The sequence below is a fragment of the Macaca fascicularis genome, chromosome 1 (genome assembly GCF_037993035.2).
Source record: "Macaca fascicularis isolate 582-1 chromosome 1, T2T-MFA8v1.1".
NCBI classification, from domain to species: domain Eukaryota; kingdom Metazoa; phylum Chordata; class Mammalia; order Primates; family Cercopithecidae; genus Macaca; species Macaca fascicularis.
The window spans coordinates 149,745,877-149,890,055 of NC_088375.1; the positions used below are offsets into that span (position 1 = coordinate 149,745,877).

At 42.1% G+C, this 144,179-nt stretch overlaps 1 protein-coding gene and 1 long non-coding RNA gene across 2 annotated transcripts; one reads left to right on the top strand and one right to left on the bottom strand.

Annotated features, from left to right (window-relative positions):
• The first annotated feature begins 6,359 nt into the window (after positions 1 to 6,359).
• On the top strand, positions 6,360 to 88,417 carry LPAR3 (lysophosphatidic acid receptor 3). Its single transcript, XM_005542869.5, has 3 exons — positions 6,360 to 6,564; positions 33,928 to 34,684; positions 85,900 to 88,417. The coding sequence occupies exons 2-3, from the start codon at positions 33,949 to 33,951 to the stop codon at positions 86,223 to 86,225; spliced, it is 1,062 nt and encodes a 353-aa protein (XP_005542926.1). The 5' UTR covers positions 6,360 to 6,564; positions 33,928 to 33,948; the 3' UTR covers positions 86,226 to 88,417.
• Positions 88,418 to 120,161: 31,744 nt separating this feature from the next.
• LOC141409180 (uncharacterized) lies at positions 120,162 to 120,836 on the bottom strand. The gene is made up of 2 exons (XR_012428207.1): positions 120,559 to 120,836; positions 120,162 to 120,442 (listed from the first exon to the last, which is right to left on the bottom strand). It is a non-coding gene; the product is annotated as an uncharacterized lncRNA (long non-coding RNA).
• Between the last annotated feature and the right edge of the window lie 23,343 nt (positions 120,837 to 144,179).

The window sequence follows — 144,179 nt, forward strand, 5'->3', positions numbered from 1 at the left end:
AATGCAGCTATCTCAGTCATTTTAAGTTTATATTTAGGCTTCTGCCCCTTTCATTTTCTCCCTATGTGGCATCTAGGTTCTGAAGAAACTTTAAGGTGTTTTGGTGTTGGGGTAGAGTGGCTGTGTGATAAACACCTGGCACACTACATTCCTTTTAGGGGTGATTCTCCCTCCTAATATTTGTATGCTGGCCTCTGTCCCTGCTGCATTCATCAACCAGGTTTCCTTTTAGGTATTTAGCAGCAAAGAACTGACTTGAGTGCTATTCTCCATCACTCTGGGGCTCACAGGAAACTGTGGATTCAGTCTCTCCCGTGTCTATTTCTGCCATGTCACCACTTCAGTACTGCTGCTCCCCATATCAGGTTGGTATGAAGCACTTCCATTAATATTTTCTATCCAAGTCTCAGATGGAAAGCAGGTCACAGTACAATATTTCAGGGGTCCCTGACCCCAGGACCACAGACCAGTACCAGTCCTTGGCCTGTTAGGTACAGGACCACACAGTAGGAGGTGAGCAGTGGGCCAGTGAGTAAAGTGCCATCTGTATTAACAGCCACTCCCCATCACTCGAATTACTGCCTGAGCTCCGCCTCCTGTGAGATTAGCAGTGACATTATTATAGATTCTCATAGGAGCACAAACCCTATTGTGAACTGCACATGTGAGGGATCTAGGTTGCAGGCTCCTTATGAGGATCTAACACCTGATGATGTGTCACTGTCTCTCATCACCCCCATAGGAGACCGTCTAGTTGCAGGAAAAGAAGCTCAGGGTTCCCACTGATTCTACATTATGGTAAGATGTATAATTATTTCATTATATATTATATGGTAATAATAATAGAAATAAAGTGCACAATGAATGCAATGTGCTTGAATCATCCCCAAACCATCCCCTCTCCCCTGTCTATGGAAAAATTGTCTTCCACAAAACCGGTCCCTGGTGCCAAAAAGGTTGGGGACCTCTTCTCTATTTGTATCAGTCAGGGTAGTCTGCGTTATGCTGTGGTAACAAATGCTCCCCAAATCTCAGTGGCTTAGAAAGACTAAGGTTTATTTTTCACTCACCTGGCCTTCCTGGGTCAGCCATGGTATTTCTCCCTGCCTTGTTCTCTCCTAGATCTAGGCTGGTGGAGCTGATATTGCTGTTACTAGGGTAGAGGAAAAAGAGAATCAAATGAACCTTGTGCTGGCTAGAAAAGCTCACACTTTATCAGCCGAAGCAAGTCAAATGGATAAGCTTGACATCAATAAGGCAGAGAAGTTGAATTCTCCTCTAGAAAGGGGCAGCTTTTATTTATTTATTTATTTATTTATTTATTTATTTATTTAGAGACAGAGTCTCGTTCTGTCATCCAGGCTAGAGTGCAGTGGCGCAATCTCGGCTCAGTGCAAGCTCTGCCTCCCGGGTTCACACCATTCTCCTGCCTCAGCCTCCCAAATAGCTGGAAGTACAGGCACCCGCCACCACACCCAGCTATTTTTTTTTTTTTTTTTTTTTTTGTATTTTTAGTAGAGACGGGGTTTCACCATGTTAGCCAGGATGGTCTCAATCTCCTGACCTTGTGATCCACTTGCCTTGGCCTCCCAAAGTGCTGGGATTACAGGCGCAAGCCACCGTGCCTGGCCAGGGGCAGCTTATATTTTAAAATAATAATGCAATCTACCACTTTATTCCTGGGTCCCTAAACTTAAGGGGAGACCTTAGTGTCCCTAATAACTTAGCCTGAGGAGTGGTGAGGGGTCACAAACACCATGCTCATAGCTTTCAGCGCTATCTCTTTTTCAGTTGAAATTCTCCTTCCGGGTCAGGAAACCCTATCTAACCTCCAGGGAGGGTGGTCTGTTTCTTAATCTGCTCTATTCTAATTGACTGTTTATGGACAAAACATTCATGTTTCACTTCTTTCTGCACTTAGCCCTTTGAAACTCCAGAGAACCCATCTTTTTGCAAAATCATAAACACTGGTGTTTAAGATTTTTCTGCTATGATTTTAAGAAGACCTATTTACAAGCTGAGAATTGATTTCTTTTATTATTTTTCTTTTCTTACTTTTTTTTTTTTTTGGAGACAGGGTCTTGCTCTGTCACCCAGGCTGGAGTACAGTAGTATAATCATGGCTCCTTGAAGCCTCTACCTCCTGAGCTCAAGCAATCCTCCCACCTCAGCCTCCTGAGTAGCTGGGACCACAGGTGCACATCACCATGCATGGCTAATTTTTGTAGTTTTTGTAGAGACGGGGTTTTGCCATGTTGCCCAGGTTGGTCTTGAACTCCTGGGGTCAAGTGATCTACCCACCTTGGCCTCCCAAAATGCTGAGGTTACAGACATGTCAGGTGTGCTTTCTGTTTTTTCTTTTAAAAATTTGTTGGGGTTTTTTTTTTTTTGTGGTTGTTTTGTTGTTTTTGTGTCCACCCTTGATAAGTGCTCTCAGAAAAACAGATTCCCTTGACTCAGTGCTGAGGAGTCATGAGGGCAACAAGGAATAGTAGTAAAAGAAAACCTCAATTATTGTCTCCAGATAGAATTTCCTCAAAACTGAAAGGTAGGTAAAGTAGTTGTGAAAATAAAGTCTGCTTGGATGGGAGCTTTAGGGCGTTGTTGTCCTGAGTGACCGTTCTAAAGCATGCTTACTGTAGTAGTGGTGGATAATCATTTTCCATCCCATAATCTCCAATGCTTTTTATAAAGGATCCGTAAAAGATTTACAATGCTAGCTTCCTATTTTCTGCTTGAAACTTCCCTTTGAGAATTACAGTATTTGCCTACAGTATCGCACTAGCCAAGCTCACAGGTATGCTAAAGTAATACTCAAGTGAACGTACATGAAATTACAATGAACAGAAACTGAGTAAAACAGGGAGCTTACCTTAGATTCTGTTTTTTCAACATATGTTGATTTTTAGTTTTGATTTCTTTTATTTGTGGACTATTTCCATGATTTTCAATTGAAGTTACTGATATGCTACTGAGAGATATTCCACAGGGCCACCTACTGTTCTTGTACTCTCTTTGCCAGTGGTTTCTATGGAGTTAACTGTTTGCTCAGTCTTTTCTCAGAACTGTTATTTCAGGTACCACTGTCATCTCTCACTTTATAGCTCCCATTCCACTTTCCCACACCATTCACCTGCTGTAGGCTAATTAGTATAGATGAGCAAAATTCAGCAGAGATTCAGTTCAGATACTTCCCAAAGTTAAGAACAACACATCTGTGAATTCCTGCCCATATGATTGAAGCCCCAAGGTGAATTGGGGACAGAGGAACATGGCCTCTTTCCATAAATCCAGAGAGGAAGAAGCCTTGCCTGAGTCCCACATTGCTTCTCACTGTGGCAGGAGGCAGGCAGTTTTGTGTGTTTTTTAAAAATTTGTTTTGTTTTTTGGGACAGAGTCTCACTTTGTCACCCAGGCTGGAGATCAGTGGTGCAATCTCAGCTCACTGCAACCTCTGCCTTCCGGGTTCGAGCGATTCTCCTGCCTCAGCCTCCTGAGTGGCTGGGATTACAGATGCACGCCCAGCTAATTTTTTGTATTTTTAGTAGAGATGGGGTTTCACCATGTTGGTCAGGCTACTCTTGAACTCCTGGCCTTAAAGTGGTCCACCAAACTTGGCCTCCCAAAGACCTGGGATTACAGGCGTGAGCCACCACATCCACCCCCAATTGTTCTTTCAGCCATCACAATTTCATTCTATCAAGCACTGTGGAATGACCCTTTTACCTCCTTATAGAAACAATGTTATAACTTTTTGTGTTTCCAGGAACACAAAGCACAACACTTATATACATGAAGCTGACCAGCAAATGTGTGTTGAAAGTTTTGAATTACTTTCCAGTCAGTGATCTCTAAGACAAAATATACCCTCAGCCTTCATGCTTGCCATTTTGATGTTAATTTTAATTTGGTTTTGCTAATAAAAACATTTTGGTAGAGAAGTGAGACACCACAGGCCAAACAAGGATTTGTAGGAGGTTCTGCTGGATAGTCCCTGGGCTACCTTCTAAAAAGTAGGATTTGGGGGCCACATCTTTCTTTTTAGTTGTCCTTTGCCTCTTGTCTTTTCTTTCCTGCTTCTGCCCATAGGTATCTTTTTATTTTTATTTTTTATTTTTTTTTAAATTTTAATCACTGCTTTTCCTCTCTGAATCTGTTTCTCTGTGTCACCTTCTGGTCTTCCCCTCACATCTGACCCACATTTGTTTAAAACCATCTAGCTGGAAAGTCTCTTTCCTTTTGCAACACAGCTCCCCATGCCCTCTTCACTTTCCTCCTTTTTTAAGGATTCAGATTGAACTCTGTGGGATTGCTGTTCTGCTTTGCAATTACCTCAAGTTCAGGAAGTTCCCAAGGTACAACATAATGCAACATAATGTGTTTCCAAAGTGCCTTTGTTAGTAAGTTGTTTGGATTCAGAACAGATTTTCCCAGCACAAGAAGGCTCTTAGTGGTGTTTACAGTCTAGCCTACAACATCTTACTCAACATACTACACATTTGTTGCATCAAGTATTCACTAAATGCTGGTTGTTGAGTATTTCGGTGTTTTCCAGGTTGCCCTTCAGCACTATTATGTTTGAGCTGAGCTGTTTACTCCCTTGACCGAGCTCTTTCTTTTTTTTTTTTTTTTTTGAGACGGAGTCTTGCTTTGTCGCCCAGGCTGGAGTGCAGTGGCACGGTCTTGGCTCACTGCAACCTCCGCCTCCCAGGTTCAAGAGATTCTCCTGCCTCAGCCTCCACAGTAGCTGGGATTACAGGCGTGTGCCACCACGCCCGGCTAACTTTTTGTATTTTTAGTAGAGACGGGTTTTCACCATGTTTGCTACTGAGCTATTTTTATTGTGTGCAAGGCTTCTGCTTGTTCTGGTAAACACATGATCTTTCCTTAGCCCTAGCTTCACAAGTTGTACTTCTCTCTACACTGTTCAACTGCAAGACACCACAATAATTTTCTGAACACTCAGATGAAATAATACTTTTCGGCCGGGCGCGGTGGCTCAAGCCTGTAATCCCAGCACTTTGGGAGGCCGAGACGGGCGGATCACGAGGTCAGGAGATCGAGACCATCCTGGCTGACACAGTGAAACCCCGTCTCTACTAAAAAATACAAAAAAACTAGCCGGGCGAGGTGGCGGGCGCCTGTAGTCCCAGCTACTCGGGAGGCTGAGGCAGGAGAATGGCGTGAACCCGGGAGGCGGAGCTTGCAGTGAGCCAAGATCACGCCACTGCACTCCAGCCTGGGCGGCAGAGCGAGACTCTGTCTCAAAAAAAAAAAAAAAAAAAAAAAAAAGAAATAATACTTTTCACATACTGATGAAAATTTAGCCGTAGCCCTGGGGAGGTTTGAGGCACACTGGGCTATTATGGTCTACAGGATGAAACCCACTGAGTAAGGGATGTCACCTTATTAAAACATCCTCTGCAGAGAGAACAGAATCTCTTTGATGGTAGGGGGCAGATTATCTAACAGGTTGTTTGCAAGGATGAGGTTCCTAGCTGGCACACAGAACGGCCCAGTATTAATGTTGAATGCAAGATGAATGAATGAACGGATGGATGGAGGGCAAAGGGTCACAGGAAGACATGTGGGCACACAACTCTCATTGCTTCACAAGGGCTTGGAGCCTGAGTGGGAAGGACTTCACCTCACACAGTATTTCCTTTTTGTAAGGTCACCAGGAAAGCACAACTTTTCTGTGACTTCGTTATTGCTTTGCAGAATTCAGAGAGAACAACGCCTTCAAGACATTTGTTTTACTTTGCATCTTTCTTTACTAAAGGTAGGTCAGTGGTTTTATATCTCAGCTTTGAAAAACAAAGTATCCACAACTATTTGCCCCAGGAGGCCAAGAAGCCTCTTACAAGAACCTTAAATATTTTTGGTTGCTTCTGGGGGCTGTCCGCACCCTCGGGTAGCTTTGGGGTTGAGTTTTCCAGCGTTAGGTCGGGTTTGGAGTAGAGCCTGCCTCCCACGGGTGGTGGGTGTGGGCTGCACTTCCCGCAACCACTTCAAACAGATCTCTGAGGCCAGAGGGACAGAGGGACTGCGTTCTAATACAGAGCTCCGAGGTATGGCTCCGTGAGGCTTGTGGGTACTAGCGGTCCTTTAGTGGGCGCCTTTCCCCATCGGGGCCGACCACCCACCTGGGGACTATCCCAGGCAGGTACGCATCTGCAAGAGCGCTGCCCTTTGCGCGCAGCTCGCGGCCTTGCCGGTTGGGGGCGCTCTCCCGTGGGAACGTCGGACTCAATGGGCGGGCCAGGACAAGGCGGGCCAGGACAGGGCGGGCCAGGACAGGGCGGGGCAGGGCGGGGCAGGGCGGGGCCGCTACCCCTCGGTCCCTCCCTCGCACTGCCAAACTTGCCTACGGCTCTGGGCGCGCCGCTGCGGTAGCTGGAGAGGAGGGGTTCCGTCGCCCACCCGCCCGCCGCGTCCTTCGCTGCTTGTCCGCACCTAGCTGGAGCCCGGCGCCCGGTCGCCCCGTCGCGCTCGGCCCCGAGGGCATGCGGCAGCTGCAGGAGCCCCCGCTCCCTGGCTCGGCGGCGCGGGTGAACGTGAGCGGTGAGTGAGGGTCAGGGAGCGGGAAGGGTACCCTGAGCCGCTGTCATCCGGGCGCGCGTCGTGGGGAGGCCGGGGCGCAGGGCCGCCCGCGGGGCCCCAGTCGGCGGCTTTTCGGGGTTGCCTGGCTTGCAAGCCTGGGCTCCAGACCCACTACAAACCTCTGGGACAGGACTGTCCCGGCGGGTGTATGGCACAACTCGCTTTTTTCCCATCTTTTTCCCCGCTAGGAGCAAAAAGCAATCTAGATGCAAAACCGGCGTTGAGTCCGCTGCTGAGGGCTGGCGGGCTGGGCGCAGCGGCGGGGAGAGCACGGCACAGGTTGCCTCTGCCTTTGCACGTGTGGTTCTTTCTAAACCCAGTCTCACTGCTGTCGATGGTAATTAGGAAGCTGAGGTTCTCTCGTGAAGCCTAGGGATATAACATTTCTCAGCCTCCAGTTACATCTGGTACTGTGGTGTGTCAGTTGGGGAACAGCTTGAACCATGTGCAGGCTTCTAAAGATTCGGGAACTAGTAACTAGCAACACTGTCGGGGTGGGTATGCCCCCTCACCACCATGAGACAAAAGTGCTTTTGTTCTGTAGCAGAGTTACTTTATTGCTTTCCGTCAACAAGTTGCAGCTACACAAAATTGCTTAGAAATTCCTAACGCGTGTAATTTGAGGAGTGACTGTGAATATTGGAAACAATTTAGTCTTATTAAGGTAATCATTAAAATAGCCCTGAAAAGCACTTGTAGGTCAGTATTCATTTGTTTATTTATTTATTTTTGAAACAGTCTCGCACTATCTTCTGGGCTGGAGTGCAGTGGCGCGATCTCGGCCTACTGCAACCTCCACCTCCCAGGTTCGAGCGATTCTTCTTCCTTAGCCTCCCGAGTAGCTGTAATTGCAGGCACCCACCACCACGCCAGGCTAACTTTTTGTATTTTTAGTAGAGATGGAGTTTCACTGTGTTTACCAGGCTGATCTCGAATGCTTGACCTCGTGATCCACCGGCCTCGGCCTCCCAAAGTGTTGGGATTACTGGCGTGAGCCACCGCGCCCGGCCACGTCATTTTTTTTAAACTGAGTTATTTCCATAAAATGTTTTCCCCGTAATTTGTTACTGTCATTACAACGCTTTTCTTCCTCCTGCTTTTCCTCCAAAAGTAGCATTACCTGGTCTTGAGATGTCATTTAGAAATAAAGGGCCTTCTCACGGTTCCAACTTAGTCTGTATCAGAGAATAAAGTAAATGTCAATTACAGACAGTCTCCTCTTTACAAATTTCATGTACCGCACAACGTTTCATTAATGCATGGACTTTTGTATTGCTAAGAAGAGTTGTTGGGTTTTCCAGCGATCCAGCAACAGTTGCTAACCCTGCTTCCCATGGACAGTGGATCCGATATTGTTTAGTGGTCTGAGTCCAGTAAACAGAGTTTTCCTCTTTTGGGGACAGAAGCGATACAGTTAGAAACACACACCTTGGCTCTGTTAATCCCAGGCTTGTCTAAACAAACTGGACTGTTTTAAAAAGACTAGCAAGCAAACCCTGCCAGTGAGAGTTGTGTACTTGAGATAAGCTTCCAGAGTTGTCTTTTGTGCCTGTGCCTTGAGACGGCAAGGACCTAGTTATCCTGTGGAGATCTGGACATCTAGCCATTTGGACAACATTTATATTGATTGTCACTACCATATAACTAGGAAAATAGGTCACTTTGGCAAAAATTTTTTCTCTTTAGAATTCAAAATTTTGAGGTTTTGATTTAATTATATGTGACACTCCTCTTGTCTAAACATTTCAAATGCATTTATCAACTACTACTCTTTTTTTTTTTTATCAGATCAGATCTATTTTAGATATCTTGCTGTTCTGCAAGATATTTGTTAGAACAGGCCTGCATATGTTTTCTGTGAATGGAGACTGAATTGAAACATTTAAGTATGAGATTATTTTTCATGTGTGTTCGCTGGAATCTATTTGAGAAACTACAACATGTTAGCTGTCCATCTCATTTTTCAAAAACACACGTGCACAGTGGAAAAAATGCACACACAGCATTGTAGCCAGGCAGCACCCAGACACACACTGTCAACATCACTTGTACACACATGCCTAAGGCTGGCTGCTTCTCCTCCAAGTTTCTCAGCCTGCTGCTGAGGAGCAGCAGCGCACAATAACTTAAGACCAGCCTCTTATTTCTTTGGGCTGGGGCAAGGGGAATCACTGTAACTCAAATGGGAATTACTATAACTCAGATTATCCATTAGCCATTCTCCTTGGAGTATACATTAGTTCAAATGCTTTCTGGCCTGTGATTATACCCAACAGAGTGGTTAAGTCTGATTGCAAGCTTCTAAATGACAGAGACCAAGCCCAAGGCATTGTTAATGTGGTGTAAAGGGAAGACCAAGGCTTTGCAGTCAGACCAGCTTTTGTTCCAGTCCAGGCTTTGTGACCTTGGGCACATAGTTTCACCTCTCTAAGCCTTAATTTCCTCATCTGTAAAAATGAAGATTATATCCATCTCCCAAGATTAAAAGAGAAAGCACTGAGCATGGTCTCTCATATACAGGAAGTACTCCTTAAATGCTGGTTGCCCTCTTTTCGTCCTAGATAAAAATTTAAGTATTGACGCTTGTGTAAACATGTGTGCAAATGTATATTCTGGTAAAAGTGCAAAGATAGATTTCTAAGCCTTAGGTGACTTAGAGATGTTATACACACTTTTCTTACTTGCTTTCTCTTTTCCTGGCCATGGTCCTTTTGCTCCTCCCTTTGTCATTCCTCCTGCAGGTACTGAGAGCCTCCCCCTTTCCGGCCTTGATGATCCTTTGTTCCTCATCCTGGATTCTGTATTTGTGGAGGAGTCACCCGGAACTCAGTCCTGCTATGGATGGCAGAGGTGGTGGTGGGGCTGGGGAGCTGTCTGCATAAGTGCAGAGACTTTGTGCCTTTACAAACGGTGGACTAGAGGTACTTGGAGTCCAGGGTTCTGTGTTTGAATCCTGGTCTCACTTTTGTGAGTTCTTGTGACCCTGAATAGATTGTCATCTTTGAATAAGTTTTTTTCATTTATATAATGGGGATAATAATTACTTTTCTACCTGTCTGCATGGGTTGTTGTTGGGTTCCATTAACTTATGTATGTGAAAGAGCTTTGTACCCTGTGAAGAGCATATAAATGTTGGAAATAAAGAGGCAGAGCATTCAGATGTGGGCCGCCCCAGGCAGGCCCACTCAGCTCTGGCTATTGGGGTTGGCAGTATCTCCACGAGCGTGTTTTGAGTGCTAAGGAGGCACTGCTGCAGTTCCTCCATATTTCTCTCTCCTGTCCTCTGACATCATACTGGACTTTGAGGAGGAAATAGCATCAAAGGTTGAGAAACTGCTCTGTGGGGAATATGACAGGAAGATAAATTTCAGGGCTGAGGTTACCCAATACTACATGATCGAAGGCATAGGAAAAGTTCCAAAGAAACTTTAATTTCATGTTGGAATTACCTATACTGTCTGCGCATCTCAGTTTTTAGTGGACAAACACAAACAGCTGGCCACCTACCCCACAGGTCGGGAGGAGAGTGCTGCTGGCAATGTTGGACAATGTACAGGGTCCACCTATACCATCCTCACTCGCCTGTGCCTTCAGGCTGACTTGGGTGTCTTGTTTACTCTGCAAAGTTCTAAACTGACCCAAGGCAGTGCCCCCCACCCCCAAATTAAGCTAATGGTTTAATTCAGTCTGAAATATATTTGTTGCTCTCTACCTGTCCAGGCAAGCCGGTGGGGGGACGGAGGGGGTTAGTACCCATTGAGAGGAAGGTTCTGACATCCTGGGTTGTACCCAAGCCCCTCTTCATCACCCCCAGTCTTGTCCTCCTCTTTATTCCTCTTCCTTGGCTTGCCTCTTGTCCTGTCTGTCTACAGCGTTGAACTCCTCCCTTGCCTATGACCCCTGATACTGCCCTACTCTCATGATCCTGTCATCCCTTTTCAGATGTGAATCATTTGTATACCTCAGACTGGGCCAGACTGGGTGTCACTCTGGACAGCAACCTGCCCAGCGCAGCCTGCCCCACCCCTTCCTGAGGATGTTCATCAGCCCCCCTAATTACTCATCAGCTCGTCCTGTGTCTGCATTGTTCCCTGGGACATTAAGCTGGAGCTTCTACTGGCCCTGGCCTTGACTAACCTATATGCAGATTGACCAGGATGTTATCAAGGGATGGCTTGGCAGGTGGCAGGGCTGGGTTGGAGGGCACATTAGCCCCTCCAGAAGCACACTAGTTTGTCCAAAGGCCTTCCAAGCAAACATGCAGTCTAAATAAAAGCAGTGTACTTGCTTTATAAATGCAGCTTTAAGGCAAGCCCCTGGTCCCCTCTTTTAAGCCAAGCTGTGCCGAAGCACATCCTCTGTAGAAATTCTGGAGCTGCCCTCAGACAGACTCAGACCATGTAATTCAAAGATGGGCAGTGGAGTCTGTCAGCAGCATTCACTCCCCAAGGAGGTAGAAAGCCAGAGTTAAGCCTCAGAGCCATTGGCAGTGACTAGTTATAGAACACCAAAGCAAGGGATCAGATATAGAGTTTATTGGGAACACATCAGTGAATCATTTACCTCCTGCCCTGCTTGATTTTTAATAAGTCATTTCTTTGAATGGGGGTAAGGAAGGCCTTTCTCTGGACCAAAACTATCACATGGGTCTGGTGAAGAGAAAATAAGTAGTATAATCTTCTTCTATATCTCCATGGCATTAGGATTGAAGTCTCAATCTCTCCCTCTCTCTCCCTCCCTCCTTCTCTCTGTCTCTGCCTCTCTTTCTATATATATACACATATATAGACGTATATATGTGTATTATATATACATTATATATATTATATATGTAATATACATCAGTCTTTATTCTGAGAGGAAGTCATAGACGTTATTCTCCATCACTCTTAAAAACACTCCAGCATAGGCTGGGTGCGGTGGCTCACGCCTGTAATCCCAGCACTTTGGGAGGCCGAAGCGGGTGGATCACGAGGTCAGGAGATCGAGACCATCCTGGCTAACACGGTGAAACCCCGTCTCTACTAAAAATATAAAAAAATTAGCCGGGCATGGTGGTGGGCGCCTGTAGTCCCAGCTACTTGGGAGGCTGAGGCAGGAGAATGGCATGAACCCGGGAGGTGGAGCTTGCAGTGAGCCGAGATCGTGCCACTGCACTCCAGCCTGGGCGACAAAGCAAGACTCCGTCTCAAAAAAAAAAAAACAAAAAAACAAAAAACACACTCCAGCATTTAAAAAAAAAAAGAAAAAAGAGCAAGCACTCTGTCCTCCTATATAACCAGCATACACCCATCAAATCAGAAAGTGGACATTGGTACAAAACACTAGCATCCAATCCACAGAGCCCATTCCTATCTCATCAGTTATTCCCCAAATGTTTCTTCTACCTGTCTGATCTAGAATTCATGTTACATGTAGTTACCATGTCTCTTCTGGAATGGTTCCTCAGACTTTCCCTGTTCCTAAAGTGCTTGTAGTTGTATAGATCCTACATGCTGTAGGATGACTCCCAACCTGGGTGTATTGGGTATTTCTTCACAACCTGACTGAGGCCATGTGTTCTTGGCAGGAATCCTTCAGAAATGAAACTCGGCTCTTCTTAGCTTCTCACAACAGAAGGCACATGGTGCCAACCGATCCCACCACTGGGATATTGACCTCAATCACCTGGTTATGTTGGTGTCTGCCAGATTTCTCCACCTTAAATTTTTCCTTTGAAATGTATTGGTATTTGTGGGGAAGTATTCTAAGGTTATGCAAATAGTCTGTTCCTCGTTAAACCTCTACCTACAGACTTACCATATATTGATGACGTCTGCCTGAATCAGCCACTTCTATGAATGTTGCCAAATGGTGATTCTTTTTTTTTTTTTTTTTTTTAAGACAAGGTCTCACTCTGTTGCCTAGGCTGGGGTGCAGTGGCATGATCTTGGCTCACTGCAGCCTCAACCTCCTGGGCTCTAGTGATCCTCCTGCCTCAGCCCCCCAAGTTGATGGAACTACAGGTGCACACCACCACACCTGGCTTTTTTTTTTTTTGTATTTTTTGTAGAGATGGGGTTCACCATGGTTCCCAAGCTGGTCTCGAACTCCTGAGCTCAAGTAGTCTGCCTGCCTTGGCCTCCCAAAGTGCTGGGAGAGAGTGAGAGCCCCCACTCTCAGCCTCAAATGGCGATTCTTTATTGCCATCACTCTTTCTACGTTTGTGAGTTGGCATTCTACTATAAGGAAGAACTTCCTTTTTCTGTCATGTTTTTATTAAGAAGTGTTCATGGATTCCTTATGTATTCAATAAGCTGAAGTCTCCCGATTGTTTTTTATTTTAATGCTCAAGTTGTGCTCAGTTTGGCCAGTGGGGACCCCTTGGAGCCGGCTCCTGTGTCCTTTTAACACATCCCTGTCATTCATTGAGCATTTCATTATTTTCTGGCTCCACCAGATGACCTGGGCTCATCCTGTACTTTCCTTGACCTAGTTAGGCCTCCCTTTTAGTAGAGAATGGTACTTTTGTCTTATTTATATTTTATATATTTAAGGCATACAACATGATATTTTCATGTATTTATCTTGATAAACATAGATATAATGAAGTGATTACTACAGTTAAGCAAATTGACATGCCCATCATCTCATATAGTTACCTTTCTTGTGTTTGTGATAAGAGTACTTAAAATCTACTCTCTTGGCAAATTAGCTGAATACAACATTTGTAATTTTAATTTTTTTATAGACAGAGTCTTGCTCTGTCCTACAGGCTGGAGTGCAGTGGCGTGATCATAGCTCTCTGTTGCCTCGGCTCGAGCAGTCCTCCTGCCTCAGCCTCCCAAGTAGCTAGGACTCCAGGTGCTCACCACCATTCCCAGCTAATTTAAAAATGTTTTTTAGAGAAGGGATCTTGCTGTGTTGCCCAGGCTGGCCTTCAACTCCAGCCTCGAATCATCCTCCTGCCTTGGCATCCCAAGTGCTGGGATTACAGGTGTGAGCTACCACACTCGGCCTCAATACAGTATTAGTAACTGTAGTCCTTGTGTTTTACATTAGTGGAAGCAGGGAAAAAGGGAAGATGTAGATTAAAAGGTACAAAGTTGCAGTTATGTAGGATGAATAAGTCTTGAGATCTAATATACAATATGAGAATTGTATTTAGATACCAATACATGGAAGGTTGATGTGCCCATTGTTACTGGGGTATTATTGCTTCTAGATCTTTCAGAGGACAGAGCTAGGAAATATATGTGTATATGTGTACACACATTTATAAATTTTTCTATATTAGGCTGTGTATTATAAAATCATGATTCATACTTATACCTACAATTTCAATCTAACACCCAAAGAGCTTTCTGTTCTTCACCCTTTATATATTTGTACATATCTTCTCTGGCAGTTAGAAAACCTGACTCTCATTATCTTCAATATTTTTGCTTATTTGCTTAAAGTAACCAGTCTTCCAAATGTGAAGGTCATCCTGCCTCCTCTGTGCCCACCACCTTTGCCACTGCCTCTTGTCCTTGGCTGCCAGGCCTGCTAGCCTGTGTCTCTATGTAGCTTAATCGTCAGTCGCCAGTCCCTCTAGCTCACAGCTCTGTGTGGCTTCCCAGCCATAGCTCATGCCTCTGTGTACCTCACCAAAGTCCCCGGCCTCACGTTGCATTCTCAGCTACATGCTGATTGCTCAGTTCTGGGGAAGGAAGAAAAGAGAAGGGAAAGGAAGAGAGAAGATAGGAATGGAAGGAAAGCAAAGATAGGAATAGTGTATATATTTTAAACTCTTTTATTATACATTGCCAAATTGCCTTCCCCCAAAGTTCTATTGGTTTACATTCTCACCAACATGTTATGAGGGTACTATTTTCCCCACATTCTTGCCAATACTGAGTAATAGCCACTTGTTTAAATGTTGTCAATCTGATAGCACTCCACTTTTAGCTCTGTTACAGCTCTGCCACACTTAACCCTGTATTATATGTCTCATCTCACCCTCTAGGTCAGGATTTCTCAACCTTAGAACTACTGACATTTTGGACTGGATACGTCTCTATTATGGAGAGCTGGCCTGTGCATTGTAGCATGTGCAGCAGCATTCCTGGCCTCTGCCTAGTAGATGCCAATAGTACCCACCCCCCAAAGTCATAACTAATGCAGATGTCTCCAGATATTGCCAGGAATCCCTGGGAGGTTGAGAGGATTGGCCCTGGCTGCTCTAGATAATGAGTTTCCTGGGGGAATTCTGCATCTTTATACATGTCTTCATGCACCTCTGTCTTTGACTTACATATGGTGAGCAGTGAGGGAACGTTAGCTGGACAGGGATGAGGGGAATAAAAGGTTAGGTAGAATCCACTACAACAGGACCAGTGGAACTTGTTCATTGCAAGTATGCAACTCTCCACAAATGCAAATTCCAGGAACATCCAACAGAGGGAAGTGAAGAGGAATGTCAGCAAGGTTAACTTTCCATGGATTGCTATCAGGTGATTACTTGTCTTTCTGAGTTCATTTTCGCCCCTGTTTCGTATAGACAATGAGGTCTGTGGCCTATTTCAGCTGATGTACTCTATTTTGCTGAGGGGGAAAGTAGAATGCTTTAGGAGAAGGTGTTAATTAACGTCATTTAACGTTGTAGAGGTAAACTGAGTTTCTTTAGAGCTTTCTCTGAAGCAGGCAAACTGACTAATGGTTGCTAATTTCTGTGATGTATTTAGAGTTTTACTCTGATATTTTCATTTGATTATATGGAATTTCCTCCATAAACGCTTATCAAAAATTCTAAGGAGAGATGTGCTTCAAGATTTTTATTGACATTTACCACAGTCATTATGTTAGAAATGCAAAGTGCTTGTTCCCCAGTGCCACAAAGAAATAGCACTTGAACATAAATTTAATTCTCTTAGCAAGGCAATTTTTACTTTCTGCAGAAAGGGTACACTCACCAGCAGTCTTGCCATAAGAGTACACCGAACAAAGGAAAAGCAGACATATTTATTCCTTACACATTTGGGTTGTCCTCACTGCTGTGTCCTGCCTGCATCCATTGGCTAGAGCTGAACCTCACAGTCTAAGCCGATACCCGATTTGCTAACAACCTAAAACTTTTTTAAATAGGTAAAGGCAAGGGAGAGCAAAGGAAAAGAGGAAGTTGCTTACGAAAGATTTAAAGAAGTAATAACATTTCCAAATAAGAAAGGGGCATAGGCTGTGAGCTGGAACATGCCTGTGAGCATGTCCAACAGCTACATAGGACAGGGCTTAACAAAGAGTTATTAACACAAAGCAAGGAGGCTTGAAGAAAGTTTTAAAAAGAAACTATTATTTCTAACATTTATGATTTATTCTTTAACAAGAAGGGAAACTTTGAAAGGAAACTTTATACTTTCCGCAATTGTATTTCTTCTAGTTTCAGTAAATGTTTGCAAAAGGCATTAATGTTGTTATGGAGAACAAATCTACATCTTTCGTTTCTCTGGGGGTCAGGTGACAGAGGCTTTGCTTCCAAAAAGAGGCTCCAATGGTCAGTATTGTTTAAAAAAAAAAAAAAAAAAAAAAAGCCCTGGGCCAGAAGGATGAGAGCTGGTCAGGGTGAATCAGTCGCCGATTTCTAGATTTCTTCTATGTTAAATGGAGAATGCGTTCACTGGTATATCAGTGAATGTGTTTTGATGGATTACTCCAAGATCCTGATGGAGTGGTTGAGAGGAAGTGTGGTAATATAGTAAGAATGTTAAACATTAGGTTTTCAACCCAGCTGGCTAAACCCCACTTTCCTGATTGTACATATTCATCTGGGACTCTGGGACTAAAAGGTAGTGAAAAACACCAGCTAGTGACTCTGTGGTAGAGGAGAGAAGACTTTGGCTTTGGGGTGTTATTGTGGTGACCCACCCATTGTGACGGAAAGGATTCTTCCTGTGATCTCCCCTTCCCAGTATTCTCTCTTGGGGTCCCTTTTCCCCAACCTTTTGGGAATAAGCTCACCCTGGAGCTCAGTGGACTTTCTCTGACTCCTCTAGACCTTGGAGTGGACTGGGGCTTTACATTTGCTATGTCATTCACTTTGTCCTAATAATCTGACAAGTTAGATCTTGTCTTTCTTTTACAAAAAAGGAAATTGAGGCTCCATTTTTCAGGTCCCACTGATAATAACAATAATTAAATTAGAACTGTTTGTTAGGGGCTATTCCAAGCACCTTCTTTAAATCTCCTAACAGCCTTAGGAAGAAGTTACCCTTATTATCCCCGTTTTGTAGATGAGGAAATTAAGATAGAGAAGATAACTAACTTATTGGTAAGCAAGGCTTTAAAGTCAGGCTGGCTAGCTCCAGGGCCATGCCCTTTTGCATGTGAATATCCACTTTTCTCTAGCACTATTTTTTTTTATTATTATTATACTTTAAGTTCTAGGGGACATGTGCACAACGTGCAGGTTTGTTATATATGCATAGCACCATTTGTCGAAGAGACTATCTTTTCTCCATTGTAAATTCTTGGCGCTCTTGTCGAAGATCGGTTGATTATGCATGTGTGGGTTTATTTTTGGGCTCTGTAGTCTTTTCCATTGGTCTATATGTCAGACTTTATGCCAGTACCATACTACCGTACATAGCTTTGTAGTATGCTTTAAAATCAGGAAGTGTGAGGCTTCCAGCTTTGTTCTTCTTTCTTATGATTGTTTTAGCTATTCAGGGACCTTTGTGGTTCCAGATGAATTTTAGGATTTTTTTTTATATTTCTGTAAAAAATGTCATTCTGATTTTTATAGGGATTGCATTGAATCTATAGAATGCTTTGGGTAGTATGGACATTTTCACATTATTGAATCTTCTAATTCATGAACATGAAATGTATTTACCTTTATTTGTGTCTTTAAAAATTTCCTTATCAGTGTTTTATAGTTTTCAGTGTATAAGTCTTTTGCCCTTCTGAATAAGTTTATTTCTCAGAGTTTTATTCTTTTTAATGCTATTGTGAATTGGATTGTTTTCATAATTTCCTTTTTTGGATTGTTTGTTGTTAGCGCATAGAAATAAATGCAACTGATTTTTGTATGTGCATTTTATGTCCTGCAACTTTACTGAATTAGTTTATTAGATCTAGTGGATGTTTTGGTAGAGTCTTTGGTGATTTCTTCATATAAGATCATGTTGTCGATGAACAGAGATAATTTTACTTCTTCCTTTCCAATCTGTATGACTTCTATTTATTTTTCTTGCCGAATTGCTCTGGCTGGGACTTCCAATACTGTGTCAAATAGAAGTGGTAAGAGTGGGCATCCTTGCCTTGTTCCTCATCTTGGAGCAAAAGCTTTCAGGTTTTCACTGTTGAGTATATTGTTAGCTGTGGGGGCCATGCTCTTTAAATACTCCGCTCACCTGCTTATCTACTAGTGTTTGGACCTAAATCCTGTGTTCTGCTGCACTGCATTGCTCTCCTCTCCTCGCCCTCCCCTTCCCCCTTTCCACTCCTGCCTCCCTGCTTTGTTTCCAGCAATAGCAGAGTGAACATGGCGTTGTCTTAAGCTTAGTCGCTGCAGCAATGAGCCCGTATTCAGGCAGGGGGATATTCTTTCTTGGACTATAGTTATTTTAGTGTAGTTACAGGATAACTTTGTCACCATTTCTTGTTAAATTGAGGTGTTAGGCATGAACAGTTAATCTCCCAGAATGCCAGTTGTATGTTTCACTGAATTTTTTAGAAATTTTGAGTTATCTAACCTTGGGAAGTGCTATCTGCCATTTATTGAGTGCGTCCTATGTACTAAGCATTTCCTTAAGCGCTCTAGAAATAATTGCTTTAATTTAGTCCATCCAGCAATCCTATACAGTTGTCATCATGATTATGCCAGGTTTAGCAAAGTAAAAGGTTCTGGCCAGGTCGGCAGTGTGCCAGGTGAGAACCACGGCTAAAAGTGATGTGCCTGCATCTGACCCAGGTCCAGCTGATGCTGAAGCTTTCCCTTCCCTCCCCTCACCGCCCTGCCCCCGCTGTGCCTCCCAGCCTGCCATGCTTTCCTTTAGCGTTCAGGTGACCCCAGAACTCCACAGGTCTGGCTGTCCCTTCTCTAACCTCCGTTTTAAATACTCACTCTAAAATGTCCTTTCTGTTCTTTGTTCTGACAAACATCCACTATACAGTGGACGAGTAGAAACAAGAAAACCACAATAAAACCTCCCATTCAGAAGAATTGAAGACATGTAACAGGGGCCTAAAAATGATGAAACTCTGCTGGGCAGGAATGATTAAGACCTCCCTGTCCTGGCAGTGGAGTCAGTTTCGTGGCTGGTCCATGCTTCCGCTCTCTGGGCGGGGCCTCCCAGAAGCCCTGACTTTGTCTTTGTCCCCTGGGAAGTCCTTCCTTGTTCTGTACCCTCTCTAGCCACATCTGAAGGGTGTGGAAAGTGTGTACTCCTTGGGGGAGAATGAACGTGGGCCTTTCCGGGCCAAACTGTGGCTTCCCTGGCACTACAATTCCTTATAAACTTGATAGACTTCTAGTCAGTTCCACAGGTCAGTTACCGCATCCAAATCCCACTCTGGGTCAAGCTCTTAAGCATGACTTATTTTCCAGCTTCTGTGCTTGGCTCATCTCTCTGCCTCTCTTCAGTAGTGTGTATTCTGAGGTCCTCTGAAGGATGGACTTGGGTGGGAAGATGCACCAATACTCTGATCATTACTACAGACCTGCCTGGCATTGTCCCTTGCAACAGTTTACTGAGAGGCCTTTGAGTTAGGCTGAGAGTGGTAATACTATTTTCTGCTCTTTGGACCTACACGTGCAATTGACTTTTCTGATTCTCCAAGGCCCTCCGTTTCTGGACACTGTCCATTCCTTTCCACCTTTGCTTACATACTTGCAAACAAGTCTTGCCTGAGCTCATCTCTTTCTTGCCTAGCTTGCTAAAAGCTGCAAGGAGCAGCCAGAACAAGCTCATGTTCTGTTTCTGTTCAAGCAATTCTCCTGCCTCAGCGTACCAAGTAGCTGACATTACAGGCATGTGCCACCACGCCCAGCTAATTTTGGAAGATGGGGTTTCTCCGTGTTGGTCAGGCTGGTCTCGAACTCCCGACCTCAGACAGTCCTCCCGCCTTGGCCTCCCAAAGTGCTGGGATTACAGGCATGAGCCACCGCGCCCAGCCCATGGTGATGTTTTGATACGTGTATTATATAGTGATCAGATTGATCAGATCAGAGTAATTAAATTGCTATAAACATTTCTGAGTGTTTATTCTGAATTTCCATACTTATTTTCTTGTTGATGGAAACTAGTCCATGGACTACGTGGATTTAGGCTGCCCAAAGGCTTTTCCCTGCTGGGTGTTCAAAGTGGATCACAGGCCTGTTTATGTTCCAACTTGCAGGTAGGGAAAGGAGTACAGAGGAGGGCACCTTCATCGTTTTGGGGCCGACCTGGCAGCAGCATACTTCATTTATGCTCACGTTCCAGTGGCAAGAACCTAGTCACACAGCCACCCTAGCTGCAAGGAGGCTGGAAAACCGAGTGTCCAGTTGGGCATCCTGGTGCCCAGCTTATAAAACCCATTACTCTGTAAGAAAAGGAAAACGTGGGCTGGGCGCAGCGGCTCACACCTGTAATCCCAGCATTTTGGGAGGCTGACGCGGGTGGATCACAAGGCCAGGAGTTTGAGACCATCCTGGCTAACACGGTGAAACCCCGTCTCTATGAAAAATACAAAAAATTAGCCGGGTGTGGTGGCGGGTGCCTGTAGTCCCAGCTACTCGGGAGACTGAGGCAGGAGAATGGCATGAACCCAGGAGGCGGAGCTTGCAGTGAGCCATGATCACGCCACTGCACTGCAGCCTGCGTGACAGAGCAAGACTCCATCTCACAAAAAAAAAAGAAAAAGAAGAAAAAGAAAATGTGATTTAGCAGTGTATCCTGCAGAATATAAAGTGAAATAATAATACATAGAAGTAATTACAAAAGAAGTCACAGGGCAATATGCAATTATGGGCAAATGAGTTAGAACAGCTGTGAGTTTAGTGTCATACCATCCATTGCAGGAACTTCTTAGAAATGGAGCCTGAGGTCCTGCAGCTTCTTTAATGTAGCCCGAGGGTTGAGGCCAGAGGTTAACCATGCAAAGTTCAAGTGAGAAGAGGCTAAGAACCATTCTCAGTGGGAAAGTTCAGAAACCAAATACCTAGGTTTAGAGCCGAGTTTGAATTCACAAAGCTATGTCCAGAGTGATTGGTCAGGAGCAGATTCAAAGGCTGGGAATGCTATAGTAGTCAGGACTTAAATGGGGCCTTAGGGAAAGTGGCTTCAGCAGTCTACCCTGAGCCCAAGAGAAACACCAGAGAGAGGGAGAGCGAAGGGTCCTAGCCAGTGTAGTTTGGACGGAGGCTTTCCAGTTCCAAACCATCCTGCCAACTTGCAAATGCTTTATTACAAACAACCCCGGGGTCCTGAAGTCACCATGATTTTATCCTCTATGTTAAAATCCTGGTGTTTAAAGTTGAAACTTTTTTCCTTATGGTGGCCCCACTATCTTCCAACAGCTGAGCTGAGGTAGGTTGAAAATTCATTTGAGAGTGCATACATGCCGCCCTCATGGTGCCTTTCTTCTTGTTTTAGCTCCAAGGCACACTGGGTTCCTGACATGCAAGTGGTAGCTTAGCATGAAAGAGAGGGCGTGAGAGGTGTCAGGGCTTGTGGTGGTTATTTGGGGTCATCCATATAGAGGAAATAATTTAAGCATTAATATTTTTGGTAGAAGAGAATTTAAAGGGAAAAGAAGAGAGGGCTGAGAACTAAGTCTAGAAGTGTCTACTCTTCAAGTCTGGTGGAAGAACAGGAGACAGGAATACTGAGGACATTGGGAAAAACCAAGAGAGGCAAGTCACTGAGGCAGCAGGAGGGGAGTTTGAAGAAGGGAATAACTGTTGTCAACTTCCACAGTGAAACCAAAGAAAAAAAGGCTGTAAACAGAAGATTTAGGAATTATTCAATCAAATTGAATATTTAAAAAAAATTTTATGTCAGATTCTGTTTGTGGTTCAAAAATCAGAGAGACAGAAGGATACCAGCCCTGTTCCTAACAAGTTTTGAAGTGAGTTAAGTCAAATATTTAATAAAATATGTTGAATGTCATGTGAGGTCATAAGTATTTCTCAGCCTTTTTTTTTTTTTTTTCAAGAATACCCTATACTTGGCTTACTTTTTCTATATCATCCTAACATTGTTCAACACAATTGTCATCAGGTTTCCAAATCCCCTTATAACCAACTAACTGAAAGTAACCAACTAACTAACACATGGACTAGAGATTTGTTGTGCATCTACTTACTGCATGCCACTGTACTGGACATGAGGGGCACAATCATGAGTAAGAAACTGTTCTTTTCCTTAAGAAGCTCATGGTCTGGTGATAAAGGCTGACACGCAGGCAGAGAATGTGTATACAGTGCAACATCAGGGGACTCCCCACCCCACCCCATGGCTGAGAGTCTGAATCTAGTAAATAAAAATCCGCTTTAGGAGCATCAATGTAATGTGTAAAAATTCCAGTTGTGAAGATTAGAGAGGTTCCAAAGTTGAGGATTGCCTCTGATCTTCCCCAAGCATGTTTGTATTCAGATTGGGAGGAGCAGGTGAAGGAGCAGAGGTTAAGAATGCTACAATGAGATGAGGCTGTGGAATATGGAAGAGCTTATTCCTGAGCCCCCTTCTCTGTGCTCTGAGACCCCAAGCTGCTTTGTCTACTTAGGGACTATGTCTGACTTATGTCCCCAGGGTCCAAAGATCATCTGCTGTGATAGTAGTTCCTCTAAGGCTGCAGGCAACAGAGCTTTTCTGAGAGCAACACTTACCCAGCATCCCCCATGGCTGGCCAGTCACTGGAAACACCACTGTGTAGGATGAACCATCGTGCACACCCAAGTGCAGCTCTGTAGCTACATTTGCATTGCTTTTGCCTTGCATCTGGCTGCAGCGTCCTCTTGGGCTCAGGTTGTCATTACCTTACCCCTTGCCAGACATCATAAGAAAAGTCTATTGCTTCCTTCTCTGTAGTGTCTAAATTCAAATATGGCTAATCCTTAGAGTTAAAACGTAAAAAATTAAAATGTAAAAGCATGTATGAAATTTCCATGGTGCACAAGGCCGGAATACAGTTAGAGTTGGAACTGATTCTGATTAACACTGAAGGACATTTGTGAGGGAGACTCCAGTATGCAGTAAACCATGGGTAGATCACTCATTTATTGAATCGCTTACTATCTGCAGAGAAATGTACTAGGGTTTTGGTATTTGTGAGGGACATTGAGGACATCAAAAGAATTGTGCTACTGGTCCGTGCCCTTGGGAATGGGATGTATTCGCCTTTCTTTCTCTGAGAGTTGTTTTATTTGTAATTAGGAAATATGTACTACATCATTCTAAAATATTTAAGTAAATCCGTAACATGTATGACTTTTCAAATGGCAGTTTTCATTGTTACTACAATGTACTTTAAAAGACAACTGTAGAGTTCTGCAGAAAAGCAGTGATATAGTCAACCTGGTAACTGGAGTGACGGGGAGGGGATACTATTTACAGAGTGAGGGCAGAGATCGTAGAAACCAACAAGAGATGGTACAGTGTCCCCAAGCTGGAAACAGCAAGGAGTAGTTAACACCTCTCAACCTGAAAGCTAGAGGAGGGAGAAGGGGAGTCTACCCTTATATAGAGGGATGCTTGACAGTGGTTAACCCAGCCAACCTACAGCAACCTGGAGGGGAGGAGGCAGGAAAAATCAACCTCACTCTCCTCCCACCTTCCAATCTCTTGCTGTGCCTGTCATTGGCAGAAGCTGGAAAGCAAGGAAGCAGTCTCTAAGGGCCAGCCCTGTAGGATACAGGGTAGGGAAGGGAGCTGGAGGATGCATGTGTTGAGATTAGGCACCGCATTCAAATGTGCATTATATTCATTTACATGACCTGGCTACCTTTACTACCAGACAGACATGGGGTAGGAGAGGGAGGCAGGCAGGAGAGGAGGAGTATGAGGTATGAGCCTTCCTCTCCAGTGATGGATGCTGCTTCCTGACCAAGGCATAGCATTCTCAAGGAGCCCCTCTGGCTTGTTTGTTTAGCAGTAACAGTGCTCTTCTGTAGTATCTTTGAAGCTTTGATTAGAAGAACTGTTTCCCACTACAGCTGTAAGCTTTAAAAATATTATTTTCCTTCCTATGTAGAGTTTGAGGATTCAGACAGGCACTAACCTGGGTGTGTATGATCTCCAGAAGCAAGAAGGAGTTGCTGTAGGTCACTGTGAACCTGTTGCTGGCAACAGGATTATTTGGAACAAACCATGTGGAGCAAGAGACTCCTGAGTATCCTTCTTAGGACAGGAGATGGGAGACAGGTCATGAAATGGAGTGAGAAAGGGAATACGGTACCACAGTTGGATTAGGACAGACAATTTAAACCAAAATTTTGTCTGTTGTGAATTTTACAATGTAAAGAAATAGAATTTCCTTTTCATGGGAATTTGCCTTAGTTCATTTTCTGATGCTATAAAACAGAATACCAAAGACTGGGTAATTTATAAAGAAAAGTAATGTGTTTCTCAGAGTCTGGAGACAGGGAAGTCCAAGAGCCTGGCACTGGCATCTGGCAAGGGCCATCCCATGGTGGAAGGGTGGAAGGGAAAAGTGAGCATGCGAGACAGAGAGGAAATCTGGCCAGACTCATTCTTTTTAATCAGGAGCCCACTCCTGTGATAACAAATCCACTCTCACAGTAACAGTGTTAATCCATTAATCCGCCTCTTAAAAGTCCTACCTCTCAACACTGCTGCACTGGGGATTAAGTTTCCAGCACATGAACTCTGGGGGACATATTTATACCATAGTGGAAGTCATTGGTATAAACAAGCACTTTGAAATGTCTCAAAATATGTTTTTGCGTATGACAAGGTCCTTTGTATAAGAAGAATATCTCTTTCAGCTATGAATGTTCACACTTTAAAATCTGACATTCTCGGCCAAGCATGATGGCTCACGTCTGTAATCCCAGCACTTTGGGAGGCCAAGACAGGTGGATCATCTGAGATCAGGAGTTTGAGACCAATTTGGCCAACATATGAAACCCCATCTCTGCTAAAAATGCAAAACCTAGCCAGGCGTGGTGGCGGGTGCCTGTAGTCCCAGCCACTTAGGAGGCTGAGGCAGGAGAATAGCTTGAACCCGGGAGGCGGAGGTTGCAGTGAGCTGATATTGCACCACTGCACTCCAGCCTGGGTGACAGAGTAAGACTCCATCTTAACAACAACAACAACAACAACAACAACAACAACAAAAATTGATATTCTCAACCCCTTCAAACAGTAAAGCTACTGAAATGTGATTATACAATGGTCTAAGGATTATTTGCTGTATAACAGACCATGTCCAGTTATATTATGTATAAATAATATTAATTTTAAGCATTTTGATTAGCATATTTTACTTTTCCTGTCCTTTTATGAGTCAAGGGACAAAATATATTGGTCACCTTTCTAGCCTAATGAGTTAGACAAATATTAAAATTTTATAATATATAAAGCAAACACAAGTAAATATTTGTGTTACGTTTGGATAAACTAAGTCAAGGAATTTGCTGATCACATAAAATTCATCTGTCACCTCTTTTATTTAGTTCAATTCTGTATGTTTTCATGTTTCCTTTCCTGTTTAATGAAGATGCTTAAGACAGTCTTCAGCCATCAGGAACATCAGGGGAACAATATCTTTGATTCTAGTTGTTTATTAAACAAGTCCTAGAGTAGAAGCTGTGTATATATACCAAGGCCTTCTGTAAACCCCACTTGATTGGGAGAGAACAGGAGGTGAGCCCCCTGACGTGCCACAAACTGTCCTCCCTGCCTAAAGGGCTCCGAAACTTGCACTGACACAAGAACCTGCTTATTCTGCTAAGCTCAGGCTGCAGTTTTCCCTGCGTGTCACCGTCTCTAAACTGAAGATGACCTGAGATGCTTAAGCTTTGCATTTGTATTAAGTATTTTTCCAAGCACACCCATTGTATGCTTGCCTCTTTGTGGCTTCTCCTCTTGGAACCTCTGCTGACTATGGAGACTTTGTTGCTACATGAAACAGGATCTAGATCAGAGCAACTTTAGGTGTCCGAGTTTAAGATTTGTTCTAAAGAGGCCTGGCACCATGGCTCATGCCTGTAATGCCAGCACTTTGGGAGGCTGAGGCGGGCAGATCACTTGAGGTCAGGAGTTCTAGACCAATCTGGCCAACATGGTGAAACCCCGTCTCTACTAAAAATACAAGAATTAGCTGAGCGTGGTGGCAGGCGCCTGTAATCCCAGCTACTCCAGAGGCTGAAGCAGGAGAATCACTTGAACCCGGGAGGTGGAGGCTGCAGTGAGCAGAGATCCTGCCGCTGCACTCCAGCTGGGTGACAGAGCAGAGACTTGTCTCAAAAAAAAAAAAAAATGTTCAAAAGAAACAGAGTAACCAAACTTTAGCAACGCTAAGGGTTTAGCTTTCTCAAGAGAAATGATCTAAAGAATAAAGATACATAAACTGAGTTGTAACCCTACCCTCAACAAGCACCCCTAAAATAAACATATTCGCTTTATCCAAGAATATCAGAGGCATCTCATTCTCAGTTACAGACAATATCTGTTTAAATTTAATCTTGAACAAATTGCCACTCCTCTGTTTATTTTACCATATCAAAGAGTAAAGTAACTGCTCATGAAACATAGGGGCTTTATTTATTTTAAAATTACTGTAGTGTTGTAGAGTCAACCACATGCCTCCTCTTTAAAAATTATTTTTAATATTTTTCTTTATTTACAGAGCAGTCTTCTGTATATGGAAAAATTGAACAGATAGTACAGAGAGTTCCTTTATTATACCCCCTCCCACACACAGTGTCCCTTATTATTAAATCTTACATTACTGTGGTATATTTGTTACAATTAATGAACTGATAGGGATATGTTACTGTTAACTAAAATCTGTACTTTAGATTTCCTTAGTTCTTACCCCTGTCCTTTCGGTGTTCCAGGATCCCACCCAGGATACATATTCTATTTAATCATTATGTCTCCTTAGGCTCCTCTTGGCTGTGACGATTTTTCAGATTTTCCTTGTTTTTAATGATCTTGGTAGTTTTGAGGAGTACTGGTCAGAAATGTTGTAGAATGTTCCCCAACTGCGATTTATCTGATGTTTTTCTCATGATTAGCCTGGGGTTATGGGTTTTTGAGAGGAAGATCACAGTAAACTGTGATTTACTCTCTCATCTTCATCATGAAGTAACACATCTTATCAAGATTACAGACTAGCAACATGACTTAGCACTGTTGATGTTGACCTTGATCATCTGGCTGAAGTAGTGTTTGTCAAGTTTCTCTGCTGAGACGTCACTAACCCCGCTATCCCCTGCCCCGTTTCCATATTGTGCTCTTTGGAAGGAGGTCCCTATGTACAGCCTACATATAAAGGAGCTATGCTCCCCCTCCTTTACAGTGGAATATCTATATTATTTATCTGGTATTCTTCTGCCTGGGAGATTTGTCTCATCTTTCCATTTATTATTTTATTCAATCATTTATTTATGTCAGTGTGGACTCATGGATGTTTATTTATACTTGGGGTTATAATCTGATACTACTTTATTTTGTTGCTTGGATTGTTCTAGCTTTGGCCATTGGATTCCTTTTTTGAAGTATTATTCAAAGAGGAGTCTTTGTTTCTGGTGTTCATACTAATAGGGAGAGGTCTCTGTTGTGAGACTGTCCTTCAGAATGACCCTGACTGGTCTGCTTAGGTGAGCTGCTTTTCTGGAGGTAGGGAACCCACTCCTTATACCTCTCAGCTTGCAGGACTTGGAGCCAAGTATACCCAGAGGAATGAATGGGTTGTGAAACCCAAATTGGAGAATATACAGAAGCATAAAGTAATAATACTCAATTTGGGTAAAGGTTAGGGGGCGTATAGGCATGAGTGCACAAGCATACTTCATTTAATTCTACATTTAAGAAGTATTTACTGAGTGCCTAATGTGTGCTGGGCATTGTTGCAGGCACCATAACAACATACATTGTCTGCCTTCCTAAGCATACCTTCATCAGAAACAAGGAAAATCTGAAAACCTGTCACACCCAAGAGGAGCCTAAGGAGACATAATGACTAAATAGAAGTTGGGGGAGATAGACTGTAACCCAAGTAGATAGTTGAGGTAGGGAGAAATGCTGTGGAGAAAAATAAAGCAGGGTAAATGGCTTAAGGGCAGCAGCGGGTGGAGGCATGGGGTGGTCTTTAGAGAGTGTCAGGGAAGGGATCTCTGAGGAAATGAATCTGAGCAGGAATGAGGTAGAGAAATGAGCCCCCTGGGTAGCTTGGGGAAATGGCTTCTGGGCAGAGGGAATGGCAAGTGCAAAGGCCTTGAAACTAATGGCTAAAATGAACCTCCAGGATTTCATGTGGATTTAAATCTTCCATGCTATCCTGATTTTGCCGTTAACATGAATTATTAAAAGGAATTCAGTGAACAGATGTGATTGCTTACCCAGGATTGGTTGCTAGAGTACCAACTAACCTAACATCCAACTCCCATCTGGATAGGGTTTCCCAAGAGGAGAGGACTGGTCTGCATTTGTGAACCATAGAGAAAGAAGATATGCACAGTATTGACTGACCATGTCTTTGATGTAGCATACTTCTTCCTAGGAGGAAGAAGAGATTGTTATCTCTTCTTGTCTGGTAAGATGTAGCTAGAAATAAAAGCTGCTTGAGTGGTTTTCAGATGTCTTAATTTTCATAATTGTTTCCACATTCTGGGCTGGCTGGACATTTTTTCAGGGAAGCAAGTTTGGAGGAGTCTAAATGAAAGCTTTGCTCATGAAGTTTTCATTTGGATTCCACATATAGACTTTCTAAACCATCATTTTATGAAGTCTTAAATTACTGAAGTTTGAAGTTGTGGTAATTGCTCCAAAGTTTAGCATCTTTTGTTTCTAGGTTAGAACTATCAAACCCTCTAAACCTTTAGTATAAAAACAAACAAACAAAAAACAGCTTGGGATTTGACAGAAGTAAAGTTGAGCAATGCTAACCTCATCCTGAAATTGACCATATTGTATCCTACTTACCATAAAAGTTGAAAACATATTTTCAGAAAAGTGTCTTTTCTACCCTTCTTAGGGTTATTTAAGAAAAAAAAAAGAAAAGGCCAAAGGCTATTTAGAATGCCCTCTGTTTTTTATAGTATGGGGCAGTCTTTTAATGTGATTTGATCAGATCATTCTATTTTGGTAATTCTATAACTCTTGTAAGTATAAATATAGTCCTTGGTTCTGTCTAGCGTTTCACATGCCTGTGGAGAGAAAGTATAGTGTTGCAGATAAGAATGAAGGCTGTAGAATGAGGCTGCCTGAATGGAATCCAGGGTCTCCCACTCCTAGTTGTGTGACCTTAAGCAAGGGTGCTTCAGTTTTCTCAAACGCATAATGGGTGTAATAATAGTATCTACATCTTTGTTAGAAGGATACCATGAGATAATCCATGTAAAATGCTTAGTTCAGCACCTGCCACCGATAAGCACTCAAATATTAATAATGAAAAATAGTAATAATAAAGTAGAGATATTATGTACCTGAAAACACTTAGTTAATAGGCAACAGAGCTCGCTAATTGTCATATTTAGTGATTGATGTATAGGTCAGCAAAGGCATTTCACAGAACCTTTTCATTTTAGACGTGGAAAAAGATAGTGTAGGACAGAGATTCATTCATTCATTCAATAAATACTGATCTCGTAGATATGAGCATAATAGGCAGGTTCCCTGCTCTGCTGGAGTGGAACGGTCTAGGGGTGGGAGATGGACAATAAATTCTTAAACACAAAAGAAAATACTGGGTCACAAGCAACTGGGTAGCTCTGATGGAGGTAAACAAGGGCGCTCTGAGAATGAGAGCTATGGAGCTGTCTTGAATTGGTCAGAAAAGTATCTTTGCGGAGGGGACATTTAGGCTAGGACTGAAGTAACTGATTAATTTGTTGAAAATCACAGAATCATGTTTTAAAGGTTAAGGGAGGCCAAGAGATAATAATAAATCAGTCATTTGTTATAAGCTTGCTAAAAGTTTTTGGTAATTTCTAGCTAAGACAAGATGGTAATCTGTAGATGATATGTGCTGGGGAGATCTGTGGTGATGGTATTAGGAAATACTTTATAGGAGAATTGGTGAAAGCTACATCCTGGTATGGTCAGGGTTTAGCAAGTCAAGTTTTGGTTATGTGAAGGTTAAGTAGAAAACTATTTTATTTTTGTTGTCACTGAAAAACCCTGAAGTGTTCTGGGCTCGTAAGAATAAAGTGAACATATGCAAATCTTTGAGGCTTTTCCTTTGAACATTAATTTTCATTTTTCAAAGCTATAATTGTAGAAGGAAGATAGAATACATTAAGTAGAATATATGCTCCTAATTAAAAGTCTTGATTTACTTATTACAGAAAATGTGGTAAGAATTTTTTTTAAATGACTTGCAGTTCCACCATTCTTAACTATTTACATTTCGAGATTTTTTCATTATCTTTTTCTATATAGTCAACACACATACATTTTTGTTACGTGTATTGTGTAGTAAAGTAATGGCATGGGCTTTTTCTTGTATTACCACAACTTCATAATGGGTATGTTTTCGTGGACTGTATAGTATTCCATCCTGTGGAATCTTTTTCACCAATTTCCTATATGAAGTTTTTTTGGTCTCATTGCCTGTTTCTCTCAAAAGTAGGATCTGGAGCCAGGGTACAGTGCTCCTTAGTGGGAGTTCTGGCTAATCATAGTTTTTCTGTGATATCTCAGCTTTGTAAGACAAAATTGCTTTGCAGTCTCAGGGCAATTTTCACTAAAAACATGTCTTAAACTGTTTTGGTTTTGACAAGGGACAGTTGAATTTGAAGATTTTTGAAGTGAAAATCATTGAGGTTTTAGTGGTTGATATAATTAAAAATTTGACCACATGTAAGAAATAAAACTAAAATTGTAAGATCCTTCAAAATAAAATTAGGAAAATTTGAGCAGTATTTTTGTAGTGTCTTAATTCCACTGTCTTTGTGACATATTCATCTTTATATTTCTAATAAATTAGTCAAAGATAATATAACTTTTAAATTAGAAATATGTATGTAACATAGTAACATGTAGCAAAGTAAAAACATACATTACTTTTAATTAGAAAAGACACATAATAATTGTATTATTAAAATTTCGCATGTGGTGTCTTAGTCTATTCCTGTTGCAATAAAAATACTTTAGGTAATTAATAAATAACAGAGATTTATTGCTCAGTATTCTGGAAGATAGGAGGTCCAAGATCAAAGCATCAGCAGATTTGGTGTCTGGTGAGGGCCTGGTCTCTCATTCCAGAAGGAGGCAAATGCTGTGTCCTTGAATGGTAGTGTGGCAAAAAGGGTCTCACGAGTTCCCTCAGGCCTCTAATAAGGGCACTAATCTCATTCACTTCCCAATTACTATCTATTAATAACTAATTATATTATATATCATAACTATTAATTATAGATTATATAATATATAACATATAATTATATATTATAACTATTATATATGATTTTATGTAATATACAATATATCATATATTATAATTATTAATTATATATGATTATATAATATACAATATAATATGTAATTGTATATTATAATTGTTATATATGATAATATATAATATATATCATTATATCATTATATATTATAATTAATTACTATATATTATTATATAATAATTATATAACATAATGTTATATTTATTATACTATATATCTATTAATACCTAATAACTATTAATGTCACTGCAGTTGGGGTTAGGTATCAACATGAATTTTAGAGGCACACAAACATTCAGACCATAGCAAGTGGTTCTCGGATTGTCTTGAATTCCTGTATACTTTCAACATGGTTGAAAGCTGTATTTCTCTTTAAATATTTAAATTGTATTTCACTAGATTAACACCTTGTATTTAACGCTCATATGCTGCTGGTAAAATTAAAAATACAATCTCTCAGGCTGGGCGTGGTGGCTTATGCTCATAATCTCAGCACTTTGGGAGGCCGAGGTGGGCGGATCACCTGAGATCAGGAGTTCGAGACTAGCCTGGCTAACATGGTGAAACCCCATCTCTACTAAAAACACAAAAATTAGCCGGGCACATTGGCACACACTTGTAGTCCCAGCTCCTCAGGAGGCTGAGGCAGGAGAATTGCTTGAACCCGGGAGGCAGAGGTTGCAGTGAGCTGAGATTACACCACTGCACTCCAGCCTGGGTAACAGAGCGAGACTCCGTCTTGGAAAAAAAAAATACTATCTCTCTGAAGTGCAGTTTGACAAGATATATCAGAAGCCCTTAAATAGATTTATATCCTTTACTTCAATTTGAAATCTATGGGTTATTCCTAAAGAAACAGTTGTCTAGGTATATAAAGATTAATGCATAAGAATGCAGCCTTGCTTATAAAAGTGAAATACAGGAAGCAACCCTAATGTCCAGTATTTAGGATTAGTTAAATAAGGTGTGGCCTATTCACATAATAGAATATTTTGAAGCTATTAAAATTGTACTGTCTGTATTTTTAATTTGGGAAAATTATGATATAGTATAAATATGTGATATATGAATTTATTTGATATTTACAGTTAAATATTGGTGACTGTCTGCCAAAGAGAGTAATTTTTATTTCATCATTATGAAAATTGAGTCTTCCTTTCTTGTAATTGAAAGATACTGGAACCATTTGTCTCTTGAGACTACTCCCAGTTTTTTTTTTTTTAAGCATATAAAATGATATTTGCCTCCCATTTGCTATGGCCGAAAAGCAATATCTAATTTTTATGTAAAAGTATCATTATACCATTAAAATATAAGTTTAAAAGAAGACTGAGATACATTTCTATTTTGTACTACTTAATATTGTTATCTGGTCTTCTTGATTCTGGTTGTGGTATCAGGTTTCAGAATTTTCAGGAACTTTAAAATCTGGGGACTTCTACTAAGCTTTTACTGTCACAGCTCCCAGAGGGCTGCTCAGTCCCTCTGCCGACTAAATCTCTGGTTCTCCAGGGAGTAAGCTGCAGCCTCATTCTCAGTGAGGGAGCAGATGGTCATTCTTCCCAGAAGCTAGAACCCTGACGAAGCCCAGTCTTCTTCCGTAGGACCGTTCATGGCTGTGACCAGACCACTGTGAGGCAGAACACGTGGTTTTCCCCACCACGTGTAGACAGATGGGCATCCGTGGGGCCTCCACCCAGTCCTTCCTTGGCCAGGATCCCTCACTTTTGGGATTCAAGAGATCTTTTACTGAGAGGATTAGTGTCTTCCCTATCTGCCTGATGTCCCAGATTGGGGTCTTCATTCAGACAAGTGTCCCAAGGACATGTCCTCACTTAATGGATTATGTTCTCACATCCACATTGAGCTGGAGATCTGCCCCAATTCCAAATCTCAGTCTTGCCTGTGGAAGCCTGATCCTCCACCACCTGCCGTGTTGAGGAATACTGGAAAATCCAGTGAGCAAGTTCACATTGGTACAGTTTGGGTTAGGAGACTATAAGGAAGAAGTGAACAAAAGGTAAGGAAGGGGGGTACTGGGACCAAAGTCTCCATCCCTGCATCATATAGCTAATACGTGAATATCAGAGTTGTTTCTTGAAACCGAAAGATGGCAAAAGGAGGATCAGGAGTGGAATCAGAAGTTGTAGAAAATTGGTCTTTTGGGGAATCTATTTGGTTATGTGAATGGTAATTCAACTCCTATTATCTTGGGAAGAATGTACCTGGAATTACCAATCTGCCATTGATTAATGAACATATCCATAAATAACTAATGAACTGGGAGCCAGGAGAAGGCATTAATGTAATGTGTTGTCATTGTTACCAGTGCAGAGTGGATATTACAGGGCTCAGCACATTTGCCCTGTTGATGCCTCCATGATCATTCGTTCATTCATTCATTCAGCCAGCCAGCCAACCCATCAATAATTACCCGCCATGAGGCAGACAAAGCAACTGAATCCTAGGGTTATAATGGTGAACAAAATAGAGATATGCCGTCCTAACCTGAACTGCCTAGTCTGGAAAACAAACAATTAAAATGTGAGCTAAATGCTGTGGTAGGAGGTCAGGGGCTATGTCCTGGAGCAAAGGACATTTGCACTGAGACCTGACACTTCAGGTCTTCAACTCCCTTGATGGGAGTTAGCCAGAAGGGGCTTAGAAATAGCAATTGATGGTTTAGTGACTGATTTTACAAATGATATTTGTTTCTTCTTTAAATTTCTTTCTAGGATGTTCACTTCTTCTCCACAATGAATGAGTGTCACTATGATAAGCACATGGACTTTTTTTATAATAGGAGCAACACTGATACTGTCGATGACTGGACAGGAACAAAGCTTGTGATTGTTTTGTGTGTGGGGTCGTTTTTCTGCCTGTTTATTTTTTTTTCTAATTCTCTGGTCATTGCGGCAGTGATCAAAAACAGAAAGTTTCATTTCCCCTTCTACTACCTGTTGGCTAATTTAGCTGCTGCAGATTTCTTCGCTGGAATTGCCTATGTATTCCTGATGTTTAACACAGGCCCAGTTTCAAAAACTTTGACTGTCAACCGCTGGTTTCTCCGCCAGGGGCTTCTGGATACTAGCTTGACTGCTTCCTTGACCAACTTGCTGGTTATTGCCGTGGAGAGGCACGTGTCGATCATGAGGATGCGGGTCCATAGCAACCTGACCAAAAAGAGGGTGACGCTGCTCATTTTGCTTGTCTGGGCCATCGCCATTTTTATGGGGTCGGTCCCCACACTGGGCTGGAATTGCCTCTGCAACATCTCTGCCTGCTCTTCCCTGGCCCCCATTTACAGCAGGAGTTACCTTGTTTTCTGGACAGTGTCCAACCTCATGGCCTTCTTCATCATGGTTGTGGTGTACCTGCGGATCTACATGTATGTCAAGAGGAAAACCAATGTCTTGTCTCCACATACAAGTGGGTCCATCAGCCGCCGGAGGACACCGGTGAAGCTAATGAAGACGGTGATGACTGTCTTAGGTGGGTAAGAAAAAGCCATCATTCCCATTCATTCAGCAAATCTTTACTGAGCATCTGCGGTGTACCAGGCACTTACTAGGCAGTAAGAATGCAGCAGTGAACAAGAGCGGACATAAATCGCCACCCACCTGGAGCTTACACTCTAATAAGGAAAGACAAAATAAGTATTCTAATGGGGGTAAACAAAATAAGTAAAATAAGATGAGTCTCCTATGGAAAAATGAATCAGGGAAGGAAGGAAAACTAAAGCAGGGAAGGGAGCTGAGGAGTGCTAAGCTAAGCAGGTATCATTTGCACTTTAAAAAAGTGTGGTGAGCGATGCCTGGAAGATGGCTTTTGAGCAGAGGTGTGAAGGCAGTCAGGGGGTGAACCATACTGGTGTCTGGGGAAGAGTGTTCCAGGTGGGAGAAGCAGTAGGCACAGGAGCCCTGACCAGCAAGGAAGCCACTGTGGCTGCATGGATCAAGCAGGGGGAGTAGGAGAAGATGAGATCAGGGAGCTGGTGAGGTAGGGGGTGGACTACTCAGATAATGTAGGGTCATGTGGTTATAAGGACTTAAGCTTTTCATTTTTTTTCTTTTTTCTTTTTTTTGCCAGAGCCTTACTCACTCTGTCACCCAGGCTGGAGTACAGTGGCGCCATCTCAGCTCACTGCAACCTCCACCTTCCGGGTTCAAGCGATTCTCCTGCCTCAGCCTCCCAAGTAGCTGGGATTACAGGCAGCGCACCATCATGCCCGGCTAAATTTTGTATTTTTAGTAGAGATGGGGTTTCTCCATGTTGGCTGGGCTGGTCTCAAGTGAGATGAGAAGCTATGGGAAGGTTTTAAACGAGGGAGTGACATGATCTGACTTATATTTTAATGGTATCTCCCTGGCTACTGTTTTAAGAAACTGCTATAGTGAGGCAATAGCAAAAACAGGAAAACTGTTTAACCTACTTATGCCTGGTGTTCCATTATTGGAATGCTAAGCTTGTGGGAGTTATTTATATCCTACTGCTCAAAGTCATTGCCAAGTTCTGATTTTTCACAAAAAAAAATTTGCAACCTCTGGCATAAATGGGTTAATAGAGGATTTCAGTACTTGGAAGAGATCACCATTGCCAGATGGTAGTTGAAGGTGATGGTCAGATTCTGTTTTTTTGTTTTTTGTTTGAGACAGGGCCTGGCTCTGTCATCCAGGCTATAGTGTGGTGGCACGATCTCAACTCCCTGCAACCTCTGCTTCCTGGCCTCAAGTGATCCTTCTACCTCAGCCTCCCAAGTAGCTGGGATTACAGGCCTGTGCCACCAGGCCCGGCTAATTTTTGTAATTTTTGTAGAGACAGGGTTTCACCATGTTGCCCAGGCTAGTGTCGAACTCCTGAGCTCAAGCCATCCGCCTGCCTCAGCTTCCCACAGTGCTGGGATTACAGGTGTGAGCCACCGCACCTGGCCAGATTCTGGATATTTTTTAAAGGATTTACTGATGGGTAAGGTAGAAGGGAAGATGAGAGGTGGAGGAGAAGATGAGGAATGGCATTAACCAAGATGAGGAAGACTGAAGAGGAGGAAGTTTTGGGGGAAGATCAGGAGTTTGGTTTTGGACAAGCTAAATTTAGGAACCTATTAGACATCCAAGGGGTGTGGCAATTTTATTGAGTGGACAGTTGGATGTATGACTCAGGAATTCAAGATTTAGGTCTGGGCTGGAGACGTACATTTGAGAGTCCTGGGGGGAAAGTGGTATTTTAAATCACAGGATTGCATGAGCTCACCGTGAATGTGAATGTGGATATGAAGGAGAGGAGGACCAAGGATGGAGCCATAGGGCAGGCCCTCCAGTGTAAGGAGGTCAGGAGGTAAGGGGCAGCCAGCAAAGGAGCCCTAGAAGAGGTGGAAACCCCAGGAGACTGTGGGGAACTAGAAGCAAGAGAAGAAGGCAATTGAGGAGAGGAAGCATTAGCAGTGTACTGACACTGAGTGTACCTCTGAGAGGTGGCATAAGACCAGGTGTTGCTGGCCTTACTAAAGTGGTGGACTTGTGCTGATCTTGAGATCATCAAATTTGGTATAGCCAAGAGCCTGATTGGAGTAAAATTAAGAAAGAAAGAGCCTGGGCAACATGGTGAAACCCTATCTCTACAAAAAATACTAAAATTAGCTGGCCATGGTGGTGCGTGCCTGTAGTCCCAGCTACTTGGGGAGCTGAGGTGGGAGAATCGCTTGAACCCGGGAGGCTGAGGTTGAATGAGCTGTAATCGCACCATTGCACTCCAACCTGAACAACAGAGCAACAGCCTGTCTTTAAGACAAACAAAAACAAAACCAAAAAAAGAAAAGAAAAAAAAAAGGGAGGAGAGAAAGGCTGTGAGCCCTGTACCAAGAAGACATGTGGTTTCGTAGAATTTTCCCTTTGTTTTATTTTTTCTGAAGTAGGGGGCTATTGCCCCACCTCCCCAGTTCTGATTCTGGGTTACAGGTAGAATTTGTAATGCGCGGGCAAGCGAGAACTTCTGTGGTTTCACAGACCTTGTCTTGTAAGGCATAGAGGGCATTTCTCACTGTGTGTGTGGCTGCAGCCATGGGGACTGTTGCTGAGAGAGGTTCGGGAGTACATTTCTGTCTCTGCTCCTTATAAGAAGGAATTATAAAACGAATTATCAGGTGGCAGTTCATAGTGGAGGATACAGAGTGTGTGTGGTGTAGTATATAAACCTTCACGGTGCCTCTAGGTCCTGAAACTGCTGGTAAGATTTGGAGGTCAGCAGACACAGAGTGTGATTGTTAAAATAATTTCAAACTGAGGATTTATTTAACAAATATTTATATGGTGCTTAATATGTGCCATGCATTGTCCTAAGTGGTTTTACAAACATTAACTTATTTAATTCTCATGGAAACCCTGTGAGATAGGTGCTACTATTATACCCGTTTACCAGATGGAAAAACTGAGAGTTTAAGCAGTGTGTCCGGTCTCTCAGCTGTTAACCAACTCACTGTGCAGCTGGCTTCCAGAGTTCACATGTTTACCACCATGCTCTGTGGCTACTTTTGGTTTATTTGGACTTCTTACTGCTCATCTTTTTGTCCTGTTTTCTGCTTTAACACCGTTGACACTTTGGTAAGAAAATGGACAAGACCAAGAAAGAGAGGGTTCACATTATTCGGCATTTCCACTCGAGCTGGAGAAGATACTGATGTTTTTGATAAAGAATGGACTTTGGTATTTACAGATAGTGTCAATGAACTGTGCTGCTGTTCTTGCTTAACTTGGAGGCATAATCATTTGCTTGGCTATGTGTCTTGAGAAATTACCTGCCTGCTTAAAGAGAAAACTTTCTTTTCTCATCATATTATAATATAGTACACAGCATGACAGAGACAAGGATTCCAAAACCCTAGGTGAAGAGAACAGGACCCTTTGTGAGATAGTCATGGTTACTGGCTTCAGTTTTGTATGTAATTTTGTCTGCAACAGACATGGAAGGGGTTAAAAGAAAGGAGCTGGGAGGTTTTGGCAGGTGTGGTATTGGCTAAGAGAAAAACCAGAATCAACAGTGAAATTTCCAGGTAGGATAAGAGAAGTCGTGCGATTGAGATAAGACAACATTGGAGAATTGGTTAATGGAAGGAAGACAGTTTGGTGTCAAGGACCTCAGAAGTTCCTTAATGGTAAGACGGAGGAACCTGGTGGAAGACAGGAAGTTCAGGGACAAGGGAAATGAAACTCAAGAGCTAGGTGGTGTAAGGCTTAAGCCTTCTAGCTCCTGATTTCTCTGGATAACAGAAAGATTTGGGTTTTAGCCCCAATTCTTTCATTTTCTACAAGGATGATCTGCAGCACATCGGCTCATCTTTTCTTGGTTACATTCCCTCATCAGGTGGCATAGACCATCTTGAAGTTCTTTACAAGTTACGAAGTTCAGTTATCCTTTATAACAGTTGGTAACCAAAGGTGGGAATGAAAAGGAAGAGCGGAGGGAGAGAGAGGGAGAGATTGAGAGAGAGAATATGAATCTTGTGGGGCAACAGCAAACACAGTTCTGTGGATCCAAGCACAGAGCCTCTTTCCTTGACAGCAGCACCTACCACAGTATCTTTCTAGGGAGAAAGCCCCCAGTTCCCTATCTACTACATGTAAGAATTCAATTGCCTAAAACAAGCATCTCCCAAATGATAGTTAGTATATTAGAAAAATCAACAGTGCTGGCATTAACCATCATATAATCACTGGTTCTGATTATGTGGAGATGAATAGCTTAATACTCATGTCTTTAATAATTGCAGGATTAAATGTCTTTATGATAAAATGTTAAACCTTTCCATTTACTCCTTGATACATATTTTGTAGGAAAGGTTCATTTAAGATTAAATCCGTCCCGGTGTGGTGGCTCACGCCTGTAATCTCAGCAGTTTGGGAGGCCAAGGCGGGTGGATCACTTGAGGTCACTTGAGGTCAGGAGTTTGAGACCATCCTGGCCAAAATGATGAAGCCCCATCTTAACTAAAAGTACAAAAATTAGCTGGGTGTATTGGTTAGCTACTCAGGAAGCTGAGGCAGGAGAATTGGTTGAACCCAGGAGGCAGAGGTTGCAGTGAGCCGAGATGGCGCCCTGCCCCACCAGCCTGGGTGGCAGAGTGAGACTCTGTATCAAAATAAATAAATAAATAAATAATCCCAAAATTTCTTCCAAACACTCTTCTTTTACGTATTAGAAAGTCAGTATCTAAGTACATTTTAACTGTCTGTTAAACAGTATCTAAGAGGCACATGGTTGCGTGAATTCAGTGAGCTTAATCTTATTTCAGAAGAGGAAAGGATGGACGGGGGCTGTTGAATGTGGAGATGGCTTCTTAGTGGGCTCAGATGCAATCTGGAAGGATAGATGGGATTTGCATGGGCTGGAGGAAGAGACATTCTAAGAGGGAGAAATGGTATACTCGGAAGTGTGATGGTAGAAACATTAAAACTTGTGCATTAACATGAGGAAGTTCCCACAGAGCACAAATACTTTGCGGTGGCGCAGTGGAAAATAGCTCACCTGTGAACCAGCGAAGTTTAGTTGGTTATCTTCTTTGGAAGGAGAATAGATCAGATGACCTTTGTGTTCCTTTCCAGCTTTAGGATTTTGGTTGAACACAGAAGCTAACAGCATGGGGATTCAGACTCTTTCCTTGAGCGTAGTGGTGGTAGTAATGATGGTGATGTGAGTTTTCAATCTGTGTGTGCATGATTGGAAAGGCATCTAGGCGTCATGTTCTCGTTTCAGCAGCCCTGAGGCAAAATGCTTGCTCACTTCTAGGTTAGAGTGTGTGATGGGGCCCTTTATGTGAAAAAAGTTGCTTATTGAATGTTCTCGTTGAAAAGACATTGGAGACATATGATCCTGCTTTCCAAAGAGCGCCAAGGCCCTGCCTAAGAAAGGGTTTTGAAATCTTACTTGTCAACAAGCCTAATCAGCTACGGCAACTAAACACACAAGAAACCCCATATGGAAACGTCTCATTTATTGTCAAACAACACACCATGTGAACTGTGCGCACAGAAATGTGTTGTTGTTTCCAGAAAATGGGCTGGACTTTCCTCTATTTTGCAGTGTCTTAAAATACAAGAGAAAAGAAAGAGTGAAGGGATTTGCAAACCATTCTTTTGAAGGCTTCCATGAACCTTCCTGTCTTTTAGTGATGGTTTTCAAACTGTAAGTTTTGATGCACTGATGAGATCGTAAGCAACATTTTTTAAAATGACATAAAAAGAAGAGAAATGTCAGTGTGTTGCTTTTAACAGGTGTCAGTGTTGTTTTATAACCTTTCTTTGTGTGCCTGTGTGTGTGCTGGGTTGTGATATAAAATGTATTTCCTATCATGAGTTATTGTCAAGAACGTTTGGAAAACCATGAGGGTGACGGTTTCTTTTTCTGCCAGAAATCACTGAATTCTTTTAAAATATGAAACATTATCATTGTTAGGGGACTTAGAACAGGGACTTAGGGCTTGGGGTAATTAAAACAGGGAGCTGGTTGTTTTTCTTCTCACTTCTTCCTCCCTCCTCTCCACTTAGAATGATGCTAAATCTTCCTCTTCTTCTCTTAGGGGAGAGAGGAAGAAGGCAAAGTAGCAGTAAGCAAAGAAACAATAGCTCAAGTTCTCATGCTAGGAGAAAATAGGTGAAAATTAAGTACCATAAAGAGCCTTGGTAGAGTACTAATAATAATCACACATGATGTTTCTGCAGTACTGTGTCTTTTTCAGTTTTAATACACTGTTCTCTTTGATCTCGTGGAAATCCTGCCAAGCAAGTGGTTAAGGTATTATTATCTGATTTTCCTGCAACTCCCCTGGATGTATCCTATACTCAAGCTATAATGAATTATTTGTGCTTCCCCCATTTTGACTCTAAACCTTTGCAGATGTTGAGATACCTTTCCCCTAGTTCTGCCTGGGAAACTCCCATTCATCTTGAAAGACCTAACTCAAAGGTCTATCTTCTTTGAATCTCCCTTTGCCCTGTTGGAGTAAATCTGATTACTGCCTCCCTTGGGCCGCCTGTCAGTCTTGTCCATACAACAATCAATGTACTTAATTGTTTACATGCCTTTATTTTGCACTAGAGTATACACCCTTTGAAGTCAGGGACTGTACCTTATTTATCTGTCTTTACATATCTAACAGCGAGTACTCTCAGCTAGCACCCTATCTGGCACACACTTGTTGAGAGGTACTACAATGAATAAATGAGGAAATTGAGGCTGAGGGGAAAGTAAGTGGCTTTTCAAATGCTGGAGCTAAAAGCAGAACCCAGGTTTCCTCACTTCCATCTTCGCCTTAGATGGGCTCTGGCTGAGACATGCCTGTGAGGTAGACAAGGGCAGGGGAATAGGCGAGAATCATGTTCTTTGTTTTTTTTTCTGAGACGGTCTCACCCTGTCGCCCAGGCTGGAGTTTCAGGGGTGTGATCTCAGCTCACTGCAACCTCCACCTCCTGCGTTCAAGTGATTCTTGTGCCTCAGCCTCCTGAATAGTTGGGATTATAGGCATGTGGCACCATGCCCAGCTACTTTTCTTATGTTTTTAGTAGAGATAGGGTTTCACCATGTTGCCCAGGCTGGTCTCAAACTCCTGGCCTCAAGTGATCTGCCCACCTCGGCCTCCCAAAGTGCTGGGATTGCAGGCATGAACCACCATGGCCGGCCCTTGTTTTATTTTATAATTTTGTAATATGAGAAACTGAGGTCTCTGAAGGTTAAGTGATAGTATTATCTTGAGAAGGAGGAAATAAATGAGCATTTTTTGAATGCTTATGATGAGGTCAACGTGTTCCATGCTTTTAGGATTTTATTTCACTTAACCCTCATAACAACTCTATGCAGATCTGTTTTTAAGACAAGGAAATTCAAGTGGACTTAGCCTCTTGCCCACAGATGCATATTGATAAAATTATTAATAGTTAATATTCATTGTGGGGTATACTAATATTTATATGTTTTATTTCATTTAGTATTCATGACAACCCTGAGGGAAGTTCTGTTATTACCAGATGAGGAAACTGAGGCCCGAAAAGGTTCAATGTCTTGGTTGAGGTTAGTAGCAGAGCTGAGATTCCAACCCCAGGAGATTGGCTCCATACTCTACTCTTCAGAGTCAGTTAATAGCCTCTTGGAAGTGAGGGACTGGAACGATGTGGACCCAAGTCATGAGGTTTATAACTTGTATCTCCCTTTGTTTCTATAAAGTTTATTTCTATAAAGTCACATGCTCTGTCAACATTTAGCTCGCCCTTGATCCAAATGTTTTGCAGCATGCTATTGACAGCTATGAAAACATCTCCTGGAAAATGACAGCTCTATACTCTTCAAACTTTATGCTTATTAAAATCCTTGGTAAGAGTAGGGGCTTTGGAGTCGGGGGGAACTGGATTTAAATCCTAGCTTTGTCAATTCCAAGTTGTGTGACCTTGAGCAATTCATCTAACCTGTCTGTGCCTTAGTTTTTTCATCTGTAAGAAAGGGATAATAGTATCTTTGGCATGGTGAGGTTTTGGGGATTCAATGAGATAATGCACATAAAGCACCTAGCATAATGTTTGGTACATAGTAAGTACTGAGTAAGTATTAGCTATTCTTCGACCTCAGTTTGACTCTAAAGAGCCATACCCTGTATTCAAGCAGAATGCCCTTTTATGTCCAGTTCTATCACCAAGTAACTTGGACACAGGGACTAGAAGCCTACTGTTGGTGCCATCATGATGGAAGATTTTATAAAATGGACAAGTAGCCAGGAGGAAGCTGACTGGGTGTGCTTTGCAGAGGCTGCCTTGACAGATGGCAAATGGTACCAGCTCTGTTACTGGAAACCCAGGACAGTCTGAACACATGGTCACCACAGAACTGAAAAGCTCTGTGCTTGCATTGCTAGTCCCTATAAACCACCCTCTCCCCCATGAAATTCTGTTAATGATTCCTGCCTCTGACAGATGATCTTTCCATTAATAATTCATTTCACTTTTGCGACATTTATGAATAAAACATTATAAATGAGACCCTGGCCACCAAGCATTAGCTTGACAAGAGTCCTGTGATACAGCACCAACATCTTGTGTACAGAGCTCTATTATAGGATGGTCCTCATAAGAAACTGTCCCCCTCTTGCTGACAAATCCTTCTAGAGTAGCTAGTTCATCAGCTGCTATTGTCACCTTTGCTAGGACTGGAAAGTTTGCCCTGTGACTGAAAAGACTTGGGACCAAAACACAGGCCTTTTTATACTGTTCATAAGCTGCATCAATGAACTGTCCTTACTCCATTAAAAGAGAGAGAGAGAGAAAGAAAACAGTACATTTGCCTAATTTCGTGAGGAATTCTGAAACATTTGTTTTCAGCTTCTGTGGCCTTGTAGTTGCTTCTGCAACACAGAAGCCTGCTTTCAATGTTTACTGCCTGCATGCCTTAGTAATCAAATATCTGTTAAAAAAAAAAACAAAACAAAACAGTTAAAGCTTTGCCTTAAGAAATGCTGAGTGAAATGAACAGATTGTTGGCACACAGGAGCTCTCTTGTTGCTGTGCAGAGAGTCATATCAGACGGAGAATGGTTCTTTTCAGAGTATCCAGGCACCAGTACTCAGTTCATTGAGTCCGGGGTGTTCATACTTTTGTCTTGAAATGGCGAGTCCCAGGAGCACCTTTGTCACAGATGATTTTCCTGTGTGCGTCATGGCATTGCTACAGAGGCCTATTGGAGGGAAGCATTTGCTCTCAGGGCAGGCTGTCAGTCGGTGGGTGCAAAAATGCAGTTGCCACTCAGTTGCTGCCCCTACGCTGCTGTTTGACACATCCCCTCTTGTTCTGAGGGGGAATGTGGGGACTGAGACGACCTCAATGTCTGATGCTAGAAGGAAGACAGCTTCAAATGAAAAAAGAAAATCCCTCATATGGCGCTCCATCCCACTTGTTCAAATGCCATCTTGACACCTCTTCCAACACCACATTTCTAGGAGTCTGTCTTCTTTCTTCTGTCTCTGCCATACGTAGCCATTTGTTTCCTCAAGTCTGGCTTAGTTCTTTCTTTTCCGCCCATGCCACTGTTTCAGACACCTCCCTTTGCAGTCAGTTCAGAAGTGCTTTTCTCAAATCAGTGTTCTTGTTTCCAATGTAACCGCTGCCCTGCCCTCTTACTTCTTCCACTTCCTCCGGTCTAGACCCCTTCAGTTCTGTTCCACCAGATGCACTTGGCTTCTTTTATTCCCCTCTCATGCCCCCTTCTTCAGAACTTCTGTCTGGCTTTTCTTCTTTTTAAAAACCTGAAACCTTCCTCTTAAGCTGAAACAAACAATTATTGAATATTTTCTGAGTGCAAGCTACAGAAACATTTCTCAAATTTGACCTCTTTGAAAAGAAGGTTTGGGGAGAAGTTCCAGTACCCAGCTACATCCAACCCTTCTGCCAACACCCAGCCTCCTGGAAGGTTTCATGTTCCAGAACTCAGGAACGCCCTCTCTTAGGGCTTTGATTTCTGCCAAAGGAGAAATGTGGTCATCGTCTGTGACTCAGGCGTCACATCACCAGGCTAATTTAACATCTGGAATAGTATGGTGTGTGCTGGCCAATGGTAGAATTTTATCAAATTCCATGTTAACATTGTTTGTACTTTGAAAATTTCAGCTGGGGACTACTATGTTCAGTGTGTAGCTATGGCAAACATGTTGGGTGGGAATTGGGAGTAAAGGGTGTTTGCTGGAATTATGCCCTGTCATGGACCTAGGGATCAACACAGAAGCTGGGATAAGGGGTAAGGGAACCAAGAGTTATTGGCAGGAGTCATCTTCCCTCCTGCACTGACAGGTGTCCCTCCAGCCCAGCCACCTGCTCTCCCTCACCACCAGATTGTTGTTAACTCTGCAGAGTATGTGGTGGAAAGATCCCATTACCGCAAAGAATCAATATCTGCTGAGAGATTTGACCAAGTTCACCTTGTAAGTTCCTGCAGCATTGTGGCTGCAGCTCTGGACCTTCTAGTTCCTGCTTCTCCTAGTGGGTCCCAACTTCTTGCCTTGGCAAACTATATCTGTCCTCGGATGCCTGAGTGACAGTGAACCACAACAGGGGTTGTTTGTTTTCATCAAGTCAGAGAATTTACTGCTCCGTGGTGAACCTATTTTATTCTTTATGTTTTTTCTGCATTTTATATTTTGTCATCGTAAACGTTTATTGACTACCTTCCTAGGTTTCAGGCAGTGTATGAGACATGGCCTCTACCCCAAAGGCACTGTGAATCTGTGCTTACTCTAGTGTTTTATGGTTGTCAGGAAATGACCAAGATTTATGAGTCAATGGTTGTGTCACATGAGAGATAGATGACGTGGAGGTAGACCTGTTCTGTATGGCTTTTCCTGTGTATGACTAATAGAGAACCCTATTGCCAGGCTTATTTGAGGAAATGAGAAACTTACTCAAAAAAGATAACTGAAGGCACAAAGAAATATACACAAGGGCCAAATGAGGGGGCCCAGGCTGGAAAATGCTGTGGGCTTGGATGGTCCATGGAGGCCTCTTCGAGGAGGTACAATGTAAGCCTGATTTCAATGTAACAGGTGGAGAGGAAAGGGCAAGGCATTGCAGATAGGAGGAAAGGCAGGGTGGGAGACAGGTATACATATGTCTAGGGAGGCCATGCCAGGGTCGTGGGTAGAAAGGAGAGACTGGGCAGACTGATTTCTGGAATAAGGAGTTTGTATAGTAATGCCATTCTAGTTTGAGAGACATACTGGAGCCAGAGAATGGAAGGCCTTGGATCCTAGGGTTCTGTGGACTTCATTGTCAAATATCTAACAGAGACCAGGCAGATAACATGGGTATGTGAGTTGGGTCTGGAGTGGATATAAGGAAATAGGGAGGGGTGGTGCCTGTGGCTAACTAGACAGATCATGCCCTGTGTAAAGACAATCAGTTTCATTTTTTTGTTAAAAGACCATGCAGGACAAATTAAATAGGCCTATGGCCAGTCTTCAGCCCACAGCTGAACTACCTCATCTGGCAAGAAAGAGCCCATGTAGGATCTTGAGGGTTGAGAAGGTGGGAGTTGCGAAATGCAAAGCAGGGTTTTAGAAAGATGAGAGGTGGGTTGGAGAGGGAGAGATCACTTAGGAGACAATAGGAGGGTCCCCAGGATCTGGGGATGGGAGGTAGCTCAGATGCTGGAGAGAGGCGGAGCTGGTCCATCATGGTAGATGCTGTAGGAAGGCACGTTTGTCAGCAGTAGCTAGAAGGCTCATCAGGGGCTGCAGGGGAGGAAAAGAGAAGCAGGCCAGTGGAGTGTGAGCTTATGGAAATCTGGCAGGAGGCAGAGATAGAAGAAGAAGGAAGAGGGATCCATCATGGGAACTAAAATTCAGAGGCAGGGTCAGGCAAGAGCAAGACCTAATCAAGCCTTGCCACTTTCCCCAAGGTCTTTGAGCTTTGCCCTCTCTCATTCTCCAGTTGACCTCCCGATCTTTGTTTTCTTCATCTGACATGAACTCCCTTAATTTCCCTCCCTTCATATCTCAATCCACCTGCACAGGTCACATCCTTACCGTCCTGGCTTTTCACTAGGGCCTGTTCCTTCCAGCCAGGAGCTGGGGGAGCCACGAGCCTACTCTTGTCCTTCTTCTTGCTTTCCTATGAGCTTGATCATTCAAAAACGTAAGCCCTGACCTTAACTCCCCTTCTAACTACTGCCCTGTCTCTCCTTCCCTTCATTACCAGACTTTTGTTCTTGTCTTTTTTTTTTTTTTTCTTTTCTTATTTAGAGATGGGGTCTCCCTATGTTGCCCAGGCTGGTCTCAAACTCCTGGGCTCAAGCGATTCTTCCGCCTCAGTCTCCCAAAGTACTGGGATGATAGGCACAAGCCAATGTGCCCAGCCGATTTTTTTACTCTTATTTATTCTCTTTTCTTAATACTTCAAACCATAGTAAGCTAGCTTCTTCCTATAATATTCTAATACAACTGTGTTTGATTAATCCACCATTGTCTTCCTAGTTGCCAAATTTAATGATCTACCTCGACCTTCCTGTTACACGCCTGCTTGCTTCATGCTCGCTTTGATGGTATCTTCCTCCTTCTGTTCTTTCTCTGCTGCTTGTGTAGTCTCTCCCATTTCTGACCATCTCTGAAATGCCCTTTGTTCCTTCTCCTTTGGGGCCCCAAGTTCTTTCCAGGTGATTTTACTCCTGCAGCTTGAATCAGCCCCTCCATGTGAATGTCTCTCAAAGCAGCCTCTCCATCCTCAGCCTCTCAGGAGATCCCAATCTCTGTTTCCAGCTGCTTTCAGGTGCACACCTGGATGTCCTGGAGGCACCACAAGCTTCAGCTGCCCTGCAGACCTGCTCTACCTGTTATATAGGATCTCTGCAATGGGTTCCATCTGCCTTGCCTTCCAAGCTGGAAAGCTTGGTAGGACCATCTCTCTCACCACCTATAACCAATTAATCACCAAATCTAAAATTAGTCACCAAATCGGCCGGGCATGGTGGCTCATGCCTGTAATCCTAGCACTTTGGGAGGCTGAGGCGGGCAGATCATGAGATCAACAGATCGAGTCCATCCTGACCAATATGGTGAAACCCCGTCTCTACTAAAAATACAAAAATTACCTGGGTGTGGTGGTGCATGCTTGTAGTCCCAACTACTCGGGAGGCTGAGGCAAGGAGAATCTCTTGGGCCTGGGAGGCAGAGGTTGCAGTGAGCTGGGATCGCGCCACTGCACTCCAGCCTGGTGACAAAGTAAGACTCCATCTCAAAAAAAAAAAAATTAGTCACCAAATTTACCTCAGTGGTGTCTCAGATCCTACTACATGCCTTTAGACCAAGACTTGCTGTGTGTTGCAAGATCATCTCCGTCTGGATTCCCTCCTCCAGCATTTTCTTGCTCCAGGCCTTCCCCTACCACCAGGTGAGGCATTTTCCTAAAAAGCACAGTTAGCTCTGATCTTTTCTTGTCTATTCTTGCAAACTGGATAAAGCCCAAATTAGTTGGGATTACAAGGCTGCTTTCCCAGTCCTGTTCCCAGCCTCCTTTTCCATACACTCCCCCCACACAGCCCCTGCTTCTGTCATGCCAAGCTTCTCACTGTCCTGTACATGTGCAGTGACTGCCTCAGTCTCCTCGAAGTTTTCTGTAGCATGGCAAACTCTTGTCCATCTTTCAAGATCCAACTCAAGAGTCGGCCTTCTCTATGATATTTTCTCTGACTCCCCAAGGCAGTTAATTATCCAGTGCTTCTGTAGTATACTATTTATATATTAAAAGAATTAACTCATAAAAGTAACCCACTCTATTAAAATGTATTTGCTAAGTGCCTCTCTTACCAGACTGTGAGCTTCTCAGGGACAGGACTGTGTGCATGTGTGTTTTCACTTGTGTAGTGCCTGGCACACAGTAGGCACTCAGTAAATGTTTATATAATGAGCCAACAAACATGCTTATTGGGTGGGAGCTGGCGTGGGAACTGGCAGTTAGTGGAGGAGTCTGGTCACAAGAACAAAGGTTAAGAGGGACTGGGAAGGAGAATGTGGAAGAGAATCGACATTTATGAAGCACTTTGAATTGCCAGGCATTTTTATGTATAATTGTCTCATTTCTAATAACAGCTCGTTTGTAATAACAGCCCTATGAAAAAAAAGGGATTTAAAAAAATTGATCACCAGTTTGTGCCAGGCATTTATATATACTCTGTTTAATCCTCTTGGAAGGTGTTGCTGCCATTATTTTAAATATGAGGAAATGGAGGCTCAGAGAGATGGAAACCTGCCCCAGGTCATATATCAAGGTTCGGTGAAGGCTCCCCCTGCCCCAGGGCATACCCTCCTCACAGTGCTGGGAGCCACCATCTCTGCAGCCCACAGCGGGTGGGAGAGGCAGCCTCGGTGACAGTGGTTCTGGGCCGGTCCACCCAGACTGACTCAACCTGGGTCCTTGTGCTGATCATAACTACAGGGACTGGTTCTGCGTCGCCTGGGACCCCTCTTACTAACTGTGCATCAGCCATGAATTGTTTCCTGGAATGGAGGCCTTCTGTGTCCTGGTTCTCTCCAGTGGTTATCTTGACCTGAGCTGGGGGAATCTGTGATACTGAGTTAGCCTGGGTCTGGAATTGACTTTTGTGAGTGATCCAAAGGCATGAAAGATTTCTTTGGTTAGGGTTGGAACTAGAGGTTGGGGGATCTCCAGAGTCCCTGGTGATTGTTAGTTTTGTTTCTTTTTTCCCTTTCAAGGCAACATCTGGCTCTGTCACCCAGGCTGGAGTGCAGTAGCACGATCTTGGATCACTGCAACCTTTGCACCCACCAGGTTCAAACGATCCTCCCACCTCAGCCTCCTGAGCAGATGGGAGTACAGGCGCACGCCACCATGTCCAGCTATGTTTTTTTTTTTTTTTGTAGAGACAGGGTTTCACCATGTTGTCCAGGCTGGTCTCAGTCTCCTGGTCTCAAGCGATTTTCCTGCGTCAGCCTCCCAAAGTGCTGGGATACAGGCGTGCCACCGCATCCGGCTTGTTTGTTAGTCTTTAACTCTCTCCTTTGCATGGTGGCCGGTTACATGGGAGGTGGTTCCATCAGGACTGCTGACAGCCTGCTACATAATTTGTGGGTCTTTTGTTCAAAAGACAGGGGAGATGTGCCACTGAAGGTACTAAAATATAAAGCTCTCTCTCTTCTTCCGCCTGTCTCCTCTGCTCACCCTCATGCTCCTCTGGCTCCCTTACAAAATACAAGTTCAGAGAGAAAATTGTTGAAGATTTCAAGAGCGTGACAGCAGAGCTGTCAACCAAGTGCAGGCTCTTCTGAGCACAGACCTGCGTGATCACACAGGGCTGCCCATCCGAGAGGCTGGCCCTGGAATGCTTGGCCTTAACTAGCCTAGGACCAACCCTACTGTGATCCAGGGAGCTTCAGGAGACTTAGGTGTCATTAAATTAGCTCTCCTGGGATCATGAGGGTTAGAGGATTAGCTGTGTACCTTGCCTCTGATCAGCCTCCTTGGTGTTGAGAAGTATTTGCCTTGAGGCCTCTTTGTCTTTTCTAGGGCTGGTATCTTTCCCCAGGGTGAGACTCCTTATCACCAGCCTCAAGCACTGGCAGAAGGGACACTGGTGCTATGCGGCAGAGACCTTCTTCCAGTTATCTTAGCAACTGGTGAGTCTCAGGGACTTCCCTTAGAGTTTCTACATTACTGCGCTTTCAGAACTGGACTCACCAATGAGTCAGGGAGACAGTGTTCCTGCTGTCTATCTGTGCTGAGTCTGCCTATCTGGGCCCTTGACAAGGCTTATGATATAAGTGTTGTGTCCAGAACAGTCTTCCTCGTGACTCAGTTTACAGCCTCAGAATCCTATAAATGGGCCCCAGACCAAAGGACTTTTCTTTCTTTACTTTTTTTTTTTTTTTTTTTTTTTTGAGATAAGTCTCCCTCTGTCACCAGGCTAGAGTGCAGTGGCACAATCTCGGCTCACTGCAACCTCTGCCTCCCAGGTTCAAGCGATTCTCCTGCCTCAGCCTCCCAAGTAGCTGGGACTACAGGTGCATGCCACCACGCCCAGCTAATTTTTGGATTTTTAGTAGAGGCGGGGTTTCACCATTTTGGCCAGGTTGGTCTTGATCTCTTGACCTTGTGATCCGCCCGCCTCGGCCTCCCAAAATGCTGGGAGCCACCGTGCCCAGCCAGAACCTTTCATACCAATTAAGTATCTTCCCTTGGAAGGTCAGTGTTTTCCTCCCCAGGATATGTTCCAAGCTTCTTGGACTCTAGGGCGTCTTACAATTAGGCCTGATGTTCCATTGAGGGTTCTCTAGACATCGTACTGTTCTGTTGAAGGATGCTCCAGAGACATCATACTGAGTATACTTCTGAGGGTCCATATGTTGCAAAACATGTATCAGAGTTCCTAGGATCTGCATGACTGCTTAGACATCCCTCTGTGACTCCTGACATGTGGCAAACTTACGAATGCTGTGTCAGAGTGGAGCTCTGTGCTTTCTGCTGGGACTGGGAGAACTAGTGAAGATGCTAAGGTGACACAGCAAACCCAGGTTGTTCTGGAGGCTCTACCTGAATCTGCATGCAGCTTAGAAACTAAAATCATATGTTCTCAGTTGCATGGAGTGAACTCTCAGAAGGACATAGAGATTGTCTTACAAGAGGTTAATGCTCATTTATGGGGTGATAAGTGGACCCTTCTTCATTTGTTCCAACTTGGAAAGGAAATATTGTGTCTCTGGTCTAAGGCAACTTGCAGCTCAGGGAGGGTAGCTTTTGGGTGAGCCTGGAGAATATTTTGGCTTCTCGACTCTTGGCCTCTGCATGACAGGGATCACACAGGGCTTCCTGACTCAGGGAGGCTCTCTAAATGTGGTCCACAGGGACAGTGCCAAGAACCAGCCGCGGATTCTGTACTTTTGTCATTTGGGAGGGAAAGTGGGCAGCCTCAGGGCCCAGCAGGGGCATTCTGGGGTTCTTAAGTCGAAGGCTTTCTTGGCGGGACCTGCATTTAAGGCAAAGAAAGCCATATAAGATGGTGGCTGGCCACATCCAGATGGACAACACTAGTCCCTTCCAGTAGCCACTGTCTGAGCTCTGCAGTGGGTGGAAGGCTCAGGTGACTGGCAGGCTGTGGCCAGGCTTGTTGGACAATTCAGTAGAGGGAAGAAACTGGCTAGATCTGAGTAGACTCGCAAAGGCCCATGCCTGCTGTTCAATGTGGTGTTAAGGGAGTGCTGCAGACAGACCAGTGTTAAGTGGCAGCTCCTAGATGACAGGCCAAAACTGTAGTTCCCACAGAAACATGGGCCCTAGAATAGTGCCCAGGAGCCACCAAGGAAGGGGTGGGACCTCGGCAGGAGATTCGGGGACCACAGATGCTACTTCCTTTAACAATCAGGTGCTTAAATCCACTTTGGGCTCTGTAGTTGGAAGTCAGGGTCAGAGAAACCTGGCAGCAGTTAATGAGGCCTGGCCATGGATGTGGGCCAGGTTGGGAATCAGGAAGGGTAGATGCATCCGCTGGAGTGATGATACGTCTCTGAAAGACTGACAGGAGTTGAGGAAGACCCTGGCATCAGCAGAGCTAGAGTAGCAGTCAGGCTACCCTGGAGACCCCAAGTAGTAGAGCTAGGATATAAAGCAGATGCCCAGGTCCCAATTAGCAGGCATAGCTAAGGACTGGGGGTCTTCAGATTCCCTGATAGGAAATGGACTTGCTTCCTGGGCCTGTTGATGGACTCCAACTGGCTCCAGGCACTTGGGTTTGGAAGTTTGCCAAAACAGGGCTGGCCCAGACAATTCTTCATAGAAATGTGGGTTTCAGGAGGTGGCGTGGTGCTTTGTATCAACATCACCAGGGCAACGTGCCCAGCATATGCATGAGCTCTCCCTCCACTCCCACACACACGCTGGTTTCTCATCCAGTGATCCACTAGTACAGCCCTGACATCCCTGTTTTGAAGAAACTACTGAGGTATTCTGAAGGCCCTTACCCCAGGCACAAACCTTTCAGAAGCAAGTTACTGTGAAAGCAGTGAGAAAACAAAAGGAAGAATGGATTTAAAATACATTAAAATGATAGAAGCTTCAGGAGGTGGTGACACATTGAGGCTGAGGGGAGTAGCAAAAGGATGAATCCAGCTTCAGAGCTTTAAATTTGAATGACTAAAAGAACAAAGAAGATGGGTTAGAAATGGAGGAAACTCAGTGAAATAGAGAAGTCCAAAGTGGAATCTGTGATATTGCCAGGGAACATAAGATATAATTTTTTGTAAAACCTTTGGAAAATACCTCATACCCTCCCATTTCTAGGAGAATAAACTACAGAGTAGCCCCCTCCAAAATTTACAGATAGCACATTAAAACTCTTGTAGGACCTATTTTAAAAATACATTTCTTCTCTTCTGCTTGTATGTCATAAAAAGACTTTACAATTTTTTTGTCATTGTCTTGTTCTTCTAGTTATTAGAAATAAACTATTTTATTAGGTTGAAATTAGCCAGTTTGAATTTGGATGAGATCTCATTTGCTCTGACACAAATAACCCCTTTGTGGGTAATGAAAACAATTTAATGGTGTGGTCTGAAGGAGAAAACAATATTACTCAAGCTATTAACACCAGGAGACTTCCCACTGACCTCTTACAGTGACCTGCAAACTCTGCTTCCAGTATTACTGCACTCTTGAGGAAGCATAGAATGAAGTTTTGCCAAAAATATTTTAGAGAATGCTTCATGTGGAAAGTCATAAAGAAAAGCAGATAAATATAAGCAGCTATAAATGAGAGGGGAGAAGGGACTTGTAAAATTAGCCTGATGACAAGGTTTACTAGTTTCAAGCAGAATGTCACCAATCTGAATTGGGCACAGGAGCCTATCACTGTAGCATCATGAAAATAAAAAATTGTATTATTGTGTTTTAAGACTCTCTAATAAGGCTAGAACTTTCAAGGAAACACAAATTAAGCATTTCCAACTTTAATTGGAGCAGTGTGATTCGTACTTCTCTACTATCCCTTTATGTAGCTGAAACATCTTTAAAATGGCTTTTTTAACATGAGAATTTGCCTGGAAAGTCTTTTTGACATATTTTATGATCAATAAACTTACAATCTTGAATTTGTTTGTTTTCTTACTGGACCTGTGGTACTGGGAAATTGATTATGTTTTGTAATATCAGACCAAAATTTGCTTACTTGAAGCTGAGGGAATTGGTGCCTACCCATCTTATTTAGAAATGAGCCCTCTTATATGAAGCTTTGGTAAGAGTAATGACTTCGGATTGTGGCCATGTGGAATTGGTAGAATGTGTCCTGTCGCTGTGTTTATATACCTTGTTTGTATATATTGCTAGTATTCCTGTAACAAGCAAACTCACAGACACCTCCCAGTGGATAAAGTATCCTTTTCACAGCTTGGTGAATTCACTTGCCCCTACTTTTTTCTAAAAATCTCATTTTTCCTCAAGTAAACACATGTTGAGTTTATCAAAGCCTAAATTTTCTTTTCTTTTTATAAAACCATATTCTGGAGAGGTTTTCCTAAACTGTTCTGATTTCTAGTTTGGAGTGCATAAAAAGGTTTGAGCATAATTAAAAAGATTAATTGGTTTTGGTAATGATGGACCAACACAGTGCAGGATAAGAAACATACAGTTTTTTCACTGTACTTTTATTTTCTTTTCTAGTTCAAAAGGTGCTTATTACTGCTCCTGACTATAATCCTAGTCCCTTTCATGTTTGACAGATTTATAGTTTACAGGGCCTGTATACCTACCTGCTCTCTGAGTAGTGTGGGAGATGGAAGTGAAATGAAGTGTGGGATAAAGTTTAAGTGTTTGATTGTAGTTCTGCTTTCCAAGTAAGAAATTCAATTTCTCTACACCTCAGTTTCCTCATCTGTAAAAGTCATAACACAAATCCCTCCTAGAGTATATTGTGAGTCAATGAAATACAGGTAGAATGCTAACAAGAAGCTTAAACAATGTATATAATGGCCACTTGGAATTAATTTAGTGATTTAAAAATGCTTTTCAATGTTCTTCCCATTGATTTGATTTAGCCATCCAATAACCCTAAGCAGTAGAAGGAAAAGCATTTTGAGCCTCATTTTATGGATCAGGAATAAATAAAGCCTGGAGAAGTTACCAGATTTGTTAATGTGAACATTGGGCCCAGAGCTCAGAATTTAAATAGTTTTATAAATATTGACATACTTTGGCACCAGAATTTAAATGAAGTTTAAAAATCTTAATTGTTTTTATTATTGTGAATGTAATTTGCTTGTTTCTAAAATGTACACATTGTAGAATATATGATTTAGAAAGTGGAAGTCCCCCTTAGTTCTCTCTTTAGAGATTTTAGAACCACTGTTAACAGTTTAATATGCTGGCTTGCAGACACTTTCTCTGCAAATAATAAAAGACTGTGGCAGGGGTCGGGGGTATGTGTGTGTACAGTACTCTCAGAGTAATGATTTTTTGTATAGAAATGTGTTCTTAATAGTCATAATAGTTCTCCATCTTTTTTTCACTTGACAACATACGAATATTTTTTCATGTCTCTATAAACATATGTCTAATTCTCTTCAGTGGCTATATAAGGCTACATTGTATTACATACTGATTGATGATATTTTATGAGCTATTTCCAATTTTTTGCCATTAAAATGTCCCTGCAATGAGGGTCCTTTTATATACATCTCCAAGCATTCCTGGGTCTATTTTTGTGAATTGTATTTATTCAAGTAGGTCAAGAAAATGCATGTTTAAAATTTTGTTAAGCTATCTCCACAATTGTCCTCCAACAGATTGCATCAATCTCCACTCCCACAAACAGTGCAATAAATCTTTCTCCTTAAGCTTCCAATCAACATCAGGTTTTTATAATTCACACACCTTTAAATGAAACATTTCTGCTGCAGCACAAGACATTTGAAAAGACCAGAACTATCTATCTGTCTGTCAGTGCCTGTCAGCAAACCAAGGGCAGGAAGCATGGAAGAGTAAATTAAAGCTGACAGGGCAGTGAGCACATGTTAAGCTAGAAATTGAGGTATTTGGCCACCATTCTTATTCATTCATTCATATAACATTTGCTGAGGTCTGCAGTGGGCCAAGCCCTCTTTAGGTTCTGGGAACAGAGGGATGAGCAAGACAAAGTCCCTGGCTTCATGAGCTTGCATTGTAGTGCAGGTGAACCATCAGCAAATAAATTAGAACAGAATGTCAAGAATTGTTAAGACCTCTGATAACAAAGTGGGGAGAGGGATAAGGGTGGTAGGACGCAGGTAGGGAGGCTGCTTTAGACTGGGTGGTCATGGACTTCTTAAATAGAAACCTAAATGCAGGGTAGACTGAGCCCACTGGCGACCTGGGAGAGCCCATCCAGGAAGAGCTGGCAACAGCAGATGCAAAAGGCCTGAGAAAGGAGCCAGCTTGGTGGGTTCCAGGCATAGCCCCAAAGCTGCACTGACTTTCGATTTACCGGAGAGGATAATTGGGCTACTTACTTTCTTTATAGAATGCCATCTTTGGGCAAATGAACTTGTGAAGCACTTAGATCTCTTTAGAAAAGTGATGTTATTAGCATAGGGTAGGATTTTAACCGCTAAAATCCATCAGCAAGTCTCTGCCAATACCCAGCAGGTATGGCGTTTCACACAGCCCCTCTCCCTAGCTCAAGACTGTCCCTGTTGAAACCTATACCAGTGCAGAATAGACCCACTGCACCTTGGAAAAGTCTGCAGCTTGGAAAAGTCTAGACCAACACACTTTCATGACTGACAGACCCTTCATCCGCTGCCTTGCCTCGTAAGAACCCAGTTCATTAAATGTGTTTTAATACCATTGGGAGAGAAGAAATCACAGTTGAAAAAAGAGGTTTGTTGGAAGGTGGTCACAAAGAGAAACTTCCACTTACCAAGCCTGGGAAGTTTCTTGGGTGTCTAAAAATAGTACACCACCCCCTACTCGGAATTCCAGTATTGGCTGAGAGCAGGTGATGAGGCGTAGCTTTGTGGAGGGCAAAAGAGGACAGGGTAAAAGAAGAAAGGGAGTTTTAAATGTGAAGGTGAAGACGGGAGTTAGAGTTTCTGCAGGCCAGAGCCTCCACAGGCATTGCACTTGTGGCTCAGCCCTGTCCCCACCCCAGGCTTGATGGACTTTTAAGCAGCATGAAGACCAAGGCGGGAGCTCACTTTCTCTTCAGTACTTGGTCCTCCTCCTTTCAGCCTCATCTTTTAAGGGGAGGATTGAAATTGCCTTGACAGAATGCTTCCAGAGACTGAAGCACTGCTTATTGGGTGGCTTTCATTTCCTGCACTCTAATTCTTCCATGTCTCAACATGTAGGGAATCTTTTTTTTTTCTTCTTCTTTGCTCTCCTGCAACAGTCTTATGCAAGAGAGCTCAAACAAGAAAAACCTCCTTGTGAACAAAACAGCACCCCTGGAAGACTTTGAAATCCATGCCAAATGTGATCTTGAACTTGAAGTTCAAACATAGGACTGTTATGATTATCTTCTACTTCTGAAAAGAACTCCCGAGTCTACCCTCATTTACCTACATAAAGAAAAAAATGTGCTTACTCGTAAGTACTTTAGCAGATAAATTTTTTCAGAAGACCATTTTTAAGAGTGCTATGAATAAGCAGACTGGTGAAGTTTATAATTTGCACTAATACTTTTTATTTTATCAAAATGAAAACTAATCTACTTAAGTGCATTTCTTTTAAAACATATTTTCAAACCTATAACTTATGGAGCTAAAGGAAATGTAAGGAAAATGATTTCTGCTCATTCATTTGCGTGATTAAAATTCACCTTGCATAACCATACATTATAGGTTTGTTTCAAACCCTGGGAACTTTTTGGCTTTTGACCAGTGACTGAATTTCTTTTGTTTGGGACTCTAGAATTATAGCAAATGATTGATCCGATAATGGTGGTTATGACTTATCTGGAAGGAACTGTGTGTTTCAATTTCTTGCCCCGTACTTAAACGTAGAATTCCATTCAATGTATTAACTATACTTTTGATTGCAAAAACAGGAACCAACTCATGTCAGCTTAAGTGAAAGTGGAGAGAACACTAGTGTCTCTATAACCCAAGGGTGTGGAGATTACCATGCCTAAGGAACAGCCTGGAACCAGGTGTTGGAAAGCTCTGTGTTACTCAGGAAATTCTTTCTATTCACTTCTCATCTGAGTGTCTTTCCTTGAGCTAATTTTATTCTTCCTCTACAAACTTTTCTTTTTTCTGTCCTGCTTCTTCTGCTTATGTTGTACCAAACATGGCAGCCAGTAGCTCCTAAGTCTATAAATCGAGGTCTCTCTCTTTCTCTCATTTGCAAATTTTCTGGGAACAGACTCCACTGCTCCAGCCTGGAATCAGATGCCAACCCTTAGATCATTCAAGTCTGGCCAGAGCTGGGGTCCAGGGAGGGACTTATGATCAGTCCAGTCTGCCTCAGGTGCTTTGAAGCTAACAATTTTGGTCAGGAGTGAAATCAGGTTTGTCAGGAGCCTCACCTGTGTAACCATATGAATGGAGGATATGTGGTTGTGTAGCCGCACACCAGAGAGTTTGATTGAGAGGAGTGTGCAGGTAGAAGCAGTTACCATAGAAGAGGGAATCTTTGACTTGTAGGTGTCTATTTTATTTATTTACTTATTTAGTTTTTCTGGTATAACATTGAATAGAAGGTGTCAATTTTAATCTCAAAACATGAAGTTGTAACATTAAATGACCTGAAAGTATAGACGTAAAAGCTTGGAGACTGACAGGAACCACTGAATTTCCTAGGCTCTCATGGGGGTTTCATTCATTTTTCTTTTCCTCCAAAGGACAAACTCCACAGCGAAATCCAGGGACTCTCCAGATTTTTCGTTGTAATGGGTTTTTTGTTTCAAAATGTTTTTAATAATGAGTAAAGCAAACCTTACTTGTCAAAAGGGGCCATTGGTTGTCCTTGTAAGGACCTCTTAAGTAAGTAAAAATGTTCATGATTATGCTGTGTTTTTAAAGTAGGATTTAATATGTATCACAAAAATGGGAAATGGAGTTTCAGGAACTCATTTTTGATCTGTGATCTAGAGAGGATCCCTCAATGAATATATATTATTTTCATTCCCAAAGCCTGGATAACTTGAAAACTGAAGGACTGGTTACCATTTGAGGTAAAAGTTCTGGTAACTGTTTCACAAGGAAATTCCAGTGAGCATTTCAGTATGTTGTAGACGTGAGGATCAAGACTTTGGCTTGCTCAGAAGAAGGTCTACAATGAATAAAATTTTTCTGTATTTCTGTATCTGCTTTGGTAAAAACCGGCCACTGTTTTCAGGAAATGGGGTTTCCATTCCAGTAATCTTTGAGCAAAAGACTGTGTCCCTGACAAGGGATGCAATATTTAATTACACTATAAAATCCTGGCACAATGTTGACTCCTTTGATTGTATCTTTTCTTAAACACAATTATTGTTTTAAAGAGACATCTGCTTCACTTTGAAGAATACACAACTTAATCCCATCAAAGTCTGAGGATGCAATTTTTTTTCAGTATTGGTTACCAAATTGTTCAGAAAGATTTCCTCATAAAATGGCGTTTCTTTGGTCCTAAACATTCTCAAAATCTGAGGAAACATTTCCTTGTAACTTTATTATAAATTTGGTCCTTATGCATAAAAGTTTATTGTTTGTATGAGTAAGTGGGCTCTGAATGATACTTCTGGATTGTTTCCTCTTTAGGGTTTGCAAGGAGCCTACTCATTCATCTGCTGTTGTTGGTTTTTGTTATTATTAAAAGTCTTCTGTAAGATTTTTTGAAGGAATTCTTAATCTAGATATTTGACGCTTTGTAATGGGATGATGATACTGAATTCTAGGACCAGCACATATCTGACAATTGTCAGTTTATCTTTGTCAGTTCCTCTTGCCTGTGAAATTGTGCTAATGATATTCATTTAGTTTTACAAGTGCTTTTGGTTTCTTCATTTTCACTAATGCTAATAAAGGCAAGCACTGGTCAGGCATGGCGGCTCATACATGTAATTCCAGCACTTTGGGAGGCCAAGGCAGGACAACTGCCTGAGCCCAGGAGTTTGAAACTAGCTGGGCAACACAGTGAGACCCCCCATCTCTACAAATAAATAAATAAGTAAGCCAGGCATGGTGGCACACACCTGTGGTCCCCACTACTTGGGAGACTGAGGTGGGAGGAGTGCTTGAACCAGGAGTTCAACGCTGCAGTGAGCTGTGATTTTGCCACTGTGTTTCAGCCTGGGCGACAAAGTGGCACCCTGTTTGAAAAATGAAAGCAAACACTTACATAGTTGTATTTGCCAGGAACTTAAGCACTCTATGAATATTTACTTATTTAATTCTTATATGAAGTATGTATTGTCACCATTCCTGTTCTAAGCAGAGAAATTAAATAACTTGCCCAAGGTCACACAGTAATTGGAAGAGCTAAGATTTGAGTGCACTTTGGTCCTAGGATGTGTACCTAACCCTTACATCATATTGCATCGTGTTGTCATCATTTATTTTATTTTATTATTATATTTTATTTTATTTTGTTTTATGTATTTATTTATTTAGAGACGGAGTCTTGCTCTGTCATCCAGGCTGGAGTACAGTGATCATAGCTCACTGTAACCTTGAATTCCTGGGCTCAAGTGATCCTCCTACCTCAACTTCTCAAGTAGCTAGGACTACAGATGTGCACCATGCCCAGCTAATTTTTTCTACTTTTTGCAGAGACAGTTCTCATTATGTTGCCCAGGCTGGTCTTGAACCCCTGGCCTCAAGAGATCCTCCACCTTTGGCCTCCCAAAGTGCTGGGATTACAGGAATGAGCTGTTGTACCTAGTCCACGTTTATTAACTCAGCAAACACTTATTGAGCTTAATCTAGGAGACCATTAAAAAATCAGACATGTCTTTTCCCTTAAGAACCTACAGTCTGTGGTGCAAGAAATTGGAAAAACATATCATTATGAAAACACATAATTCTCATTTTTATAATAAACCGTGGGAGCTCGGGAACACATAGAAGATGCATGTGATCCAGGCTTGAACATCATTCACTTGGTTTCCACACCAAATGCTATCTAAATGGTGCCAGTTTCTTAATCTATGAAAAGAGACCATGATAATACCTATCTCAAAGGGTTGATATGAGGATTAAATGGCAGAATGTATAAAAATGGTTTGAATGGAACCCTGCCCAGTAAGTGTAAGCTACCATTTTCATGAAACAGAGCACTGAAACCTGTGGTGGTGTGTGAGGACCTGGAGTGTGGACCTGTAAGGCATGTTGAAGGCAAAGGTAGCTGCAGGGACAAAGCCCAGAAATGAAAGATGGCATGACCAGTCCGGGGCACTGCAAATTCCAAGACAGGAACAAGGGATTAAAAGAGAGGTTAGTCAGAAGAGCAGGGAGGTGGATGGGTCAGTTGGGGAGAAGTCATAAACCCTTGCCTGTCTGGCTGTGTCCTTTGGCCCTTATCTGGAAGACTTTGAAGCAAGGAGATAACTTACCTTATATTTAATATTGAAGACCATTGACCACACTATGGAGAATGAATTAGAGAGGCTGAGACTAGAGGCAAGAAAGCCATTTGGCTATTAAAGTAATTCAGACTTGAGATGATAGTGGTCTGATGTAACCACCATCAGAGGGATAGGATAGTTAGAAAGAAATGGATGGATTAGGGAGATAACTGAGGAGGCAGAGTCAGTGGTACTTACTGATTGTTCACATGTTGGGGTGGGGAGAGGGAAGTCAAGGATGACACACAAGTTTCTATCCTGGACAACTGGGTGCACAGTGATACTGTTCACTGTAACTCAAGGTATGTAGCCCATATGAAGAGATGGTGGAGTATGCCATGCAAGAGGGTGATCTGTGAAAGAATCCACCATGGATCCCCGTGTCAATGCTGGCTGGCACAGATGTCTTAGCATTCATGCCGAGAGACTAATGGCTAGAGTATTGACACAGGGCTGTTGGCAACAGCGATCCTCACCCTCAGATACCTTTTGCCCCAAGGATCCCCTGCTTGTCCCCAGCTCCCAAGGACTGCGTTTGTGGGAGGTGAGTACAGCTTGTATCTCCAGGAGCTGGCCTGTGCTCTTTGTGCCCCAATACATGCTAGAACTGTGTTTTGCAGAGCTCTAGTGTTCTAAGGAGATGTTTTAATCACATCACATTATACCAGTAGGAACCATAGGAGTCATCTAGTTAAACATCCCCAGGATATTTCACAAGTAGGTGTCCTAGAAATGAATTATGTATAATCTAAGGATACCATTTCTGAATTGTATCATTTTTCTTCTAGCTCCAAATAGCAGATACCCTGGTTTTGTGCAAATAGGAACATACATTTTTTTTCAGAGATGGAAACCATATACCCTTTGATTTTGCAATGGTCCAGAAAAGAAGTGGTATATAAAAGAAAGTGAAGTTTGATTACAACCTGCACAAACTCTTCTAGCCTTACCACCCTTCTGTTTCTTTATCTCATTACCATCGTTAGCATTTCAGACTCTCTTTTCAGTGTCAACAAACTTATGAATATTATTTGTGTGTGGGTGTGTAATAACATGTAATAAAGACTTTGCTTATGCACTGTATTTCCATGTTTTATAATGAGAAACTTATGAATATTATTTATGTGTGGGTGTGTAATAACATATGTAATAAAGACTTTGCTAATGCACTGTGTTTCCATGTTTTATAATGAGAAACTTCTGCCTAAGTTTGGCAGTGTATACACTCCTCTGTTGACTGCATCAGAGGTGATGTTGTCTTCTTTTGTTTCCATAGTGGGAAAAGACTCCAAATTCTTGCTGGCCCCAGACTGGCTTAGAACCTGCAGGGAAGCATACCTGCTGACTATGTGGGATCAGCCTAGGGGAATTTTCTTTCTTTAAATAATTAAACCATGATATTTATATCAAGTGTGGTTTTTAAAAATCAAAGTGGCCTGGAGCGGTGGCTCATGCCTGTAATCCCAGCACTTTGGGAGGCCGAGGCGGGTGGATCACGAGGTCGGGAGATCAAGACCATCCTGGCTAACATGGTGAAACCCCGTCTCTACTAAAAATACAAAAAATTAGCTGGGTGTGGTGGCACGTGCCTGTAGTCCCAGCTGCTCAGGAGGCTGAGGCAGGAAAATCACTTGAATGTGGGATGCAGAGGTTGCAGTGAGCCGTTGCGCCATTGCACTCCAGCCTGGGTGACAGCGAGACTCTGTCTCAATAAAAAACAAAAACAAAAACAAATTAAAGTGATAAAGTAAGGTTTTTTCCTTTAGTGATAGAATTATTTTTTTCTTAAGAATATAAGGCTTTTGGATATATTAACTACACTGATTGGATCATTATACAATGTATATATGTATCAAAACATCCAACTGTAAACCGTAAATATGTACAATTACAATGTATCAATTTAAAACAAACATAAATAATATAGAGCTTTTAATTTGCAGGATAAGTTTGGCTTTCATTATATTATTTGCTAATATTTACTTAGCCTCAGTCTTCTCATCTATAAAATGAGGCAATTAGAAAAGACAGAAATAACTGTTAAATTTGAGAACTGTGGTTTTGTTTTGTTTTGATTTTCCTAAAAGGCCATTTCAGCTTCAGAGAGAACTATGATTTTAAGATTTTGTTCTAATTTTCTAAATTAAATTCCAAATAAGTTAGTATAATTGATTGAAAATGAAATGTTATTCTTCCCCAGGACATGGTGTATATTTGAGAAAAAAGGAACATGTCAGTTTTAAAGAGTAGAACTTTAAATTTCATTTTCTAACCACGTTCAGAAGATTGGAAATATTTTATAAATGAGTGGTTTTATATTAGACATGAATTTATATTGGTTAACTATTTTAATGGTTGATGACAAATTGCATATGCTCAGCAAAATTGCAGAATGGGTTTTTTTGTTTTTGTTTTTGTTTTTTTAAAGACAGGGTCTCATTGTATCACCCAGGTTGGAGTGCAGTGTTGCAATGATGACTCACTGAGGCCCTGACATCCTGGGCTCAAGCAATCCTCCCAGCTTAGCCTCCTGAGTGGCTGGAACTCCAGGCGTGTGCCACCATGCCCAGCCAATTTTTGTATTTTTTTGTAGGGACAGAGTTTTGCCATGTTGCCCAGGCTGGTCTTGAACTCCTGGGTTCAAGCAATCTGCCTGCCTTGGCCTCCCAAAGTGCTGGGATTACAGGTGTGAGCCACCACACCCAGCCATGTAGAATGAGTTTCTAAGTTGAAAAAAAAAAAAAAGTGGCATTCATACCACATCAGGTAAATTAAACAACTCAATTTACATTTTGTGATAAGGTTGCTAGTTAAATAAAGAAAATGCTCTAGAAAGTATGTAGTATATGGATATCCAGAAGGCCTTTGATAATTGGACACAATATTCTGTTGACCAAGAAGTGTGGGCAGGGTGCTAGAACAGTTAGGAGATTCATCAATAACTGAACAGTTACACCTGAAATTTGGTGATTAAGATAAGATTGATGTCAATCTAGCAAGAATCTCAAGAAGTGCTAGAGAAATCTGCACTTGGTCTGTATTTCTTGAGCAAAATAGTAATATTGGACTTGTAGAAGATATTTTAAAAATTGCATGTAAGTGGCAAAATGTGTTGGAAGAATAGCTAATATGTTAAGTAGGAGGTTCCAGATCTACATAGCCATCAACAGAGTAGAATGTTATGCCAAAACAAGTAAGAACAGCATTTTAAGAGACTAGATATGCTCATTGTTTAGATAAAACACACACATGTACACACACAAACACACATTTGCAAATCGCAAATATGCAAAGATGAGTAAGACCGTCTTGATAACAATGCATGTTCAAGGAAAGCGAAAGACAAGGGTTTCTATGAACCAGATATGCTGTGGGGTAGATGACGTCATGCCCACCTGGTTCTCCAAAAAGGGACATGCCATTGCAGGCACATTAATCAAAGGTGTAGAATCCAGAGTTGGAGAACAAATTGTTTTGCTTTCTTTGGACACAAGTCAGTCCATGGTGCATCTTAAGGCCAAATCTGGCCATCACATTTTAAGAGGAATTTAGTCAGCGTAGTAAGCACCTGTAGGAAGATACCTGGAGTTTTGAAGGATCCAGAACAGATGAAGGAGTTGGGGGAATGTCACCAAAGAAAAGAAGAAATGACATAGCAATTCTCTTAAAACATTTTAAGAATTGTTACCTGAAAAAAGAATTTTAGTTCGGAGGTCTGGAAGTTAAAACTAGGACCAAGTAGAAGTTACAGGAAGAGTATTTTAACTCATTGTCAGAAGACTTTTCTAAAAATCAGAACTCCTCTCCAGTGGAGCTGGCAGCTTGGTGCAGTGAGGTGAAGGCCTGTGGGAAGTGTTAGGCGGATGTTGATGACCCTTGTGTGTAGTGCTGTTTAGGAGATTCCTTCATAGAGTGGGAGGATAGATAGACACTCTGTAAGAATTCTTGCAAGTCTCAGAGTCTGTGATTCTACCAAAAAAAAAAAAAAAAAGATTTATTGCTGAGACTTTATATAAGAATGGGCTGATGACCTGATCTCATTTTAACTAGGCACAAATGTTAAATACTTCAATTGCATGGGTATGTGTTATGAATCATCGTACACACACATACAAAGAAAAGGAAACAAGCAGTCTTGCCAAAGGCCCCATGAAACACATTTGCTCTGGCTGGACTAACTGGAATTGCCAAGCAAACAAGATGATTCATAATTAAACCTCTGTTCAGTAAAATGGACCCATAGGAACTGTAAAATTGATTTTCCAGGGTATGGTAACATCACTTCTGTTCATCTATCTTCTCATTTGCTGTCGGCTCCAACCTGGTTATATAAGGGTCAAATTCTACTCTTATTAGTATGCAAAGATCTTCTTGCACTTTGGCAAATAGCTACCTGTATCTTCAGATTATTCATTTATGCGCTCATTTGATCATTTGCTCATTAGTAAATATTGATTAAATGCCTGCCTTATGACAGGCACTGTGCTACACACTGGAAATATGAAAGTAAATGGTACCAATATATAGTCCCAATCCCTGATATCTATATGATCTAGTTGAGAAAGTGGACATGAACTTTTTTTAAAAAAAATTTACAGCATGGCTAGGCTTTAATAGAGGCATGGTTAATGGCTCAGTCTCGGCACACTACTTCTACCACTCGGGTCTTTTTCACCTAGCTCCATCTGGGCAGCTTTGTTCTAAATGACTAAATTTATTTTTGAAAAGTCAACACCCCTCTGGAATTACTTAGAAAAGAATAGCTAGTTTCTGTATCTCACTTAGCTCTGGTTTCTAAGCATTTTTCCAGCTCTTCCCAGATTCTTGAGTTTGAGTCTGACCATCTTTAAAGCTGGAGAGCAGTGTCAACAGCAAGAATGGCTGACACATAGAGCCTTACTCCGCGCCAAGCACTGTTGTGGGCACTTTAGGTATCATAAGTCATTTAGCCCTTACAGCCACCCCTGCAGCTGGGTGTTCTTATCCCCGTGTGACAGATAAGGTAATGAGGTACAGATGGGCTAACAGGTTAAATACACCTTGCCTAAGGTTACCCATAAGGAAGTGATAGACTTGGGATTTGAATCCAGCAGTCTGGCTCTAGAAACCATGCTGCTAAAACACTGTGCCATGTTGCCCCTCTGACCAATGCCGTTCTAAGTTTTCAAATATCAGACCCCACGAGGCCTTTCCTGGAGTAATAAAGCAAGCTAATGATCATGATGATGACCCAATATTAGATGGCTTATATCCATTCTCTCACTCAGTCCTTACCAATCCCAGGAGGGGGATTTATTGTCTCTGTTTTACAGATGAGGAAACAAGGCTTAGGGAGTATTACCCAAGTTTACCTAACTAGTAAATGTTTCAGTGTATCTATATCATTGGTAAAAATGCCAAATGAGTCATTGTTTACAATAATAAACACATTTGTTTCAGGAAAATAAAAAGGAATATGTTGAAACAGGAAGTTCTAATGTTTTTCCTAGGGGGCAGCGGAAAAACCTAAAGGACATGAATATGAGCTTTTTGTTATTTGAGGGTCATGGTGTCTTTAGTTCCACAGTTTAAGAGAGATGGTATACCACATTCCTGTTACTGAACTTAGGGTGTTTGATTTCTCCCGTATCCTGAACCAAAGCAGACAATCTCTAATTCAAAGAAAGAACCATTTAAACTTTAATCGTTCTCAGCCTCTATATTTATGTGGTTTAGAAGTTTCTTCAATGATTAACAATTTACAAAATATTTATTGTTGTTTACACATTTTGACTTACTCATCTCATTTGATTACTAGGATAGTAAAAGTAACTTTTTAAATAGAGGATTCTTTCAGACTATGACATAATGTGGTTTCAGTATATTTGATTTACCCAAATGTGGAAGCTCATGGCCTGTAAGAAGAGCCTCACACTCTTCTGTTCTAGGTTATAATAAACCATTCAAAATTAAAGGAGAACCCCTAGCTGCCCAGCCACCTGTGATAACAGTTTCTTTGGGCGAAACGTGCACTGGAAGGTGACCCAGCTTGTTGTTATTACAGCACCAAGGGATGGTACCTGGTCACGAAGGCGTTTGGTGTATTTATATGTTACATATTTGGCCAAAGGGGTAGAGGGACAAATTGAGAGTACTCCTTTTCCCTAGTAATTCAATTCCTGCAACTCCTTTGTGACCCTGCCCCTAAACCCTATCTTCTGCATCACATCGTCTTCAGTTACCTCAACCTGTGATATCTTCTCTAAGTTCCTAACTCATTCACCTATTCCATTTATATAATATGTGTCATTTACTGCCTGTGACAGTTATTTCTATGTGTGTGCACATTTTGACTTACTGGGGGCAAACAGTTGGAGGAAAGGTATTGTCTTTCAAACCATCTTGACTTCCCAACACTTATTACAGAGATTTATAAGTGAGTTGATGATTGTAGGAAGAAACAAGAAAAGGCACATTAGAATTTTGTATCAGTGCTCCTAGATGGGGAGGGGGCCTGTTTATGGCTCACAATACAGATTGTAGCTGTGACTGTCCTTTCGGGAGGATCGTGGTGGATCGGCAGTATAGCACTGTTCATGCGGGTGGTCCTTGTATTTGAGCTTGCTGCATGCTTTCCAGAACAAAATGATAGAAACTCACTTCAGTCAAATTTTCAGTAGGAGCAATGTCTTAATAGGGAACTGGGTTTCCACCCAAGAGCCTGGAATGTTCAGTATTTCTCTAATGGGAGTTTTTATCAATACTCTATTTTATTGACTCTGAATTACCTATATATAACATAAAGCAAACCTGTATCTTTGAAGTATGTGTGTGTATGTGCGTGTGTGTGTGTGTGTGTGTGTGTGTATCATACAGTGTAAAGAGGGTAATCAGTTATATGTTTTAAGTTGTAATTTAGCTTATTTTATTTTTTTTTTAGAGATGGAGTCCTGCTCTGTCACCCATGTGGGAATGCAGTGGCACAATCATAGCTCCCTACAGCTTCATACTCCTGGGCTCAAACCATCCTCTCACCTCAGCCTCCGGAGTAGCTAGAACTACAGGTGTGAGCCACTGCACCAGGCCAGCTTATTTTCAAATACAGAGATGTGAGAAATATCAGGAATGGTGGGAAGGACTGAGGGGTCTTGGAGAAATAACCAAAAAAACAGAGACAGACCAATTCTACTCCTTGCAGGAACTGGCAGGGTCTCACACAAGGTGAGGTTCACTGTTTGAGAGGAGACTGTTGAAACTGCTTCTGAATATTAGCAAGGGTAAAAAAAGGGTTAACTGGCCAAGAATTTAAAAAAAAAACAACTACAAATTAAATTGCTGTAAGTCTGGAATTGCCTATAAAGTAATCAACTATATATAGGGGAAATAGGCTTTCTTGAGTGACCTATGAGCCACGTGTGTCAGTGTGCTCATGACAGTGTCTTTTAAATTCCAAACAACCAACTTGCAAAGCTTGGGAACAGAATTGGCTATTGAGTAAATCCGTAAGGTGGGTCTCCTGTGGTGCTGTAGCCTCGCACTTACCCGGGGATGAGGTAAAAGTGATTAGGGTCGATTGCTTGAGAAACGTTCCGTCTGAAAACAGTAGAATGGAATGAGTCATTCTACATGAAATCCTGGCAGGGAGCACATTTAATTTTCCATTGCATTCCCTCTGTGTTTCCTCTCTGACATTTCAGCTTTCCTTTGCTGCCTCTCTGAAAGTTGAACACCTACTAAGCATCTGGTCTGATCAGGTGTGGAAAATCCAAGCTGAAAATGGCAGTGTTTCTGCCCTTGAAGGTGCTCTCAGTCTAGCTGACCAGATGGATAATCCACTGATGGTGTCTGATTTGACAATAAGTGTGTAGAGTGTGCTGTGGAATGGGGAACGTTGGACTCAACCTAGAGGAGAGTGACTGGAGAAAGATTCCCACACAGGTGACAAAGTGAACTGGCTTTCAAAGAATGAGGAGGTGGTCACCAGGCACTAACAGTGGCAGGGGGAAGAACATGAATGAGGGATGGAGGTCCCAGCTAATTTGCCTGTTTCCTCCCTTTGGCTTGCCCTGTCTCTGGATAGTCTGTTTATGTATCTAATTAACTAGAATGGGGACATGTTTATTTGGACAGAGGAAATATAATTACCAAGGAGTTCAGATACTCAATACTTGGCAAGTCCAGTTACAAACAGGTTGCCTTTTGAAGAGAATCAGAACAAGAGAGAACTAGCAGAACTAGCTATGAGAACAGGCTGATCTTGACCAAGAAGTTTTCTCTCTGGGAATTGCATAGGGTCCTTCTAGACAACCCTGGTTCTGGTGACATTCTTTCTTCTGAGATGTCATTGCCTTCAGTCAGATTTCAGTAAAGGTTTTACAGGTGTGGTACTACAATATCTCTGCATGGTGACTTTGGTTTAGGGCTTAACTCAAAGAGCAGCCTTTCTTCTCTCTTCAGGTTTTTATGGGATACCTTAATGGCATCGCCCTGTACCACTTGCCCTGTCTGTCGCTTGCTTTCCTTCCCTTGCTGTCTCTTACACATATTCTATTTATGTCCTCTGCCTTACTTGGCCGCTTTCTGCTTTGCTCCTTACTCTACTCCCATTCCCTCATATTCCTTCTATTAAACTTTGAAAGTTTGCTCAGTACAAACTAAGAAAACATTTCCAAAGAATGTTTCTTTTTCTTTTTTCTGGATGCATATTTTCATCATTATAGTACATTATTAACCAAATTGTGCCTTACCATTAATTTTTTTCTTGAGCACGAGCCTGACTGACCTGATCTTTTATAAGTTCCTATAGGCCCATGCTGTTCATTATTACCAAGTGACATTTCCCAGGAGCCTCCAGAATGTATCTTTCCAGGAGAAGGATCCCCCAATGGGATGGAAGCAGATGTGGTCATCAAACTTTCAGATTGGCAGATGAGTTAGAGATCTGGGTTTGTATAAACTCCAGCACCTCCCACTTAACAGCTGAGCATGGAAATCCCTTGGGGGAATTTGGTAGACATTCAAATTCTTGGGCCCTATTCCAGATTCATGGAATTGGAATCTCTAGAGGGGAACTAGACAGCACCTTATACATGGAAGGTACCTGCAGATGAATTAAATGGGCAAAGTTCCCACTGTCAAGTTTACTTTCCAACTAGGGTAATGACAACAAGCAAATCAATCTATCCACCAATCAACCAACAAGCAAAAAAAACCAAAAAAACAAAAAAACAACAAAAAAAAAATGCAGAGAGGGATACAAGGAAGTCAAACAGAATAATATTTTAGGGAATGGCTGGGCTGGGTATTAATTTATATGGCACAAAGAAAAACCTCTCCAAAGATATCCCCTTGGAGCTGAGACCTGAACTATGAGAAGGAGCCGAGGAAGTCAGGAGCTAGGGAAGAGCTCATGTCCATCTTGTTTACCTGTGTCCTGAGTATTAGCACTAACGTTGGCTCCTGGTGGGGGCTTAATAAATACTTGTTGGATGATGCATAAAGTCCTTGGACAGCAACGTCGTACCCATAATCTGAACAATGGAATCAATGGAGTGCTCTTGAAGTTCGAAGGGGTTACTAAATTAAGAGAGGTTGCTATCACAAATAGAATATTTACAGAATATCTGAGGAAATTCTGCAAGAAGCAGAATTCCCGAGGAAAAAGAGAAAACGAAGAAAAGTGTGTAAAGGAGAACATGTGAGACAAGAGGCCTGGAGGACCATGGGACAGCCAAGGAGCTAAGAAACAAGGAGAGGAAGAAAACAAGTCCATGTTCCACCTGTGGCCTTATGACCTGCCAGTTCAAAGGGTAATCAGTAATTAGTGCCATATTCTTGGGATTCTTACTAACGTTGCTTTGTATATTACAAAGTGAACTTTTAAAAAGCCTTTAGAAAACAAAGATGGTGTTATATTACATCCCTTTGAAGAAAATTAAAGTAAATACCAATTCTAACAAGCTTAAGGAAAAGTTAGATATGATCAGAAGTCGCAAGTGGAAGGTATTTCGATAGAATTTGAATGTTGCTCTGAATCAGACCCCTGCCAATTTAAAACTATAAATGATTGCCATTTGAATTTTTTTCCCCTCCTGGCAGCAAAAAGCATAAAAAAGCAAAATACATTATTGGAGAAGCTGAGTATTTAAGAATTATCGGTGTACACTCACAGTAGCATATCTCTACATCTGTGTGTGTGTCCAAGGCTCACTTATCCTGCTTTTAGTGAGGGCCTGGAATAGAGGAAAAAAAAAAAAAGAGAGAGACAGAGAGAGATGAATGTGTTTTCCTGGGTCCTAGTGCCAGTGTCCAGGTCTCAGATGAAACTTGGTAACTAAGCTATAAATACTTGCTAAATAATTATTTCTTCGTCTTTTTACCCCTCCACCCCCTCCTCTTCTTCTTTTGGTTTAGCTGTTTTTTGTTTGTTTGGATTTTCAGTAATCACAATGGTGGAGTGTTGTCCATCTTTCATGAGGAAGAATGAACTCTTAAAATTAGCCCATGTGGATATGAATTGTGTGTTCTTGGTGTCCCTGGACTTATTTAATCTATAAAACAATCTTCTGGTACCTACACCCATGGTAGAAAATGTCTTCTGAACACAAATAGTTGTCTCAAAGCCTTTCAAAGTGCTTTATGCATGATGCCATTCTTCAGAGCTCTGTTGACTTTATTTAGTTGCAGTTCTTACCAGATGTGGTTATCTGCATTCTAAGTCGACCGTAAATTAGCAAACTGAATGGTCAGCAGTGCCTGTTAGGGGCACAGGGAACACGGGTATGGCTCTATTGTGAGGGCACAAGTGAAGGGCAACTCTACAGTCATATCGCCCACTCTGAGGGTAACATGCTCATGGTGATGACAGTTTGTCAAGAAAAGACAGAGGTGTGATCAGTAGGCTCCACTTCTCAAGGAGGGGAGGGTATGCTTCTATTTTAAAGGTTTTTAAGCTTTGGTTATCTGGAAGGTGGAGTTGTCGACCTTCGTCCTCTGATAATAAATGAAAGAATTTAACAACCCCTACCCCCATAATACATAATCTGTAGTGACTTCCATCTCCCCCAGCCCCTGTTTTCTGATGGGGACCAGCCAGAGGTGTGCTCTTCGAGAGAAGGGGAAAACGATCATTTGTGACTTTTGGCTCAGTGTACAGTACAGTATGTTTCCCTGTGCTTTTTGTGACTTAATGTACAACTAATAGAACAAATTTTAAATTAGTACTGCAATAACAAAGCACACATTGTATGCAATTGATTTTTATTGGTTCCACTTCAAGGATTATGTTGTGGTTTTACCATTGAATGACTCCCTCATATAAAATGCATTGCGGTGCATTTTTCTGTTTAGTAAATTGTAGATAAAATTAAGTGAAACTGCCATTAAAAGATTAATTGGGAAAGTCAGTCATGACTTCTGAGTTTCTTAACTTATATCAATCTTATAGTGTTTCTTGCCGTAGAAATCTAGTGCATGCAAATGTATTTGTTCCCAAAATGGAAACAGGCGTACTTTTAGTGAGGATGTATTACTTAAAAGAAAGACATGCTCATGGCAAAAAATTAAGACAATAATGAAAGATGTAAGGAAGAGGTAAAAATAATTTGGATCATGTTGCCTAAAGATTACATGTGCTAGGATTTTGGGGTATCTGTTTCAGGATTTTTTTTAAGCACACACATGCACAAATGCCTGGTTAATTTATCCATAAGTTTATTTAATGAATTAATTAATCTAGTCAGAACGGAATCATACTATGCGTAGTGTTTTGGAACCTTTTTTGGTTAAAAACGATATATAATAAACATCTTTCATATTGATATTATTATTTTCAATAGCTGCATAGTATGCCACTGTTTGGATGAATCATGATTTTCAGGGGTGTTAGCTGCATTATAAAATTCCTAAATGTAGCTGAGTTTATGAAATGTAAAGACCTAAAGATTTTACAGTTTACTAAATTTAAGATTTAAAAAAAAAAAGCCCTGGCAACCATTCAGAGAAAATGTCAGCTAGAAAGGAAACATAATCTTGAAAACCTATAGTATTTCCGGAGTATCTGTGACCTCAAAACTTAAAGTTCTTTTTGAATTTTTCTGATATGATTTCATCAAAATGACAAATACTAGCATGATGAAATGACTGAAATTCTTCAGACTGTCTATACAAATCACATCTATCCTTTATTTAAGATATAGCTGTTGAGCGCTACTGACCTATAATACATATTATATGTTGCTATTTTATATAATTCAAAAATATATGTAAAATAACTCTTGAACTCTAGAGTAGTGACGTTTCTTCACACTGCACAACTCCACAAGGCACCGTTATCATTATATTTTCTAGTGCACACCCAGCAAGACCTTACACTCAGGAAAGTCATGTCCATATGGTGCTTTTATACTGGTTTTCACATCATTTATATAGCCTGAAGGGTTCATTAGTACTTAGTGTGATTGCTCTGTAACTTTGGAATATTGTTTATACATTTGTTCTTCTGTTCATTGTCAGATTTTCTGAGTACCCACAGTAAGCGGGGACTGAGATCCTCAGGGTTTGCCCACCGTATTGGTGACCAAGACAGGCTAGTAGGCCCTGCCTCCTGGGCCTTTCTCTGTTTGAGTTAGGAACCTCTTACCATCATCATCAAACCTGGCAACATTTTGTTTAATGGTGCATTTTTAAACAGAGGGAGCTTAGAAACATGGTGTAGCACTCATAGATTTGTGACTAGAATAGAAGAGCAGAGAGATAAAGTACAGTCCTGGAGACCTGGAGAAAGAGCGGATGTTCAGTGAGCCCCTTTGCATCACCTTTATCCATAATGCCCAACCAGAGGGATTCTTAACATTCCTGTCCATTTAAAAACACAGAACATGGTGGCTTGCAGAGAACATTAAATTCAGCCCTTGTGAAGACAGTTAGGCAGTGTGCCCTTACATCATCTTGGGTATATCTTGCCTGGAATCATTTATTCCTCTGTCTCTTATCTTGCTATTCCCAGCGATGAGCACAGTGCCTGACACTTAACAAATGCCCATTGCGTGTTAGATATTGAATATCTGAGAGCATTCCTGTATTCCATCAAGATCTCAGTTTTTGCTGGAGTCAGGTGACAGGTGTCTTAAGTTTCACCACAAGATTCTCTCACATTGTACAATGCAGAGCATCCATGTTTGCCTTTCTCCTTAGTTCCTAGCACTGCGTGTTGGCTGTGACTAAAGGACACTATGAGAGAATCCCACAACCATCAAATGTAACAGCAGACAGGACCCTTACAGGGCCTTCTCGTCCAATCCCAGTAACATATAGATGGAGATACTGGGAGCAGAGAAATAGAATAGCCTTTTAAAACTCACACTGTAGTCCAGGATCTGGACTTGAATCAAAACTCCTTACTCCTTCATTCAGCAAACATTTATTAAGCACCACTAGGTGTGTGGCATTTGGCGAAGCACTGGGTAATCTAAGTTGAATAAGACACAAAAGAGATCTCCCCCGAGGGTCTCAGTCTAGCAGGACAGCCAGATGGATACAGAAACAGGGCAGAGTGTGAGAAATTGTGTGTGCGCACACGTGTGGGCACACAGCAGCAACTGAAACACTCTCCCAGATCTGCTTATAAGTTGCCTAAGAAGGACAGCAGAGGAAGTAACCAACACTATCTGGGTAGTCAGAACTAATATTTTCTGAGTGCTTTCTGTGTTGGACACTTTCCACATATTATCTCGTTAAATTTTCACAAAAATCCTATTGGGTCATATCATCATGCTCATTCCATAGTTAAGAAATGGAGGCCCAGGAAGGTGAGCTGATTTGCCCTTAATCCTAACCAGGATTTCAACTCAGGGTCTGCTTAATTTCAACCCTATGCTCATTTTACTCTAATGGGGATAAGGAGGTTTCATTTCAAGGCTGATTCTATTTGATTGCCAGAGACTGCTTGGAGCATTGTGCTGCAAGAGATTCTAGGCCCTATCTGAGCCCGGAAACAAATAGTGTCATGGTTTATCAACCATGAGTGGAGGATGGAAAGTGGTAGCCTGTGTCAGGACCATGTCATTCCTGAGCTATAGTTCTTCCAGGCCCATCTCTCTGTAAGGCAGCATGGTTTCAACCACTCCCCCAGTGCCTGCCACTTCATTCATACTCCTTTCCTCTGAACTCCGAATGATTTTTGTGCCATCTGTTATGTCCAGAATCTCGTGTCCTAGGTAGGTCAAGGTTCTTGTGCAATGTCCAATGCTGTAGTCCTTTCACAATGTTTCAACCCCATCAGAGATATCTCTTATACATTCCCCCAGGGCCCTGTTCTGTACTAATGACAGTTTATGTGATTAAATATTACATGCCCATAGCCTAATATGTTAGCATTTTTAGGTGAGTTGCCACAGAGGACTTCTGAATCCAAAGGAGTGACTTCAGTAGGAAGAATGTCCAATCCTTGGGAAGGTTAGTTGGGATCTGTCATTCTTTAAGATTATAGCAGGCAAATAGCTGCTGCTCTGTCAGTACACACAGCTGACCTCACCTTTTTTAGCTGCCACAGAGCCCTTGATATAATAGCTAGTGAAGTACTGAGGCATTGCTGTTTAGAACACATAACACTTAAAGTGGAATCTGGAGGTGGAGATGGTGTTTTCTTACACGGTTTATGACTTCCAGCTGTTGCCTGTAGTTAAACACTAGAATTAGGTCTAGGCAGTGATTCTAGTTGGTATGCCTCTGCTTTAAATTTTATCTTTTATTGCCCTTGGTATCAAGATTTTCAGTTTTCAAAGCTGGAAAACTGGCCACAAGTTTAAAACAAGTTATCTAAAACCAGTTGTTAGAGTCAAAATATCCAACAGTAGTAACAATAGTGTTAAATGAATCATTTATGGAATGTTTAACTGCTCATCATCGATTTGAAGCATCTTAGTGTCCTTTTTTCTGACTTAGTAAGTCAGATTTACTAAAGGTATGTATTTTCATTCCTTTCATATATGTGGCAATCTATTTTCTGAGTTATTGGACTTCTGAAATGCTGTAGGTAAATGAATGTGAATTGGACTGCATACCACATCTGAAAGTGTTATTTTTAAATTGTTAATCAAATTCTTTAATGTCGTAAGAGCATTTTCACTTGAATATTCTGTTAATATGTGACTTATACATTATAATGCTTCTAACCAAAAGCAGATGCTTACTTTGAAATTCTACTTTAACAATTCCTTTTCAAATAAGAAGAATGCCTCCCTAGGATGAGGTCCACAAACCTGACTTTTATGTAGAGTTATAATTTTCTATTTTAGTAAATCAGATGGCCCTGCGGCTTACTAGGTTAGTATTATTGCTTGTGCCCTGCTGCTTTTTCCTAGACTAAAAACAAAGAATAAGAGAGTGAACAGATTTAAAATATATCCTCCCTTTTGATGAAATTAGTAGTCCATGTGGCAAAGTGAGAGTATTCTGCGTGATTGTTTGTATCATTATAGATGTTTTATTTGTGTGCCACTCATATGTCAACATTCTTTGATTAATTGCCTGTGTGAATTTTTAAACAGATAGAAATATGGCTGCAAGTCTAAACAGAAGGAATAGAAAAGTTTGAGTGTTGAACAGGCCTTGTGTAAACTGAGACCTTGTCCATCACCAAAACCCCAGGAATGCTGAACTGTCTGAAATACATTCCAGTGGAGAGTGCTTCTCCGACGGGAGGGTGCTCTCCCTTCTTATTTCCTATAACGTGGCGATGAGGTATTAACCAAGGTACTGTTTGAGGTGTTTTGTGAACTTCCAAATTTGGGTGTGGGGGTTGTTATCGAGTATCTAAACAATAATGTTGACTAGGGACTTTGCAAGATCTTTTACTTTGCTTGTCACCAATATAATTATACCTTCCAAAGTGTTAGACATTCCTTAATTTGATGTTTCTGATTACCTTAAATTGCAGTCATTAAGATATCATCTCAGTGCTGTAATTGAATATTCTAGCTTACTATTCACTAAACTTTAGCATTGAACTCATGTTACTGATTTTTGAGTACAGCTCTCAAACTAGTTTATTTAATTACTAGAGGAAAGCTTATTTATAGTCTAATCGAACTATTAGTGAGTCTCTTAAACGGGTACTGAAGGAATGTAGAGCATCATTAAAATTTTTTTAAAAATTGCTTCTTATCAATATAACTGACCTGTCACTTGGCCACAGAAGGAAATAGGTTTGTTATACAAACTTAGTCATCATAAAGGCATTCACTGGCACATGGTAGGTAATTGCTTAGTAAATATTTATTAATAGAAGGACATTTGCCTCAGTTACCACCTACTGCTGATGACTCCCAAATCAGCATTTCAGTTTGGAGCTCTCAGAGTTCTGACCCACGCTCCTGGCTGCCTTCTACACATCTCCAACCGGAGAAGCCACAGACGTTCTAAGTGCCCGACGCCTAAAACTGAACACTGTCTCCTCCTCTTAAACCTGTCCCTCCTGTCTCCCTGCTTAGTTATCATAGCCACATGCTACCCACTCACCCTGGAGTCTTTCCTCCCCTCACTTCCTAGATCCAAATATTCATCAGGTCTCACATTTCCTTCCCCCTTACAACTTCTCTGACCATCTCCACAACCATTGCTTTTTCTTTTTTTTTTTTTTTTCTTGGTGGATTTATTTTTTTTTCTTTTTTTTTTAATTTTTTTTTTTATTATTATACTTTAAGTTCTAGGGTGCATGTGCATAATGTGCAGGTTTGTTACATATGTATACTTGTGCCATGTTGGTGTGCTGCACCCATCAACTCGTCAGCACCCATCAACTCCTCCTTTACATCAGGTATAACTCCCAATCCAATCCCTCCCCTCGCCCCCCTCCCCATTATAGGCCCTGGTGTGTGATGTTCCCCTTCCCGAGTCCAAGTGATCTCATTGTTCAGTTCCCACCTATGAGTGAGAACATGCGGTGTTTGGTTTTCTGTTCTTGCGATAGTTTGCTGAGAACGATGGTTTCCAGCTGCATCCATGTCCCTACAAAGGACACAAACTCATCCCTTTTCATGGCTGCATAGTATTCCATGGTGTATATGTGCCACATTTTCTTAATCCAGTCTGTCACTGATGGACATTTGGGTTATCCTGATAGTTTCACCTGGATTTTAGCTAGTCTTCAAATGACTCTCCCTTCGTAGGCCAGCAGTACTCAAACTTTACTATGCAAAAGCATTCCCCAGGGAGATGGCTAACATGGAGGTGCCTAGATCACACCTTCCTCACTTTCTCATTTGGCAGGACTAGGTTTTAAGAAATCGGAATTTTAAGCAGGCAGCTCAGATGATTCTGATGCAGATTGGAACTGACTTCTAGTTCCACAAATACCTCTAGTCTGTCCCGAGCACTCAGATAAAGGTTTACTCTAAAATACAGTATTTGTTCACATCCCTGATTCAAAATCTTCAAAGAACTACCATTCTATAACAGTGTTTTTAAAGTAGTGGTCAGTAGAATTGCCAAGAGTCCCTCAGAGGGGCCTCGGTGTGCGGACGTGTATGGGGAGAGGCTGTTTGGAGTATGAAGATGAGAGCCCATTCTGATACATAGGGCTTTAGTCAACACCCCCTCCTCCATCTCCTTCTTTAGTCAGAGCAGCTCTGATTTTGAAGTTTAACGAGATATTTCCTTTAGGAAAAGTATTCTTCTACTTAAAAAAAAAAAAAGTGGTTTGAAAACCACTGATGTATTGAAGTGGATTTCAAACTTTAAAAAAAAAATATTCAGGACCCACAGTAAGAAATAGTGTACATTTTGTATCACAGCCCAGTTCACACACTTATTTTTCTGTGTAATTGAAACAAGTTTTATGAAACATGCCCTTACTATACTTGATGCACTCTGATGTTTTCTGTTTCTGTTTCATTTTTTTAAAAAATTGCTGGTTGCAACTCACTAAATTGACTTCACAACCCACTGAATTGCTACTTTGTCTGGAAAAACTTTGATCTAGACTTTCTCAATGGGGTTCCTTTATGAACCGTGGAACATAGAAATATTTTTTTAATCTTTTCAAGGATGGTACATAACTCACACCATTCTAGATGTTTAGAAGTTAGTTCATTACATACAATGGGTGCCTAAGGGCATTCAGACTTTATTTTCGCATGAAATCCTGGTTGAAAAAGGCTTATTACTGTCTGATCTGTAATAAATCCAAACTCTTGATTATTACACACAGGGCCCTTCTGAATCTAGCCCTGTGTTCACCTCTCAGACTTTATCTTACTCCTCAATCATCTTCCTGGGTTAAAACCATCCTGAACCACTTGGAATTGCCCAGATGCATCACGTTGTTTCTCACCAGTGCACAGTCATTCTTGCCTTTCAGCACCAGCTCAACTGAGTGTCACTTCGACTGAGACCCTCATTAACAGGAGTTAGAGTCGTCAGGTCCAGGTTCCATCCCTGTCAATCCCTGAAGGGATGAATAAATTTCAGTCACATTCACCTGGCTCATCTCCTGTGCTACTGAGTGTGGGGCTCGATACTTAGTTCTAAGAATACAAACACATGAGGTACAGCGTACATGCTTAGGGAGCTTAGAACACACCTGAGACACAAGACATATGTATTAAAAACTACCTCTAGTATAGTTCAGTGCTCAAGAGTTTGCATGTGGAAGTCAGGCCTGAGTTCAAATGATAACTTCTATTTTTTGGCTTGTGCACCTAGGACAAATTGTTGAGCTACTCTAAATTTCAGATTTATTGTATGTTAGTCTAGGATAATAATAAAAGTAGCAACTTTGTAGGACTGTGAGTTTTACAGGGGAAGTGCATGTAAAGCCCTGAGCACCCCGCCTGACCCAGAGCTCTCAGGAAATGCTAGAGAGGAATTAAGCAGGTAATGTGCCCGGTGCCATGTGAATGCTATAGGTAGAAAGTGCTACAGGAGTTGAGAGGAGGAAATGGACACTGTGGTGGGAGAGATGGGAGAGCTCCAGTGGAGAAGGCAGAGTATGCACTAAGCTTAGAAAGAAAAGCAGGCCTCAGATTAGGAAGTGAGAAGGCATTCCTGGCACGGCGAGCCAAAGAGCAGCACAGTAGGACTGTGGATGCCTTGCCTATAGACTACTTTTGCTGCCACTCTTTGTGTATTTATTTTTGCATATGTGCTCAAACATTTTCCCAAGTGCAAGTTGAAGCTATTCATCTCTAGAGATGCTTATTTTCTCGTTTGAAAAAACTCTGCTCCCTCTCTCTTTTCCATGGCTTTTTGCTAAGTCTATATGGCATCTACGGTTTTGCTTATGGAGTCAGCTTGATTAAACCATTGTGGGTCAGCATGGGGAAACAGGTTACAAAACTGGCTGTGCATCATGATCACCCAGGGAACTTTTTAGTCCTGCAGATTTCTGTGTCCCACCCCAGAGATTCTGACTATTGGGTCTGATGTGGGACCAGGGAATATGCATTATTTTAAAAGTTCCTTCCTTTTCCATTTGGCTTGGTCAAAAGTTTGAAAAACACTAGTAATCTTTAAGGCCCCATCCAGCTGCAGTGATCTGTATTTCCCATAACAGAGTAACACTTTTATTCTCTCTGCTATTCCCAAGAGAGGGTTACTGTGTTGTCAAGAGAGAAAAACTAAACAAGCCAGACATCAAAAGCTATGACTACCAACTTTGATGTGAAGAGTCCTTTCTATATGAAATTGTATAATTCCAAAAAATCCAGGTGGCAGTGTTCCAAGGTCCTTATGTTGACGGGAAGGAAGGACAAACACTGGCCAACTTTATACTTTGTTAAACATGTAAGTCAAAATGTAATAGAGTCTATAACTTCCAAACCAATGGAAGGGGGCAAATGAAACCAAAGGAAATGAAAAAAAAATATCTCAATACAAAAAAAGAGGGGGAAAAAACGAAACATAGAAAAAATGAAACAAATAACAAAATAAGATGTTAGAAGTGAATTCCAATGCATTGATAACCAAAATCAATGTAAATCATGGTACAGTTGAAAAACAGATCAATCTAAACAATATGATGTCTAACATTACATCCATATATTGGAAAACCATGAGAAAAAGCAAGAAGATGATTAGCCCAAAATGTATGATATGTTTATCTCAGCAGGAGAGAGGGCTACTGGGGTGGGCACCCAGGAGGCTCTAAAGATACAATAGTGTTCTTTTAAGTTTCTTTAAGTTCTTTAACTTGGGTGGTAAATAAACAGGTATTCTTATTTTTTATTCTTTTAAGCATTGTTTTTTAAAGTTCACAATTTTTTTGTAGTTTTGTTTGAATAATAGAGTACACCCCCCTTGCAAGTGTGCATCGCACACACGCACACTCAAAAAAGGATAAAAATACATTGCCAATGTTTTCCTAAAACCCCACGCTCATATTATTAGTTGTGAATTTTTTTAATGTGATTTTTAAATTTTTTAATGATGTGATTTTTTTATCATGAAAGTTTTCTCCCCAGCACAAAACTCTGTTTTGAATTAATCACGTGACCCAACACTCCAAATAAGTCTTCACATTGATGTTGTTTGTCGTATGGTAATTCTACATATTTTCCCTTTTCATTGAATTGCATAAAATAATTCATTCAGTTAAAGCCTTATAAACTTTTTATTGAGCAATGATTTTGTGTCAGGTGCTGTTTTAATCATTGTATATGAATCAATCCATTTGATTTTTATAAATCCCTTGGGAATGGTACTAATACTGCCCTCATTTTAAACCTGAGGTAACTACAGCACAGATAAGTTTGGTGACGTGGTCAAAGGCACACAACTGATCAGTGGAAGAGCCAGGATTTGAACCCAGGCAGCCTGGCACCAGAGCCATGTTCCTGTCTTTATGCTAGGCTGCTCGACTGTGGGCCATAAAGCATTTTATTACTAAAGAGAGTGAAGGAGAGGTGGGAGGGTACCTCTGGACTTAAGGGCCCCTCCGTAGTATGTCGTGTCTGACCATGAAGCTGCATATATCATAATTACATCATTCTTTGGTTTGTTAAAGGAAAGGTTTTTTTTTTTTTGTTTTTGTTTTTGTTTTTTTTTTGGCAAGGAAAGGAAGAAAGGGAGGGAGGGATGGAGGAGGAAGGAGGGAAGGAATCCAGCAAAAATATTGGCTGATCAGCTGGCCGTGGTATCAGAAGAGAAATAAAAACTTGCCGATCTTATGTTTATACTGTTTCCAGTGAACAACAAAAGGCAAATCTTCTTTGACAGAACAGCCCGAACATACTAGATAGCTAAACTAGAGAACAGGTGCTTCAGAGATGTTGCCTTGAGCTGATGCTCCCCGGCAGTGACCCTGGGAAACACAGTTGTTCCAAGCCTCCTCCACCTGGAGGCCAAGATCTCTCTCCAAACACATCTCGGAAGAGATGCACAGTTTATCCAACAGTTCATTCTTTGGGGGGTTTTGCTCTATGTCAGCAGTTAAATATAAGACCTCCCCACACACCCCCACACCCTGAGCTCTGTAGTCTTGGAGAATTCATAGAGAACGTGGAGATGTCAGGAACGTTCAAACAGGTAACTGGACTAATGCTTAAAAGTGAGGGGAGGGCGTGCGTGTGTGTGTGTGTGTGTGTGTGTGTGTGTGTGTGTGTGTGTGATAAATCCTGGAAAATATGTATCAGTCAGTTGCCTACCAATCTGCACAAATTCCATAAGAAAAAACTAAAAGGAATGTCTTTTGAGTATTTAGTCTCAATGCTCAGACTATGACTGCTGGGAACCAGCAGGGTTCAAAGAAGAGTTTGTGTGAAGCCCAGATTACTTTAAAAAAAAAAAAAAAAATCTCGGCATTAACAAATATGAATGAGTCCAGAGGTATCCATCTGGGAACCAGTAGATAAAATTATGTGTGTGTCTCCTGGAGAAAAGGCTAAAGAAAGACACGAAGCATTAACTGTCTTCAAAAACCTGAAGGGCATCACATAGGGAAAGCACAGACTTTTCCTGGGCTATTGCAGAAGATCACACAAAACAAATGGAAGAGTATAACAGGCAGAGTTTGGATGCAATCCTTCTTTTCAAGTAAATGAAGGTATTTATATATTTTTTTCGTTTATACTTTTTTGGAGATGGAGTCTTGCTCTATTGCCCAGACTGGAGTGCAGTGGCATGATCTCGGCTCACTGCAACTTCCGCCTGCTGGGTTCAAACAATCCTCCTGCCTCAGCCTTCCAGGCAGCTGGGACTACAGGCACCTGCCACCATACCCGGGTAATTTTTGCATTTTAGTAGAGACACAATTTCACCATGTTGGCCAGGCTGTTCTCAAACACCTGACCTGGGTGATCCACCCACCTCAGCCTCCCGAAGTGCTGGAATTATAAGTGTGAGCCACCGCGCCCGGCCTAAATGAAGGCATTTAAGAGAAGCAACCATTGTTCAGCAGGTGAAGAGCCTCCCTTGACCAGGGCATTTCCTTTGCCTGGATTGTCCTGAGATGTATGAAGGGAAGGCCTTTTTCCTATGAATGAAAGATAGGGCTAAGCCGCTTCCGAACTCTTTTCCAAGTAGGAAACTGCTGAATTCTGTGAAACTATGGCTTTTAACTCTCCATAAAACTCAAACAAATTTGACTTGTTTCTCAGACACAATTATCAGGTGGTATGGCTAAAAACTTACTAAAATGAATTCTCAAGCTGGTAGTTCCAAACTTGGCTTCCCATCCAATTCTTTCATTTGTTTCAAACCAGTCTGAATAAAACAAAACACCAGTCTGAACCTGTCACATTGACTGCACACCCACTAACGAGTTCTGCCCCACCACTAGAAAAACTCACACCTAGCCTAAAGTCAGTCCTTAGTTTACAGCTGAGGAAGCCGAGCCCAGGGCGATGACATGTGTCTCCTAGAGTTGTACAGTAAGTGAAGAATTAGAACCCAAATCTCTGATCTCTTATCTCCATGTCCAGTTCTTTATTCACATATATCAGCCAGACCAAAAATAATAATACAGGGTGGAGAAAAAAGGGAACCACTGCTGAACTGTAATTATGAAATAAGGAATTCAACCCCTCTGCTAGCTACTAAACCTATAGATATTTTTTGTGGAAACAAAGCACCTCATGATAACTGCTGCTTAGTGAACCCACCACAGTGTTGGGTACCACTTTCCGTGACCTCTGATCCTCACAACCACTACCTCACATAGTTGGGTTTATTAGCTTTATTATATAAAGGAGGGAATGGAGGCTGAGAAAAGCGAAGTAATTCCCTTAATTCGGGTCGCTCATAGGTTGAGCTGTGCATATGTGTCTGACCCCAAAGCTCGTGCCTCTTCCCTCCCTTACACTGCCTCTCTATAATCCTTGACTTACCCTGCTTAGTATTATATCTCTTAGAAGGAAGATAAAGCAACAAGAGAAATGCTGTGCAGAACTAATTCTAACCAGGAGAGTAGTTGGTGATATCATCTATAGACTTGCTTGTTTGTCATCTCCTCTGTTAGTATTTTAGCTCCCTGAGTGCATGGCCTTCACCTCACTCACTGTCTAGTACAGCTTCTGGCACATTGTAAGCTTCAGATGAATATTTATGAATGGACAAGCAAGTTCATTTAGATGACAAGGACGTTCGACAAAAGCAACCACATCATACTATAGAGGCGGGTCATATAGTGGCCCAGAGCACAGCCCATGGAGAAAGATGGCCTCTGTTCAAAATCGTGTCTCTTAAGAGTTATTTGATCATAGACAAGTCACTTAATTTCCCTTGTGCCTCAGTTTCCTTGGGATAATAATAATGCCAATGTCATAGTGTGGTCCTGTGAGTTAATCAACGAAAGCATTTGCCCCAGTGCCTCACTTATAGTAAGTGCTGTATAAAGATTAGTCATTATTGCTATCTGAGGTTATGATAATAGTAGGGAAACAGTAGATCCATGTCTTATAGGAGAAAAACATCATGAAATTTAGACGTAAGGTAAATACGATCCTGTGGCTAGAGACTCAGAACAGACTACTGTTCATGTTCAATTATAGAGTCTGAAAAGTAGATTTTTAACTATCTCATCATGAAAGATTTATTTCTGACCAAAAAATCTAAATGTAGAGCAGACGATTATGCAGATGGCCCATGAATATATCAAAAAGAATATAGTGCTTACTAAGCATCCACATGAATTTATGAAGAATGAAATTTATGAGTAGGTGACTTAGTTAAACCACTAGGAGGATGCCATAGACTCATTGTGTCTTATTTTCAAGAGCACATTTAGAAAATCTGATTTCTAGAACAGCAGAATGTAGGGTGAAGTGTGGGAGCCCTGGAGTCAGAGAGTTCTCCCCTCATCTCCCCCTAGAATTGGGCCTTGCTTTTCTTGTCTGTCCAATGTGGGTAATGAGTGCAACAGCCTCCCAGTGTGGTTCAGAGAACTAACAGAGATCATGCATGTGCAGTGCCTCCTAAGCAGAATGTAAATGTGAGCCTCTCATAATCACAAGACCTGGGTAAGCAGAAAAGAAAGTGAAATGAAATGTGACTGATAGTCAAGGAGGTTCCCAGCTATTTGCCTGTACCAAGCCCAGGTCTCAAATGCTCAGATGGTAGGTGGAAGTTTGCCTTGCAGTTGTCAGAACAAATCATGAGGGCCCCTTGATGCCACTGACTGAAGGCTGGGAGAGAAGAAAACCTGAATAAGCACCCTAAGGTCTGAGCGTCTGTTGCTTCCTCTTCTCTCCTTGCAGGGGCATTCGTGGTGTGCTGGACCCCAGGCCTGGTGGTTCTGCTCCTTGATGGCCTGAATTGCAGGCAGTGTGGTGTGCAGCACGTGAAAAGGTGGTTCCTGCTGCTGGCGCTGCTCAACTCCGTCATGAACCCCATCATCTACTCCTACAAGGACGAGGACATGTACGGCACCATGAAGAAGATGATCTGCTGCTTCTCTCAGGAGAACCCAGAGAGGCGTCCCTCTCGCGTCCCCTCCACGGTCCTCAGCAGGAGTGACACAGGCAGCCAGTACATAGAGGATAGTATTAGCCAAGGCACAGTCTGCAATAAAAGCAGCTCCTAAACTCTGGACGCCTCTCTGCCCACCCAGGCCTCCTCTGGGAAAAGAGCTGTTAAGAATGGTTACCTGTCTCTTAACAAAGCCCATGTACAGTGTTATTTGAGGTCTCCATTAATCACTGCTAGATTTCTTTTAAAATTTGTTTTTCATAGTTTAAAAGCATGGGCAGTAAAGAGAGGACCTGGTGCATTTAGAGAAAGCACAGAAACGGGAGAGGTACGGCAGGTCCCTACTTGTCCTGTGAACTGCTCAGAGCTCCTGTCAGTCCGGCTGGGCCTTCTGGGTTCTGGCACCATTTCGTAGCCATTCTCTTTGTATTTTAAAAGGATGTTATGAAAGGGCTTAGACCAAAATAAATAATAATGTTACTTGAGCCGCCTTATATAGCTGCTTGGAAAGTCCATGTAGTCCTTTCTGCATGCATTAACAATGTTTAGAAATGCTTCAGCAATGGTATTTTTTTCCTCAAAGAAACCATGGCCAGTAGGTAGGTGTTCAGTAGGAATCAAAGAAAAATCTACGTAAGAGCTCCAGATTAAACCTGATTTTTAACTAAAGGAACATTCTGAGGAAAAATACTTACTTAAAAATAACAAAAAGGTCAATGTGAAAACCCTTTTTGACCTGAAAAAGACCTTGGTATGGTCCTCCGTGCATGTGTGTATATATGCATGTGTGTGTGTGTGTGTATATATATATATTTCCTGTTTTTACTGATTTTTATTGATTTTATTCAAAGATATCTGGGGATGGGATTGGGGAATGCTTAGTTTGACTATTGAAAGAAACATGGATCCCTAGAGTATTTCAGATACAGGGTTACCGCCCCAGACTGCCTCCCACCAGCCCACATTATTTCTCGTTTTCCCTCATGATGGTGAAAAACAGTGGAGAGCTAGTAAAGGGTTTAATGCAGAAAACAAGGAGAAGAGAATGTGAAGTTTGAAGTGCCTATGAAACATCCAGCTGATACTCCTGCCGTAAGAGAAAAAGAAGCCAAGAGAACACCAATGTTTAAGGAGCAGGTAGAGAAAACCCAGCAAAGGGGCAGAGGAATAAGAGGACCAAAGAACAGTGTGAAGAATCAAGGAGAGAGGTCAGGCACGCTGGCTCATGCCTGTAATCCCAGCACTTTGGGAGGCTGAGGCAGGTGGATCACTTGAGGCCAGCCTGGGCAACGTGGTAAAACCACATCTTTACTAAAAAATACAAAAAACTAGCCAGGCATGGTGGCACATGCCTGTAGTACCAGCTACTTGGGAAGCTGAGGCACAAGAATCACTTGAACTCGGGAGGTGGAGGTTGCAGAGTGAGCCAAGATCGCATCTCTGCACTCTAGTCTGGGTGACAGAGCAAGACTCTGTCTCAAAAAAAAAAAAAGAGAATGTCAGGGAGTGCATGTGTGTATTTAAACAACTTCACTTTGCATTTAAAGACTCAAAGGACAGCGAAGGCAAAATCAATTCCCAGGCCACCTAGACTTTCCACTCTAGGACTAGAGCTGTAGCAATGATCTGTTGTGCTGTACCAGAAAAGAGAAAGAGGTGTTCATTTGAAAACAGATGTTTCTATACATCAGAGTAAAAGCTGTATTGATAAGCAGGCTGAATCCCTTCCACATAGAATGAAATATGAGCTTGACTCCAGTCCTTATCTTCAGTTACCTCCATACAAACTGGTGGCATGTTGGATTGAGCATGTAGAATAATTTTATATCTCTTATTTTTCCCAAGGTTAACGGCATCCTTCTGGTATCTGGCTTACATGTGAACTAAATTTTGATCTGGGTTCTATTTTGAATTTTTCTCCTTTAGAGACGTAAGTAGGCAACATGAAAGACAAGTCAGTAAGAAAGAAAAAATAATGTTTCATACACATAGGCTACCAACCAGAGTTTTCTATGTAAAATATTTAGAGTGTATTCTGATTTAAAATGAGAATAACTTCAAGACAGATATTATAGTATTTATGTAGTTTGCAAAAGAAGTTTACATTTTTTTTGCTATTGTGATATAACATTTATGTGCAAGAACTACTTGTAACAACAGGATTCGAGAAGTCATGCTTCTAAATATAATAGCCTAAAATAGAGAATATTATGATTTGAAAGTGTAGATTTCACAAACTCTGTATAGTATGTGGGTCTATCTGAAGCTTTTATCAAAGCTACCTATAAAATAAAATTTTGAAAGATCTGTTCTCTCTTGTTGAGGTGCATTATTGCTTTGTGTATTTTCTAAGTAAAAATATAGTTTGTGGTAACTACAGCACAAATTTCTATTGCAGAAGAAAAATCAAATTTGCCATGAAGTACATACTCTCAATGTTTTATGTAAGCATTTTGAATCTATAGCTGGCCAAAGGGTAGAGAATTGAAATTGAATTCCAGTCCCCAAATAGCTACTAAGGGATCTTTAAAGGTTTTATTTTGAGGAAAGAACCATTTTTAGTACCCTGCAGCAGAGTGTCATATTCAGAATGGTGTCTGGAGGGGGTCCAAAGTGTGGAAACTCAGGGTAGAAATATATAGCTTTTGTTTGTACGCACACACACGTCTCAGCAAGGGCACAAGAGTAGGGAAGTCGGGAATATTTAGAAATGAGGAGCGGCATGGGTCACAGAGTTCACCAAGGACCCTTGACAGACCCTGGCCCTTTCTGTGTGTTTGTGTGTCCTCAGATTCTAGGATCCAAGCTTATCTGCAAGCCATCAAGATGGTGGTCCTGAAAATTTCATCTAGACCTAGTCAGACCAGCCCTTGACTCAAGGCAGAGGCTACTCCCTAGCTAAAGGATACTTAATTTTCTTCTTAGATTTGTAGCACTGTCCAAGGTGTTCTGATAAATCTGTACTGGTGAAAGAATTTAGTACTTCATGAAGACAGCTTGCTTGGAAAGAAGTAATCCTTTGGAAATAAATTGTTGAATTTTGTGGTGAATTTTTTTGAAGTGAATAGTAAACCTGGAACCAGTTTGTGACCTTGAGAAGCCCTCAGCACGGAAATGATGATCGCACTACCCTGCCCCCATTCATGTAATTCCAAATAAAAACAATACCAAACCTTGAAATAAATGTAAGCCTCCAACAAAGTTCTAATTTTCCTCACACCCAGCATCTTGATGCTTTTTATAAATACTAATTAAAATTTAGAAATTCTGGTGCCTCAGCTTCATCGGCGCGCGGAGCACGCGCTCGGCCCCGGTCGGATGGACCAAGACCAAGGACCCGATGGAGTTGGCCGCGGCGGCATCAGGCGCTGCAGAAGGTGCGGTTCTCTTCTCTTCATCTGCAGATGTCACCCCTCGCAGACCACAGAGCCTGCCATGCTCCGTGTTTGTAGACTAGTGTTTCTCCTGAGCTTGAGAGTGTTTTGTTTAGCTCATTAATCCTCTAATCATTCTGGGAAGGGGGTTAATAAGATTACTTGGCTCTCTTTTTTAGTTGGTTGAGCAGACATAATGAAGGTGAGGCCTGTGAAGATGCCCGTGAAGGTGACTTAGTGACAAACTCCGGCCCTGTTAGCGCCTGGAGTAAAAACACGTGATGATGCATCTCACTGTATGCTAAAAGGAATTAAAAACATGCAAAAGCAGATCTGACTTCTAGGAGACTTACTAGAGAATTATATCCCTTTCTGGACCACGAAATGTGGTGGTAAATTGGAAACCCCTAGGGCTCCCTCCAGTTTTACACATTGTCTTTCAGGCATGGGAGTAAAGACAGGAAGAGTGTTTCAAGTCAGGGAAGCTGCGTTTTTTTGTGAGGGATGCCCTCCTGAACACATCACATGGTTTAACATATTCACAATTTAAGGCTAGTTTTCACAGATACATAGACATTCGATGGGCGATGCTGTTGGTGTGGGTTATTTTCTTTTTTTGGCCCTAATGCCATATTTTATCTTTACACCCTTCTCTTCAGTGCCTTCTGGTGTGCTCGCTCCTAAATTAACAGATGGTAAGCTACTAATGGCAGTTGTTAGAGGTTCAGAATGTTATGTTATCTATAACTTCTGAGTTCAAGGTTGATAGTGCAGGCTGAGCATGGTGGCTCATGCCTGTAATCCCAGCACTTTGGGAGCCTGAGGCAGGCAGATCACTTGAGCTCAGGAGTTCAAGACCAGCCTAGCCAACATGGAGAAACCCACCCTGTCTCTACTAAAAATACAAAGATTAGCCGGGCGTGATGGTGCACACCTGTAATCCCAGCTACTCGGCAGGCTGAGGCAGAAGAATCACTTGAACCCAGGAGGTGGAGGTTGCAGTGAGCTGAGATTGTCCTGCCACACTCCAGCCTGGGTGACAGAGTGAGACTTTGTCTCAAAAATAAATTAATTAAATTAAGTACAAGTTTATTGTGCAAATAATAGCAAACGGTCACTGGAATCACATGCAGGCAGGTTCCAGGGTACATCAACAAAAGTGTGGGTCACATCCTACTAATGTAATGCAGCGCCTCTGCATGACACTCCATGAACATGGTTTGCAATTCACTGCACTAGCCCATTTTAGAATTTGCAGTTCTTGGCAGCTGTTTAGAAAGTTGCAATTTTATGCAGCAAAGCTTTGTAATATTTTTCTGTATCAGCAATTTCAACTTTGTATAATTCAAATTTTCTTAAAATGCATCTGTATTGTATTTTCTTATTGAGATTAGAGCCTCCACACTGTATATTAATAAGATACCTGAAAGAAAAAGGGAGGGCTGCCTGCCACAAGCCCATGTTACATCTTTTTGCATATTAGAAAAATGATAGCTCTTCTTCAAGACGCTTGCATCTGTTGGAAAGACTTTACTGCTACCAGCCAGAAAACTCTGCTAATACATGTGCCTGTCCACAGTACTGCTGACACGTGGAGATAACACATTGGACTGAAATTCAGAATACCTGTGTTCTGATTTCTGTTCTGCCCTAAACTGCCAAAGAAACTCTAGATATAATTGCTGATCTTCTAAATGAGAGGCTTAAATTAAATGATTTATAAGGACCTTTTCAGCTCCAAAATTCACTTTCTGTGCATCATCTCCCAAATGCGAATCCTAGAAAAGAGACCCAAGTCTTTGGATTCTGTGCATTTCACTCTTGGCATAGAGATTTCAAAGAAAAGGAGCTCTGTCTTCATTTACTGCAGTGGTTCTCAAGCTTTAGTGTGCAACAGAATTACCTAGGGAGACAACCTAAAATCTATGCGCTTTAGGCAGGTGCGAGATATGTCATCATAAATTCATCAGCAGGGGAAAAAGGATTTTCAAAATACAATGGAACTGCTATCCCATATGGAAAACCAAAGAGCTTGATGATTTCCTTATGTTTCCTGAGCGAACTTAATTTGATATGTGTGAGCTGCTGTTTACTCCATCAAGCCAAATAGAAAACCACATATTTATTTTACATTTAATTTAACCAACATTTTTAGAACATTTCCTAGGTGATGGAGACCCATTCCCAAAAAAACCTGCTCTTAAAAGAATAAACAAAAATCATAAATCAAGCATATGCACAAATACAGAAATAAGAGAACTAAAGTGAAAGGGAGGTGAAAATATGAAGGATGGACATGTTTCTATTGCTTTAGCCATCCTCAAGGCATTACACTGGAACACTGGTGATATTGGCTGTTGGCATTGAGGTTTTTAGATTGGGCCTCTGTAATGTGATATAGAATTATCTGAGACCTAGAGGAATAAAATCATATAAGCAGGCTTCTTTTTTTCTTTTTTCTTTTTTTTTGTTTTTTTTTTTTTGTTTTGTTTTTTGAGGCAGAGTCTCACTCTGTCACCCAGGCTGGAGTACAGTGACACAATCTCAGCTCACTTCAACCTCTGCCTCCCAAGCTTAGCAATCCTCCTATCTCAGCCCCCTGAGTAGCTGGGACTACAAGTGTATGCCATCACGCCTGGCTAATTTTTGTGGGTTTTGTGGAGATGGAGTTTTGCCATCTTGTCCAAGCTGGTCGTGAGCTCCTGAGCTCAAGCAATGCACCCATTCACCTCAGCCTCCCAAAGTGCTGGGATTACAGGTGTGAGCCACTGCACCCCACTAAATAGGCTTCTTTTTGAGTTAAAGACATTTTACAGTTTATGGTTTGGAGATCTGATACTGATCATGTAAACTAGACTTATTTGTTTGTTCTGTTTTATCTTGCTTAGGTGGATGTCTGACCACAGGTTTATATAAGTCTTAAAGATGGGACATATCAGTCAGTATTCAGTCAGAAAAACAGAAACCATTCTGGGTATTTGAAGCAGGAAGGTATTGAAAACAGACAGATGCTTATAAAACAGTTGGAAAGGCTAGAGGGAACAAAGGCAAAGGAAGCCCATAGTTAGCTCTCAGGTTTGCAGCTAACTTTTAGGGAATTATTGCCACACAGGTCAGAAACTTCTGGAAAGTGGCCCCTGAGGCTGTGACTTGTGGAAGGACACCACAGGCCACTCCAAACTCTCAGATCTGCCACTAGTAGAAGAATATGGCTTCTGCTTCCCTCTGCCCTCTTCATCTCTTGTAATTGTCTGGTGCTGGTGGAATCTAAACTGAGATATTTACTGGGTGTGTATTCTGGGAAATATAGTTCCCAGGCTTCCAGCCTTTCTGATACAGGGAACAGCATAGAAAGGAACAGCAATAAAATTGACTGTCAGCAGACAAGCCAGCATACAGAGAAGGAAACGAATGAAGGGGAGAGGGGTCTTCTTGGCTCCTGCAACTTTCTCCTTTCTAAGAACAACTGTATTCGTTTTTTATGACTGAGGGAAGAAGATAATATAACAGTTTTAGAGTAAGGTGAAAATTTTCTTAAAAATAAAATGCTGGGGCCAGGCGCGGTGGCTCACACCTATAATCCCAGCACTTTGAGAGGCCAAGGTGGGCGGATCACAAGGTCAGGAGTTCAAGACCAGCCTGGCCAACATGGTGAAACCCCATCTCTACTAAAAATACAAAAGTTAGCTGGGCATGGTAGCAGATGCCTGTAATCTCAGCTATTCAGGAGGCTGAGGCAGGAGAATCGTTTGAACCTGGGAGGCGGAGGTTGCAGTGAGTTGAGATCGTGCCATTGCACTCCAGCCTGGGCGACAGGGTGAAACTCCATCTCAAAAAAATAAAAATAAATTAAAAAATAATAATATATTGGTGCATATAACATAGGAGTTCCACATTGTAGTATAGGGATCATCCAAAGACTGAACGGAAAAAAGCCTAAAAAGAATATAACATCAGGCCAGGCGCAGTGACTCACACCTATAATTCCAGCACTTTGGGAGGCTGAGGCAGGCAGATTACGAGGCCAGGAGATGGACACCGTCCTGGCCAACATGGTGAAACCTCATCTCTACTGAAAATACAAAAATTATCAGGGCGTGGTGGTGCATGCCTGTAATCCCAGCTACTCAGGAGGCTGAGGCAGGAGACTCGCTTGAACCAGGGAGGCAGAGGTTGCAGTGAGCTGAGATGTCGCTACTGTACTCCAACCTGACAACAGAGTGAGACTCCACCTCAAAAAAAAAAATCATAGTTCACTTATCATTAGCTATTCGATATCCAAATCTGTGATATCGAAGTTGAGTTTAGAGCATGAGAAATAAAATGTGTGTGGTCATAGTTGATATAAAACCATGGCAAATACATCAATACGTAGTCTTTCCTTCAGCTTTCCAGATGGTGAGTAGAATAGGGTCTTGAAACAATAATGAATGAGCAAAGGGAGGTGTAAAATATGGATATGCAAAGTCACTTTAAAAGTCAGACTCAGTGTTCCTATGATCTTAAAAGATGCAATGGATCAAAACCTTCTTAGGGTGGAACAATAACAGATTGAAGTTTCAGGGTTTGTGGGAAATAAGACAAACTTTTTAACATAGAAATAAGAGTCTGATTAATGCATCTTGGGGGAAGTTGTGATTTAGGGATTATCTTGATTTTGCAGATGAAGAAAATAAAAGACTGGAAGATTGAATGAGTAGGATACATAGTGATCAAATCAAGGATCAAACTTTGCTCTCTAAGCTCTACTTTAGGTCTTCTCTATTCAGAAAAAAAAAAAAAACTAGTTTCTGAATAACTGGATATAAATTCAGATTTCAAAGAGCCAATGTTTACTAAGAATTAGCCTATTTTAGGGATTAAGAATGTTTGTGCTTTTTGAGTAATTCAGCTCCCGAGAATGTATGTTGAAGAAATTGTTCTAAATTAGGAAAAGGCTTTGTACAGAAAGGTGGCTAAAATGACATGATTTATAGCAACTGGAAACTTCTAAACAATCTAAATATTTAAGTACAGGGTAAATATGAAGCACTGTAGTCAAGTACGTGGACTCTGGAACCAAATTGCTTAGATTTTCATCTTAACTCTTTTACTGACTAGCTTTGTGTCTTTGGGCAAGTTCCTCTGTGCCTCAGTTTGTATTGTAAAATGGGAATAGCAGTCTTACCTATCTCACAGAGTTTTTGTGGAGATTACGTTTTATGTAAAGCACTTAGAATAGTGCTGGGCACTGTGTATTTGCAGTTATTGTTATTGATGGATTCTATATAGCAATTTAAAGTTATAGGTGTGAATAATCTAATAATATTGAAAAACACATATAATGTAGAATTTGTTGATGGATTGGCTACGGTATCAAGAGATGTGTTTTAAGGATGACTTCAAACATTTTGGTCCAAACAACCACAAAAGTGGAATTGCTTTTTCCTAAGATAGAGAAAATGCTAGGAGCAGCAGATTTGGGAGTGGGTGGGAATCAGGAATTCCATTTCAGATGTGTGACATTGAATGTCACCGAGACACAACCAGGTGGACATGTCAAGAAGGCCACCAGATAAATATAAAGCTCAGGGAAGAGGTCCACACAGGAGATATCAATCACCAGTATATGGATGCTGTTTAAGGTCATGAGGTTAGACAAAATCGCTTGAACAGTGAGTGTTGATAGAGATTACAACAGGTCTGAGGGTTTCCAGTGTTTGAAGTCAGATAAATGAGGAGTCGGTAAGGAGACTGAGAAGGAGAAGCCAGTGGTATAGGAAGAGAGCTAGAAGTCAGTGGAGACCCAGGAGAGAACAACCATGTCAGATACTGCAAGTCAAGGCTTGAGAAATGACTGTCCATTTGGCCTTGGAGGTTATTGGTGACCCTGACAAAACTGTTACAGTGGAGTGAAAAGGGTGAAAGCCTAACTGGAAGGAGTTCAAGGGAGAATGAAAGGAGAGGACTGGAGACAGTGAGGACAGGCTACTTTTGAGGTTTTTGTTTGTTTTTCCCTGACAAGGGACCAGAGATATGGGGCAATAGCTAAAGGGGCATATGAGGTCAAGGGAGGGGTTTAAGGTGGGAATTATTATAGCTTATTAGCTCTTGGTGGGAATGACCCAGTGTAGGACATATACAGGTGGAATAAGTGATAACTCAGGTGAGCGGTGACAATTGATGGAAGGAGTGGGCTTTAGGATATAGGTGGAGGAGTCCGGTATTCGACCTGAACAGGGACATTCCATCCATAGTAAGAAGAGGAAGACAGGGTATGAATGCAGGGAGTTAGAAGACAGGGTGAGAGCATTCACTTTTTTTTTCTCCTGTCGTATCAGTGAGTGCCCCAGATCATTAGCAGAGGGTAATGGTAAAGGAGGAGGTTTGAGGAGAGGAGAAGGTAAGAAATCACGCTCCTGAGGAATAGGGCAGTGAGTGGACCAGGAGACTTAGTAGGGCAGCTAGACCAAGGCCCCCTCAGTGAGGCTAGGGGGCACAGATTTAAGGTGCTACCATTCAGAACGGCCATGTGTCCTTTGCAGCCCATCTAGCTGCCTGGCTGTAGTTATGCTGTAGACAGAGTTGAATTATTTTTTCAGGCAATGTCTGGGCTCCACTAATTGAATCAAAATCTCTGGGGCTTGGACCCAGCCATAGATACACCCAAAGTGATTGTCATGTGCAGCCAGGGTTGAGAACCATGGATTAAAGCAAGAGGGTGAAGGGGAGGTACAGTGAAGAGCCTGAGCTCCAGGAAATACAGCTGTGAAAAATTCAGTATATGTTTAATTACGTAAGCATGAGCTATAAATTTAACTGCTATTGTAATTCAGAGAACAGGAGTCAAGGAGGAGGAACCAACATTGACTGAGTACCTACAATGGGTTAGGAATTGTGTTAAACACTGTATATGCTTAGTCTTGAAACAACTGTTGGAGATAAGAATTTTAACCTCTACTTTAGAGTAAATATGCTGAGACTGAGAATGAGGATGTGAGTTACCCACAGGTCCACAACTAATAAGGAGTAAAGCCAGGATTTGAATCCAGAAGCAATTTACTCTAAGATTATTGCTTAAGATTTTGTGGAAGATGTGTGACTTCAGTTGTGTGTTAAAGGAGCAGTAGAATTTTTATTTTGGAGATGTAAGAGGGTTTCCTAGCTAGAGGTAAAAAAAAAAAAAAAAAAAAAAAAAGTCTGGAGGCAAAAAAGAACATGAGGAATTCAGGGAATATTCAGGGAGAAGGATGCCTTCCAGGGCCAAATGGGTTGAAATAAATGAAAGAACGAATGATCTAACCAACCAACCAAGGAATAAATGAATTAGGAGAGTGTCTGTCCTCAATGGCCAGTTGGCTGGGCGGCTGACAGTGTACTCAGGGCCCAAGGAAGTTGCATTGCAGAATAGCTAAGTGAATGTTCCCTGCATTGTTTATACAATTCATTATTTTTTAAAAAATGATAGCTGTTGGACTCCACTGAGATCAAAGATGGCCCCTGAGTATGAGCTCATTATCATCTGTCACCATGGCTTGGGAGCTTTATGTGTCCACAGAATCTCAGAATCCTATTTCCCCAGCTTTAATCTCAGGGTCGATATCCCAACACAGCACTGCTCATAATAAATAGCTAGTATTAAATGATAAAGTAGGCTACTGTGTTTTATTTTATTTGGCTTTCAGGCCAATCAGTTTTATAGCTGTCTGTCTGAATGCTGAAAAAAAATTCTAGAGACAGCTAAGAATCATAAGAAAAACTACAATATACTGACAAAATGAACCTTTATCTTCTCCACTTCTCCCACAGAAAGAGGCCCTAGGTAGACTGTTGATGATACATCTAATAAGCTGGATGCTTATGGAAATGGTCCTTTTGATTGGTTTGCAGAGTAACTCTATTTTATGCCCCTTTGGCCTGTGGATACAGCTTCTCATCTGCACCTGTGTGATGTGCTCAGTGACAACATTGGTTTGCTTGCCTTCTCACAGAGATATTTTTTGCTTTGATAATATGGAAAATCATAATTCCTGAATTAGAGCATGAGAAATAAAATCTGTGTGGTCACAGTTGATATAAAATCATGGCAAAAAAAAATGGTGTATGAAAAATAAAGTAGCATCTGTCCTCATCAGCGCTGCTGATTAGAAAGCTGCATTTCTCCTTTCTTTGCCTAGGTATTCCTTTGGGAAATATATGTGGTTCAAATATCTTGCCTGTCCTTGGCCAGAAAGCATTCACTTTTGAGTTTTTTTGTTTTCGTTGTTGTTGTTATAGAAAGAAGGACTACGAATGACCCAACCAGAAAGTATGCAATAAATTTAACATAAAAGGCAACTTCTAAGAATAATTGTTATGCTTGTCTGAGTTTCAGTTTCTGTCCCAAGAAAGTCTTTTTAGTTTAAGTCACTCATTGATGCAGCTTGCACTATTCAGCCATTCACAGAGCAAACTTGTATGAAGTATCTATCATGGGCTAAACAGTGTGCTGGGAACCAAGAAAGATAGTGAGAGAAATAAAATGGACCCTGAGCTCAAAAAGCACTTACATTAATGACTAAGGCTCTTCCAGTAAATACTGTGAAGCAACAGGCCGGGCGTGGTGACTCACACCTGTAATCCCAGCACTTTGGGAGGCCGAGGTGGGCAGATTGCCTGAGCTCAGGAGTTCGCCGCCAGCCTGGGCAACGCGGTGAAACCCTGTCTCTACTAAAATACAAAAAATTAGCTGGGCTTAGCGCCATGCACCTGTAGTCCCAGCTACTCAGGAGGCCGAGGCAGGAGAATAGCTTGAACCCAGCGGGCAGAGGTTGCAGTGAGCCAAGATTGTGCCACTGCGCTCCAGCCTGGGTGACGGAGTGAGACTCTGTCTCAAAAAAAAAATAAAAAAAAAATACTGTGAAGCAAGAAAGGAGCAACATACTCACTGATTGCCTATGCTATCTCTCACCAGATTTATGACTATCAAAAAGTGCCATTTGGATTGCCTTTATACATGTTGCAGCATATGATATAAAACTCATTGCTATGGAACCAACTAGAATTTTCCAAAGAACCAATGACTTCAAGGACATTTGTGTATGAGATACACATGTTCTGTAGATTATATAAATGAATTACAGACATACTTTAAAAATTATTATTGCTACCCTGAAGCATATTCCATGATTTTTGTTTCCATTATTATTTTTTAATTATTAAAATCCATTTGGTTCCCTTGCAGAAGAATGCAGAAAGGCAAAATACGTTTAGCTAGAGAGGAAGTGTGAAGGGTAACTGGGAGTGCTAGGACTGGTGTCACCTGAACTGCTAAGGGGTTGACTCCATTGTCATCCCATGGAGGAAATTCCCAGAGTTAAATGCAGACTCTTGCACCAAAGAGGACACAGCTCATTGGCTTCCAGGACACCATATTCTCTTGGTTGCCCCTTCCAAGTCTCTTTTACTGGTTTTTACTCTTCTCCCTGGCTTGTAAATGCTGGAGGGCACTGCCACTTGTCCAGTTCTTTTTTCTATCTACCCTCACTCTCTTCATGATCTGATCCAATCATATGGCTCTAAATAACATAATAACATCTATCTGTGGACAACTCCCAAATTTCTATCTATGGCCAAGACCTCTCCCTCTCAAACTCCAAACTCATGTAGAAAATTTCACTTAAACAGCTCGCATACATTCCCTCCTGCCCCCAAACAACTCTACCCACAGTCCTTCCCATCCCAGTTGATGGTAACACGATTCTTTAGATTGCTCCGGTAAAAAATCTTAGACTCCTCTTTCACTTCTCTTTTTCTCACACTCTTCGTCCAATATGTCAACAAACTGCCTTGTTTCTTTTTAATGTAAAACCAGAATCTGACCACTTCTCGCCACCCCCTGTGCTATTTCTTGGACTGTGCTACCTTGATCTCTTGCCTGGATTCCTGCATACCCTCTCATTGGTCTTCCAGCCCCTACCCTTCTTCTTCTACATCTATTCTCCACACTGCAGCCAGAATGATCCTTTTACAATTCGAGTCAAGTCATGTCACTTCCCTGTTCTGAACTTTGCAATGGCTTCCCATCTTATTAAAGTGATGTCAGCGACCTTCATGATTTACCCCTGTCACCTCTTTACCTCTCCTCCTTCTACTCTCCCCCTCACTCACACCATTCCCATTATATCATCCTCTTGCTTGTCCTTGAACATGCCAGGGATGCTACTGCCTCAGGGCCCTTGTGCTGTTGGTTCCTCTCCCATATATCTGCACATGGCTTACTTCCTCAGCTCCTTCAAGTCTGTATCCAAATGTCTCCTTCTACATGAGACTTTCCCCAACCATCATATCTAAATTGTAACCCACCCCACTCCTGGTTGTGACCTTCCCCCTTCCTCTGCTCCATTTTTTTCATAGTACTTATCATCTTCGAAAATGCTCCCCCTACTAGAACCTAAGCTCCATGAGGCAGGAATTATTGCCTCTTATGTTCAGTGATCTATCTCAAGCACTTAGTACAGCCTGGCAGATAGTAGGTGTTCTGTAAATATTTGGATATAAATAATAATGAATGAATGTATAATATGCAGGAGGAAACCTCCTTTTAAGGAAATTTCCATCTGCTGAGTTTGTTTTTTAAGCTTTGCTAAGGTATAATTGACACAAACAATTGCACATGTTTAATGCATATATTTGATGAGTTTGGACATATGCATACACCTGTAATACCATCATCACAATCAAATTACTAAACATATCCATAACCTCCAAAGATTTCCTGGTGTTCTTTGTCTGTCTCTGTGTGTGCATGTGTGTGTGGTAAGAACACTTAACATGAGATCTATCCTCTTAACATATTTTAAAGTGTGCAATACTGTATTGTTTCTTTCCATTGAATTTGTGTTCATATAGTCCCTAAGAGAGCATGGGAACACTCTTCTGAACAACTACTCTAGGCACACAAGTTCAAGTCCAAGTATTCTTTGGTTTTGGTTTGTTTTGTTTTTTGTTTTTTGAGATGGAGTCTCGCTCTGTCACCTAGGCTGGAGTGTACTGGTGCCATGTCGGCTCACTGCAACCTCTGCCTCCCAGATTCTCCTGCCTAGCCCTCCTGAGTAGCTGGATTACAGGCACCTGCCACCTTGCCCGGCTAGTTTTGGGTTTTTTTTTTTTGTTTGTTTGTTTTTTTTTTTGTATTTTTAGTTGAGACGGGGTTTCACCTGTTGGCCAGGCTGGTCTTGAACTCTTGAACTTGGGTGATCCACCTGCCTCAGCCTCCCAGCGTGAGCCACCACAGCTGGCCAAATTCAAGTATTCTAATCACTAACACTTATTGTGTGCTTATACGTTGAGCACTGTGGGAAGCAGTCTGCATGCACCATTTCTTTAAATTCTCACAACCCAATGAAGTAACTTGGAGTGATGTTACTTCCATTGTATAGACAGGAGTACACCAGTACACCAGATCAGAAAGTTTAAGTGATTTCCCCAAACCACACAGCATATATATGTATATATAAATTTCTTTCTCTCTTTCTTTCTTTCTCTCTCTCTCTCTCTCTCCCTGCCTCCCTCCCTCCTGTTCCCTCCCTCTTCCTTTCCTGTCCTGTCCTGTCCTGTCCTTTCCTTTCTTTCCAGGGTCTCACTGTATCACCCAGGTTGCAGTGCAGTGGCATGATCATAGCTCATTCGAACTCTTGGGCTCCAGTCATCTTCCTGCCTTAGCCTCCTGAGAAGGTAGGACTACAGATGCAGGCCACCATGCCTGACTAACCTTTTTTTTTTTTTTTTTTTTTTTTTTTTTTTTTTTAATAAATGGGAGTCTTGCTATTTCCTTCCTTCCTTCCTTCCTCCCTCCCTCCCTCCCTCCCTCCCTTTCTTTCTGTCTCACTGTATCACCCAGGCTGGAGTGCAGTGGTGTGATCATAGCTCACTGCAGCCTTGAACTCTTGGGCTTAAGCCATCCTCCTGCCTTAGCCTCCTGAGGAGGTAGGACTATAGGCGTGGGCCACCGTGACTAATCTTTTTTTATTTTTTAGAAATGGGGGACTTGCTGTGTTATTCAGGCTGGTCTCAAACTTCTAATCTTAAGCGAACCTCTTGTCTTGGCCTCTCGAAGTGCTGTGATTGAGTTTCTTTATCACTCTACAATTCTGCCTCCTTTAAGTAAAGACCTATTGTCAGGATTGGTTCTTTGGTATTCCTTTTCCAACAGTTGCCCAAAGACCTAAAAGAATTCTTACCCAGCTGTTTGAAACAGTGGAAAGACCTCAGAAGTGTGACCAACGAGTCAGGCAAAGCCATAAGAGAGCTGCCAGAATTCAACTGGATGTCATTTTAATAAGCCTAACAATTAATTATCCTAACAGATTCAAAGAATGCAGGATTCTATCTATCAAGTTCAAATGTCTTTGGAGAGAACCAGAAAAAAATACACATATATATATATATACACACGCATATATATATGTATACCTATATACACAAATATACATCTATCTATCTATCTATCTATCTATCTATCTATCTATCTATCTATCTGCAAAACCTAATTGGGTGAAGTATGCAGTCCAGGGGAGTGGGGTGGGGGTGCTGCAGGCTTCTGTGAAGAGATGAAGAAACTCGGTAAAGTAGAATGTGAACTTGGGGACATGGACTGTGAGACACATCATCTGAAGGGCATTGATAGCGCCGCTATAAATAGAACTAAGCATGTTCCAGCAGCATTGCTGGCAGGAAGGCAGTCAGCATCCCAGACACCACCTCTGGGCGTTACCATGACTCATGGGAATGACAGTTAGCTCTTTTGTGGGTGCAGTGGGTTGAATGGTGGCCCCTAAAAAATTTACCTCCAAATCCCTGGAACTTGTGCATGTTACTTTATTTGGAAAATTGATCTTTGCAGATGTAATGAAGTTAAGAATCTTAATATAAGATTATCCTGGAATACCTGACTGGGCCCTAAATCCAATGACAACTGTCCTTATAAGAAAAGCAGAGACTCGTGGAGGCAAAGGTGCTGTGAACATGAAGCTAGAGATAGCAGTGATGTGGCCACAAGCCAAGGAAGCCCGGGAATGCCAACAGTCACCAAAAGCTGGAAGAGGCAGGGAGGGATTCCCCTCTAGAGACTCCTGAGGGTCATGGCCCTGCTGACACCTTGATTTCGGACTCCCAGCCTCCAAAACGGTGAGCGAATAAATTTCTGTTGTTTGAAGCCACCTGGTTTATGATGATTTGTTACAGCAGCCCAGAGAAACTAATACACTACAGTGGGTAAGTATCACTCAACCCTAGGCTGATTTCAGTTCAAGTATGGATGTGTAATTTCCTTAAAATTAACCTGTTGTATATTAATACTTTATGTGAGGTAGAAGCACATATTTGGTATCTCACATGCACGCAATGTTTAAGATATTTGGCCTAATATTAAAATGAACAGATTTTAGATTCCAATTTATAATGTGTGAATAATTGATTTAGATTTAAAGTTATAATTTTACTAAGTTTATATAGATCATTGAAAATATTTAAAGGAACTTAAAGTTAACCCTATTCATGAGTTTGATGGATAGGTATTCTCTGTTAAGTACTCAGAAAGATTATGTTAGTTGAATCAGAAAATTGAAGTAATTTTAAAAGAAATGGAATATATTGATTTATAAATTCAGTTTAAAATGCTTGAGGATGTTAAATTAGCTAAGCTTATAAATAGGATCACATATTATTCAAAGGCCCTTAACACAGTTCTTGAAAATGTGACAGACCATATACAATATACAAGAAACAATAAGATTTTATGCAGAACATAAAAGCTTTAGGAAAAATAGGGCTTCTTAATCTGTAACTTTAATAAATTTAACATTAACTTTTAAAAAGCAACATTAACCTCTGAATGGTATTTTCTGCCCTCAAAACCACTCGAGGGCACCAAAAAAGCTCATATTGAATAGAAGCAACATAAAAGAAACTTTCTAATTATTCCATCCTTCAGGAACAGGGCCAAGGGAGGTGGTCGGGAGAAATGAAGCACTGTCCGGACAGTGTGAAGGTGATCTATGCTGTGGTCAGAACAGCAGAAGGCCATGAACTTTGTGGTGAATGCCTTTGTTTTGAGTCAAATATTCCTTGGCACATGAAGGAACATCAGGTCCAAAGGCTTGTAGTGACTGAACAGATAACGTGAATTCCATCAAAGCTTGACTTCTGCTCATCCCTGCCTCTCCTCCCGAAGATAGTACGGTGAGTATGGCATCCAGGCAAACATCTGATTTTCTGTTTCTTCTGTTCAGTTGAGGAACCAACTCTGTTCCTACAGAGATAACCACAGAATGATTATTTTGAAATGGTAGCCATTTCTGGCTTTAGTACTTTAGTTCCCATTTATTGCTGTCTGTATCCTTGGTTTCCTTCTGTGTGGTTGCTGGTCCTAAAATCTCCATTTGCTCCCAAGTTGGTCGATTGATTGGTCGATTCTCCCTTGTATGTGGCCAGTCTGTGACTTTATTTCAACTAATACAATACGCCAAACGTGATAGGATGTCCATTCTGGGTTGTATTACCCAAGACAGAAGCTTACAGAACTTAAATGTTCACCTTGCTGGGAGACCCCGTGCCATATTGTGAGCACAGAGAGGAAAGTTGGCAAGGAATTGAGAGTAGCCAACAGCTGACAGCCAGGAAGAATCTGCGGCCACAAGGTGCTGAATGCTGTCAACAACCACATGAGCTTGGAAGCATATTCTTCCCCAGGCAAGCTGAGGAATGAGAACCCAGCCATGACTGGCACTTGATTGCAGCTTGCTGGTGAGACCCTGACACACAGGACCCAGCTAAACATACCTGGACTCCTAACCCACTGAAACTGTGAGGAAATAAATGCATATTCTTTTAAGCTGCTGATTAAGTTGTTATGCAGCAATAGATAATTAATACTTAATTATCTAATTAATAAGTATTAATATTTTGGCAACATACACTATGTTCCTAAGGTACCTTGGAAAACCCTCAGAACTATGTGTTGCAAATGGCAATGCTGTGGTACAATGGAGTCTCCTAAACACTGATAATGGGTGATGCTATCACTTTGCAAAACAATTTGACAAGAGCTAGTACAGGTGAGACTGCTCGTCTCCTGTGACTCCTAGAAATATGCCCTAGGAAAACTCTTGCACATGGTACCAGGTAACAAATTGGAGGCAGCATTTTATTAACAACAAACTGAACACAGCCCAAGTGTTCACCAACTGGAGAATGGACAAATCAATTGTGATTCTTCATAAAACAGCTATAGCACTGCAAATGAAGCCCTCTTCATTAGGAGAGACTTTGAAGCCACTGACCATGTCTTATTCATCTCTGAGTTTTCTCATCTGCAAAATAGGATAATAATAGTGCCTACTGCTTAGGGCTACAAATTAGACACTTTAAGTCATGAGCTTAACACTGTGCCTGACATTTAGTAAGTAAGTGCTCATTAAATGCTACCTTTAAATCTCCAGGACTTCACACAGTACCTGGCACATACTTTATAAATATTAATTGGATAAATGATTAAATGCAAGGATTGATGCAGAAGGCCAGTACATCAACACCTCATGTCAAAAGAAAAAGTGTCCAAAGTTATCATCCCTCAAGGTCTACCAAACATGTAGAAAACAGACCTTCCAGGATGACAGAGCAAACCCAGGCAGAAGCTGGCCTCTTTAAGGGTGTGTCTGCTAGAGGCTGCTTCTTGGTTCTGCCCACTCTGGGCACCAGATACTTGACTGGAATAGATAATAGATATGCGGATTTTGGCCAAGTGCAGTGGCTCACACCTGTAATCCCAGCACTTTGGGAGGCCGAGATGGGCAGATCACTTGAGGTCAGGAGTTCGCAACCAGCCTGGCCGACATGGTGAAACCCTGTCTCTACTCAAAATACAAAAATTAGCTGGGCGTGATGGTGCATGCCTGTAATCCCAGCCACTCAGGAGGCTCACTTGAACCTGGAGGGAAGAGATTGCAGTGAGATGAGATCACCCCATTGCACTCCAGCCTGGGCAACAGAGCAAGACTCCATCTCAAAAGAAAAAGAAAAGAAAAGAAAAGAAAAGAAAAGAAAAGAAAAAAAAAAAAGTTATGTGGATTTCACCCAGGGTTCCTTAAATCCGGGGCTTTATAAACCCATATCTTGTGTTAAGAACAATAAACAATGTACATACCTATAGACAATGAAAAATATTCAATAATCGGCAGATCCTGATATGACTTTTTGGTTCCATCGTTTGAAGGATCAGATAATGATAATAACATTCAATGCTGCATTTGCTCTTTCTCTCATTCACTATGGCTTCATACATTCTACCCACAAAGATTTATTGAGGACAATCCTATGCCAGTCACTGGGTTAAGACCTGGAATACCGCAGTGAGCTCAACAGGCCTGTTCACTCTCCTCGGGCTTGCTTAAAGACAGACCTGGTCTGAACCTCTTCTGCATGTACTGAGCAGACCATACCCTCCCTGCTAGCTGTTTGTGCTCTGCTGGAATGTCTTGCTGTTGTTGCTGGGTCCCTATATCCTTGGCAAAGTCTTTATCCTTTGCTTGTGTACTTGCTTCGAAAAGATTCTTTAGGTCTTGAGCATTGACATCAAGTACATTTTGAGAAAGGCTTTTCTCCCTCCAGGGAGCTCCTTCCCATGGGACTGGCAAGTGATTTTGCAACTAATTGCCTCTTTCACCTGGGTGTGCATGTTTTCTTTTCTGATGTTTTCTCTGAGGGATGTGAGCTGGGCAGGTAGGAGGGACTTTTGTGGTTAAAAGGTCTTTTATGGCTTGGAATGCGAGCTTAAACTGGATCCCACAATGAATAACACCCCCCACTTGCAGACACTGTGAAAGGTAGATGGTGGGTATCTGACCGAGCGCATTCCATCAGCAGCTCCTGAGTATTAGAGTGGAGTGAGCTGATCGCCAACACAGCACAGAGAGATAGAAGAAAGCCCAGCTACAAACCATTTGACATATCCCCACATGGCCAGGGATGATCAGCTACTGACACTCCAGTCTAATCTACAGCTACTGCTTACTTTTTCAGCAAAAGCTTTGGATCCACCAAGTGGAATTATAAACTATGAGATTTGCTTTAACGTTTTTTTTTTAAATAAAATAATACAATGAGCAGCCATGAACCTACCACCCAACATAAGAAATAGAATATTATAAATATCACTGAAGCTCTCTCTGAGTCGGGTTGCCAGATTTAGCCAAAAACAAACAACAACAGTGGGAAAAGATGCCCAACTAACTTTGAATTTCAGATAAACAATGCATAATTGTTTAGTATAAGTATGCTCCATGCAATATCTGGGATATACTTATACTAAAAAATGTATTCATTGTTTAAATTCAAAGTTTACCTGGGCCTCCTGTATATTATCAGGCAACATTACCTGTGAGACCCTCATGAGTCGCAGCCCAGTGGTTCCTTCCTGACAGACAACCGTTACCCTAAAGTTGGCTTTACCATTCCTTTGCTGTTGTTGATAGTCTTACACATTTATATGTGTCAATAAACAAAATATTGTATTCCTTACTTGTTTTCCAAGCTTATTAAAATATCATATTTCATGAATTTTCCTCTCAACATTTTATATCTGACATTCCATTTCACTGCTGATTCATTTATTTTCACTGCTATAGCTGTTTTATGAAGAATCACATTGATTTGTCCATTCTCTAGTTGGTGAACACTTGGGTTGTGTTCAGTTTATTGTTAATATGGTGCTGCCTCCAACTTGTTACCTGGTACTCATGTGCAAGAGTTTTCCTAGGGCGTATGCCTAGGAGTCATAGGAGACACGCAGTCTCAGCTATACTAGCTCATGTCAAATTGTTTTGCAAAGTGATTTCTTCACCCATTATCACTGTTTAGGAGCCCTTGTTGTACCACAAACTTGCCAACACTTAAAACTGTCAGGTTTTTAATTTGTACCAATCTGGTGGGCATAAAACTATCTCTCACTGTGGTTTCATTTTTCTTTTTCTTGGTTACTTATGAAATTAAGATACATTTTGTATATTGATTTGCCATTTATGTTTTCTTTGCTGTGAAAAATCTTTTCATTCCTATTGGCCATTTTCTACTGGGTTGTTTGTATTTTTTTCTTGCTAATTTTTAGGAATTCTTTATGGATTCTCAATACTAATCTTTCATTAATTATATGCATGGAAAATATGCCGTCTAGATTTTTGGCTGGTCTTTTACTTTCTTTATGGTGCCTTTAGATAAAAATTAGAAATCTTTTATTTGAATTTCTTTAATTTATCAATATTTTCTTTTATGGTTTGTATTTTCTGAGTGTTGTTTAGAAAATACTCTCTTAGCCAAAGTCACAAAAATATTCTCCTATAATGACATTTAAACATGTTAAAGTTTTTCCTTTTACATTTAAGTCTTCATTTTACCTGGACTTCATTTTATAAATGGTATAAGGGAGAAATCCAGTATCATTTTTTCCAATATGGATAAACTCTTTTTCCCCTACTATGTATTGAACGGTTCATTCTCTATCACGCTTTCTACCCCAGTCCCACACCTCAGCCACTATGCAATGCCTCTAGATAAGTCTTCATATATTCATGGATTCATTTTGGGGGTCACTATTCTTTCCTCTGGTCTATTTGTTTATCCCTCTTCCAATGCCACATTATCTTATTTACATATATTTATCATGACTCACATGAATTACATAGATTTGCCACAAATTGCAGGTCAACCCCTACCTCTACCCCATCTCTCTCTCTCTCTCTCTCTCTCTCTCACACACACACACACACACACACACATACACACGCACACACACATACCTTGTTGTTATTCCTCAAAAGCATCTTGACTATTTGTAGGCTTTTACTCTTCCATGTAAATTTCAGAATCAGATAATAAGGTTCATGATAAACAATTGAGATATTGAATGGAATTGCATTGTATTTAGGGAGAATTGGCATATTTATGACATTGGATCTCTCTACCTAGGAACAGTATATCTCTCCATTAGTTTAGGTCTTCTTTAATGTTTTTCAATAACATTTTTCTCCATAAAGGTCTTGCTTTTATTTTATTATAGTGTTGTTTCTATTGTAATGGTATTTTTAAAAATTATATTACTACAATTTTTATGGCTGCCTTATGGAAGTGCAATTGGTTTTTGTATACCCAGCAACCTTGCGACACTTAAATTCTCTTTTTAACTCTAATAATTTAACTATAGATTTTAAAATATATACTCCATGGGCAATCGTATTATCTACTAATAATGATTATTTTATTTTTTCTTTCCAATTTGTATACCTTTTTATTTTCCTTTTCAAAATTTTACTGATGAGAATCAGTAGAATAATGTTAAATAGAATGATAATATTGAGCATCCTCAACTTGTTTCTGATTTTAAAGGAAATCGTTGTAGGTGTTATTATTAAGAATGACTGTCTGCCATAAATTTTTGGTTTTGACCTTTATCCTGTTAAAGGAGTTACCTTCTTAATTATAATTTTCAGTGTTTGTATCACAAATTAGGTTACTTTTTCTCAAATGCTTTTTGCCATATATTAAAATGATAAAATTGTCAGCTGGGTGTGGTGGTTCACACCTGTAATCCCAGCATTTTGGGAGGCTGAGGCTGGCAGATCACCTGAGGTCAGGAATCTGAGACAAGCCTGGTCAACATGGTGAAATCCCGTCTCTACTAAAAATACAAAAATTAGCTTGATGTGATGGTGCACCTCTGTAATCCCAGCTACTCAGGAGGCTGACGCAGGAGAATCACTTGAGCCCAGGACGCAGAGGTTGCAGTGAGCAGAGATCATGTGACTGCACTCCAGCCTGGGTAACAGAGACAGGCTGTCTAAAAAAAAAAAAAAAAGAAAGAAATGATTAAATTGTCTTCCTTCTCTAATCTGTTAATATAAGGAATTGCATTAATTAATTTTATAATGTTAACCCAGCTTTGCATTCCTGGGATAAACCCAACTTAGTGTGATGGATTTTTTTTTTTTCATACCCTTCTGTATTTGGTTGATAATAGTTTGCTTAGAATTTTGGCAACTTTGCCTATGAATAAGATTGGCCAATAATTTTCCTTTCTAGTACTATTTAATTTGATTTTAGGATAATGTTATACTGATCTCAGGGTGAAAAGGAAGAATTTAAGAATGATGTAAAAGGATGTTAAATTAAGTTTCAATCGAAGCACCAAGATTCAAAAAATATAAACTTCTAAAGTGAAATGTTAGACCAAGATTGCCTTTCCAAAGGAAATATCCAGGAATCATTCCTTCACACTAACAACTTCTTGCCCTCTCAAGCAAATTAATGTCTATAAAGTTGAGTTTAATGGAGATTTGAAGAGGATTTCTTTGGAAAGCATTGCTAGTATTAACTGAGCCAACTAAGAAGGGATTCAATTTTTCCCCACGGAAAGCTCCACATGTGTCCTCTCCACTTAGGCAGGTCAGCGGACTTGTGTCCAGCTCCCATCTAGAACACAGAAGGCAAGAAAAGGATGGGCTAGTTGGTTTGGTGATGGATTGAAAGAAAGATGCTGCTGGGCTTGAATCAGCTTGTAATCCCCAAATTTGCCTGGACAAAGCAGTATGATGGTTTCCTTGGCTCATATGTGGCTAGATATGCACAAAAAGCCGGGAATTGGGTCATCATAGATGAACTCAGAGTCAGGTCAGTTGGAGAGGTGAACGGATTTCATTACAGCATGAGCTAGAGCTGGATACTGCTTTCCTTGGCAGTAAGGGGTAGTAAGTAAGCAACTTCCAGAACACAGTGCATTCATTCAGATCAAAGAAAATCAGCAGTGATAGGGTAAGAAAATAGGTTATCCAAAGTACACATGAAAGCATTCCATGAGAGAAAGAAACAGCTTCAAATACCTTGCTGAAACGGGGCGGAGCAAGATGGCCGAATAGGAGCAGCTCCAGTCTCCAACTCCCAGCGCGAGCGACACAGAAGACCGGTGATTTGTGCATTTTCAACTGAGGTACTGGGTTCATCTCACTGGGGAGTGCCGGACGATCGGAGCTGGTCAGCTGCTGCAGCCCGACCAGTGAGAGCTGAAGCAGGGCGAGGCATTGCCTCACCTGGGAAGCACAAGGGGGAAGGGAGTCCCTTTTCCTAGCCAGGGGAACTGAGACACACAACACCTGGAAAATCGGGTAACTCCCACCCCAATACTGCGCTTTAGGAAACAGGCACACCAGGAGATCATATCCCACACCTGGCCGGGAGGGTCCCACACCCACGGAGCCTCCCTCGTTGCTAGCGCAGCAGTCTGTGATCTACCGGCAAGGCAGCAGCGAGGCTGGGGGAGGGGCGCCCGCCATTGCTGAGGCTTAAGTAGGTAAACAAAGCTGCTGGGAAGCTCGAACTGGGTGGAGCTCACAGCAGCTCAAGGAAACCTGCCTGTCTCTGTAGACTCCACCTCTGGGGACAGGGCACAGTAAACTAAGACACACAGACACCTCTGCACAGACGCAAACGACTCTGTCTGACAGTTTTGAAGAGAGCAGTGGATCTCCCAACACGGAGGTTGAGATCTGAGAAGGGACAGACTCCCTGCTCAAGCGGGTCCCTGACCCCTGAGTAGCCTAAATGGGAGACATCCCCCACTAGGGGCAGTCTGACACCCCACACCTCACAGGGAGGAGTACACCCCTGAGAGGAAGCTTCCAAAGCAAGAATCAGACAGGTACACTTGCTGTTCAGAAATATTCTATCTTCTGCAGCCTCTGCTGCTGATACCCAGGCAAACAGGGTCTGGAGTGGACCTCAAGCAATCTCCAACAGACCTACAGCTGAGGGTCCTGACTGTTAGAAGGAAAACTATCAAACAGGAAGGACACCTACACCAAAACCCCATCAGTACATCACCATCATCAAAGACCAGAGGCAGATAAAACCACAAAGATGGGGAAAAAGCAGGGCAGAAAAGCTGGAAATTCAAAAAATAATAGCGCATCTCCCCCGGCAAAGGAGCGCAGCTCATCGCCAGCAACGGATCAAAGCTGGACGGAGAATGACTTTGACGAGATGAGAGAAGAAGGCTTCAGTCCATCAAATTTCTCAGAGCTAAAGGAGGAATTACGTACCCAGCGCAAAGAAACTAAAAATCTTGAAAAAAAAGTGGAAGAATTGATGGCTAGAGTAATTAATGCAGAGAAGGTCCTAAACGAAATGAAAGAGATGAAAACCATGACACGAGAAATACGTGACAAATGCACAAGCTTCAGTAACCGACTCGATCAACTGGAAGAAAGAGTATCAGCGATTGAGGATCAAATGAATGAAATGAAGCGAGAAGAGAAACCAAAAGAAAAAAGAAGAAAAAGAAACGAACAAAGCCTGCAAGAAGTATGGGATTATGTAAAAAGACCAAATCTACGTCTGATTGGGGTGCCTGAAAGTGAGGGGGAAAATGGAACCAAGTTGGAAAACACTCTTCAGGATATCATCCAGGAGAACTTCCCCAACCTAGTAGGGCAGGCCAACATTCAAATCCAGGAAATACAGAGAACGCCACAAAGATACTCCTCGAGAAGAGCAACTCCAAGACACATAATTGCCAGATTCACCAAAGTTGAAATGAAGGAAAAAATCTTAAGGGCAGCCAGAGAGAAAGGTCGGGTTACCCACAAAGGGAAGCCCATCAGACTAACAGCAGATCTCTCAGCAGAAACTCTCCAAGCCAGAAGAGAGTGGGGGCCAATATTCAACATTCTTAAAGAAAAGAATTTTAAACCCAGAATTTCATATCCAGCCAAACTAAGTTTCATAAGTGAAGGAGAAATAAAATCCTTTACAGATAAGCAAATGCTTAGAGATTTTGTCACCACTAGGCCTGCCTTACAAGAGATCCTGAAGGAAGCACTAAACATGGAAAGGAACAACCGGTACCAGCCATTGCAAAAACATGCCAAAATGTAAAGACCATTGAGGCTAGGAAGAAACTGCATCAACTAACGAGCAAAATAACCAGTTAATATCATAATGGCAGGATCAAGTTCACACATAACAATATTAACCTTAAATGTAAATGGACTAAATGCTCTAATTAAAAGACACAGACTGGCAAACTGGATAAAGAGTCAAGACCCATCAGTCTGCTGTATTCAGGAGACCCATCTCACACGCAGAGACATACATAGGCTCAAAATAAAGGGATGGAGGAAGATTTACCAAGCAAATGGAGAACAAAAAAAAGCAGGGGTTGCAATACTAGTCTCTGATAAAACAGACTTTAAACCATCAAAGATCAAAAGAGACAAAGAAGGCCATTACATAATGGTAAAGGGATCAATTCAACAGGAAGAGCTAACTATCCTAAATATATATGCACCCAATACAGGAGCACCCAGATTCATCAAGCAAGTCCTTAGAGACTTACAAAGAGACTTAGACTCCCATACAATAATAATGGGAGACTTCAACACTCCACTGTCAACATTAGACAGATCAACGAGACAGAAAGTTAACAAGGATATCCAGGAATTGAACTCATCTCTGCAGCAAGCAGACCTAATAGACATCTATAGAACTCTCCACCCCAAATCAACAGAATATACATTCTTCTCAGCACCACATCATACTTACTCCAAAATCGACCACGTAATTGGAAGTAAAGCACTCCTCAGCAAATGTACAAGAACAGAAATTATAACAAACTGTCTCTCAGACCACAGTGCAATCAAACTAGAACTCAGGACTAAGAAACTCACTCAAAACCACTCAACTACATGGAAACTGAACAACCTGCTCCTGAATGACTACTGGGTACATAACGAAATGAAGGCAGAAATAAAGATGTTCTTTGAAACCAATGAGAACAAAGATACAACATACCAGAATCTCTGGGACACATTTAAAGCAGTGTGTAGAGGGAAATTTATAGCACTAAATGCCCACAAGAGAAAGCAGGAAAGATGTAAAATTGACACTCTAACATCACAATTAAAAGAACTAGAGAAGCAAGAGCAAACACATTCGAAAGCTAGCAGAAGGCAAGAAATAACTAAGATCAGAGCAGAACTGAAGGAGATAGAGACACAAAAAACCCTCCAAAAAATCAATGAATCCAGGAGTTGGTTTTTTGAAAAGATCAACAAAATTGACAGACCACTAGCCAGACTAATAAAGAAGAAAAGAGAGAAGAATCAAATCGACGCAATTAAAAATGATCAAGGGGATATCACCACCGACCCCACAGAAATACAAACTACCATCAGAGAATACTATAAACACCTCTACGCAAATAAACTGGAAAATCTAGAAGAAATGGATAATTTCCTGGACACTTACACTCTTCCAAGACTAATCCAGGAAGAAGTTGAATCCCTGAATAGACCAATAGCAGGCTCTGAAATTGAGGCAACAATTAATAGCCTACCAACCAAAAAAAGTCCAGGACCAGATGGATTCACAGCTGAATTCTACCAGAGGTACAAAGAGGAGTTGGTACCATTCCTTCTGAAACTATTCCAATCAATAGAAAAAGAGGGAATCCTCCCTAACTCATTTTATGAGGCCAACATCATCCTGATACCAAAGCCTGGAAGAGACACAACAAAAAAAGAGAATTTTAGACCAATATCCCTGATGAACATCGATGCAAAAATCCTCAATAAAATACTGGCAAACAGGATTCAGCAACACATCAAAAAGCTTATCCACCATGATCAAGTGGGCTTCATCCCTGGGATGCAAGGCTGGTTCAACATTCGCAAATCAATAAACATAATCCAGCATATAAACAGAACCAAAGACAAGAACCACATGATTATCTCAATTGATGCAGAAAAGGCTTTTGACAAAATTCAACAGCCCTTCATGCTAAAAACGCTCAATAAATTCGGTATTGATGGAACGTACCTCAAAATAATAAGAGCTATTTATGACAAACCCACAGCCAATATCATACTGAATGGGCAAAAACTGGAAAAATTCCCTTTGAAAACTGGCACAAGACAGGGATGCCCTCTCTCACCACTCCTATTCAACATAGTGTTGGAAGTTCTGGCTAGGGCAATCAGGCAAGAGAAAGAAATCAAGGGTATTCAGTTAGGAAAAGAAGAAGTCAAATTGTCCCTGTTTGCAGATGACATGATTGTATATTTAGAAAACCCCATTGTCTCAGCCCCAAATCTCCTTAAGCTGATAAGCAACTTCAGCAAAGTCTCAGGATACAAAATTAATGTGCAAAAATCACAAGCATTCTTATACACCAGTAACAGACAAACAGAGAGCCAAATCAGGAATGAACTTCCATTCACAATTGCTTCAAAGAGAATCAAATACCTAGGAATCCAACTTACAAGGGATGTAAAGGACCTCTTCAAGGAGAACTACAAACCGCTGCTCAGTGAAATAAAAGAGGACACAAACAAATGGAAGAACATACCATGCTCATGGATAGGAAGAATCAATATCGTGAAAATGGCCATACTGCCCAAGGTAATTTATAGATTCAATGCCATCCCCATCAAGCTACCAATGAGTTTCTTCACAGAATTGGAAAAAACTGCTTTAAAGTTCATATGGAACCAAAAAAGAGCCCGCATCTCCAAGACAATCCTAAGTCAAAAGAACAAAGCTGGAGGCATCACGCTACCTGACTTCAAACTATACTACAAGGCTACAGTAACCAAAACAGCATGGTACTGGTACCAAAACAGAGATATAGACCAATGGAACAGAACAGAGTCCTCAGAAATAATACCACACATCTACAGCCATTTGATCTTTGACAAACCTGAGAGAAACAAGAAATGGGGAAAGGATTCCCTATTTAATAAATGGTGCTGGGAAAATTGGCTAGCCATAAGTAGAAAGCTGAAACTGGATCCTTTCCTTACTCCTTATACGAAAATTAATTCAAGATGGATTAGAGACTTAAATGTTAGACCTAATACCATAAAAATCCTAGAGGAAAACCTAGGTAGTACCATTCAGGACATAGGCATGGGCAAAGATTTCATGTCTAAAACACCAAAAGCAACGGCAGCAAAAGCCAAAATTGACAAATGGGATCTCATTAAACTAAAGAGCTTCTGCACAGCAAAAGACACTACCATCAGAGTGAACAGGCAACCTACAGAATGGGAGAAAATTTTTGCAATCTACTCATCTGACAAAGGGCTAATATCCAGAACCTACAAAGAACTCAAACAAATTTACAAGAAAAAAACAAACAACCCCATCAAAAAGTGGGCAAAGGACATGAACAGACATTTCTCAAAAGAAGACATTCATACAGCCAACAGACACATGAAAAAATGCTCATCATCACTGGCCATCAGAGAAATGCAAATCAAAACCACAATGAGATACCATCTCACACCAGTTAGAATGGCAATCATTAAAAAGTCAGGAAACAACAGGTGCTGGAGAGGCTGTGGAGAAATAGGAACACTTTTACACTGTTGGTGGGATTGTAAACTAGTTCAACCATTATGGAAAACAGTATGGCGATTCCTCAAGGATCTAGAACTAGATGTACCATATGACCCAGCCATCCCATTACTGGGTATATACCCAAAGGATTATAAATTATGCTGCTATAAAGACACATGCACACGTATGTTTATTGCAGCACTATTCACAATAGCAAAGACTTGGAATCAACCCAAATGTCCATCAGTGACAGATTGGATTACGAAAATGTGGCACATATACACCATGGAATACTATGCAGCCATAAAAAAGGATGAGTTTGTGTCCTTTGTAGGGACTTGGATGCAGCTGGAATCCATCATTCTTAGCAAACTATCACAAGAACAGAAAACCAAACACCGCATGTTCTCACTCATAGGTGGGAACTGAACAATGAGATCACTGGGACTCAGGAAGGGGAACATCACACACCGGGGCCTATCATGGGGAGGGGGGAGGGGGGAGGGATTGCATTGGGAGTTATACCTGATGTAAATGACGAGTTGATGGGTGCAGCACAGCAACATGGCACAAGTATACATATGTAACAAACCTGCACGTTATGCACATGTACCCTACAACTTAAAGTATAATAATAATAAATAAATTAAAAAAAAAATAAAAAATAATAATAAAAAAAAAAAAAACAAAAAAAAAACAAATACCTTGCTGATCCAGAGAGAGCAAGGCACTCTTATACCAGTATCAGTTAAGTGAGGACTTTCTGCCTCTCTTCCTTCCCCATCTCCCAAACCTGAAGAGGATCAGAAACAGCAGTAAATGGATGGGGATGTATGAGTTATTAATTGTCTTTCAGCTCATCCACCCTTTTATTCCCTGCTTTTTGGTGCTCAGGCGGGAACCCTGGAAATCATTTTTCTGCTTTGCCAGCTATTCTCTGTTGGTCTCTGCCAATTGGGGTGCTAGAGGGAAACTCAAAGGCTGGAGGAGCAGAAGGAATGTGCTCCTCCTGGTTGCTTCCTGTGGACTTCCTTTCTGCTCATAGTTCTTGTGAGTGTCACTCCAGCACTGCACCTTCACTGCATTGGTGGTAGTTCCTTCCATAGCAGCAGCTGATCCAGTTTGCCGTTTCTACCAAACTTGCAGGACCAGACTTGTCACATTCATCCCTTTAACCTGAGACATGACTATGTGCTGGACGGTGCCTCCTCTTCAGAGTCCCGGCTCCAGCCTCCCCAGGCTGCTCTTCTGAGTTGAGACAGTCAATCATCACCCCTTCCTCAGGGTCAGGGTTTCAGCTCACCAGGATCCTTTGTCTCAGCTTTTAGATTTCAAGAATTCCAATCTCTTCCTTTTATTTCTTCAACCCTGGGAAGGATAGTCATTTCCTCAAATGATTGCTTATGACACCTTAGCATTCTCTTCTTCTCTCTTGTATTACCTGTTTAGTAGCTTTACATCTAATTAATAATTCTTTATATTAAATTTTTTCTCAAATAACTGGTGTGTTTTCTGTCCCCTGACTAGTATAGGGGAGGGTGATTGACAAGGTGAGAGAGAAAAATGGAAGACATGTATTTTATGTCTTTCTGCCAAACAGGTGGCCTCCCTGCCACAGCCCTTAGCTAGGGGAAAAGAAGGTAGCGTGAAGAGAAGTCTTAACTTTTAAATTGAAAGCCTGGCTTTTTGGGAGTTGAACAATGAGAACACATGGACACAGGAAGGGGAATATCACACACTGGGGCCTGTTAGGGGGTGGGGGGCTAGGGGAGGGATTGCCTTAGGAGAAATACCTAATGCAGATGACAGGTTGATGGGTGCAGCAAACCAGCTGCACGTTCTGCACATGTATCCCAGAACTTAAAGTATAATTAAACAAAAAAAAAGAGAGAAAGAAAGCCTGTCTTTTTATGTCAAGTTACTAATTTAAGTCTGGGTTTGTGTCTGAAAGTGAATAAAGGCATTTCCATTACTCAATAACAACTATAAAAGTGAATATTTTATAGTTATTTTATATAGGGCTTGTCTGAGTTTTCATCCAATGGCAGGGGAAGGATTGCCTTCAATAAGAAGAATTCAAGGGGCCATAGAGACAAAACTAATAACTTTCTGGATTATATCCCATGAATCCTGCTTCTTTAACATACTGGTATAATCTTCAGTAATTGAAATGCCTTGTAAAACTCGCAAATAAAACTCTCTAAGCTTAGGATTTATTTTGTAGGAAGATTTTTACCACTGATTATGCAGGCTTTCTATTTCTTTTTTGGTCAGTTTTGGCAAATTATATTTTTCTAGGAATTTGTCCATTTAATGAACATTTTCAAACTTATTAGATAAGGTTTTTCATTTTATATTTCTATTATCTTTTTGATCATTTGTATTCTACTTTCCCTGCTAATATTATTTGTGCCTTATCTCTTTACATATATTTTTAGTTTCCTTATAGTCTTTCCAGAAGTTAGTCTCTTCAAAGTGTTAATTTTTGGCTTTGTTGATTGTCCTTATTGTATCTGTTATCTAATTTAAGGTTATTTCCTTCTTTTTATTTTCTTTGGGAATTTTCTGTTTTAGTTCTACTTTCTTAGGTTTGATGCTTAGCTTATTAATTTTAAGTTTAAAGTAGCATTTTTCCCCAAATAAACATTCAAACCTATACATTTGTATTTATACATACTTAGGAGAACCCATTGCTGTCCTCTACCACAGCTGATTTCTCACCTGCATCCCTTGGTCTGAATAAATGCACTGTAAACTGCACATTTTTAGTGTAGTTGTCATACAGTTCTTAGTTTTTTATATTTTGCTGTACAACTTCTATTTGACCCGTGAGTTAAGTAATATGTTTTCTTTTAATTTTAAAACCCTCTATTTGAAGCATAATATAGAAAATGTAAATACACACATTTAATACAGAAAAGTGTACGTGTTATAAGTGAATAGTTTGAAAAACTTTTATAAACTATACATACCTGTGTATTCACACATTAGAATTTAAACACAGAGGTCGGGCACGGTGGCTCATGCCTGTAATCCCAGCACTTTGGGAGACCGAGGTGGGTGGATCACAAAGTCAGAAGTTGGAGACCAGCCTGGCTAACATGATGAACCCCGTCCCTACTAAAAATACAAAAGTTAGCCGGACATGGTGGTGCACACTTGTAATCCCAGCTACTCAGGAGGCTGAGGCAGGAGAATCGCTTGAACCCAGGAGGCGGCGGTTGCAGTGAGCTGAGATCATGCTACTGTACTCCAGCCTGGGTGATAGAGAGAGACTCCATGTAAAAAAAAAAAAAAAAAAAAAAAAGGAGTTTAAACACAGAGATATGAGCGCTTTTGTTTTTGTTCAGGTGAAATTTACATTTAAGTCTTCATTTTACCTGGACTTTATTTTATAAATGGTATAAGGGAGAAATCCAGTATCATAGTACATAGCATAAAGTTAATCGTATTAGAATATATAATTCATACTTTAGTGGCATTTAGTACATTCACAATGTTATGTAACTACCACCTCTATCTAGTTCTAACACATTTTCATCACGCCAAAAGAAAACCCTCTACTCATTAAGCAGTAATTCCCCTCTCCTCCCAGCCCCTTGTAACCACCAGTCTGCTTTCTGTCTATATGGATTTTTAAGCGATGTGTTTTAAATTTCTAAATATAAGAAGATTTTTAATTATAATTTTAACTTGTTTCTAACTTAATTGTGTTGTGGTCTCATGATACTTATTCTGTGAATTTGTTGAGATTTGATATTTGCTTTATGCCCTAATTCACAATTAGTTTTTGTAAAGGTAACGTGATTTTCAAAAGAATGTTTATTCCTCAGTGGTTGAGTGCAGTGCTCTACATAAGTCTTTTATATCAAACTTGTTAATAATCTTGTTCAAATCTTTACAACTTTACTGAATTTTTTGGCTGTTCGATCTATCAATTACTAAGAAAGACAAGTTAAAGCTCCCACTCTGATCACAAATTTGTCAATTACTACTTGAAGTACTGTCAGTTTTTGCTTAGTGATAGACTTTTCAGATAACATGGAGGGGCGCTAATCAAAGCAGAAACTTCAGGTGTGCTAAACGTGCAACAAGACCATCAGCTGTGTCAGTTTCTTTCTGCCGCATTAGCCTAGTTTGGTCAAAGTCTTCCCAGAATAAGGAAGCCCCAGTCCTTGCACTCTCTCCCCTTCTCTTTTCCTTCTTCCCGTTCCAGAAACGCATATGAGTGAAATCAAAAGAATGGTCTCAGAAGATGCTGAATAAAAATACTCTAGATCCTTGGAATTTCCTTATTTTATTTCAGCAGTGGGGCTGAAAATATCTTTAAATTATTGTTTCACTAATTACCATAGAACTTCATAATTTCCCATTTTCCACAAGGGTCACTGTGCACCAATGGTGGTGCTGAACTGAGCATAGGCTGAATACGGTTGGCATCTCATGTTTGCTATGCTGCCTCTTCATCAGGCAGTGAATGATGAATTGAGACTCAGTCCACCGGCGGGGAAAGGCTCTTATCATCCCACAGCTGAATTCACTCTGTTTACTGCTACTTTAGCTAGAACAAGAAAGAGAAGCATATGTGGTGAGTTATTGAACTTAGTTCAGCATCTTTATTCCTCATTACTTTCTACATCTAATTCAGTTGCTAATTGAAATAATTATTGTCTTTACCTGGTAGCAAAATTCTATTGCTTGTAAGACAAGCTGACTGATGTGCTTTGAAAAAGCAGCAAAACATCTTTCGCCGTGCTTGGATTCATTTCCCTTAGCAGATGATCTCAGTAACTTCACATCATTTTTCATCTGGCAAGTCAACAGAAGCCAAGTTTTGAGATAAATAAAGCTTGTTCCTTGGAGTGGAACAATGCCATGGAAGGTGAAACAACTTCATTTTCCATGCAGACATGCAGGCCCATCTCGTACTTGCAGAGAGGTGCCTGGATTTGCTCGAATCAACTTGTGGTGCTCATACTAATTGGTTGTTTGAAATGGGCTGTCCAGCTGGCAGCTTTCAGGGCCACTGGAATGGCCCTGGGGTTGCTGATTCATTTCTCTCCCCAAGACTGAATGGCCTATTATTTGACCGCGGGGAAGAAGCCAATGTAGTCTGCCCCAACTTGTTGCAAGTGATACCCAAGAAGGGGGCCAGCTTTCCAGGGCCTCTCCTGACCTTTGGAAGAGTCATATGCACCTTAGCACAATAAATGCCGGGGGAACCGGTGCTGCATCTGGAACCCTGGAGCCTGGAGGTCAGAGAAGTTCATGAGGTTTCCTGGGCCAGTGTATAGCGGGAAGCACAGATCCAGTGATTAGCTGGGGTGTGTGAACCAGTCAGACAGCATAGTCTACAGTCCTTTGGGCTCATTACCCACCTCATGAACCTATGTCTTGCCCGTTTTCCTGATGTGGTGGCAAAGACGAGGACTGTGGGGCAGATTATCACTTGCCGAGTATTGTGGTGATTAACACTTTAATACTTATAGAGCCCTTCTAACATTGAGTCAATCTAGATCTATTTATTGAATATCTATGACATAATAGAAATAGTGCTGGATTCTTTGAAGGATATAAACATACAAATCTAACAAGATCCCTGCCTTCAAAGTCCTAACAGTCTAATTAGGGGGCCAAGATATAAACGCAAAACATGAAAGAATAATACCAAAGTAATTAACATTAAAAACTGCCAAATTCATTTCTCACAGTAGATAAATTTCTCTCTATCCTCAGAGGTATAAATAACCTGAATCTTTGGCAGAACTATCCTGTTAATCATAATGAACATAGACAATATTATTGAGAACTTACTATACAGGTAGGGCACTTCTAAGCACTTTACTCATTATTTTATTCAATCTTCAGAAAAATTAAAATGTAGCAGAAATCTCAAAGAGTGAGGCATGATCCAGGTTTAAAACTAGACATTACAATAGACACCCCTCTTTTGAATGTCAGCCTTGGCCTACCTTGTGCCCAAACCTGAAGTTGATTCTTTCCTGTGCTGTAACATGTTGCTTACTGCATTTCAGAAGTTGATCCAGGATGTCATATTATGATACTGGTCCATAAGTGTACAAATAGGACTGGGTACTGGGATGTGCAGAGGTGTGTTCATGATGGTAAGAGTGCACTGTAGCAGTTAAGGGCAGGAGGTGGGAATAAACTCTTGTTTGTAGGCAAGGTTTGTGGAGAAAGCTTTTCAATAGAATTCAAAAGGTCTGTTTACAGATTAGGAACTAAGGTAGAGACTGAACATTTCACCCTGTAAACTGTCAACCAAGTATCTCAAGATTAGCTGTCTAGTTAGCCCGTTTGTTGACTGAAGGAGCACCATGGTTATAATATGGCTGGTATGAGACTGTGATCTTAGAGGGCAACTCTTCAGAGTTCTCAGGAGGCTTCCTTAGGGTAGTGGAATAATGAGCAAAGAAGATGTGAAGCTGACTATGTCACTCTTTTGCTTCAAACTCTTGTAGGGTAAGGTCTTATAAATTAAGAGCCTGGCACTCAAGGCCCTCCTCAGCTTCGGGCTTCAGACCCTCTTCAGTGCCATCAACCCCCACAGGCCAGCGTTTGCGCACTAGTAGCACTGACTGCTGGCTACCTGCTCCATCCATCAGTTCAGTGTGTGTGCTGATCACCTACTGTGCGCCAAGCACTGTGCTCACCTTGGAAGCTCGTGCCACGGTGTCCCATGCCCACCACTCTCCAGTCCTGGGGAACCTGCCACATGTCTGCCAAGGCCAACCTCAGGCTTCCTTCCTTTCCAGGAAGCCTAGGCTGAGTTCCAGCCCCCTCTGTACTTCCATTTGTTGGAATAATGCCTCTGGGTGTGACTTACTCCCTAGTCTGCTCCTTAAGAGTGGAAACATGTCTTTTTCATTTTGGATCCCCAGCACCTGGCATAGGGCTTGGCACATAGTAGGTGTTCAATAGACGTTTGTTGAACTGAGCTGAAGAGGAAAATTTGGTTGGGGTCATAGGAGAGGGTCATGTATGCAAGGTCCCCTTGGAGAGGTGGGGGTGGGATAAGATGGGGCAGGATAAGTGTTAAGTGACTTAAGTGTTTGTTCCCTGGGGAGGAGGGAGAGACACAGATTACCTGGCTTCCCTTTTCTGGTCAGAAGAAACTTGGCTTCCTGTGGGATCATGTCCATGCCCACCAGAGACATGTCCTACTGGAGAGGGTGTATGTGGACTCAGGCCCAGCCCCTCCCTCCCACATCAAGGGGAGAGTAAAAGTGAGACCTGTGTCTACCAAAGATAAGGATGTGGACATAGGACAGAGGGAAGTTTGAGTCACAACCCAAGATGCTATGGCTGGTCGTGTGACGAATTGGTTAGTGATCATTGTCAGGAAGCTCCGTGTGAAAAATGGAGGGGTAAACACCCCCCAAAACCGGATGGCCCACTATCTGCCAGTAGCTAGCACTAACAATCACAATGAGAATGATAGAACACTGCCTCCTGTTCTAAGTGCTTTATGTATACATTTAACAGGAATTGCAAGGGAAGAATTGGTCCACGTCTATGAAAGGAGGCCTCTGAAACATGCTGACTTCACAGAGGAGAAGGAATGAGCTCAATTTCAGGCACCTCCTGGGGGCGGTCAAGAGCAGAATGAAGGAGAACAGGTATGGCCCTAGGTTGGCCTTAAAGAATTAGAGAAGTCGCTGGTGCCCCGCCCCCAACCTGGCCCAACAGCAGAGCCTCCGCTAGGGGGAGCCGTGGAGATCTGATTTCCTCTATGCGGCCTTTGCTCCTGTATACTCCAGGGAGCTCCCGGCAGGCCCCTGTGGAATGGCCCCGCCGAGCCGTCGCCCCTGGAATTTGCCATTCAGGATTATGCTCCCTGCTGGGAGAAGTATAAATATGGATGGAGCATGGCATCTTTAAACATGGCACAAGAGTACAGGAACAACCAAGTCCAAATGATAATATTTTGAAACGCCACAGGGAGCCTCTGCTGCTGTTCAGTTAGAATTGCTTCTCTTTCATGTGATTAAAGAAGCCCTTGTGGGTTTTTTCTTTTCCTTAGAGACATACCATGGTTTCTCCCCTCCCACTACAGCACTGAACGATTTTTGAGGTTTCTAAGTGCACTCCATTTACATTTCCTACTCATTCTCTAAATGAAAGGCAAGCTAAAACACATTAATGAGCTTCCTGATTACTGCAACCCTTGAGAAATTAATTAATGACAATGCAGCCACACTTAACATTCCTCCTCCTTTCTGAGTTTGGAGAGCGGGAGGAGCTGCAGTTTAATTCACGCCCAACCAAGAGCCACTATGTGTCTTTAGCCAAGGAGTCGATTTGCCAGGACACATTTCAGATTGCCTTGCCTAGAGAAAAGCCATTCCCTGAATAATTAAGTGGCAGCATCTTTTTCATCGTCTGGAATTTTTTTACCCTAAATTAGGTGGTTTAAGCTGGGAGATGTTGGGTATGTCTTGTTTCTTTTCTTTTCTCTTTTTAAAGGAAGCAAGTGTCAAGCACTAGCATTTACCTGGCCCTTCCCTAATAATAATAATAGTCAACACTTTAATGTTGCTTGTCACGGACTGTTCCAACTACTCTCTCTTTCCCTCTCTCTGTGTGTCTATATTATTAAATCTCACAATAACCCTGGGGTAGGTGGTATTATTATCCCCAGGTTACAAAGAGTGAAGAAGAGGAACAAGACATATCCGAGGATCTACCAGCTAAAACTACCTAATTTGGGACTTTAAAAAATTCCTAAGCCATGAAAAAAGATGCTGTCACTAAAGATCATACAGTGAGAAAGTGGCAGAGCCACGATCTGAACTCAAAGGGATTGGCTCAGAATCCATGCCTTAGCCAGTGATTTACATCTACAGCTACCCATATGTACATTTGTATCTTGAGTTGTTTTTATTTTTTAATCTGTGTTTATTTTATTATTTATTTTCTATTGTATATATTTAAGGTATACAACATGATATTTTGATATACATAGTGAAACGATTATTACAGGTAAGCAAATTAACATATTCATCATCTTCCCCCCGTTTTTAGTAAGAGCACCTAAATTCTAGTCTCTTCACAACTTTTCAATATACAACATAGTATTATTAATTATAGTCCTCCTGCTGTATGTTGGATTTTTAGATTTATCCTTCCCACATAGCTTTGTACCTTTTGACAAACTCCCCATTTCTTTCCCCTCCCCATCCTTGGTAACCACTGTTCTCCTCTGTTTCTATGTATTAGACTTTTTGTTAGATTCCACATACAAGTGAGATCGTGCAGTTATTTTCTTTCTGTATCTGGCTTACTTTTTAGCGTAAAGTACTCCAGGTTCATTCATGTTGTAGCAAAATAGCAGAATGTCCTTTTTAAAGGCTGAATAGTATTCCATTGTAGGTGTATTGTAATACATACATATGTACATATATATATATCACAATTTATTTATCCATTCATTCATCAATGGGCACTTAGGTTGTTTCCACATCTTCGCTATCATGAATAGTGCTGTGTTTACTGAGATGTTTCCCACTCATCTTCATTCCACATGCCTTCAGTGCTGCTTCTGCCTGCAGAGATGCCCTCCAATCACTGTACTTTGCTTCCGGTAGGCTGGCTGAGGACAGAGAATAGTCAACATACACAACCACTGTTAGAGCATGGGTAAATCCCAGAGTGATTTTACAGCATGCAGGCATTTCACATCCAGCAGATAGGCACTGGGCTTTGCACGATGCAGTTCATCTTGTTTCCTCCTCTCTTCTAGGGAGAATATGCTCCTTTGCAAGAAGCGTATTCTCATGGGGGGTGTCATCGCCACTGTAAACAGTGGACGGAGGTTAGCAAGACTGCTCCTATTGTTACAATGAGGACCCTGAGGCTTGGCGGACTGCTGACTTATTTGCTCAGGATTGTGCAGTTTGGTTACTTTGTCTTCTTGTTTTTGTTTTGTTTTTTACCGGACTCTGCAAATGTGTAAACTGACTGATTCCAAACTGCTGTTCTTTCTTCTGCACCACACTGTGCCCATGTGGTTCTGGGGATGAAGCAGGCACCGAGGTGGCTACCCTTGGAGAGTCCTTTCTGGTCTCAGAGCTGACATAAGAATGAAGCAGCCTTACAAGTGTGGGTTCCCAGTGCCAGGGCCTTGAAAGAATTGCACAACTTTTTGGCAGCCCCAGGAAGCCCTGAAATAAAGCTGGGGACCCAAGCAGACTTTGTGGGCATCCTGGTGGCAACAGCATTCACCACATAAAACAATGAAGCCACAAAGACTCAGGAAGCCACCCAGAGGAGCAGCTTTGGCTGGACAATGTTTCCAAGCAAGAGAGAGAACACAGTCACAAAAGAAAGTGGGTTTTCATGATGAGCAAAGCTTCTTCCAGGCAAACTAGGTCTTAAAAGTATCCTTTCCTCCACACGAAGTGCTGTGGGCCTGTGAGCACTCTCCCACTACAGCACAGGGGAGCAGCAGGTCTTGGAGGAGGTTGGGAACAGGGGGTTTTGGACACAGACTAGATGCAGGCTCAAGTCTCAGCTCCGCCATTTCCTAACTCTGTGACAGGGGTGTCCAATCTTTTGGCTTCCCTGGGCCACCTTGGAAGAAGAAGAATTATTTAGGGCCACACATAACATACACTAACGATAGCTGATGAGTTAAAAAAACAAAATCGCAAAATATTCTCATAATGTCTTAAAATTTACGAATTTGTGTTGGGCTGCATTCAAAATCGTCCTGGGCTGCTAGTTAGACAAACTTGCTCTGAGGCAGACTAGGTTATCTTTCAGCCTCTGTTTCATCATCTATAAAATGGGAACTGTTGGATTTATGTCACAGGACTGTTGTAATAGTTAAATGAGACCATGTTTGTATGGAGCGTAAGAGGCGTGCAAAGTGCTTAATACATAGTAAGCACTTAATAGATAGCAGCTGCTTTTTTAGACCTCACAGTGCTCCCTGCCAGATTCTTCTTTCTGCTAAGCACTGGCCCAGCAGCTTCCTCTGAGATGCTCTGCCCCAGGCAGCCCCAAGGCTTGCACCCTCTAAAGTCAGGACTCTCTGCTCAAAGGTTGGCTCTCCAGAGACTGACCCTGACCGCCTGACCCAGAGCAGCTCCCATCCTTCTACCCCACTCTGCATGTTGGCGTCTCTCACTATGGGAAGCTGTGCTGTAGATTACTGTGTTTGTTTATTGTCTATCTCCTTCCCCTAGAACAGCAGTCACCATTCTTTTTGGCACCAGTGACTGGTTTTGTGGCAGACAATTTTTCTATGGACCCAGTGGGGTTGGGGAGGGATGGTTTGAGGATGATTCAAACAAATTACACTTATCGTGCACTTTATTTCTATTATTATTACATTGTAATATATAATGAAATAATTATACAACTCACCATAATGTAGAATCAGTGGGACCCCTGAGTTTTTATTCCTGCAACTAGATGGTTCCATGTGGGGGTGTTGGGAGACAGTGACAGATCATCAGGCATTAGATTCTCATAAGGAGTGCACAACCTAGATTGCTCGCAGGCGCAGATCACAATAAGGTTTGCGCTTCTATGAGAATCTAATGCTATCACTGATCTGACAGGAGATGGAGCTCAGGTGGTAACGCGAGCAATGAGGAACAGCTATAAACACACATGAAGGTTTGCTTGCTCACCCACCACTCACCTCCTGCTATGTGGCCTGGTTCCTAACAGGCCATGGGCCAGCAATGGTCCATGGCCCAGGGGTCAGGGATCCCTGCCCTAGAACATTAGCCCCATAATGATAGCAACTGTGTTGTGTTCACTACTGGATCCTTGGTGACTAAGACAAGTGTCTGGCCTAGGAGAGCCAAGTAAATCGTTATTGAACACAAGTGAATACTTGGCATCCCTCCTATATAGATTGTGAGTCCCTACAATGGCACAGTGTAAAACTGTTCATCAGTTACAGAAGCTCTTGCAGATCTGGGAAGGCCTTGGGCTTTAGAGCCACCAGCGTAGTGACCAAGGTGGCTTGGTCACTTGGTGCTGAGCTGTGCTCCATAAGCCCTACAGCCCTGAAGGGCAAAGAAATCACTGCATCAGGCTGGAGGGGGTCTGAAATGGCTCAGCAGTTTTCTTTGTTAGGAAAGTTATAGCCTGAAGTGACTACACGCAGGCGCTCCCCACCCTGTGTGCTTCCCAGACTTTGCCTCTTCACCCTCCCTCCAAGATTCCTTATTAGGTAATGCCCCTTTCTCAAGGACAAAAAGCAGGTCTTAAAACTAACCTGTGACAGCGGATAGTTTACAACTTTTAAACTTGGTTATTATTATTATTATTATTATTATTTGAGATGGAGTCTCACTCTGTCACCCAGGCTAGACGCAGTGGCGCAATCTTGGCTCACTGCAACCTCTGCCTCCTGGGTTCAAGCGATTCTCCTGTCTTAGCCTCCCAAGTAGCTGGGATTACAGGCGCCCACTACCACGCCCAACTAATTTTTTTTAATTTATATTTTTAGTAGATACAGGGTTTCACCATGTTGGCCAGGCTGGTCTTAAACTCCTGACCTCAAGTGATCTACCCGCCTCAGCCTCCCAAAGTGCTGGGGTTACAGTTGTGGGCCACCACACCTGGCTTTGGAAATTATTTTTAAATGTACCACCTAGCTTATCTTATGATTTTCAATAAGACAAAGCAAAAGTGAGATTTGCCCCTGGCCCTACCTGGCTGCCATCGTGGAGGCGCACCAGCCTGTGCTCACATGTCACAGCCCCATGGACGGCACCTAGTAGATGGAGACGAGGCAGCTCCGTGAACAAACAGCTGCCTCTCTACTGCTGCTGCCTGGTGAAGGCCAGAGTAACTGAGGGTCAGTGAGTGCTAAACACCCTGGCACTGCCCTGCCAAAGCTCCTGGTCTCACACACTCCATTAAGATCCAGATCAAGGGCGAAGAAAATAAAGAGTTTGATTTGAGCTGCAGCATAAGCACCTGAGTGCCACCAGTGGAGATGGATTTACAGGCCCTTCTGAAGGGCATGGAGTTTCTCCAAAATGGAAGCCTTGGATATTGCAAGTACTTTCAGAGGTTGCAATAGGCACATGTGTGGCTTCCCAAAGCCCTCACAGATCAGAGAAATTGAGCAAGAGATAAAAATACATAAAATAAAATAACAAATAGCAGAAAGGAAAGAAAACATGTTCTATGACCTCTGGCATGGCCCAGCAATTGCCATAATTCAAGTTAGAAGTTTGTTTCTCTATATCTACCACGAGCAATGAAATCAGCAAGGCAAGCTGAACTGCCTTTGGTCCTCGGCTGTCAATTAGTATCTATGCTGTAGGAATCCTAGGCAGCAATGCCGTGTCATTTCCATGTTAATATATGAGATATATAAAAGGTAACTCTGGCAGTAACTCTGCTGGAAAAGGCTCATGAAAGGATGCAATTATTAAGAGCTATAAAACCTGAATCATGCATTTGGGCGTAGAAAGAACCACAATTGCCATGATGGCGTGGCGGGGTAGGCCTGCCAATGTGCAGTAAAAGCGTTTTCCCTTAGCCATCCCACGTAAAATCACACGTCTGTGGTCTCACTAGACAAACCTAGCAAGATTTCCTGGGCAATATTCAGGTCTCTGGCTGTGGATGGATGGTTTCTTCCTTTTCTTTTATTCTCCTTTTTTCTCCCCAACTTAGAGAGTTTCCTAGATAAACATAGCTCTTATTGAAGCAAACCTCTATTTGGGGTTTCCTGGGCAGGGTTGTGCCCCAGAAGGAGTGGCCTCTGTCCAGGCGGTTATACCCTCCCATGCACAAATATAGCTCCCATTGTGGACAAGTAAGGTACTGACAATCTCTTGTCCTACCCATCTCCTGGGAGCTTGGATAACTTGGCCCACCCCCCAGATGCTGGTCCAACCAGATGGGCAGGCAGACAACACAATGCCTGGCACGCAGATCTAAGAGTACACGTAAGAACTGCATGTTAACTTTTACCCCCAAAACAACTCCAGATGTTAGGTGTTGGGCGGCTTCCCTGGCCCCATCACCCTCAGTTCAACTCTCTGCCCGTGTAGGAAATGACTTCTTCCTACTCTGCTCTCATGGAGCCTAATACTTAAGCCTACCATAGCACCTGCATCATTTTGTACTTTTCTTTTCATATCTGAAGGCCCCTTGAGGATCCACAGGAGACACTGAGTCTCGCACAGTGCTGGGAGTATAGTAGATACTGAATAAATGCTTGTTGAATGAATGAACATTCATGTATTTGTCTGAGGACCTTCCTCTTGAGGGTGGTAAGGAGTTATGCACAGGAAACAGCCTCTGCCTTGTCAATAAAATGCAGAGAACTGCATGATGGATCTGAACATGAAATGTGGCCAGATGGGTAAAGAAGCTTGACATGACAGCTTGCGTCAGGAATCCTTACAAAAATTACCTTATCCAATCCCAAAGGCCAGGATGCCTTGAGTAGCTGGGATTCAGCTTAGCCTAAACAATGGAATGTGCTTTCTTCTCTTGCAGGGTTCTTCATGGAGTCCTTGGAAACAGAAACTTAGTCCCTGGTCTCAGCTGGTTTATAGCAAGTTCCCATTTGACAGTGATTTAAGGCCCCTCAGGACCCAAATCATGTTCAGTTTCTAACCTCTTGGCAATAATCATGGTGTGGAAATACACACAGCTCATGTGCTGCAGACGTCCGGCCTCTTGGGGTTTCCTTACTAAAGGAATGTGTGGTGATGGCAGCAAAGAAAGGAGCAACCTCCCAGAAGAAAGCCCAGGCAACTTGGAGTGTAACCACTGGGTTCTTTTTATTATCAGACATCTCGGTGCATCAGAACCAGGACCTGTAAAGGGTGATACTTCGTTAACTCAAAGAGCCAGACGGGAGCAGGGTGGACCCTTGTGTGAACCAAGCATTTCTCCCGCTGAGAGGTGGCGCTATGGAGAGGATGGAAAGGGCTTGCCCTGAGGCACTGACTGGAAGGTGAACCACATGCTCCTCCACTGCTATGAAACTTGGCTTAGGTCATTCCTCACTCCTGAGTTGCCTGCCAGGCAGGGGAGGTGCATGTGTTGATGGAGAAATACCATCATCACCAAGAGCCAGGCCCGGGCCTTTCCTGTGGAGGGTTTATGGCCTGCCTGCAGAGCTTAAGGAATTCCTCCCTAGCAGCAAGTCAACCGCACCCCCTTTACCTGGGATTTTGGCAGTGTCGATGCTTTTTAAAAGGGCAGATTTTATTTCATTGTAAACAAAAGAGGCATTCAGGCTCCAGGGCCGTCTGCTCCCTGGCAGCATCCTCCGAGGCCTGGTGAGAACGCTCCCTGCAGACCCTCAGGGCAGGCCACACTGCCTCTCAGATGGAGAGGAAGATGGATGGACTGCTGCGGGCAAGCCTTTTCTGTGGGAACGTAAAGCCCAGCATCTGCTCAGGGCAGAAGCCCCAGGGTGCCCCATGAGAAAGCCGTCAGGGCCCTTGGTGTGCAGTCAGGGGAAGCTGATGGGCTGGGCAGCCGCTGCCAGTCAGAGAACACAGAATGTTCCTTCACAGTACAGCGAGTCCATCTGGGCAGGAGCCCTCCACAGCCGGCCTCTCTGGGAATGTGCCTTTGCTGTTTGGAAGGTCAAGAGCCATCATCGTTCATTCAGACGCCCCCTGTGAGGCCAAGGAGGCTGGTCCATTGTTCCTGCCTCTCCATTCCCTCCGACCTCCCACCCACAGCCTGGGGTGCACCTCTCCTCCTGCTGCTACCTGTCAGTTGTGCAAGGCAGACCTCTTAGAAGTCTCTCTTGGAACTGCCCAGAAGAAGATAGGCATGTTTTAATGGGTATGTAGGCGTCTGATGTGTTTACTGATGTTTCCTGGTCAATCTCTTGTCAAAGGTTGAGCCTTTCTGTGTCTCAGAAAGGGAGAAACACATGTGTGGGTATACACGTTGCCGCAAGAGCAGGCAGAAAGCTGCTGCCAGCCCATCAGTTTCATCCTCATCATCAGAAAGCATCTTCAAAGCACCTGATTGCCCATCACACCAAATAAAGAGGAAGACTTGAGTGGGAGGCCGCTGAACTTGAAAGGAGGAGGTGTGGATTCCTATCCCTGCTCTGCTGCTAAGCAGATCTGTGCCTTTTCATTTGGCATGGCTTTCCTTGCTCCAATTCCACAGTGCTATCCCAGATACAGCCCTTGCCCTCTGCATTCCCCAGCCTCTGCCCACGGCAGACATGGCTAATCAATCATGTTCCCATGATGCCTTAAAGCATGGCCTCAGAGACATTAACACAGAGCTCCCAACAGCCACTGCTCACTGATTTGAAGGGCCCTCAAGATCCTCAAGATTAAACCTATTTGCTATCACTTCCCTAAAGGAATTTATCACCTGGGAATGAAATTCTATACCAAAAACAGTCCAGGTCACTGGAAAACAAAAGGTTACAAATCAAGAAAGCAATAAGCCCACCTGAACAATCTGGACTGAACAGGTAAGTCATACTTTGGCAAAGACAGATATCCTTGCTTAATCATTTTACTTGGACAGATTCAAGGTTAGAGAAAGTGAAACACACCCTAAATCAGAAATGCCCTTTCTTTCACATATGGAGTTCTGGGAGGAAACGTACCTTACTCCTACCCCCATCACTTCCTAGATGAAGAGGGGGGAGGCCTCAGTGGTTGTGACTTCCCAGGCCCCTCAGTTTGGTGGTCAAACAAGAGCTCAGGGTTTTTGGTCCCCAGCCCAGTGCTCCTTCCACCCACTGACACCCGTTGTCTTGCTAGGCAAGGAAAAAACTCCATACTGCTATTTAAAGTACAGGCAATTAATGGTTTTCAATAGTGTTTGTGATGAAAATTAATGAACTATGAACCAAAGGTCCCTCACTGAGACCATAAAAACAAATGCCCAAACACTGCGTGATTGAACGAGAGAGTCAGAGTTCCCTCATGTTATTGTAACTCCACCACTCCCTTTGGTTATCTGGAGAGTCACTGAACCTGTTTTCGAACCTTGGTTTTCTTGCCTGTACAATGGGCATCAACCATGCTGCCTGTGCTTGCCTCACCAGGACATAGAAACCAAAAGCAAATGACGTGGAACTTCCAGATCCAGATTAACAGTAGTCTTCCCATGAGTGGAGTGACGTGATATCCACTATTAGGTAGTTAGCTGCAATTCCGGGATCACTGGCAACTTTTGACAAATTCCAGCGTATGTGGGGTAAGTGCTCCACAGCCCAGATGATTCCAACTCTGAGGGTCATGCAGGCTTCAGAAGCGGTTTTTATTTAGATAGGAGTGTCAGGGGAGGAACCTAGAAAGACCTCCCATCGGATGAAGGATTTCTTCAGATCAGCAGGACACCCGAGGGGTCCCCTGCCTCTTTTCGCTTCAGATATCTGGAGGAGGGTTCTGACAGCAGGGCTGAGGCCCAGGATGAAGGTGCTGCATGCATGCCTAATGACTGTTAACCAGGGAGCAGCTGAAAGCATTAAGGATCAGTGTGCAACAGGTCAGCATACAGAGAGTAAGCCAAACACATCTCTTCTGGGTGGCATTTATCAGGGCACCTTGCTGGGTGTTCTTGACATCAGGAACCTGGCTTTGTAACCACATGCCCACCGCACTAAGGCCTTTGCCATAAGGAATGGCAGTGTGTTCACATAGCATATCTTTCTAGGACATGAATTAAACATGTGTTCCTCCCAGGTCTGGCAGTTTGCCACAGTCCTGCAAAGGGCTGAAATGGCTTTGTTCTCTTGCTCCAGCTGAGGTGGGACCTGAACTCAAAAGGGAGAAAAAGGGCCTCTGAGTTCACCACTAGGTGGCGCAAGAGCTCTACCGGTGAGACTGGCTGGTCCAAGGCCCTCGGAAATTCTGCAAAGGAATTTGAAGTTTCCAAGGATTTCAAAGCAGCATAGGGCCTTAGAGGTCATCTAGTCCAACCCTATCATTTTAAAGTCAGGAAAGTAGAGCTCAGAGAGATGAAAGATCTTGCCTGGTGTAAACAACTGGTTAAGTGCAAAACTCTAGTACTTTAGCCAAGACTAGAAACCAGTCTCCTCCTTCCAATCTCATTCCATCAAGCCACCAGGTTTTCCCCTCTTGAGGCATATTTGTCTTGGATTCTTAACTGCAACTGAAGCAGGAGTTGGGTTTGGTGTTGCGAATTAAACGCAGAAAGGGAGCAAAGTTGCCAGGACTACTTCCCAGCAGTGTGGACAGGGCCTCTCAGATGACACACAGGCATGGGCCACAAGGTACAGAGAATCCTCCTGTGGCCCTGTCCATCTGGGCTTAGTCTCTCGGGATGCTGTTGTCCTACCCTGAGATTTACTTGGTCAGATCATGAGGGCCAAAACCGGTTGGGGATCCGGCCAGGAAATCTTGATTCCAGCTCCACTCTGCCCACCACTGGCCAAATGCAAGTTGCTCATGTCCCTAAGCCTTGGTTCTTTGGTTTACTAAAGCAACAGGCAAAGAGAGGGTGAACCCCACCATCAAGTTCCAGCCAAAGGCCATGGGGATCCAAAAAGTGAACCTGCAGTTATTTTTGTTCTATTTCATTTTTCTATATTTGTTATTATTTTATATATGTTCTACCATGTTCCATAAAGGAATTAAGTACAACTGGACTCTACAGAAATTTCATAAAGACCAAGAAATGTCTAAGGATAATGATGATTCTCTCAACAAAATCTATCTAAAAATATTTATTGGATGCCAAGTTTGTTTTCATAGACAAGTCTACTTTATCGGACACTCCATCAACCAGAAATCACATTTATCCGGCACATTTGCACATTTTCTGCCAAATAGTAATTCATATTTATAATAAATGAGGCATTTACACTAGTGGAGAGGTTAAGAGTACAGAATCTGCCCTGGTTTGAATCTGCCCTGGTTTGAGCTTTTTGTCTGTCAGTTCTGAGTTGTGTAATGTTGGGCAGTTGGGTACCCTCACTAATCTCCACAATTTTCATCCTAAAACTGAAATATATTTTGATTCCAAATTATCTTGTAATGATAAATAATGCCACATAGTACCCAGATCTTATTTTCTAATATATTCTTCAATAGAAGAAACCAGGGCTCCTTTGGATAAGGACTGAGACAGAAAATATCCAAGATGAGCCTGGAGACTGTGGTGATACCAGAAAGCAAGGAAGTACCCCAAAAAGGATGATGGCATCTCGGACGAGCATGGGAACTTACCTGAAAGAGCTTCAAGTGGCCAGAACAGGAACAATTCATGCAGCAAAATAAATAACTATAGCATTGGATTATAATTTATAGAGTAAAATTAATATCTATGAATCAATAATTATATAAATAAATAATAGAATAAAATAAACAGCAGAGGAAAGACAAATCTTCCTTTCTGAAGAATTGCAATTAAAAAACAAGGAATGAGAAACATATAAAATCACCTTTAGAATACCAAAAGCAAGATCCACAGATGGATGCTAATATTAGTGGGCAGAAGTTTGAAGGGAAATAGAATATTTGAATAGCCTCAAAGTATCTCCCCTAAGACCCTTACTAATTACAAAGGGAAAAAGTAATGACTTTGCAGTGGGAAAACCAGCAGACTGGGTCTGCTGCTGACCCACTGCTCAGGGTCAACATCACCGTAATAAGACATATTGCCCTCATGTACCCCTGCCACGATGAGCTGATAAGAGTGCATCACTTTCATGGCATTCCTGCCAAAAATGCATGATCTCAATCTAATCATGAGAAAACATCAGACAAACCCAATTTGAGAGACATTCTACAAAAATACCTGAACAGTACTCTTCAAAAGTATCAATGTCATAAAAGACTAGGAAAGATTGAGGATGTCACAGATTGGAGAAGACAGGAGATATGACAAGAAAATGCAGTGTGGGATCCTGGGGGATCTTGGGGGAGAAAAAGACATTCATTTTTCTGGAGGAGGGGATAGCAAGAGAAAAAGACCATGGAGTCAGGATATGGACCCCTCAGCCTCTGGCAGGAGGGAGCCCAGATCAGCCAGCCTCCGCTACCCCCATGCTGCATGAATATTATCACTTTTAACATATGCCACAATGGGAAAGAAGTTGAACAGCACCAAAGCTGAGAACCAGATGACAGAAAACTATCCACTCCCCCTCCTGCTTCCATCTTGCAGATTGGCAAAGGGCCAAGAGTAGCCTCTGAAATTAGTGACTCCAACCAGGCCAGAGCTGGTATGTTCTGGGCATAGCTCCCATCTTGTGGGCTCCAATTTTTCAGAGATGGTTTAAATACAGGATAATAGAGAAAACCCTAGAATAAAACATACCAAAGTTTAAGTTTCACTCTCAGCTATGATCTTGGGCAACTTACTTAACCTCTCTGATCTTTGGTTTCCTCACCTATAAAAAGGGGATTAATAACAGCACCTCATAGAGATGTTGGTTGGAAGGATTAAACAAGGCACAATAAAGGCTCAGTTAACAGGTTGTTTGTCTCTTTCTTGTTAGCATCTTTGATGGTGTTGGCAAATTACCAGCAGGTGACCCTGGAGGCGTTAGACTTCTGTTTAAGTTAAGAGTACAGCCTCATTGGGTGGAGTTGTTCAGTCTGTCTGGTTGAAGAGCATCACTAACAATGCCACAAATGGCCAATCCATGCAGAGAATAAATAATAAACATTAAAAGCAAAACACTGATTTAAGGAAGAACTCAAACCCAAACAGATCAAAAGTCACAACTTAGATGGGTCTTGGTGGTGAAACAGGGCAAGCAGAGTAAAGATGGGGTAAGCATATGCCTGTTGTTTCTATGTAATATTTATTCTCCCCGGCTTCCTTAGTAATGAGCTACAGTTATGTATGGTGACGCCACACCCAGCAGAGATACTACGTCTCCTACCTTCCCTTGCATATAGTTCTTATAGACTAAATTTGGGCCAATGAAATGTAAATGGATGTTGTTGAGTGGGACTTCCAGGAAGGCTCTTTAAAGAGGGAAAAATAGTTAAAATATGATCTTTTTCTCTTCCTTCCCCTCCCCCTGTTTTTTTGCTCCGTATGTGTAAGGTAGGTTTAATGACTGGAGTTATTGTAGCCATATTTGAGACATGAGGCTGGCTTGAGAATGGAAATCATATGCTAAAAGAGAGAGATCGAAGCACTTGAGTTCCTGATGACACTGCAGAACTGCCAAACCTTCGCTATCTACCTCCACGCTATACACTTACTACACATTTTTTCAATCTGTTATTAGCAGCCAATAGAAATTCCTAACTGATACAGGAGTATGGAAAGATATGACAGAGTGAATTGATGACTGACCCTGATCATCACAGTGTAAATCTCTTTATCTTGAACTGCAAAATTTCTATGCATAAGGAAGAAAGAAACTTTGGAGGTAAGAATGGACTGAAAACATACACACATGCACACATACACAAATACACACATACACATACACATACACACACCCACACCCACACATACACATACACACACAAATATACACACACATGCACACACATACATGCATACACACACATAGACACACACATATACCCACATATGCACACACACACACACACCATGGCTCATTTGCAAAGATGAGGGATATCAGGCTACACAGGAAAAAAACAAGTGCTATTGCCTGAGCTAATTGATCAATAGCTTGAAAGCATGTTATGAGTATTTGCGTTGATCCTTAATCCTTGATTCAACATCTATCTCCGAATTTAGCAACTTCTTTTGCAAATGAGAGAATAACTATAGTCACTTGGAAATTGGATTATCTCGTCCAGCAGAAACCTCAACAGAAGTTGGTTATTGGCAACAATTTTGTGTGTGTGTGGCCCTGATAGTATAATGAAAACATCATCACTTTTTCTTTGCAGTAAGCAATTTTCTGAAAGCTCCTCTGTGCAAGTCATCTGCTTCCTCTTGGAAAAAGAAAGTCACATTATATAAAAGACTTAGAGCATATTTAGACATTTCATCAAAATAATAGACAACTGGCTCATGCTGGGCTGGGAGAACACTGGATTGTATTCTTTGCCCAGATAGGAATCTCCCTGGATAGCCTATAAAACATCATCGGTTAGGGTTTCAAGGTCAGAAGTACCAGATTCCCATAAAAGTCTGACTTTGCTTTTCATCATGTGTGTGTGTTATATAGAGCAAGAGGCTACCAGGCCTGACGCTAGGTAAGAAGGGATTCTGCAGTGGCTCTGGGGTTAGTTCACTTGTCTGTCCCACCCATTCATCCATTCACCCAATCACCCCCAGAACACCAATGGAGGGCACTCTATGAGCTAGGCACAGAGTTCATTGATGCATAAGACTCAGCGTCTGGTCTTGAGAAATTCCTGTTCTGTAAACCCAATCAAGGATATGACTATTCAGCAAGTGCAGTTGAACCTATGAGACTTCACCTCATTTTTCAGCACAAGCATAAATTGATGAGCTAGTGAGGTTGAAAAGTAGGACGTTAACCAGCAAATAATACTATAATCCCAGCACTTTGGGAGGCTGAGACAGGAGAATCACTTGAGCCCAGGAGTTCAAGACCAGCCTGAGCAACATAGTGAGACTCCACCTCTACAAAAAAATACAATAGCCAGGTGTGGTGAAGCATGCCTGTGGTCCCAGCTACTCAGGAGACTGAGGAGGGAGGATCACTTGAGCCCAAGAGTTCAAGGCCGTAGTGAGCTTTGATCTTACTACTATACTCCAGCTGGGGTGACAGAGCAAAAACCCTGTCTCTAAAAAATAAAATAGGCCAGGCGCAGTGGCTCAAGCCTGTAATCCCAACACTTTGGGAGGCTGAGGTGGGTGGATCACGAGGTCAGGAGTTCAAGACCAACCTTGCCAAGATGCTGAAATCCCGTCTCTACTAAAAATACAAAAAAATAGCCGGACGTGGTGGCTGGCGCTTGTAATCCCAGCTACTAGGGAGGCTGAGGCAGAGAATTGCTTGAACCTGGGAGGCAGAGGTTACAGTGAGAGGAGATCGCACCACTGCACCCCAGCCTAGGTGACGGAGTGAGACTCTGTTTAAAAACAAAAAACAAAAAACAAAAACAACAAAAAAGGTAAAATAAAACAAAATAAACAATTATGAGCCTGGGAGGTCAAGGCTTCAGTGAACTATATTGTGCCACTGCACTCCAACTTGGGTGACAGAATAAGACCTATCTCAAAAGAAAAAAGGCAAATAACAGTATCTTAATTTTCCCCAGGTATTAATAATAAGAATTATAGGTTATTGTTTATTGAAATAATAGCTTTGTATCAGGCACTTGATATGCACGATCTGAGTTCTTCTTTCTCCTGATATCAGAATTTGTATTGGTTAGAATGGTTAAGAATGGTTAAGACTCAAGAATCTGAACACTCAGGCAATAGTGACCTAAATCGTAGAGTCATTTAATCTTCTCCCCTAACAAAGAGGTGAGCAGTTCCAGGGTAGTTTAGCAGCCAGGACACGAGTTGGGCATCTCTACATTCTCTTGGCTTTGTCTTCATGGTGACATGGTTATGGAAGCCCCAAATATCACATTCTCTCTTGACACCCTCCAAAGCGGGAGAGAGAAAAGTAACAGAAAGAGGAATCTCCTCCTATGCCTCTGATTATGGAGGAAAATGTTTCCCCAGGGTCCCCAGCAGATGTCCACTTTCAGCCCATTGGTAGAACTGGGTGGCATGGCTACCCCTAGCTGCAAGGGAGAAGACACACCAAAGAGTGTGTGTCTGCTGCATTCAAGGCAAGGAAGAGGCTTTGGGCACAGCTGCTGGGTAGGCAACCACTCGCCTTCTGCTGCGTTTATATTGTTATCTCCCTTTTACAGACAAGGAGGCTGAGACATGGAGAGGTTCTATTTCTATTTCCCCAAGTCACATACTTGAAAATGGCAGAATTAGGATTACCCTTCATGGAAGTCTGACTTGAGCCCAGATTCAATCACCACCATATACTTTTCTCATCTGCTGTACAAGGCTACATCAAGTTTAACAGCTTGCCCATTAATTGTACTTCCCTGCTCTTTCCATTAACCTTAGATTGAGGTCCCAATGTTGTAAATTCTTTCTATATGGCAAAGAGGCACATTCCATGTCTCTATAGCATAGTGAGGTAACTGAAGCGACCATTGAAATAATAAAATCCCTAGGAAGGGAATGATTTAGCAGAGCAATAATAGAGGGATGAATGTGGGCCAGGCGATGCAGTGAAATAGTAAGTTCGTCACAGTCACTGGAAAACCACCATTCAGACAAGGCCAGCTGATGCATGTCTGCTGTTCAGCACCACTTTTGCTGCAGAAATGAAGGTGAAGGTGAAGGGCATGTCTCAGCCACCCAACAAACCTAGCATATAATGGACCTTGAGCACAGTACAATTTTAGTGATTTCTCTTTGTGATTATTAATGCTGTTTTTGCTGGAAAGTGTATTTTAATTTCTGACAGGTTATGCCAGGACTCAAGCACGCCTTGTGTCACAGTGATTCAAGGACTGCTTCTAGCAAGTGGATGAGGAAGAGAGGACAGGGGAAATAGTTTATTAACTCTCTACATCTGCCAAGCCCTAGGGAGAAGGCCAACTTGAGGCACAGCCGGGAAGTGTTATGCCTTGGGGGCCCTAACTCATGGGTATGTGCAGAGGGGTCTACACTCCACTGTCCATCTAGAAGGTGGCAGAAGTGTGAGGCTGTCTCAGGAGTTGCAGTATTTGAGGCAGACGGGATCAGTGGAGGAAGTGGCAAGCTCAAGTAAATGCCAGCCACACCATCCATCTGGTAAAGAAATGCCAGCCATGCCATCCCTGGTCCCATCTGACTCACCTTCACTGTGGCTGTGGAGCTCCAGCCCTGGGACAGCCTAATGCTTCTGACACCCTGGCTGCTGAGACTGTAGGAAGATGTGTGGTAGGCAGAATCATGGCCCCCAAAGACGTTCATGTCCTAAACCCTGGATCCAGTGAATATGTTACCTTACGTGACAGAAGGGGCTTTACTGATGCGATTGAGATTTTAAGATACAGAAATTGTCCCGGTGGGCTCAGTGTAATCACAGGGGTCTTTATAAAAGCAAAAGGGAGGCAGGAAGGTCAGAGAGAGGTTTGAAGATGCTACATGACTGACTTTGAAGATGGAGGAAGGAGCCATGAGCCAAGGAATGTCGGCGGTGTCTAGGAGCTGGAAAAGTCAAGGTAATGAGTTGTCTCTTAGAGCCTCCCGAATGGACGAAACCCTGCCAACAACCTTGATTTTAGCCAAATGAGACCCATTTTGGACTTCTGACCTCCAGAACTGTGAGAGAATAATTGTGCTTTGTTTTAAGCCACTCAGTGTATGGAAGTTTGTTACAGCAGCATAGGAAACTAATTCAAGGGGCCAAGAGGGAGGCAGGCAGGTGTCCCGTTGATGCCCACAGACAAGGCTGAGATGGTCAGGGGACATGCACACAGGGAGGGGGGGTGTCTGGGTGAGGACACAGCCCCAGCTGCCCTGCACCCTCCCTCATCCCCCTGTGCTGCAGGCTAGAGTTGCAAACTCTCCTCACCTCCCTGTACGCCTTCCCAAGGTACATGGAGACCCCTGTTTGCAACTAATCACCTGCCAGCAGTCTCTGTGCTGGAAATACACTACATAACTTGTTTCAGGGCCAAAGGGCTGACGGCCGGTTCCTCAGTTTCAGAGTTCCTGCCTATGTTGTGTTCCTGCCCATACTACATTGTTCCGAAGTGCTTTCCTTGCTCTAGTTTTAAATGATCCGGCTGATGGGACTGCTTTCTCTCGCTTCCCTGGGAGGCTTGGTTCATTACGTCCATTAGCACTTCCCCATTTCTCCCCAGCAGGAGATTTTAAAAAGCATCAATTCAAATGGCAGCTGCCTCCCCTCCAGCAGAGCATTGGCATCCAAGCTCTGTTCTGTTCCCTCCCTTGTCCCTTGGCAGTGGAGATATCCCAGGCAGCCCCTCACATTGAGAGGCATGTTGCTGGTTAGAGAAACCTGTGTGCCCCTGGGCTTTACAAGGATTGCATTCCTTTGCAGTGGTTGTTCCCTGATTGGGAAGATAATCACTTTCAGAGCCTATGGAGAAAGTGAAAAAAAAAAAAAAAAAAAAAAAACCCAAAGGGAATAAAACCTGCTTTTAGCCTCAAACTAAAAAGAAGGAGGTTTCCTTCTTTTACCTGAGTTGACTTTGATCACAGGACACTGCGTGGCCGCCTGACTTGCATTAGAAAGAAACCTCATTAGGAGTTGCCTGTACAGAGTTAAGAGACCTGGCTTGAGCTTCAGGCACGAATTTCTCTGTTGTGGGCACCCAAATAAGGATGGGAAGAGGTATATTTAGTCTTTTGCAAGAGCATTTTGCTCTCCAAATAGCTGTATGAAAATAAGACCGTGCTTCATTGTTAAGCATCCAGAACATGTTATTAATGGAATGTGGAGACAGCATTAGGCAGGATTAGTTATGCAGACAATCAGCAGCATTCTGGGCTCAGAGCATTGAAAACAAATTTCCAAATAATTAAACCTTAATCATTCCAAATATCAATGGAAGGTATTAATACAGCTGCTTTTTAAAAGATTTTATCTTTGCTTATTATTTACCAGAGCTATGCATGATAGGAACTTTTATACAAGTGCAAGCCTGCAAGCATATATAGGCCAAATGTGGATGAAGTCAATGAGGGCAACACACAGATGAATAACTGTAGCAACCAACAGCATATTATACTGACAGAAAAAAAAATCATAAACAAGCTGGGCGCAGTGGTTCACATGTGTAATCCAGTGTTTTGGGAGGCCAAGGGAAGAAGATTGCTTGAGGCCAGGAGTTCAAGACCAGCCTTGGCAACGTAGTAAGACCCTGTCCCTACAAAAAATTTTTTTAAAAATTAGCCGGGCACAGTGGTGTGCACCTGTGGTCCTAGCTACTCAGGAGGCTGAAGTGGGAAGATTGCTTGAGCCCAGGAGTTCAAGGCTGCAGTGAGCTATGATCTTACCACTGTACTCCAGCCTGGGTGACAGCAAAAACTCTGTCTCTAAAAAATAAAATGAACCAAAATAAAATAGACAATTAGATTATATTAACAACCACAAAAAATATGTGTCCTTTGGAAGTATCCAGTGAAAGGATGGAAATAGGCATGCATGTTGTCATTCCCCTCTCTGACTGCAATAGACATCATGAATCAATCACCATGCTTTTCCTGGTATACCAAAATGTTGCATTAAAATCCTACTTTGCACTGTGCTCCAGCTAGCTGTTATCAATTGACAGGGTTTGGCATACAAGATAAAACTCTGGTCTGCAAATTAGAGTCATCTATTAGCAATTTCATTCAAAATCACTTCATGATCTAGGGATTTGCCTCACGAGGATGCCTGCATGTCTAAGACAATGTGCTAGGTCCTGGAAGAAAAGGAACACAATGGATGTTTTGTTGAGCTAAGTGGAACAAATGTGAGTGTAAGTTAGGGGTAATCTTATCAAGAAAGATAATATTTGAGTTGGACCTATAAGAAGAAGAGGGAGTACAGCCCTTCAGGAAATGGGCAAGATCATGAGAAACAGTCAACAGGATGAAAGTACACTTTTGGGGCTCTCGCCTGTAATCCCAGAACTTTGGGAGGCTGAGGCGGGCGGATCACTTGAGATCCTGTGTTTGAGATCAGCCTGGCCAACATGGTGAAACCCCGTCTCTACTAAAAATACAAAAAAATTAGCTGGGCGTGGTGGCACGTATCTGTAAGCCCAGCTACTTGAGAGGCTGAGCCAGGAGAATAGCTTGAACCCGGGAGGCAGAAGTTACAGTGAGCCCCGATCATGCCACTGCACTCCAGCCTGGGCAACAGAGCAAGCCTCTGTCTCAAGAAAACAACAAACAAAAAAAAAACCCCATTACACTTCTGAGATATTCTGGGATACAAAAGGATGAGATGGGGCATGAGGCTAGAAAGATAGGCTGAAGTCGCTGTGTGAGGTGCCCTGAATGCTGTGCTGGGACTTGCCTATGGCGAATGGAGAGCCAGTGATTTGTTGTTGAAGAGCAACCCAAAGCTATCCACGTTTTAGAACAGAACTCTGTCAGCAGCTTGCAGGGGGGTTTGCACAAAGGGGCCTCGAGAAAGGAAGATGTAATTCCTTCATCTCCCTTCCTCCTGCTGACATTGCAGAGCTGCTTGGTCAGTTCATTTCTGGGCTGGTAATCTAAATTGTTTGAGGTGCCTTTTCTGAGTTGTAAGAATCCCTCTTCTGCTTCCGCTTCCCAAAAGTCAGGGGATGTTGAGCCCTCCAGTGACCTGGCCCACTCGAGACTGAGCACTAGATTGCAAGCTC

Coding starts and splice junctions, on each gene's coding strand:
- LPAR3 (XM_005542869.5), top strand. CDS start 33,949: ATGAATGAGTGTCACTATGATAAGCACATGGACTTTTTTTATAATAGG. Junction 34,685..85,899: donor GACGGTGATGACTGTCTTAG/GTGGGTAAGAAA, acceptor CTCTCCTTGCAG/GGGCATTCGTGGTGTGCTGG.